Source organism: Ptychodera flava, chromosome 18 (genome assembly GCF_041260155.1).
Source record: "Ptychodera flava strain L36383 chromosome 18, AS_Pfla_20210202, whole genome shotgun sequence".
Taxonomy (NCBI): domain Eukaryota; kingdom Metazoa; phylum Hemichordata; class Enteropneusta; family Ptychoderidae; genus Ptychodera; species Ptychodera flava.
The window spans coordinates 32,395,154-32,539,332 of record NC_091945.1 but is presented as its reverse complement, the minus strand read 5'-3'; the positions used below and the strand labels follow the sequence as shown (position 1 = coordinate 32,539,332).

The following is a 144,179-nucleotide window of genomic DNA, read 5'->3' as shown; positions in this document are numbered from 1 at the left end:
ATAGACGAATTTATTTTTATCGCGAGGCTGCCACAAACCAAGTGTTATGATTAATCGCCGTAATCCAAACCATTCATATGTATATTCTTTGTATCATGTGATGTATAAGACGCTAGCCGTGGCGAAACCCGTCGATGTTAGAACAGCGCTAGCTGATGTTTCCTCCGTAGAGCTAAATAACATCGCACAAATAGAATTTTGTCCATTATTTCTGGGTCACGTGACTTCACGGGATAAAGTAATGTCAATTTGGCTAAATTGGAAGACAATTATTAGGGTGAACATTAATCACAGCATTGAATTCATTCAAATAAACATAGCGTAGTTACTGATCACAAACGTGTAACTACATTGGTTATCGATGTGTCCGGCGACAGGATTTCACATTTTACACGCCCATTTGTTTCCATGACAACTTCTACTGCGTACAAGAGAAGTGATGGAAGACGCTAACTGAATAATGCACTCCACCGTCTCTGCACATGCGCATTCCGGTGATTTTGTGGAAAAATTTTCAATGCATATTCAGGTTTGACCGAGTGAGGCCTTAGTTTTGTGTTGTTGATAGGCATTGCAGCCCGGAGTTGAAGTCAGTCGTCTTTGGGCGAAACTTCGTTTTGTGCCTTGCCTATTTCTTTCTGAGAATTATCGACAGATTTTGACAAGAGATCTCCAAAGTTCTCGTAATTTTCAGAGCGCCAACATGGAAACACGGGCGGCATCTCGGATTTTGTTGGCCCTGACTGGCGAGTGGTTCCTTTCAAATCGTATACTAACTATGTCATTCTCAGCTTTAATTGATCCATAAGACGGGCGGGCAAAGCTTTTTAGCAAGCTCTTTACATAAGCCCAGGCATTACTTACAATACTTGTTTAGCCAGGATTAAGTAGCCTATGTATAGACTATGCCATGCAAAATCACATTGGCATGGTTGCTATTGTTCTGCCTCTGTTTAGACCTGATTAACGCATGTCTCCGATGGAGAAAGCCGTCAACTTAGCCGTCCATTACAAAAACAGCGTACGCTCGCTTAGTGCAAATATAGTGAAAGTGTTGAATTGTACTGTGGGACTGGGGCAGTGTTTTCAAACATTCTACAATGGTTGGCAAACACGGCTGTATAGAAATGAAAGCCGGCGTGCATTGTTCAGCCAGCCCTACTAAGATGCTGTTCACGCCAGTCTTGCCCGCGATAAAAAGCTGTACAAATCAACATCACCTTTGACAATTATTTAGCTTATTTCACTTCCTCGATTGTCATAGAGTAAGAGAAAAAAAATCGTTGATGTTCAATACACCTACAGAACACGTAGCAAATTTCAAATTACTCGAAATCGATGTGTGCACAGAAAGAAGGGCGAAACTTGATCGTAGTATTTCAAGCAATTTCAACAAGGTACTGTCGCTCTGATCATTCCAGTCTGTCTGTGATATGCCAGACATTTGTCTGCGTGTCCCAGTCTTTGGATAGAAATCCTTTATGTGTTCCTGAATGGCAAAATACTCATTGCCACGAAATGGTGTAATTTTTCGGTATTTTTCCACGAGTGATGATGTAGGAAGGGATGTGGATACTTCGTGATGTGACAGCTCACCGGTTTTTTTATAAGCGTGTTCCCCGAGAATGGAACGGCCCGGCTAGCTGGGTAAATATTCATTGCCCGCGTCCGACAAATTTTCCTCTTTGTTCGGAGTAAGCGTTGATTTGAATTAGCCGCGAAGGACTGTGGAATTTTTTTCCCACTTTTTTTTTGTAAGTTTGGCATGTGTACCACACGCGGAGTAGACTCATGCTATTTGTCCTTTGATGATAACTACAGCAATAACAAGAATGAACTAAGCAGTGTGTCAACATAAATTGAGTAGCGCGCCTAAGGCATCGTTAAGTTGATTTCAGCATCTATCAATACAATATATGTTAGTGAAGAACTCGGCTTGAGTGACTGTTACTATTGAAATGCAACAATGGGTGCTGTAAATCAATTTGGTACAGTTTTATGACATTTACATTACCATTTGCAAAGATTGGCCAATATTAAATTAATATGATCGATTGTGCGAGCCTGTATGTGTCACAACGTTTTCTTTCTTCGCTTTGCTTTAATGCAACCACTTAATATAGGTATAATGTAAAATATGTTTGTCTTGTCGTCTGATGGATTGGCTTTCCTGTTCAATACGCTTTTGTATTGCATTCGCTTATAAAATTACCGAATTGAAGCCTTTTTGCATTGATATATCTGGTTATTTTATGAATAATGCCGAAGTTGCTAAAAGCTAGCGATCTATGTCTAGTGTTCGCCCGAGGATACAGAAGCTTAGCGATCGCTTCTCTTCCGCCTCATCGTCAATATTTCCTCTTAAAATGGACGCTTTATTTGAATTAAACTGAATATACATTACTGAGTGAAAAGAAGGCACTCGCCCAGAGGTTCCATCGTGTCTCCGAGTGTCATAGTCTGTATGTTAGTGTTCTTGCCTGTCTGTGAGTAGCCTATGTAAATACATGCTGTGGTCAAGTTACGCGCTGCCGTACTCGTACACCTGTAGTGCCAGTCCTTGAGGGAATTAATAAAGTGTGCTATGGCCCCTCTGAGAGCAGCATGTCTCCTCTCTGGGATTTTAGCAGCTTTTTACGACCTAATGAGACAAATCTCTCCGGATTGAATGAAAAATAATGGCATAAAGAGAGAAAAATGAATAATTCTGACTAATCTCGAACATTACCATTATAATTTCATTCGGCGTTTACAGGTATGCTGTCATAATTTAATAATGCAAAATTTGACTCCAAAAGAAAACGTCTGAATGGTGGATTGGCGACGAATTTGTCTCAAATTCAACAACACCATTGTGGTGAACTTCCCCACTTTTCAGAAGAGTGAACTTTGGCGTGTTTATTTGCCGAGCTTATGATGTCCGGCTCAATGAAATAGCATGTTACTCTCGTAAACAAACGGCAATACATCACTACATTTTCTGTCGGCGCATTCGTCCGTCTTATATCAAGGATATTAATTTCTGTATATTTACAAGAATGAGGGTGGTTAAAACGTCCGAGACATTTGCACGAGATTTGTCGGTAATCTGTTCCAAATCCCCCATGTTAGCGACAGGTGCTGCGCCGTGCGGAATGAATTGTCGTACTAATATACGGGGGCTGAATTCGTCCATGATTCCCATCAGCTGTATATGACAACGGGAATTTATTTAATCTGCCTCAACTGCACACGTTAAATTCTACTCTCTCCATTTGTCTGTCTGGCTGTTTATTTTATTCAGTGTACACGGGTTCTGGATGAGACGGTAAGCACCGCGGACCACCTATTAGCAGAATTTGGAAAGCTGTATAAAGACTGTTGTAAAACATGTCAAAAGAACGTCCAGGCTGTATTGGTGCACTGTTTTCCCTGTCTGTGTCCATTCACTGTGCAACAACACTACAAGCGTTCTTTTCATACAACACCATCGTACCTCATTCACATGGTTTGCCAAATCATAATATTTGGTTATTTAGTGGGTAAATATGGGCGGCGAAACTAATTAGCGGGCATAAAAGCCGAGTGGATGGCGAAAAGACACAATGTGCAAAGGTGTAAAATAGACATTTAACAAATCAAACAAGATGTTGTACACGTTTTAGCCAGCCTTTCTTATCCCCCCGGTCTGACATTATTCAATTATTTAATAAAGCTTAGAGTAGGGAGTAGCTTGCGGTGAAAGAGTGGTAAGCGACGTCGATTTATGTCCCGCTGTTTTTGTCCAATAAATGCTCCAATCTAAATCTAAAACACCAAACAACACGAACTGTGATGGTAACGAACGAAAACTGTAGTTGGAGAGTGAGAAAAGGACCATTTGAAAGCTCCAAGTCTCTGTATTTTAGAGGGAATGTGTCCATCAACAAAGGACGGGTGACGTTATTGGCAGTTGACTGTTAATTTACATGACGGAACACACTCGCTTTCCAATATGTAAAATATGTGTCTCATTACAGATGTCGATTGCATTTTCCACGTATGAATACAGAGTGACACCATTTAAAGCTGAAATCGACATCCGCATGAGGACAAGAAACAAAATAACAGCATGTTCCTTGCAAAGTCTTTCCTCCAATCAATACACGTCTCTGTTTCGGTATTATCGATAAAAATGCATAATGGCGCTTTATTGTAATACAGGCAGCCGTACAGCCCTTCAATCAATGGGGACTGTAATATGTAACTGACATTCATTTTCTAAAAGTTAAACATGTAAAGCAAACTATTTTTCAATGCAATTGTATCATGCCCCATTCGATATATTATTTATACAGTTAAGTACTGTTGTAAATTATTACAGCCGTCAGGGATTTGCAGCATGCCTTTTTACTCTCTATCTTATCTTTGCCTTTTACACCTCACCAATTTTCGGAAATTATGTCAGATATATAATTCATGCACAGTGCTTGATTTGCAGTCCTTCTTGTACTGCCAAATGACTTCGTGTCTAAACAAATTTACGAACATGTAGGGTGGCGGTGTTTTCATTTGCCGTGTGTTGACGTCGAGTCATTTTTCTCTCTCTAAAGGACGGATTTGACCTCCTGTCAGCGCTCGACTTCATCAACAATGTTCTACACTCAATAATCCCCGGCCCCCTCCCCCTCCCCATCCGATGTTTAAAACCGCAGCGCCCTGTCAGTGAAAGGTTTCGAAACTAAGTTGGACAAATGTAAGATACGTAATCATCAAACGATGTGTGCTACAACCTGTTTACAAGTCGAGTCCATCTGCGAGTACAGGGAAAAAAGTTGTGAGCTCCCGTCTCTACGACGATAAGAGGAGCCACTCCGGCAAGTCAGAATAAGCAATGAACGTTATGAGATCTGTATCTTTACAAGAGTCGATACATCAAACTTGCACATTCTAATTTTTCGACCTTTTCCCCAAATTCAGTCGGAGATGATGATGCCGCCCGAATTCTCGGAGGACGATAGCTGTCTGACATGGAAGTACCATCGTAGTCTTTTCTAAGGCATACATGTGTCACCGGTGCACATATCTGAAGAGCCGCGTTGTAAGTGGGCTTGCTTCACCAGTGTAGTGTAATGTAGCCGGTGTCCTCGGAGTCACTTTCCTACACAGCTACACGGAAATCATCTTAGCAAATCTCAAAAGACTACCCCCAAAGTGGATTGTCATAAGAGAGAAGTTGATAGAGCAAGTAGTAGCGATCACTGGGGGACTACTTTTAATGTAGAGGCTGTAAGCATGGCTGTAACATTAGGTAGCATATTTACCTCTCTATGTCCTACCTGATGACGTGTGCTTTGATGTTTTATCTCTTATCACTGAGGAAATCGACAATTTTCCTTGACATCTATCATTTCCATTACATGTTTATTTCACTGACGATTGTGTCTTAGTATCGATATCTGCCCGTTGCCATGGTTTTCAAACTAGCCAGCCGCATCATCACACAGACATAAAGGAATAATACACCACATGGCTGTAAGAGTCGGCAGTGTATGTTCAATCCACATCGATTATACTCCCCCTCCTCTGTCAGGATTTCAACGATTTTAATAATTCTTGATGTGTATTACCAATAGTATGGAATAATCTTATTTCGCGGATTTTATACGTATCCTTTGTAGTCTGTTCCCTTACCGTACGATGAAAACGTGTGAGTCAGTCAACACAGGATGCAAAGCGGTTTTAAGCCGTAAGTGGTGGATATGATACCATTAACGATTTCTATCCTGACAAATCTCAATACAGCAGTTAACTAAAAATTCACTCAGTAAATGGCAATATTGTTTTCTTTTGGCGGCCGAAACATTTATGACTGATAATCTCCCCCATTTACTTTGGTCCACAGTATGTTTGCTTCCACGTGCACTTTACAGCAATTTGACAAACATTTAGCAGTAAAAAGAGAATCCGGGCGCTACCGTTTGGCGTATGCCCGGGAATGGAACCCATAAAGTGGTTGGTTATGTTTACATACATGTTTATGGCCGTGTTCACTTGAGTTGCTAGTATTGTAGCTGTACCACAAAGACCGCGGGATATGAGTTGATTTTCATGCCGGGTTGATTCTGTGACGATGAATCATTGTCCCATTGGTTTGCAGAATCACCCGTAAACTTTTCACCCAACGATCTGGCTTAAAACTAGTTAATTCCTAGATCCCTGCAATCGTTGTCACCTCACCCGTTTCAGGTTTTAAGTCTGAGTGACACCCGCATCACAGACGCGGCGTCTCTGCCTGGAAACACATAACTTGTACGGCACTTCGGTCATGACAAATTTTACGAATGTTCCCGCAAGATGGGCACATCCGTTTGCCGTTTTTTTCTAGCCATCTACATTCCATCAAGAGAGCTTATCTGAGACCATATAAGAGTTATTTTTTGTTTTCTATCAGGGTTTTCCGTGTAAGTCTCTCTATCCCTTCATTTCCCTCTGTGGTTGCCTTGTGTCGTTAAATCTCGATGCGTAGGATCTACCTGTCAGTTTGATAATGGTCTATGCCGTCGACTCATGTCCAACAACATCTCATGTGGTCTTGTGGGTTTTTCTACAAGGACCTAGGGAGACTGACAAATCAAAAACCCTCGCATATGGGAAAATTATCACTGCTTACTGTAAGTTGTATCTAAAACCTAAAAATACTATTTATGTAGGGAAATAAATTCACTATTCTGCTGGCACGACGTAACATACATTCAGACCATATTGACATGAAAATCGTTCACTAACTATTCTTTATCGTTCGTAGCAGGAAATTCGAGAGTCCAATGCTTCACTTTGATCAAACGATAGGGCATGAAAATCTTAATATTAACATCTATTGCAAGTCTTTGTGGCCGTTTACCGCTATTGTATTTTACCATTATAAAAAGATCCGCCTCGGATTCAGCGCAGTAATCATAGTCGTAAAGTTAAGCGCCGTTTCGATTGATACCGAATCTAATACAATTCCAAGCCCTTCATCGCCCTGAGATATTCCGCTATTGAATATTAATGGTGGGGTATTTCCAATGATGAAAACTCGGTCTTTGGCTGAAGTTTATTATGTACATCCACGTTGGTTAATGAGCGGTATAGTGTTTGTCTAAATGTTCCATTAACAAGAGGATTAGAGCCCTAGCGTATATGACCGTTTTGTGGAGATCGGCTGCCTGGCCTTGCAATGCCTGCAAGTGCAGTATTCTCGATATTTTCACAGTCATACAGGTGACTGGCATTTTCAGATTCTGAATCTGGCTGAACGTTCGAGTATGTCTGCGTTAAATTTAAGACACTCCACCATCGCCTGTATTGACTTCTTCAGATCTTTGATTCTTGACATGTAAGAATAGACAGTGATGGCATGAAAATGGCTTCGTTTGGTTTCTTGCTTTGATCATGGATGTAGAAGGAGAGATGCGATACATAATGGCCGAATCCGATGCCAATCTAATTTACTATCTTATCTAGGCGAGCACTTCAACGCACGATACCTCCTACCACACCCGGTTTCCCGCCTTCGTAGTTTAGATTCTTATTGTCTGTGTTTACTTGTCTTCTTAAAGATACTGGCCCGCTCGATTTTCTTATCACCTGGCAAACTTAAAAGCTTTAAATCACGGTGCTCTTATCTATGTCTTTCGGTCAAAGCAAACTTTAGCTACACGTATTTCTGTGTATGTTTGCATCGCGGTAGTCAAGCCATACATAGAATGCACAACGTATTTGCTAACGTTGTAGCCGCTCCGAAAAACACAACATGTGTTCCATTCACCTTCACAGACCCTTGTTCAAAGACAGTTCGAAATCACGTGACGATAGTTTTTGACTTAGACAGCAGTCGACGATACGGTGAAACATACATGCTCGGTCCGGTAGCCATCAAGGCATTGTGGCCGCTCTTGTACACGTCAGCACTTCTACACCTTACACGTATCAAGTCCGCGTTTCAGCCAATTTTCTGTCTTTCACACCTCGTTCTTTCACTCGATGCAGGAAATTTCAAACACGGAGAGCTTCTAACGTTGTTTCTTAATATTACCGACGAACAGGGTTTCTGCTCCATCCGCCACATTTGCAGTAAATTGCTCTCTCCCTCAAGAGACCAATATCGGAGCCATACCTGACATCTTATTACATACCTTATGTTATGTCTGACCATCACTCACCCATATCAACCTTCACTATCTCACATCGTTCATTTTCCAACATAAAATTCAACCCGCAGTCATCTTTCTCGGCGATATCGCTCATAATTACCTTATCATTTCCATGGATTTGAAATGCATTGAGCGTGTTAAAAAACTTATCACAATTCAATTCATGAGTCATTAGGGCTGATAAAGGTATTACGTTCCTTCTGACTAATGCGAATTTTGCGGAGATATGAAGACAAACAAACAAACATCGTTCAGCCATGTTACTCATCGCGTTGCTTGGATATCCAGATATTAATATTTTGCAGGCACATTCCAAGCCGTATTACGGTTTACCAACGTTAGTCTTTTTTGGCGGGAAAGAGACTGTGAGTATAAACAAGGGAGATTGATTTGATTGGGAAATGCTCGGAGCAACTTTTTGGATAATGCCTGCCTAATTTTGATGAAAACACACAACAGCCACACGTATAACGTAATGAGCATATCGATTATTTTCGGTGATGCGAAAAGTATATCATAACTCTTTGGTCCGAAATATATCTGCACATTAGCTCGCTAATCAGCTGTTGGATTACTTCAGGCAAATCTGGCTTATACCCGTGAGATCCGAAAACTATATAACATCCCGGGTCAAAGGTCGTGATGAACTCAAAGGTCTGACTCAAATATGAGATATTGATGCTGTCGACATGATTTAACTGTATAAACATTTCTTTAACTCTTTAGATTGGCGGAGAGAGAAGATTGTGATCTGCTTGAATAGCCTGATACCAGGTACAAGATCAAGTTATCCAGAAAAGGGGTTATTGTATCTCTCGCACCATTCTCTCTGCTGTCTTATCAAAGGTGCTTGTCAAAGTCAGGATGAGTGACAGCAGGAAGATAAAATTTGCAGCAGATTCGTTTCCCAGTCTGCTTGTACTGCATTATTCTTATTACACGTTTGTTTGTTTGTTTGTGTGTTCTCTTTCGTGTCCAGGCTCATTTTTCTTAGATTTTGACAGTAAACTCTGTCCTTGAATTCCGTGTTCAGTTTTTGAATAAACAGGCAGGATGCTTCGTGTTGTCAGGGTTTTTCTCTTAGAATATCTTTTGGGTAACGCTTACGTCAACCAGCTAAACAAATTCACAACGATTTCATGACAGTACGGCTGTATCACCGTATGACAACTGAAACGATGCAATATGTCTGGTTACTTATGTTTCAGTTTTGCAATTTTTCAGTCCCCTGTACAATCCCTGTTTTTTATTCGTATACAAATTATGTACAGCCATGTAGCAGAACGCAACATTATGATTTTAACTTTGTTTTCATTTCTTCGTGAAAGCTGGTCTCTCTGAAATAAAATGAGAACTGACGGGTCAATTTTTTTGTGATTGATGTGCGTACACGAGATATGAGTGGTGACAGGTGGCAATGACTTTGATGTACTATTGTTTGTGAACTTGACCACATACCACGCTAATATGCGTAGGTTAGGTACTTATTATTTGCTTTCTTACCCCGATGATTTTTCTAATTTATTGGTTTGCCTACTCGCTGGAAGTGCATTTAACCCAATCACCAAGTTAAAGTGCGTGTGCAGTTCAATTCCGATGCCGCTTGTTTTCAAATCCGAAAGTCGACCACGGGGACATGCCATATTTGGTCGGTGGCTTAACTTCACGTTTTCAAAGGGCTTGCCATGGCTGGTTTAACTCATGGTAGTTGTGTCTCCGGCCTTGGTTTACCATACCAGCTGATTTCGAGTCGTCACCATGGAAACATCCAGCGAGCAAAATGGGCCGGTGGTGAATTTACTCAGAGCGGGCTGGCTCTGCAATACGTTTGCATCATAACGAGGCACATATGGGAATATGTTTTTGATTAGGTGGCCGGAATGGTAACAGTTTTCGGTTCTTTTGATTTTTTGATGATGGCATATTCCAATGCGGTCGGCTGGCGTGATGTTTTTGAATCAGGCATAGTGTATATGTAGATGATACTGATGAAATAGTTCAGTGTATCGGTGTAGTGGATGTAAACGGGCGTGATCGGTTGTTTAGGTGACATTATTCTGGTATGTTAGGGGTGACACAGAGAGACTCACTGTACCAGGGTGGTCTGGTAAAGCTTGTGTTGGGTGGCGTCGTAGACATTTTCACGGTTAGTTGATTAAGGAACGTGCTTCCAGTATATGCTTTAACAGCCAAATCAGAACTCGGGTGATTGGTCACTTCAGAGTGTATCTTGGTTCTTGGAAGACTGGATCGGCGTGTGATTGGTCCTCAGAAGACCTGATCGGAGCGTAATTGGTCGTGAAGACGATTGAAACGTGATTGGTCCCTAGTAGATTTGATTGGAGCATGTGTGGACGCTATTCGTCAGTGACGACGATATGCTACAATATTTGTTTTGTGTCATCGAAGATTCAAAGCCCCCAACTGTAACTTTTGACGCTTTTCGATATTTTCCATTTGGCAAAAACCGTTACTTGTGATATCCTAAATCCTCAAATATCCCGTTTTATATCTCGAATTCAATTAAATCGTCGACGAGAACAATTTCAACTTCATTCACTAGCTGTGTTGACAAGTCGAATACTGGATATTAAACATGTTTTGAGGGAAAGTGTATGTATGTATGTATGTATGTATGTATGTATGTATGTATGTATGTATGTATGTATGTATGCATGCATGCATGTGAGTGGGTGAGTGAGTGAGTGGGTGAGTGAGTGGGTAGGTAGGTAGGTAGGTAGGTAGGTACGTATGTACGTAAGCAGTTACGTATGTGTTGAGGTGGGTAGGTTTACTAGTTAGCTGGCTAGCTGGTTAACTAGGTACGTACGTACGTAGGTAGACACGTAGGTAGGCAGGTAGGTAGGTAGGTTGGTATAGGGGTGGATAGGTAGCTAGGTGGATGTGAGCTTAGGTAGGTAGGTAGATGGGTAGGTATGTAAGTAGGTGGGTAGGTGAGTAGATGGGTAGGTAGGTAGGTAGGTAGGGAGGTAGGTGGGTAGGTAGGTAGTTAGGTAGGTAGGTAGGTAGGTAGGTAGGTAGGTATAGATAATGGTAAGGGGATTGGTTGGTGTGGGCGGGCGAATGTTTACATCCTTGCATAATGGATGCGGGATGGATGGATGAGTGGAAGCGATAATGCATGCATGCACATATGTGGCCATGTACACATATGTGTTAATGTAAAATGCATGTACATGAGTATATTTTACATGAGTGTACGCTATGTATGTAATGATGGATCGTATGTTAACAAACATACAGTGAAATAAGTCCTGTATTGCTTGAATGGCAAGATGTGGCTTTATCGGGCAATGTTCGTCCATAATTTCTCTTTTAAAGCGGCGCATGAACACAGTGAGGTTTTTCAATTCAAGTAAGAATATTACAATACGTTTTCTATCAGGATAGAGGTTTTTCTATATTCAACCATTTTTTAACGCCATGGGTCATAGTTGTCGGGATAGGTGCTTTAACAAAGCAGATAATTACTTCGACATTATTACCTAGGATGGCCGCTAGCATTTTCACGCATACTTCCGAAACACGTCAACGTATAGGGGTGATTTTAGAATATGAATTTTGTTTTCTCTGACAACGGCTGGCCGAGACACAAGAAACATAAGTTTTAGCCGGATGCAAGAGATTTCTGATGTGTGCAATAGTTTAAGTTGCTTGTTACATGGTTGTTAATGCGGTCACTTTGTATGGTAGCATGGTCGGTGTACAATGCGATTTTCTGGATGATTAGGGGTTTCATAGTTAAGCAAAGCGACTATAAAAAAAGTGAGCCTTCTCGGTCGAGCACCAGGTCAGCAAGTTAGCTTGTTAGTTAGGCTAATCCAAGATGGATTGCCGGTGGAGTTCAGTTAAGTTTTGTTGACTGGACAAGTGGATTGGTCTTTAAAAATGCCGTCTGATTGATTTATCTTCTGAGAACACCAATGTGCTAGACAGCCAACTTTGGCTTGATTACTTCTGTCAAGAACAAGGTGTCATCATCGACGATGCGTAAGATCGTCGGCCGTTGTCATGGATGAGTCTCGACTCTCTTGTTCAATTGATTGGTCAGGCTGTTCGATAAAGCCACGCATGCTCATTTACTTCTCTGACTTGTACGTCTGGTTACACTACAAGCTACTGTAATGGTTATTAATCGGGAAGGGAAATGCTGAAATAGTTGATCGGTGATTGACCTGATCACGTTCCCGGCATAGACAGTACAGAGGCTAAGTTACTTTCAAATTGTTAAAATTCACTCCCTGTTGGTGAACAGTCGATTCTCTGAGTAGGTTGATTTCGCATTTATGTTTACCTATTTCTAAGTATATACTTCTATTTCAGTTGATTACAAGTGCCTGCATCCCTTACTGCCGCTTGTTGGTTTATCCTGTCGCCCGTTGGATCTTCAGGTCAGCTGCTGCTGGATTCGGTAAAGCAGGGTGGTTCAATCTCGTAGTTCGGTTTAGGGATAAGATGGACATGGTTAGGCTGTTGGTTAGTGAGTTTTTCAGTTGGATATTTTAAATCAGCGGTAAAGGTCCCTGGTTGACTTACGTGATCAGTTATCCTCTTTCCACAGTCTGTCACTCCAATTCTCACCTGTCCATTCTTCCCGATCGTTCATTTTGAGTGACGAGATAAAAGTCCTCGTACCCTACTACTACGTGTTCTAAGATGTATTCTTTGGTTTATTTGAATGCTTCAGTATCTTTCCACCAAATTACTGTTTTTATTTAGCTCAGAAAAGTCAGGCACTGTGATAATTGCTGTCCTTTGTCTGCGAGTATAAAATGTATGACTCGGGTGCACTATTTGCGCTCCATATCACAGTTCTCACGCAAGATGAGACAAAACTCATCAAATCAGAATATTTACCCATATATTCAACATTTCGCACATTCAGACACATCTTCCCAGGGTGTTAAGATAAATGCTTCTGACATCATCGAAAACATACATTCAGAAAAAGCCTCTCTCGCACGAAAATAGATATATACAACTTGAATTGGTCGACTGTTTGTTTGTTCGTGTGTGCTTATCTCATCTGAGTATCCTAGGTGTGACCAAGGTAGGTGTCCTTCACTCGCACGTCGACAATAATAGCTGTCTCCCTGTCGATGACATCCCAAATCCACTCCGCTACCTCGCCATTAGGCAAATTCAAAGAATAAAAGCACGCGAAAATCACTATGTGGCGTGGATACACAGTCTCCGTCGTTAAAGTTTAATAACACGGGAAGTGATTCTATCATCCTCGACGGGAGAGTGGGCGGACTTATTCGAAGAAAGTGAGGCAGGCCGACGAAAAAAAAGACGAAACAAAAACATGACATCCGAGTTAGGAAAAGTACTCTGATTGCTGTTTGATTGTCATAAATGAAATTTCCACCATGAAAATTAAATTTGCCTTTTTGCAGAGTCAACTGAGAGTGGATGGGATTTCGTTGTTTGTCAATAATGTGAAGTGACAAGTCACTTTAAGGCAGCAATTTTAACATCATTAATAAATGGGACATATTTGATGAAATCCACATTTGTATTTTCTTCGTTACACGGTGAACAGGAGTTGTACACATCCCACTGGCATCCTTTATGCGTTTAAATTTGGACTCAATTAGGCTGCCACAATTTTAACACCGGGATTACATTGTAATTGCTTTCATAGGCCCTAACGAATGACACGCAAATTTATGTTAGCGAGCTCACCGCTCAGGGTTTGTCCTTTTTAAGTGGCGTGACCTTGTCTCCCTGTCTAACATGATGCTAACCTCTCCTTAGATCCTTAGTGAGAATATACAGTCACCGTCTGCGACCACCAAACCTGCAGTGTATTTCTTACCGAAGTGGTGCTGTTGTATAGTGTGCCTAGATAAACTTTACTTGCAGGTGATGACAAATGAGCACGCACATTTACATGGAAACAATCTCTGCCACTAAATCCACAAATGTATATATAAGACAAAATGGATGTTTATTACATCATCATGGGCGTGTAATCTACTCTAACATACTCTTTGGATACTGTTTTTTCCTTATCTTTTTTACGCAAACTGAGAACCAATCGCAAGAACGGGTGTCAAAGAATAATTTTTGGGGATAAAAAGTCAATTTGAGCGGGACAATCTGTCTGTCTTTGATTTCGATGAGAAAAAGAAATTTCAGATGCAAATTTTGCGCGCGAATTGATGTAGACTCATCTAAGCAGGAGTCTCAGCGGCTATGTCGTGAGTCTTTTTTTCTGTCAAACGGCTTATACAGACATATTGGTTTGTGCTTTTCGTTACAGCGAACAGCAGCGCCGTGAAATGAACGCTGATTGATACCGCGTAAAAGTTTGAAGGAACTTTCGTCTGGTAGTTGACAGTGTTATAGGCTAAATTGAGCTTTGTTGTGAAATCGGCTGATGATAACCTCTGCGTACCTATAAAAGTAGACATGCTCGCTTTTTAAAACAACATTTCAGCTGAATGTACAGGGCGGAGTACCCTACCTCCGCGTCACTCTTTTCTATACCTTAAAACTCTTCTCAAATGGATGTTGCTCTCACCGGAAAATTAAAATGGATCAGGTTTCCATGGCAACAGTGCATTGTAGAGGATGACAACCATTACGGCTGACGGAAGCGATTTTCTACTTTCATTTTTTGTATACAAATCGGATTTTTTCCTATTAGGTGTATCACATTCAATTTAACGGCAGTACATTTTAGCGCTGTATGAATTATAAGTTGACCCCACCAAGTTATTCAATCAAAGGGAGACCAACTATACTATAGACACCCACTAACACTAAAATCACGACAAAAATATTGCTCCACTTAAATGCACTCAGTCTTTTGTTGTACGGTTTTACGAGGCATCTTCACTTACTCGTAAATGAAACACTTGTAAGCAAAACAATGAATTTATCAATATGTAGGTATTTCAAAACGCCGGCAATAAAACATGTCCATCAGATTTTATTTTTGCAACTTATGAATGATCGACACAAAACTGACACACGACACAAAGCACACAACACACAAGATCTCTCTCTCTCTCTCTCTCTCTCTCTCTATCTCTCTCTCTCTCTCGTCTCTCTCTCTCTCTCTCTCTCTCTCTCTCTCTCTCTCTCTCTCTCTCTCTCTCTCTCTCTCTCTCTCTCTCTCAGATTTGAACATTACTGAGCGCATTCGTTAAAAGTACGCCTTTACGAGATGTTATGATCCGAGAACATCCACTAACGTTTTGCCTGGTTTAACAACTGTAAAAGACAGTTGTTATATGGCTAAAGGGTGTACTTATTCACTTCAATACAGTATCACTTCTCCGCTATTAACTTATTCTCCCTTACTATCTCTAGGCGATTCTTCATTCAGACTCTAAATCGAATTTGTTTGTGGAAATTTGAGAGACTATTCAACTAACTTCTACTCCAACACAATATCAACTCACTACGGTTGTGTTACTTGACTCTACCTGTTTTCGACGGCGGTTTTTTTTTTCGATTCTTTTTCTCATCATCTATTAAATGACCAGCGGATTATACAGCCGACACTGAGTGATGACGTTGCGTACCATGATGCAATAGACGTGACGATGTAATAAAATGTGCATCAATTTGTACAGCGCCATGCAGGGTCGAGAAAAAAGGGTCTCAGTGTTTGCAATATGTTTTACGCAGTGCCAAGTCGCCACTGGCATCTGAGCGGCAGAGCAAACGTACATAGGTACAGTGCGCGCAGCCAATCAAGTGTAGCGCCGTATACCTCCCAAGTGAAATATTCAAGTTACGCATCAATATGATTTGGCGGTATAGTTGGGCCGTGACTTGCCTATGGCGTTGCTTTGCCAGTGAAATCAGAGTCGTATCCATAAGCTTGTCCTTTGTTCATATACAACTAGCATGATTATCATCACAAAATACCAAGTTAAAAGCATGCATGATCTGTCACTTTTAGTTTCTCTGTGTTTTGCCGACTTAAAGCATTCAACAGGCCTATTTTGATTATTTACCCAGAAGCTGACTATGGTCTTTGTGTGTGTGTGTTCATGTCATTCGCATCAATGGGTTTCCAAAGATGGACACGTTGATGGTAGCTCCATAGCCAACCCTTGATATATATTTCATGCATGAAGAGCTAGATTGGTTCGCTACTACAGAACCCGGTAACCCGATGTGCTGCTTAGCTATGCAATGTGTTTACAAGGACAGCCGTGGTGCCTCTCATGTTTTTGCGCGTGTAATTATAGTGATTATGAGCGAAGGTGACTTTGAATAGAGCGTCCCTGCACGGAAGCGTAATCAAATATGATATAAAGAACATAAAACCGTTTGGTAGTAGATATTGAAACGGCTTTGTGCTCGCCCCAGCAAAGTTTTCAAAATTTGTACCGACGAAACACTAAACGATAACAAGTATAGCCGGGAGATTGTGTATCCCACTCCGATTTCGGTAATACAGAGTTGTATGCACGGCCATTACTCCAACAATGTTAATGCTTTATTTTCTGCGATTTACAAATGAAGAACGCATGAATAACCACAGCAATATGGCAACCATTGCTTAGTTTTTCTATATTGGGATTTCTGAACCGCACGTCTGCGTGACACTGGCGACCCTCTCGCAATACATCATTCAATGCGAGTTTCCAAAATAACAAAGTTAACGTCAGAGGTGGAAATGCATTTGTGAAAAGAACTCTGCTTTTCTCATTATTTCCGAGACGCTAAATTCTTGTCTCCTGTTGTTTCTGCAAGTAACGGTCGACAGTTTTGCATGTTCTGGAAATTACCAGTCAAGTTTTGATAGCGAGGTACAGTCATTCATGCACTAATCGACCGTATTCATATTTTACACGTCACTGGCTTTGATCGTGTCCCATGAAAGTAAACTTGAAAATCCGCGCCTTTTTGCTTCATTATAAGAAAAGTACGGTTAGACATCTCCCTTCCTTCATAGGACAATGAAGAATGACCAGATTTGTAGACATTGATGCCATTATTGATAGAATGTCTTAAATGTTAGCACATAATTATATGTTTAATTAGACAATTCTAAATTGATAAACCATAGATAGCAGAAAGTACTACTGGTGCTTGGTTCAAATTGAACCCTTTAATTTCAATGATTATTCTGTGTTGCTTATTTTGTGCGCTGTTCGCGGCCTCTGAGGTGTATTGGATGACGAAATCGCTCGAACTTGGCACAATATTGACAGTGTATATATATGGAAGCTCTTCATGGTTTGAAATGGTTTTCCTGTGCAATTTTATTCGCCGATCAAATTGCACAGGGGTGAATTTTATTTGGCTATAACTATCATCTTTAAGTGAAATTGAATGGCTATTTAAATATGAACCCATATCAAGTAAAGATGAAACTAATACAGGCTATCAATCAAGCGTGATTGGATTTTGTCAAAACTCTCGTTTCCACCGAAAAAAGTGCGATGCCGCTTCTCAGTTCCTAATAAAAGGAAAACACTGCAAGTACATGGACTGACACCTGTCGAGTGCCCGATTGTAGTTCGTTGTCTGCCTTTAATGCACTCATTTTGCTGCTTTACACAGCTGTAAAATCATATGTCTTACAACATCTGTGAATGGCCCGGTGCTGTCACATTCTCCGCGACACTGCCGCCAGTTCTGGCTCGCACGCTGCACCGGTTCACCCCACAGGCATCGGGGACTCGCGCACGCGTATAGACACAGAGGGGGACGAGTCTCTTGGATGCAAACAAAACTCATATTGAATTGCCGGGTTTTTTAAAGCACCACACGTGTGCAGCTTGGCGGTATGCCGACAAATGCGCGTCTCAGCCGTGATAACAGTCTGTTATTGCGCCGTCATATTGTCACAAAATAGTGATAGCGGTATATATTTAATAAACCCTTCGTCAACTGTGCTGTAAAAAAGGCCAGCTTTTCTAGCCGTATCTATAAGAAATATAGCTTTCATCTTTGAATCCTGTGTGAATCAGTGTAATTTTTATCGAAACCTTTGTCTTTCGGACTGTTTTTAATTCCCTTTACCCTACTTCCCCGCCAGCACCGACTGACATTACCAGTTTAAAATCTTCACAAGTAGCGAATCATGTTCTGTCTCTCATTCGAACAACTCCTTAACGACACTGGGTGGGTCGCACCAATGCCATGCCAGCCGGTGTGCGCAGATGTAGTAAGGTGATTGGCAGTAAACATGCAGTTTCCTATTTGTTTAATTATTTGTCTTACACACGACTTGGGACACGGTGGCCTATTGACCGGTAGTTGTGTCCTTTTCACATCACCTTTACCTAACTGTACCCTGCCTTGTTCGCCAGTAGACGAAATTCTACCGGATACGTTGAGGGCTATCATCGCCTGCCCGTGCTCTTCTCGCCTTTCAAGGTATTCACATCGCCAAAAGAGTTTCATTTCCACTCCACTCCACTTGTAACACTATAGAGTTTGTATAAGGGTCCTATGTTTACTGCAGCAACAAACCTCAAGTAAACTAATCCAGGCTATTTTGCCTTGCCCTGGCTACATGTAATGTTAGCAAGGTCAATCGGGCTTCAGCTTACATTTCAGACGTATTTCCCCTCCCCACTACCCCCTGTTGTGTTGTTCCTAGGGTGTATTACATACACACGTCTCTTGTAGTGTACAGCTTACAATGGCCCATGTAAGCTAGTCCATACACGACATGGAATTCTAGCGCCGGATCTTTTGTGTAGCTTTTACGCCATTTTGTTTGTAAGACTAGTAAACAGTAAATTGGAGAGCAATATCTATTCAGGGGCTTGAAATGCATGAGCTGTAACCCAAGCCAACAATCACACATCAGCTTTCTCAGCGGCCCGCCGTATCTTAAGAGAAGTTGGTATCGCGCATCAACGAATTTCGTTAGGCTTCTGATTTTCATCTTTTGTCTTTGCTGTGATATGATTTCATGCATCGGTTCTGAATACACCGATGCTTCCTTTATCTGTATTCATGTCCATGTATGCACATCAATCTTCACTTTTTTCCATGTGACTTTTGTCACTCTTTCGCTGTGTGACTCAACTGTCACAATTCTCTCTCTCTCTCTCTCTCTCTCTCTCTCTCTCTCTCTCTCTCTCTCTCTCTCTCTCTCTCTCTCTCTCTCTCTCTCTCTCTCTCTCTCTCTCTCTCTCTCTCTCTCTCTCTCAGTGCGTTTCGTTGCTTGTCGCGAAAGTCACAACTAAATGTTTACAAAATCAACCGATGTCTGGTTTCGGCCACTATATTTCTAACCCATGACAGCCTACATATGTTTGACAAGCTTTTATCTTCTTAGGTTTTAGACGTATTCAATACCGACTAGCTAATCCCGACAAAACATCCATTGTCAGCGGTGGTTTCAACATACCACGCCTTTCCATTGGTTTTTCAAGGTTGCCGTTTTGGCGAATGGCCCCCCTCCACTGATTATGCACCACGATGAGTGTTTCCTCATTGACAGACTCACAAAGTGTTGTGTTTTGGTGCTCACTGGCGAGTTAAATACAAGCATATAAATGCAAATCACCATGTTCACATTAACAGGCCTCCTACATAGCTGACGTGCACCCGAATTTCGCCTTTTCAAGCCATAACTAGTTGTCTTACGCGCAAGATGAATTCTTATCTTACTCACTACAATCATAATGCTGGCAGAATTTCCATACAAAGTTACAATACACGGCGTCGCTAATTACATCTTAACTCTCATTCAACCTTAAGCCCTTCAATTCTAGTAAATCTTTCGTTTGTATTAATTGATTGCAGGGACTGTATAGATGTGAGTTCATTGAGCAATCGCTTGGACTCTTTCACGTTATTTTATGACACCACGTGAGATTGTGCCACCATGCAACAAGAAAGTTCCTCGAAACGCTTGACTCCCAATGTGCATTTTCTTTTAAATCTTGACAGTGGGTTTGTTCAAACGCCTTGACTGTACCGCTATGACTCGGTTTTCGCCTTGTGTTTGAAGATAATTGGCACAGGGCGCAGGGTTCCTCATGGTGCCATTATGGCTCCAGTTAAAAGGTGCGCACAGCCACATGACTGCGCTAATCTGAATCCGTCTTCGATAATCTGTTCATAAATATAGCGGTTTTTGCGATTCCTCTACCGTGCAATCCGTGTCCTATGATAAATTTTATCTGTCAAGAGAAAGACAGCACTCCCCAGGGTCGTTGCTGTGTGTTCGTCAAATCCGTGTCTAACCCAAGTGAATTTGCTGCCTACTGTGGGGTCTTAATTCCGCCGTCCAAACCCGGGCATTGATATCATCAGGTAATCTCCTGAAATTGAAATCACCTTATTCCTGATACCCGCCATTGGACGATGCAGATTTCCAGACAAACCAAACGATTACGCGAAAAACAATGCGTTCTAGAAATTCCCATTAAGTGGAGAGCAACAAGAAGCATAATTCCATAACTGAGCACCATGCGGTCCAAGCAAAACGACTGAACCTACTTCCCCTTCTCTTTTTTCCCTTTTTTACGATTTTTGTGCGATAATTGCAGTATGTTGCCATGAAAGCCGCTCTGTGACAGTAAATAGCGGGATTTATTAGTTTAGAAGTCGTTGTTGGATTAAGTATCAATGGCATAATGCTGGCTGCGTTCAAACCATACACATTCTGTCAAAACAGAACAAAACAAATCATTACTTACTGAAAAATACTCACTTGAATGCTAATCTTGGAAATCTGCTTTGTTTGAATTTAGTTTTTATTTCTCGGCCCGCTATCGAGGGATAGGAGGAAGGGGTCAAAGTCATAACTAAATATGCTTTTTTTTTTCCCGGTAAAGTGGTCGATAATACGAATACAGCTTTCGATTAGCCATCGACTCAACCAAAATGTTTGATATAGATTTCAATTTTCCCTTCGGTTCTAAGCTTTACTGGGCGACTAGATTGATATTCAAGCCACATAATTGAAGCATTTATGTGGAAAACGCTTCCTCTTTGAGATGGAGATGGGATTTTCCTGTGTTCGGGGTCTTGTATTGCTATATAAACGCTGCATTGTGCTAGTCTTCAAATTGTGATTACTTATTAATAGCCGTTGATTTTTACACTAAATTTGCCCATAATAACATACAAAAATGCATCATATTGACAAGTGGCGTTGACTGCCACTTTGAAAGGCAGCCTTTTCACTCTAACAGAATTACCATTAAGGACACATTGAAGTGATATTTGTGAAGACGACAAAGAAAAGGGGTTTTAACTGGCAACACAAACCCCCAAGTCTCCATTCAAAGAACGAAAGGATAAATTAACGTTCTATCTTACAAGATACAGGATATGAGCGTTTTTAAGGACAGTGTTTCCACAGTCTCTTTTTATTCCTTCATTTTGAGATAAAATTACCGATGGAAACTGCTGAGCGAGTGCAGGGATTTTTTTTGCCCTTTCATTTGACAAGCACTCTTGACAAGAATAACACAAGAGTTTGAGACCGTTACAGACATTGCTCAGGCAAAGACCGGCCTATCTTGTCGGTCTTTGTCCGTGTACCGAAAATAGCAATATGTTTGTCCTATATTGTTGTATATTGTGCACGGCTCTTATAAATTGAGTGAACCATAGCGTCTAGGAAACCTATCCTGATTTCAATTTTAATAGCATTGCGCATTGCCTGTAGACACAGGCAGAGTGCTGCAGGCAGTTTGTTGCTTGCCCACACCGACGGAACTCTTTTTGATGTGATCGTCCATATTGCAATTTATTAAAAAAACACAATGTGCAGAGTTGTGGCGATCTCCTTTTCACGTGAGAAGTCAGTTTTCCGTCTGTCAGCGAGAAAATAAAGCTAATGAGATTGGACAACCCGACACTTTTATTTCGACCCCATCTCTTTGAATACAATCAGAGTTTAGTCTTTCACCAGGCCTCGGAGCTATACGGTGAAATCTTTGCGATATGGCCATTCAAAACTTCTCTCCCATTTTTGCGGTGGTATCAGAAGTCTGCTTATGGGCTGACTGAGACACTCTTCATTACGACGGGTATAAAAGTTCGTTTCCCAGAACAAAATCACGTGTGATTTAGCTTTTGGAACCATAATTGGCCTTTGAAAAGATTGCGGCGTAATGTCGCCAGCGTGACCTCCTACACTGGAAGTATCTCGTATGCATACGAATGACGGGGAGGCAGAAATTGCGTGATGACACAAACCATATGCCCAAATCAACTCTTCAATGAATATCCCATCTCGCTTCCCTCAGGGTCCTATCCAATACTAGTAAACTATATCAAACACTGAAACGGGAGAGTCTGCCGGTGCAAGCTGGGCGAGCCTTGGCGAAGAAAATCGCATAATTCAGTGCTCGGCTTGGTGCAACCACTTGAAACAGAAATCCTCCTTTTTTACATAAATACGCGATTCTTATCGTATACGGCCATCACCTTTCAATATGATTATGAACTGAATGCAATTAATACGTTTCATAGATATCATATTTTGGGCCGGGGTAGTTACCACAAACAGACGCATAATCATAAAACATACAACATAAGCGAACATTTTATTCAGGAACATGTTTTTGTACTCGACCAGCTAAATATCACGAAAAACTCCTTCCGTCGTCGGCAAACCATCTATACTCAATCAATGCAAACAGAAACACGTGAATTGATTCTGTGAACACTTTTGAAGCAAAGGATTGAATAGTCGTCTTTGACATAATAAATAGCGTAAGAGAGCTTTATACATGGCCTGTGCAGCTTTCTCTATAGAAATATTTATGCCGACTTATTCAATTTACCAAATTGAATTAGCATCTTTAAACGGATTAGGAGGTTAAGTTTTCTTTCTCGTTCATGCATCTTTTTTGTTTAATAATTTGCCAGTTTTCCTGCTCTCCGTGGCTTGCATTTTGATGGGTTTTATGGATTGGTTATGTGAGTAAGATTAGAAATCAGTGACGTGTCTCTACATAACCAAGAAGGAAATGCCCCGTCAACCACCTTGGTGTCTTATAGACTCCAAAAAAAAGTCGGCTGCCAATCACGATTCTTTTCTAAAATCACTCAATATTGTTTCTTTTTTCTCTCCCTCTTTATCAATTTCGCCTCGTTTTTTTCAGAGTTTCGTTCCACTGTGAGGTCAAGTATACTCTATCTTCACCTGAGCATTGTACCGACATGTCTCCAGGCTCTGAGACTTTGGCAAGACCGATACGAGGCGCATGAAGTGCGCTCTCTGCATTTCGAGTCACACCCTTTTTACTCCAGTCGCGCGCCCGACAAAAGCCCGCAAATCTCACCGGAAGAAAAGTGCGAATCTATACTCTAATTTATTACCTGATAGCAGCGACAATAACATTATGATTAGGGAGTAAAATATAAAAATAAGACAAACCGTTTAGCGGATATCTCACGCAGAGTTTACCTATGCCCTCAAAGTGAACAGCAATGTAACAATAATATACACGAAATCTTGGATCTAACCCTTTCTGGACTTAGATACATAACTTCTACTTACTGAGTTACAACACACACAGTAGGAGCACGTTTTACTCCGATACGTATTCACAGGCATGGATGATTATTTTTCCATGGAGTTTTTACCCAGGCAAATATTTTCTTTGAGGGAGAAAATTTATTGATTTTGTGTTGGATTTCTTCTAAGGGTGTGCAGCTGTTAACATTTTTCTGTATGTTGTTAGTATGTCAAACATATGTAGCCGGGCAATGCTAACATTTTGCCAAGGGGTTTGTAGAATAGCACATATATCGACCGGGGTAATATTATGGTATTTTATTCCCTCACTTTCTCTCAAGAACGCCCAAGCGGACTTCCCGATACTGAGATCTCTCTGAAGCGTCGCCGCTATACAGAACGCTATGTTTGTTTTCTTTGGGTCTCTAGCCGCGGCAACCAGAAGGCACCTTCCCTTCTCTGGATACAGGGCTTGTGTATATTACCGTTTTATTTTACACCTTATACGCCATACATGCATATTTGTATAAAGGAGGACTGGGTTTGTTTTGCGATCTGCGGAGTCAGAATAAAATATGGAATGTGGAATCGTAATGATACCAGGACCGTGTATGTTGCAAAGTCTATACTCTCCCTTAAGTAGCAACATATTTCAAAGCTTCAGTATTTATAAGCTCTCTGGAAAGCCTGTTTGTTTGGGTGGACGGCGATGCAGCACGTTGGAGATTCTCATTTTGAAAGTGATATGTTTAAAGTACTGAGCAGATGTTCAGGAGTGGCAAAAAAAAAGCGAATCCCCCATTGCCGCTATTTCAGATGTAGGTAAACCTAAACCCCGTGATTCATCTCCTTGGCAGACGCGGCAAATAACGACGACAGGCCGATTCACAAGAGCTTTCACCCCGGGATTTCACCCAGAGAAAAGAAAATCACATTGATTTCGCGCATACCTCTAAATTAAAAGCAGCGACTGGAAACATCCGAACTACACGTGCAAGATAAATATTATCGACTATAAGACAATGCTCGTTCGTGTCTCGTAAGTTTCTTGAAAGCAAGTTTCATCGGATGAATGAATTGCAATCGATAAGGGCCTCGAGCCACACGTCATAGTAGCAGCGATGCTAACTACACCGTCAATTATTGACATAACCTTTAATTTGTGAAATATTTTACATGCAGGTCATAGAGGGGACGCTATATTTAGAACCTGTCACATGTTTAATGCAAGACTTGGAGCATAATCGTAAGTTCTGGCAATTTTCGGGCAATTTTCGCCTTCTTCGATTCTTTTTGATTGTTCAATATGCGTTCGATATTGAGAGTAGGAACAGGTTTTCATTTGAACCGTGACGCTGATTTGATTGGTCCGAGTTATCTTTTTAAAAAGTCCGACCTATTTTGTCCAATCTGTCCATGTGTTTTGTTAAATGTACCATGGGCAAACTAGTGATGGCTACCATAGCGTTTCAATCTATACTTCATTTCCCAATTAGTCATCTTGAAAAACGAGGTAATTTAGTGTGCTACACAATTTACTTCCATATGTAAGTGCGTGCTACCTGTCAGCAACAAATTGCAATTTCAATCCTAGCCCAACTAATCCAGTAATATTGTAGTGCGACAGCGCCAGATAATGCCGTCCGCTGTAATATAAAATTGCTCCTACTAAAACGCCCGTATAACTAACATTTATTGAATAAGACGCAAAGCTAAGTAAGAAAGAGATCTGCTCCGCTTTATCAGCTCCAAATCGTTAATATTTATATAAAAGTTTTCATCGGGGCGAGTGAAGCGAAATATTACAACCGGGGGAGTTTATCGGTTACGCACTGAAATGAAGTACCGTGGTAGTGTTTGTCTTAGAGCCACGCACTTCGAAAAGTACTGGCTTCTTTTCTTTCACGGAATTTTAGAAGCAAGTTCAAATTTCCTGCATTATATCTGCCTGTGTTATGTTAGTTCACACCTAACCCCATTTGTTCCCAGCGCCAGAAACAGCATTGCCAGAGTGTTTGTGTGCAATCCATGTGTTGTTGTGGGTTTTCTAATCACCATTTCGTTTTGTAGGTGGCATTTTATCGCATTCCTCCGACTTCTTAAAGACGGTATATCTCCAGCTTCGGGACCCTTATATCTGTGTGCATATAACTTTGGCCTCTGTGGCTGATGATACAGACATTTTGAATTTCAATTGGGGCACAAAAGAAAGTAAATGCGAAAAAGACCGATCAACAAAGAAAACAGAAAGTTTCATTGAGTAGGGTGGTATCATGTATACCTCGCTATTGGCCAGATTGAAACTTTTTGGCTATCATGTATACTTTGGCTATGAGCGCTGCGTCCATTCTATTCTAAGTACATTAATTCAATCGTATAACAATAGCGAGTTCTATGTACCAGGCTTGCACTATTTTATTAGTAACTTCATAGTGGTGGTCGGGACAATTGAGATAGCAGTCTTGCTGGCAGGCACCATAGCCAAACGTGCCGCTTTGCATCCAACACTATCCTCAATACAGGTATTGTGCAAAGCCAGGCTGGTGTTGTTGCTTTTTTGTAGTATAGAATGCTTAGTTTGGTGTCGTCTTGGTGTTTTTGTACGCGGTCCCCAAAGCCAAAGACTTCTATGGAGTGTCATAGTCTACCAAGTCTCATTGTGGGAAATGCGAGTGAATATAAGGCAATCGGGCAACTATGCACGTCTACCGAGGTGACCCAATGCAGACATTAACTTTGTCAATATTCGAAATGAGCAGAATACAAGAATTCATTCGACCCGAGCAGTTCACTCTGCAGGTACGAGTCAGTTGCTATTCAAGGACGCCGCAACAATTCAGCCATTTTTCCTCGTTGGATTAATTTTGAAAGTAAAAATTCTAATGTGCATTCCTGACCAAGCCGGCCGCGTGCTAGAAAAAAATAAAGAAGTCAAAATTGTTTTCCCAGCCGATTTATATGCCTACGAGATGATCGACACCCAAAGCGGCAGGTTGGGTAACTACATAATTATCTGTCTCACACGCCGTGTTATTGTCTTCGGTGTCATTCGCTCAGACAGTTCCTTTTATTAATTTTCACTGTTATTACCACGCTTTCAGAAATCAGTAATTTCAACAAAAAGCCACTAATAAACACTTTTTATTGATCTCTTTAAATTGAAATTGGATTTTCTTTTTCGGCTGTCAACTTTTAACCAAGAAATGAAAATAGCGGCGAAATAGCAGCTTGAGAGAACAGAGGGCCTATTCAAAGTTGAAGTGACATGCAAAGCGACGTTGCACGAGAATGCTTATAAACTCATAAATTAATCCACCGTTACTTTCAGAAATTTCTACAAGACCAGCGGTGCCACTCTTGGAGTCAATGCCTGGTCATGAAACTACAACAATACGCATGTTCAACAAGCCCTCATGGAGTAGCTAACAGAGCCTCTTCAAAAATACATATCTGAAAAAAATTACCTGAGCTACCGTACATAAGGCTACTGCTTAAACGCGAGTCGTAGGAACTCAGTTAACGTGATAAGGAAAATAATGAAGCAACCGATTGAAATCACAAAATCTATAACCAAATAAAGCATTATCTAACTTATGGCATACCTGCCATATGTGTTGGCCGATTCCGATCTAACCATCGTTAAATATCAAGATTAAATAGTATTAATATTTCCGACATCTCAGAATAATCAATTGTTTCAACATCATTGGTTAATTTTGATGGTAATCTTGATTGGAGAAGCGTTATTGGTTGGCATCTTCTTGGCTTGTCTAACGTCTTGCAGTCTTTCGGGTCAAAAAATGACTATTTTGTCTGTCATCAGGAGTCTTATCTATTCTAACCGAATATCATAACGGATGGTACGGGTCAGATGGTTTTCACGTACACCGTGTCATGATTTTGACTTCCTTTATCAACAATATTTATTGTCGCCTCTGTTTGCTCTGCGATGAGTTTACACAACACGCTATCTCTCTCCGTTCATGCGGCAGATTCATCGCTTTCTAACCCAACCCCGTAAAAAATCTCCTCATAAATGAAATTTTCTTGTAAAACCCACAACGTGTAACCTTTGCCTTCTTAATCGCGTTATTTGGTCTAGCTAATGATATATAATCTGCTAAGCGCGATTTAAAACTTTCTACCATATTCCACCTTCTATCCTCTTTTCGCTTATGGCTGTCTTTTTTCCCCTTTCTGTGAAATGAATTATATCCGACACGAGAGTTGTTATGAATCAATAAATAGTTTGTGGGGCTGAGTATTCCATGATGGCCAACCTCTAGAGCTGGGCATCAATAAGCCCATAATCCGCCGCCCCACTTTTTATTACAAATAAATAGAAATAAGATTGATGCCTGGAAAGTGGCGCGAAAAACGCAGTGGGAAAAGTCAAGGTGTATAAAGGAAATTTTATTTGAAAAGGCCAATAATAATATTGCAGCCAACGAAACGAGTATAATATGAAGAGTGATGGAGTGCGCCGAACGTCTGACTGTGACGCGGGCTCTCTCCTTCGAACGAGAGCTCGTTCTGTGATCATGTCTACAGTTAGTGCGGATTTCTGGACATTGTATTGACGATTCTGATGATGATATGCTGAAGACATTTTATATTAATTCTACCACACTATATTCACTTGTTAATATTCTCACTTTCCGAAAGAATGCTGCAAAATAGACTCACCACTCTCCAGGTAGTTTTGTGATCAGCTGCGTTCAAGGTTGGGTTAGGATTCTGTCCACATTTTCAACCGACATGAAGCAAACAACAACAACACGAGTATAAAATCAAAATGGCCATTTCTCCTGAACGTTATTCATGGATTCTTTTTGGACTTATTTGTCACGGAGATTAAGAAATGCACCTATATTTCATACTTATGAATTCTTGACTGAATGCAGATAACAAGGCCACTTGTTTGTTCATGTCAATAAAATATGTCGCCGTCCCTAAATTTTCTTCTTTTTAAATCAAAAACAGTATGTTTTTTGGAAATTTTAAGTAAAATAACCAACAATTCGCCGCCGAAGAAGCTGCGTACACGTTTATGGACGAGTTAAGTAATCCGTAAGAGAGACGATTGGAAAACCTGTGCTAACGATATGTTGACTTTTGGCAGACAGAATTTGACACGAAAAGGTTGGCAAAAGTTGACCTCTCCGTCTTCTTTCAAATTCACAGATTTATGTTTCGGAACAAATATAGTATTCAGATTATTTTTCCTGTCAATTTGAAGATTTGTCGAACTTCTGGACTTGAGAATCGTGACGACAGCGCGCCGTATCAGACGAGTGCTACCGAACGTAACCTTACATGCTACCACTGTGCGTTACATGTCAGCTTCTGTTTTGGGACACTCAATAGACATCGCGCATTAACAATTCCGAAGTTGTTCAAGAAAAAGAGCACAATAAGTAGTGAAATAGTACAAAACTATGAAGCTGTCAATATTTTTATAAAGTGCAAGTCCTCGGTAATCATAAAATTGGTAGGTAAACAACTTAGTGAATCTATTTATAGTACTGTGTTAAAACTAACAAATGAGGAGTGTCGCCTGTTTTGCCTATGAGCGAAACCTCAAATGATCATTAAACACACAGTAAGACTGTGTTGTAAATAGCTCAAAAACTACTCCAGTCTTAATCAGAATGTAGTAGAGGCTTTAGAGTTAACGGTAGAATATACAGTAAGTTACCACAAAGATAAACGTCTGAGTAATAGCGAATGGGAGGCGGGGACTGCCGAGTCCACTTCAAAGTGCCGCTAAATGGTATGTAAAGCAATAAGCACGTGGATATGAGTGTAATTTGGGAAACGAAACGGGAACCATGACCGTGGTTTACAATTGAGCAGAGTAAGTCAGCAGTAACCGACTGAAAAGCATGGTTATTCGATCGGTTATGCCCAGTAGATCGCCACATTGAGTACAAGACATGGCCAACTGACGGACATAAATACTCTTTGCTCGGTCTTTTGCTTCTAGCTTGCCACACAAAACGAGACTACTTTTAATCGCATGTAAGAAATACATTTATTTAGTTTTGAATTTATACATAGCTTTGTTAGAATGTTCAATGGAGAGGATATGTTACAGAAATACACCTGTTTACCTTATTTCGACTTCAAAACAATCGAAGAGTCTTTTTTTGAAGTGAATGGTTGGGGGACATCGAATGTTGGGAGGGTTGTCTCAGAAATTGTAAGGGTGGGAAGTGACATAAAAAGGAAGAGCAAACTCGACGGTAAGACAATCTCGGTGGTTTTTTGGTTTTTTGCTGTTTTGAAAACAGAAAGACATTACTCAAAAGGAGGTGTGTCGAAAGCATCATAGCAAAACGTTCCTGTTACAATTTTGCAGAAACGACGAAGTCAGGTCGGCGACTTTGGACAATTCAAAAATTGCTCTCCCCGTGGTCGCTTTTTATTTACTATCAAAAATAATTGGTTTTAAGTAGACAAAATCGAAAACAAGATTATTCAAAGATTTTTTAAATAACACTTCTACATTGAGCTTGATAATTTACAGCATTGGTATACGTCACTGTGGCGAAAATTTGCCCGCAACATCTGAGTCAAAAAAACGTTCTCCTTCGGAAAGGGACGGGTGCAGTGTCATTGCATACTCAAGTCAAGTAACAATGACATTTGTCTCACAAAAGAGTTCATGTAAAAAACCCAATACATGCAAAGGCATATATTGCCCGTCAAATGTAGGAATCTAAATGAAACATTGGCTGCTAATGATTCTTTGCTACAAATTTTTGGCAAATCGGAGAAAACCGTTCTGCGTGAGTAGACTGATACATTCGTTGCACTACAAGGCATGATGGAGAGTTCGGCAAGGTGGGTTGTTTTAGCACGACCGTCCCTTCGATTTAAGCCTCATTTGCGATATTGTCGTCGGGCGCATGGCACTTTTCCTCCCGTTGTGGAAAGCACGTGAACAGGAACAGGCATTTCGGTGGTCGTTCACGTTCACGTTCACTTCTGCATGCAGATTCTCTGTAACCGTTACGAGAAAGTCCGACAGCGGGCACTCCATGCATCTCTTGAAATTCAAACTAGCCTTGTAACATGTACGATTGCAAGCAGACACTGGAATCTTGATTTAAAGTTTGGCCGGGAAGTTCTCTGTTTTATAAAGTCTTTGAGTTTTTTTGTATGTCAAATAAGTATAACAATAAACCGTTGATGCTTACTGAGCTAGTTGTCTTTTCATTGACTGTTCCAGTTGCAAATGTCTGCTTAAATGGATCGGTGGACAAGGTCGAAGAGTTGGCAGTCTTTAGTGCGTGTATATCACCGCGATGAAAGACTGGTGAGCGCCATCGCTGCGTCATACTCTCTGTGAACAGACTGTCCATTAACTGCCATATTTACTCCTAACCTATACCGAATAAGAACAAAAAAGCAAAATAAATGACTACATAAGAGGTCAACCTTCATTCGATTTACTTTTCTTTAAACTCACTGACCAGGCTCGGCTAAAACATTGCTAAACATCGCCTGTCGCCGCCGCATAGCGGAGCGTTTAATATTTCTATGCATGGCAATTACTGGCCCTAGTATTTAATATTTCAATAACCATATCTGTGCATTTTCCTAATGATTGAAAACAAGCTATGATTATCGTGGCCGTGCTCTACAGTGCGTATAGTAAATGATATGATAGACGAAACCGTTATTGGCAGGGATTACTGGCTGTCGGCGGGATCCGTGGTTTTCCGCACGGGCTGCTGACAATGGTGTCGAAATAATACTCGGCGTGGCCATCCTAAATCATGATAGACGAGAATTTTCCTTCCCGGGGAATAAGAAATAGACTAACAGCCACACGACAAAATATTGTACCCTGCATTCCTAACTATACCAACATTGAAGCGTAACGAAACCCTGCCTTTTTGAATGCCCACAACTCTAATCAATAAGGTTTGCTATGTAATGTCAATTAAAATTTAACATAAAAATTCTCGACGTATGTATGTCAATTATTAAAGGATAATAGAAACTAAATGCCCTTCCAATCTATCAAATACGTGATTATTAAAATAAAATAATTGCACTATTTCAACACCAACTGTGCAAACTTCATGATTCGATCGGACAAGAAACGTCTCCGCTAGAAGCTCAAAACTCATTGTAATTGAAACTCATAATTTAATATGACTTCGAGTGTCATCGTCGAGGACAAGGGGGTTAGCTGACCACGTTATCTGCTGACGAGTCAGTGAGAATGAGCGAGCTACACTACAGGCGCGTCCCTCTCTCCCTCAACCGAGCTGACAAGCCGGCCGTCACTACTGCCACCATAAAGCCAACCTAGTCGACCGTAAAATGATTGCTTATGATAAAAATTTGGTCGGATCTCGAACAGATATGAAAAATAAATTGATGAGAAAGAAAGTCTGAGAGAGAAAAGAAGTAAGTCTTACCTCTTACCTCTTTGCTACCGGTTTAAAGGCTGTTCGGATTGGGTGTTCACTTGCTTCGCTGACGTGCGATGATTTGTCCACACGTAAATCGTCTACAAGTGTACAAGAAAACAAAAATAAGTAACTTAAAAATCAAGGTGAAGAAAAATAGCTAACTACGGCAGCTATGGAATGTTGTAAACAATTGAAAGACAGCAAGGAAACTGTCTTTTATCGGGTTGAGTTAGAAACGTGGCGTGGAGTTGGTCATCGGTAAATCCCGTGTGCACGGTTCACATGATCCAGCTTCTTAGCGACTGTAATAAATCTTTTAAGTTGTTGAAATTGTCAATGCTTCATAACCTGGAGAAGGCAACAAGTTGTTAACTTGATATTTTCGATAAAGGATTGTGAGTATTATTGACTTTCACTAACCTTCTCTGTGAAAGGCCGCAGCCGCTATGCTGTACTTTGTCGCCTGGGCGCTATTGTGGGCTATCATCGCAAGATCGCGACTTGGTCCTGAGTGTAACTCACTACCACCAGATCGCATTAACGCATTGTCCGTTCCTAACATGGGATTGTGCGTGTGCGATAATACTGACGAGGCTGTGCTCCGGTTTGCCGCACTGTATGCAATTCGTGAAGCCTGGGGATGGAAAACACCGTCCACCCAGTGTTGTAGCGTGTTCACATTAGGTTCCGTGTTCAGACTGAGATGTGTTTGGAATGAGCTTGCAGAGATGGTTTGCTGACATAACGGTGACCTCTGTGGCAATTCTGGACTACTTGGATTTGAAGTCCGTGCTAGCGAAGCCAGCGACCAAATTTTCGGTTTAGGCGCCGGTTGCGGCTGTTGTTGGGTTGGGGTTGAGGTAGCAGTGGGTATTCTGTTTGTTGTACTTGCATTCTGCGATAGTAGTGGTGGGTCCGACAAACTGAGTGAGTCAGCGTTACCCGAAGAATGTCTACAACTGTCGTCTTCTTTAACTCTCTCCTCGCTATCGACTTCACTGTCATCTTTTGGATGATCATCGATATCGTCATTCTCTTTATCAGTGTCTAAATAGAGTGTAGAAAAATACAGGTTGTATTAAATGCGAGTTTAACGCACAGCAGCGTGCAGAGCGACGACCGCATTAAAAATTTACAACGCTCTTTTGAAACGGTGTTGAAGTATGTTGTTTAATACCACATAATTGTCATAATAATATTCATGTTCCGTTTATGAAAACTTCTAACGGCGCGACAGCTGTTTGCGGAAATATCACAAGAAAGTGCCCAGAAGTATGAAAAATCGCTGATTAAAAACAACATGAGGCCACCACAGTAACGCCTGTTTGATACGATAGAACATTGAAACTCAAAACTTGGAAAGCAAATACGAATTTTGTCGGGGAAACCAACGAAGGAAAACAGGGTTTAATTTAAAGTTTTAATCTGAGAGAACCTCGCTTCTCTGCGGGCAGATCAAGACCAGGCAAGACAGTGAGAATATGGCTACTTTCAGAAATTGTAAAAAGGTAGATTATACAGAGATATGTTTGATATACGTTGGGTAAACTTAGTGGTTTTTTTTACTATCAATGGAGATTCCTATGAAGTCTCCCTTTTTTTCAGTGAAAACTATAATATCACAACGGGAAGTTAATGGGAGATGTGATGCGATAATGGGTAAAGTAATTCAATTCATAGACCAAATCACTCACCTAAACTGTCCAATCTTTCCGAGTGTTGGTCATCATCATCCTTTGTTTCGTCTTTGTCGTCGTCGTCGTTGTCGCCGTCGTCCGAATCGTACTTTCTATCGTCACCACACCTATTCCTCGGCGACCATGTCATTTTATTTTCCTTTTTAAGCCGTCGACGAGCGTTTGCGAACCACGTGGAAACTTGAGTTAGGGTCATTTTTGTGATAATCGCAAGCATAATTTTCTCTCCTTTGGTTGGGTAGGGGTTTTTTCGATGTTCGTAGAGCCAGGCTTTCAGCGTGCTCGTCGTTTCGCGGGTGGCGTTTTTCCTCCTTGCCGCTCCGTTGATATCGACACCGCCATATCTGTAACGGACGGAAAGACATGTGAATAAATCTTTATACGCTGTTTCTCTTTCCTATATGCTGTGTTTTCACTTCCATTTCACAGACAACCACAACGGGCAGTTTCTTTTCAATTTCACAGCATTAACATGCCTTCAAAAACTATACATTTTAGAACATTTTGATTGTGCGAGGCTCTCCAAGGGAACAATACAAAATGAGAAATTTGAGTCGGAAGGAGTGTTTGTTGAATGCACTTGTGTACATGGTACTACATACCTATCTCCGTAATATTGGTAAGTAGGGTCGTACGGATAGCAAGCAGTCGGTTGATACGGGGAACTCCAGCTTCCGTCCGCGCTAGTTTTTAAATCGTAAGTCGTGTTCTGAAACAGAAATACAACCAAACAGTTTGATAATGTTCATTTGAACTTCAATTTGTATACAAAAGACCTGTTGAAAGTTTGACGATTTTCGGTGGAGTGCTGCCTACTACCACATGTTCACTGGCAATGCACAGTAGAACTCTGTGTACCATAAACATGGAAATACCCGTTTTACGATAATTATAAGTATGCTCCTTAATATCGTAAGCTTTTCGGCTATCATGGTTTGCTGCTAGTTTCCCTTGCTCGGATTTCTAGTCTCTAAAATGATTGATATTAAAAATGAAACACGTAAAACCGTATGTTGCCAATCGTGTTATTGTGTGTTGAAGTCATCCCGAACTCGTGCACTGAGACTGGAGCGGTCTTAACCCAACGGGGTGTAAGGATTGTAAACTTTTAAAACGTACCAATGGTGAGTAAAAAGCTGACGGATCTGTCCCAAATGTCGGTACGTATCCTTGATCGCTGGGATAACTTGAACCGTAGACAAAAGGCAAGCCGGCTACCCGAGAGTGCATGAGTGTCGCTGCCCGGCTGGCGTCGTATTGACAAGAACACACAGTCTGGCCCGTGTGTGGATCTGTCATTATTGGTCGTCCACCTTCACAACATGATGTGGAACTGTGGCTTACACTTGACATAAGTAACTGAAACAAATCGCAAAAAGTATGATCAAAATATTGCAATTAGTTCGGGGTTGCTTGACTATAGTTTAAATAAGCATGGAAGGTGTAAGTTAAGGGTGAGATTGCAATATGGTTTACACTGTGCACGTTTCGCCGGGCGGGTCGTTTAACAGCCGATCGACTTCCCAACGCCCGCTTAAGAATTACATATATAAGAACTTTTCATAATATCGCAGGGTTTGTGAAATGATACTGAAAACACAATGGATGGTCTATTTACCTGGGAAGACGTCGGATAGGGATAGCCAAGGGGATAAGCTGCGGACATGACAGCGTTCTGGGTCTAAAGCTCCGAATCAAGTTGAAGCGATTGGCGGTACTCGCTAATAGTTCAAACTTGGTACTTTAAGTTAAACCAGCGTACATATAATATGGAAAACTCCAATATGCCTCAAATAAGGAAAGACACGCCACTTTCAGCCAATCTCTCTTTTTATCAAAGGCCGGGACGGAACAACACTTGAGCCCGATGATCGTACAGCTCCTTGCGCTCTACGCCTGCTATGGCAGACAGGTCACGGCGATAGTGGTGGTGCAAGAGTGCACTGCACTGGTAGTCCGATCAGTCTTGTCTAACTGTATGTAGCGTACAGCGCGTTGTGGGCCTTGGTTCCTATGAAAGGCAAAGAATGGGGTTGGTAACTACTATCTTATCACCATGCATGTATGTACTCCCGAAACATGCTACGTCATATTGACATTTAGTTGATGTGACAGTTCCGCTGAGATTCACCAATCAAATTAATTTATGACCAAGCAAATACATTGGTCGAATGCGCCAAAATGATTGACAGCCGATGAGTTGTTAACGTTCATTTAGCAGGCTAGACAAGGACACAACAGACGACCATTACAATGAAGCTCCGCCTACTATGGGTGGACTGCATATGAATGCCTGCCCATTTGGGTGTAGTTTTCATGTTGAGAACCAAGGCACGCCAGTATAATGAACGATAAGCAGTGTTTTGGCAGGGAAGCTGTGACCCCTTTGTAAGAGCGCACTCAGAAAAATACAACACATAAATGTAAGCTAAATTTGATTGTAAATTAGCCGTTGTACTCGGCTTGAGGTGATGCCTTCCGAGTTCGACCTTCAGGACATGCGCGCGTTCTATGCGGTCTGCTGTGCGCTGTTGTCGTTCTTTACCGTACCAGTTCATTGTGTCTCTGTCTATCTTGTTCTCTTCTGTACCCGTGTACGAAGTGAGTTCGTATCTTTGTATTTGGTAATCTCTTACACGTATCGAACCAGTCCGTTCGTTGTTGTTATCAACACCACAGCATGTTTACAGCATGTACATACTACCGCCACCGGGCAAAATAACTCAATAACGTTTCTTCATCGCTCAGCTTTCATTCAAACCCATGTATACTTTACAATCACGCTCACTCTAGTCCCCCAGATTATTCTGAGAACTCTCTTCAAATATTCAAATCGTGTATGAACAGGCTGCTCTCCGTGTTATTTAAAATGCTTTGTTTTATTTTTTGACTTTGCTTTTGTTTGAAGTATGTAAGTTGACTTGTTGTATTATGAACCTCTATGCTAATGAGTTGAGAGGGCACTCGACCAGCCCACCACCAACCTACATAGGCTATTCACACAGCTTCATTCTCACCCGGATTAAAATGAAAACAAACTCGCATAGGAGGCGTTTTAGTCCGCTAAATCTCATTAGAACTTTTGTCTTGGGTCAAGTTAGCGTGCTCTATCAGCGTATGACGGCGGAACTGAGCAACTTGCCGACAATTCTAACCCCATTATACGCCGCAACTCACAGAGCGGCTAATCTCTCACAGAAAGTGCCGAAGTTGCCTAGTTTATACCATTAGACATGCAACTCTCCATTGCGTTCCTATTCACCGCGTTCACTTTTCAAACCCTTCCTCTATAGATACAGAGGATTTAAATCTCTTTCTTTCAGCTCAAGCTTACTCCTACATTAGCAAAAAATAATTAACTTGACCATTTAATTCCTAAACAACTGATATTGTATTGTTTCAAATCCTTTTATTTCCAGTTTCTTTGCGAAAATGTTCATCAATGGAGAGGATGTTTTCACCTGTTATGTGTTTTGCTCAACATATGAGGATATGGATGGATAATTGTCACGAACATTCATGATAATGACACTTTTTTTCTCTTCCTATGAAGTGCTGCTCAGTTCTATCTGAACGCCCGTCCATCCATCCTTCTATCCAGCCCATCCATCCATTCATCTACACACACATATATGCACACAGATATACCAAAGTGTGTATATATATATATATATATATATATATATATATATATATATATATATATATGAATTTGTTTTTTTGCATATATATATATATATATATATATATATATATATATATATATATAAAGCAAATATTATTTATCGAATTTCAAAACCAGCCAAAACTGTAGTATAGTCCAAACCATATAAACGAGAATGATGTCCTAAGGAAAAAATAGTCAGAAGCTTGCTAGATGAATGAAACTTAAGTAACAGATATAATTACTTTGTACTTGAAGTAATTTGTGTTATTATTTGTAACGCTCTGTTTTTAGCATCAAGTACTGTAGTTTCCCACAAGGACATCTGTATACTTATACATACATACATACATACATACATACATACATATATATATATATATATATATATATATATATATATATATATATATATATATATATATATAATGTGTTGTGTCATTCTATTCATGCACGTAGATATACGTATATATTTACTTATTTATGTACGTATCTATATATCTATCAATGTATCTATCTACTTGGGTAAACAACCATTCTTTATTGCATTAATCTATTTATCTATCCGTTCATCTATGGAGCTATCTCTCAATTTATCTCTCGTGTATCTGTTCATCTAATCACTCACCCGTATGGGTGTGACAGTCTTCGAAGAAACCCAACGCGGTATGAATCCACCTGCCTGCTCAAATACCTGCCAGTCTGTCCGTCTATAAGCGGTCTGCCCTCCTTTCTCTTAGTCCGTTTTTGTCCCCTACTTGACCGTCTATTCGTATCTACACGTTTGTCTGTCTGTCCCAACCGTTTCCCAAGTCTTTCATGTTTTTTGTTTTCAAAATAAAGGCCTACATCAAAGCGCCTCTCGCTTGCAGACGACGGGCAAAATACTAGTGTATAATTAGTCCGTCGGTCAGAAAGAAACGAAGGCAAAGTGGATAGGGAAACCGAATACCTGGTGCGGTAGGTAAAAAATACACGAGAGGTCCAGGGATTAGCTTTCGGTTGGTCTCGTCACATGTATCGTGTCCAAGATAAGGTAAACACATAATAAACAATGAGGAAACACTGTTGGCTCACTTGCTGGCCATTTGGCCGGCAGCTCAGTTACTTTTTGCAAACATGATACTGATCACTGACTGGAGTCGGTAACACTGTCCCCCGTCAGTGGATAGGAAAAAAGGCCGACCCTCCAAGCTATAATACCCGTGTGTACATGCAATACTGCGAATATTGTGATTGTGCTTCTTCCGAAAAAAAAAGTTTCCGTCGGTGGGAAGAACATGAGACCGGGTTTAATCTGGCCGGTGTGGGTTTAGAGGGCGACATCGTCACGTCGGGAAAAAAGCTAGATGGATTTGGATTTCTCTGATGGTCCATTAACTTGATGTGGATAAGTTGGCAAGCCCTAGGCTCGGATATAACTTTCATTTTTCATGAAAAGTTGCTCGGAGGATTACGAAACAAATTAAAACCATGCCTAGCGAGCAATGAAGAAAACTAATTATGATATGTAGCCGCTTGCTTGGAGCCATGTCTTTTCCAAAGTTCTTTTGGCAGCTGGTTCTCTTGTATCTTCCTGTTTCCCGTTCCCCACCTCTTCCGAACTGTTGATGTTTGCATGCAGTCAGCATTTGTAGTTTTTGGCGTGGAATAAAGATTTTACACGGCATTAGCATTCGGTTAGTGCAGTCATGTTGGAAAGGACCCTAATTAGAGATGTTGTCTGTTTGTAGAGAGCAGGGACTCTCACCGTAGCGCAGTGCTGCCAAGTATATCCGAATCGAAGTCTCCGTTTACATGCTCAGTTACTGGCGCATAAGTGGTGTGCCAGCTACTGCATTGTGTGTGACCAGTAAATGCATATAGTTACCATTCTCATTCAACATTCAAGATGGTATCTCCAGTGAATAGCGCTAATGCTCAATTTCATGCTAATATCGCGTTGTGTTTTACTTCATAATAGCCCCCGACTCGGCACAGCTTAAAGAAAACAAGAATGCACAGTGCAATGGGGGTTGCTTTACACGTTCCCTTTGTCCAAAGTTCAGATAATGTAAGGAGATACAGCGAAATTAAAGAATTTTTGATCCATTAAACATTATCAGTCGCACATCTATGAGCGAGTTGCTGAAACCGACCGCGCTATGTTTTGAATGGAGTTCACTGCATCTTCATGAAATTCGTCTTGCAAAGCTCACGCGTCGAGTTTTTTTGCGGAATGCGTGTCTCTAGACGAACCTAGACACATTAACAGCGTTTGATATCCTTGAAGATGCGTCAAAAACGATTTAATAATGGCATTGAAGTCTTTCGCCCTGTCAGAGATCCCATTACAAGTCTTACACAGACACATAGAGGTGTCAGCACACCATACATCTTGTCCGGTGCGCCGCTGGGATCATTTCCACGGTCGCGGTGGTCGCATTCCCCAGTCATGATCGATTTACAACCGATTACGTCACTGAAGGCAAACTGACGCGGTGTAAGGCGAGTAGCGCCGGCGTCCGCACGTGGTGTGTTGTCCTCATGTCACATTGGGTCATAATTTATGATGCTCAATTAATGTGTTCACAGAGCGTCGCTGGCGCAAATTTGTTACCGTTTACAACCAGTACTAATGAGCGAAGCATCAATTTGATGCATTTTGCATAATCACTCTGTTTACTTGTCCAATTTCCTAAAACACATAACTGACGAAATAAAAGTTTGGTGATGATAATTAAGTGTTCAGAAGGAGGTGCCGATGGGCCCTGTCTTTTTTCTCAAAGCTTGGCAAACCTCAGTAGCATTTTTTCCGACTCTCGCTTACCGCGCACACCTTGATGTAAAACAAAGAAGTTTTTTACAAACCTACCAAAATGCTGAAGTCATGACGACGTTTTATGCGGTGCCCAAGACACGTGAATAAAGGGATTTTTAATGGCATGTCCGCAAAGAATTTGACAAAGGCCATTACAGCAGTCGCGATGAGAATGTATCTATCTTACACGCTCGTTTTCTGCTGTGTACAATGGCGACTCTTGCCGTTGGAAAAAAAAGCCGTATCTCTGGGGAGATATGTATATGTACATCGGAGTTTGTGTCGCCGTTGTGTTGTTTGTTTACGCGTTGCAAGAACATTCTCCGCATCCCCGGTCCATAGATACGTGCACGTTGTTATCCCAAGCGCATCTCTCCAGGGCAATAACATGACATCTTCCATTGTTGCTGACACTGTGTGATATGATGAAATATCTATTAAAAAAGCATGATTTCTAAATCGAAAATGTCTTGGGCTTTCTGTTGTTGTTTGATGTTTTGTCTTGTTTTCTTGTCCGAGGTCGGCAGTTCATGTCACGGTCATGCTATCTTGCATGTACGGGACAAATCTTTGACTAAAGAAAAGAAGACCCGATTCTTTATTTATTTATGTTGGTAACCAGACAGCTTTGTCTCTGTCTGCCAGTCTAGTCTATCCTTCTCCGTCAGTGTGTCCCACTCTATACGTCCCTCCCTTTGTCCAGAACACACTAGAAGAAGAAGAAGAAAGATCTTGACAACAGGAACTAGACGCCACAGTGTCGTTTTCGATTTTTGTGTTTTTTGTTGTTGTTGTACGCATGTGTGGTTAAACGATGGTCTGAGGTTTTTCTCATTGGGGTTTCATCCGTAGCATCAACTTTCAGCTAGCTACTCTTGGCAAAACGTCGATAGATAATGGGAGTCGCCGACCTTTGAGGACACCGTTATCGGCTACGGCAAACGACCACACATGGAATTAGTGACTGCGACTAGGCAGGCAAAAAAAAGTTAATGCTGGTGTGATGGAAGGTAGATATACGATAAAAATTTAACCCGGAGCTTACTTAATAGAGACGAGGTTGCACCGCTGGGATTCTGATGTTTTGTTATTTGGTTGACACATCTCTGTCTACGATCTAAAGTCATGCCTATGTTGGTGTAATTAGCCAGGGGATTGAAAAGTCGTATCTATTACTAATTAGTATTCCAAGCCAAAACAGCGGCCCAATCCTAATTGGATTTCGAGCATTGTAAACTAAATAACAGTTGTTGCAAAGTATCAAAGACATGCACGCCGCTATTGTCCATCTTGTTTGCTTCCGTGTATACACATTTTAAGGGCAAAATAAACACCTTCAAATGAGTTATCCTTAGGATTCACCGTTAACACGGTTCACGAAAAAGCCATTTTTGGCACGACGAACGTAACGGCTTGTGCGTGTAGAGCGAACAGGGGCCGAGCAGGGCGAAGATCCTCTGTCCGGGTATGCAGCGTGTATAATAGAGCCCATCGATCTGTTGGTACTTTAGTGGCATTCCGACGGTTTTCAAGGGGTGACTATCACTAATTACCACAGCACAAACACAGAGCCTCCGCTGAAGGCAAACAAAGGACTACAGGAAATCTTCACGTTAGTCATCGATGGCCCTTTGCCATGCCTTTTCGGCGGCCAAACCTTTGCTGTATAGTAAGGTGTTGCTAATAACAAATCATGCATGATAATGTCCGACAAATTTTCATAAGCGGTGCCAAACTGTCTCATTCTCCCCCACACATTTACAACGGGGGCCTTATCGCCTAAAACTTCGATAATTTCGTCCCACTTTTTCCGTCTAGAAAAATAATGAAGATTATGTATTCGTCTTGCTCAGGATCGGAACAGTATCCCCTTGTCAAAATACGCTCCATTTTAAACCGAGTCCGTATAATTCATATAATTATCACCGATGTCATGACTCGGAATATGAGCATGCCGTGTATCTTTTAGCACAGACTGAAATTGTAAGAAAATTGAACCAAGTAAAGAGGGCTCACCGATGTACAGAAAGGGAATACGATTCACTGACGTGATTTTCGAGTTGGTGTATTTTCCCCAGTTCCGGCTATGTCAGATCTACTTATGTCTACTGCTCATGCGTGCAAATATTGTCTGAAAGGCAGGGGAAAACAGAAAGTGCGATATATGGCAACGATAGCACTGGGGGATAGCGCACACCGAGTGGCAAGTGTGTCAATAACTAAAGCGCTTGTCATCAATTCACACATATCCTGAAAGATGGTAGCGATGACGTAGCGAGTGACGTATAAATGAGGCGAAGTGACAAATAGTACTGTCATTCCCAAAGTGACACGAGCTGAAAAGTCGCATTGATACCGACAGAGCCGAGACGATTTGAAACGCAGAAATGGTGTGATATCCGTCAAGAAGTTTGAACCGTGTGTCGGGTTGGGTCACCCCGATTGGAAGTGGCACTCTTCCTCACAATATCTTTGACTCGAATCTAGGATCAGTGGAAGCTAGCCAAGCATACAACGATAAATTTTCGGGCAAAAGCTCCGTGAAAGCAATATTAGATGAGTGCTAATGGGGAGCAGTAGAGCGAATCATCTAGTGGCTTAGTCTAAGAAGAAGACGAACAGTAGCTGGGATATGTGTCTTGGTATAGCTGCCATTAACACAGACTACATCAATTACCCTGGGATAAATGAACATCCGATTTCCAAACTCCACATCCTTAAAAACACATTTGAAAGTAATCCTGAGTTATTTAGCTGTATTTTACTGCACTAATCCAGATTCCATTTTGTGTCATTTTGTAGTAAACGTTTCTACCGCATTTGACTACATCATCACGGAGATAAGTGAAGTCGGCAAAGATGGCTTTATAATAAGACATTTTACAATCGAATCTCATTATAGACAGCGAACTTTCTATTCTTCTCTGCCATGCAATGGAAGCGAGACGCCATGTACAAGAACTATCTTTGTGTTTGTTTCAATGCAAGTTTCAATTGTGGCATAGTGATTTACACTCAATGGCAATTCTTTTATTTTGTATAGATGTAGTGCAGGTGTTGGGCGACCATTCCCACACACATTCTGGGCTCCTGTCAACTCTGTGCTCATTTGTCCCAGCTACTGACCCTTTTACGCTAAATGGAACTTGTAATTAGCCATTATACGCTGTGATTTTTCCCCCTACACGATGACCCTAATTAGTTGAACCTTTGAATTGCTTCACTACTTTTCATCTCAAGCAGTGCTCTGACTGCCTTACTCCCTCACTCTTTTGCTGTTTCCTACTATTTGCACTAAACGTCTGCCCATTCAGAAAGCCAGACAAGTCACTCTGTCATTTGCTGTTCCGGTGTAGTCTCCCAAACGATCAATATGTCACCCCAGCACTAACAGGGCTTTTCACCTCCCCTGACATGTTTCCCGTCTCTCGTTGATCCCTGCAAGCTCAATATCCTCAAAAACAAAACAATAAAACAAAATCTGACACAGTTCAGTCTGTAAACAAACACAACCATGGTACAGATACGGGACAAAGGAATTTCCATTGTCCTCTCCAGCCATATATATCTTTTTTCTAAAGTAGTGCGCATGACTTCATCAGGAAAACACACCGGGGCAAATTGATCCCGGAACTCGATCTAGCGGATTTGAAGGATCAAACCAGGAAACAATGGGAATTTTATGCTATTTGTGATTAAGGAAAAGGGCAACAAAGAGTATTACGCAGACCAAAGATTCGACTGTCTGCAACCGCGAGATAAACATATACCCCCTTGTTGATCATATGGCTGGTAAGCTTTGTAATTGCAATGATGGAAATTTTGTCATACGCATCTGCTGAGGTTGAGAAATCCCTGCAGTCGAAACAAAGGCAACAGTCATTCATTCATTCCCTCATTCATTCATTCATTCATTCATTCATTCATTCATTTAGAGAGTTACAGACCGATGATGTAGACACTGGCTGGTCCGAAATTGATCTCATACAATGAACTCGACGATCGATACGAAAACAAAAGTTGATGACGTTGTAGGAACATCGGATTTTTCACGTGTCTGTGAGGAGACATGATCCACAACTCTCAGGAAGAAATGAAACGGCGAGTTTTCAAGTCTGTGTTTTAGGTCGTCAGAATATATATATACATATGTATATATATATATATATATATATATATATATATATATATATATATATATATATATATATATTTGAAGTAATTTTGTGTTATCACATATATATATCACATATATATATATATGTATATATATATATATATATATATATATATATATATATATATATATATATATATATACGTTCGTCTGATGATCGCTACAGAGGATACATGTAGCGTGAAACTCTGAGTAACGCCTAAGTCCTGTTTTTAAATTGGATGGTGAAGTAATGTCGATTTAATCTACAAATGTTATCTCATCTGCTTTTCTTTTCATATTACACACATGCTTTTATAAGAAATTTGCGATATTGCAACATTCAGCTATATGGCAACAAACACTTTTGAGAAATTTGAAAATATGAAAATCCAATTATCCCAAATTAGTTCCAATCGTGTTTTATATATATATATATATATATATATATATATATATATATATATATATATATATATATATATATATATATATATAACGAAGAAGTAAGTGTTACACTGAAAAGGGAATACTTGAGCCAAAGTGATTGTCTTGTACTGCTCTCTTTAGAAACGATAAATATCTCGGAAAGTGGCGCAAAAATGAACTTATCATGTGAAGATGGAAGGCGTACTACGGTGTATTTTCGCTAAACCCTATGATTCAACATTGAAATCGAAAAGTAATCAATAGAAAGGTCGGTGTATTGTGACCAGAGTCCTGGCATTTCTGTTGATCTTTGGTTGTGGAATAGACTTGCTAGTTTTTCGGTCGCAAGTTACTGTGTTATCCTGACAGACACAACTTTCTATCACTTAAAAAATCGGCAATACAAGCGACGTCAACCACAAAGTCAGGAAAGATTGTTAATTCATACACGATAATGATTACTAGTATTACATTTTTAAATTATTCCATAATGTGCCTTAGGCGCCTTGACGAAAGTGCGGCTGCGTGGTGGAGTCAAGATTATTCTCGACTCTCCGTTCATAGTGAAAGCAAGAGACCTGAGCTATACCGTTACCATTTGCTGAATGGGTCAACCTTCTCCACCATCACATCTATATCTCATCCTATTGTTTTTTAATTGTAATGGTCGACTTGTGAACACATCGATATGGCAATGAAAAGCTTCAGGTGACATCAATGCATTCATGGTTATTCATTCCAAATATTTTTCACTCAGTCAACCAAAGAGCTAACAATAAAATGCAGCTTTAGCGACCAACTCTGATCCCAGCGTAAGAATTATTTTCAACTCAAACTGAAATCATTCAGGTATAATAAATATAATCGCACGTTACCAGTATTTCCGTAAATACTCGTTTCGGAGGGTCAAATACAATCAGAGTGAATTTAATCTTTTGAACTTGACGTGAGACAAATCATGGGATATAGCCGTTCGCCATGACGTTTGTGGGTTGCCGTTCTACAAACATCCCAATCTACAGCTATTATAATATCATTTTCGTAATAACTGTATCATAAACGGGATATAAAAGTTCGAACGAATTTATTTAGCCAAAATTCAGAGATATAGTTTAAATGATGGTACATTTATCATAGGATAATGACATATTGGCGCCAAAACGTGCGGTGTTCGTATCGACGCTTTCTGATTGGCTTGAAAGATTAGAAGTATTTATCACAGTGATTTGGAAACATCATTACCAGATATTTTACCTATAATCCATCGACTTAACAAAATTCACTGCAACTTGTCATTTATCAATGCGATCGGAGATGTTATCTGAATCAGCATCAAAAGCATTGTCTCCCTTTGTTGGGAGGTAACCCCCCCCCCCTCATGTCTCCGAGAGCTATCATGCATTGGGAAATGTGTGTACAGGAAAATTCATGTCTCTACACGAGATACCATGTCATTGTTCCAACACAGAGTCTTCAACGCGCCCAAAGGAAATAGGCTTTGAAATCAACGCGAAGACGTTTCATCTGTTTTGTAAAAAACTACATGACACTTGTCTGTACAATCATTGAAAGCCTTTTTCAAAGTCGAGTGCATGGCCTATTCTCAATTCATACTGGGCTTCAGAGTCAACGTGTCCAATCACGGCAAAAGCGTTTTTATACTGCATTCAAATCTCCTCAGCCTGTTTTTATTCAATAATCGAATCTTGAATAGTTAGGGAAGTATTGCTTCTAATGTTGCCTTTTGTCGGCTACTTTCATGGAACCTTTGTCTTCCGAACATTATTGCAGGGAATGAGTTCCAAGTCAATATTGATTGAAAACTGTTTTTGGTCGTGTTGAGTACAACACGACTCAGAAATGAAGGCATTCAATCGGTGCAAGTTTCATCATTTTCCAGTTTTAAACACGCGTCCCTGATCTAATCCGTTAGCCTTGAATTTTGTGCGAGTCCCATACTCCAATCTTCCACCCACGATTTATAGTTGGAATGAAACATGCATTACTTGTACACGTGGATTTAATACAAGAGAGAAGTTGATTTGTTAGAACATGTGAGCTCATAGTGCATTTTCAATTCCTATACAACATACTAGCACCATGACCTGAACTGTAACTGTGAGCGAGTTAACACTGTTTGTAAAGTTTACCATTATAAAATTCCGAGAAAAATAGGAAATTTAATCATTGATTCTTTATCTTGGTGGTCGCTTTTTTGCAACTTACATTTAGTTCTGAGAAGCAGTCGTGAAAAGATGCAGTACTTTCGAATATTCGTCACGTTAAAAGTGAAAAGCAAATATTATTTTATCACTTTCTTTTGCGGCGACGCAGACCATTAATGTATTTTTGGATATCATTTCCAGTTAATGTCAAAGATTCTCACACAAACCAGACTTTTAAGTTGCGTTTAATAAGCCAGGGTTTAAATTTGTACCGGAATACGTCACGTGCAGTATATTATCGTAGTATTGGAACCACTGTTAACAGTGAGAGACGTCTGGCTGCAATCTGGAAGATAAACAGTGCAACTTGCTTTCTACCAGAGATTTACACACAGTTGAGACGACACCATATCCACTGTACTTAACGCTTTTGCTGAAAATTTATTACTTTATATGATATTCAGCCGATATTGGGAAAATCCCATTCATCCCCACCCCATCACGTGTGTCACCGCGTCGATGTTGCGTCTGTTGACTACACGCGGTTTTTCTGTCTGCCGTCAAAGGCATTCTACCGGTAGCAAAATCCGCAAGAACGTGTCGTTTTTTAAACAATTTCTGGGGGAGACTCGCCACGCCACCGTGGACATGGTGCAGCGGGGTAGGGAAGTGTTTAATTGAATCTCGACATCTCAACACTTGAGGGGTAGGTGGTAGGCTAGGCGTTAATTTATGAACTCAGTTGCGTATTAGTCAAGTCAGGCGAATTCCTACCAAGCCAGAAACACGTAGTATACACGAGTCGGCTGCGCTCATAACAAATGAACATATATCATTTCTGCCTTCATCCCCTCTGGGATAGTCACGTGACGTCCCCCTACGTTTGTACCCGGGCGTCACCTTCGTGTTCTCCTGATTTTTCCCGTTCACCCGGCGTTGTTTTCCAGCGATTTCTACAGCAAGTAAATACAGCAGAGAAGCACTTGAGGTCTTGTTGGTATCTTTACGGTTAAATGTTCTGCCTTATCTTAGTCTTACAGACGAGTAGTCTTGAAAGTCTCCACTGGCGCGTACAGAATACAGCTCAAAGCTTTTAACGGCCAGACTTGCTAGAGTACGAGTGCTTTCAATCAGCCCTGACTATGGTAGACGTCATGCATAATTATACCGAGTAAATGGAAATTACCAATATTTTAGAAGTCCAAATGGATTCTATAACCCTCTCGTATACGACTGCCGACGTTATATTTACTAGCGTATTGACATTTGTGCTGTAATGTTCCTAACAACCGCATATTTCCGGTGTTTTAAATGATATGCATACAATTTTACTCCCGTCCTGTATCTGTCGAACCGGCAGGAAATTCGGAATGGTTCGGACATACTGTTAAGTCTGTATGTTTTATTACTACGCTGACTTTATTTTGTTACATGTTTTCACATTCTCATCTGACTTCCTTCTCATCTACAATATCAATCTACGAGCATCGGTTTCCTAGCAACAAATTACAGAAACGTAAATTAGCAGGAGCTGGGAAGCCAGCGACGACATGCAAGTACGTTCCGTGTGCATATTGACCGAATCTAATCGGATGGAACCGAAGTTTGAATAAAAAACCCAACAACTCCGATGTTTAAATGAAGGCAATTTGGCCGTAAAACTTTGCAACCGCGCGAGATTCACTTGTTAGGTGATGAACTGAAAACCTAAGACATAAATCTTGATAATATTAGGCAAAAAGTCAGAGATTACAGCCCGTATCCGATAGACAGGCATTAAATTGTAAATTGTTATTTGTACGGGAGTGAATGACTGAAGATAACTGACAAAGTGGTGACGATAAAAAATTGTGAATCGGCAGTGTAATTAGTACTAACTCTATTATGGAGAGACATGACTTCTGGATTCAAGCTGGGATGAAATGGACAGGCAGAAATCAGATTGAAAACCCAATGAAATATATCCCAACATGACCCAACAATAGAATGAGAAGTTGCAGCTAATTTTGTAACTAGCATATACTAATCCGTGTAAATAGCATTGGGGACTTGATGGTAAGGAGAGCTTATGATCAATGGGTAGATAATATTCCCCTCAATCAAGTCGCAGTGACTGCATTCCATCCCATTATCAAATGATATGAAAACAGGGGTTTCCAGCACTTGTATAATAGGCAACAAATAAATATTTCATGGGTCTGCATATTAAAACGTTCGGCTTTAGCGGGCCCCGAGCAGAATTAGTGCTCCGTAAAATTGTCTTCAGTGTTGTTGACGACAGTGGAGGCTTATATCTGACAAAAGTCTTACGCATCGGCTTGGAAACTCGGGGGGTTAATGCCTCTCCTAGCTATAGAAATAACGCGAACCAAGATAAGCATATTATGCTAAATGTATATGCAATGAAGAAGAGTAGGCTCTTAATCCGTCCGAGATTGACCCCCGGAAAACGGCAGATGATGACTAATCGAGCTGAAAATATCAGAATAGCGTCGAAGCTTTGCTTGTCATGATTCACTGCTTAAATCTCTTGATTCGGTTCCCCCAAAATGACGCGTATCTCAAAGCAAGAATGGAATTATCTACGGATCGCCCCCACAATAGAACACTTTATAACTTCCTCGTAGTCTTTTATAGAATTCGCAAAAAAATGAACGTGATGCACGATAAAACCGTTAAAGCCGATCTGTTAAAGCGTTTAGACGTCCTTTGCTTGTCCATCCATGGCAGCCATCATTCGTCGCATCAAGACATTTAGTGAGATATATTCCATCTCAACACTTTACCAAACAACCAATTAATTTCAAGTACTCGAAAAATAACTAGTTTGCCGCGTAGTTTTTTCGGTGGCTTGCCAGAAATGTCAGATCAAAATTATCGAGCAGCGTGATGTATCTCTAAAAACGTGATTTTTTGTTCTCATGGATAATGTATGCTTCAATTATCAAATCCATAGATACCATGTTTGTTTGAAAAAGCGGAAAGGGTATTGAAAAGGAAGTAAGCGAAATTTTGTATCGAAGTATATTATTCTGATATGTGAAGCTTGTAAATCGGCTTATAAATCAGGATATAATTGGGCATTATACATTCGCCTAAAATTGGCGAAATAGCTAACTTCACGGCAACTGTTCCAACAAACACAAAACGGATAGATAATGACAACGGTTTCGAGTCTCATCTCAGACTAATTACTCGTAGTGAGTGAACTCCAATCAGTCTCTGCGCTAGTGGAATGTTAATTTGCACGGGAAAAATGTCTGCGTCTTTCTGCTTGTCTATCCCGTGAGCTGGGAGAAGACAGCATGGTTTACGGCAGATTTCCAACGATTACGGTATTAAGTAATACTGTAGGAACAAATGTCAGGCTGGAAAAGGTCCGGAAACTGGAAATGGGAGGATTTGTGAGTCTAGCAACAGTTATCCAGGAGTGCAACTGTTGACTTTGGAGCTGTGTACAGTGCCCCACCCACCAGATAGATAAGATGCCCGCTTATAGACCATTGATAAATTAGCCAAGAAAACAATGCTCATCCACTGACTGATTGGAGCGCACATCCACGGAGATAAGCGCCGAACGTGTTTATTTGCTCTACACTCAAATAGGCTAGTTTAGACATGGATGTTGAGTGTTTTATATCAGTTAGTACACCGATGGTACACTAAATGATCATCATGCAGTCACTCGAACTTAGGTTTATTTCTAAGATTGTCTTTTTCCTTGGCTTGGCTGCAGGTGCGTCTGTCTTTTAGTGACTGGCTGTGAATGCCATGAATGATACAATCCCAAGTCACTATCGACAAATCCCTTCTATCGACCATTAAAAGGTCGCTAAATCTGATTGTAATTTAGCCTATTCAATGTTTTGGCCACTTGAAACTGGCGCTTTTCAGTCCGATTACACGTTAGAATGGATGTCACATAAAACAAATCTTTCGTCTAAATACATGTACACACTGCGACTACACATCGCGTTTTTCGTAATGGGAATCAAAGACGCCATCGTAGCATTTAGTGAGTGGTTCGGGGATTTTTTTTAGAACTCAAGATTTCATCTGAGCAGTTTGGGAGGGGAGATTGAATTTACCGTAATGGGGTTGCAATATGCACGTGCAACTAAGTCCTGCCTGAAGATTGCTATTAATGCAAAGCTTCTATGTTGGGATCCCACACTTGACGATGATTAAAACCCCCTGGGTGTGTATTGAGAGTTGCCTATTTTCTGTTATCATCCAAACAATTCAGTAAAGCTTGGTCTACATATCAATGCTCGGCTTGTTCGTCTTTCATGTTCTAATTGACCTCCATTGTTGGTTTCACAGTTTCACATTGATCACGGTGTGGACCGCACTAAGCAAGCCCTGTCTTCACTTGTACAGAGGGTCAATGAAAACAATGTTTCCTTTCAGTGTTCTGTTTGGCCGGCTTTCACTCCACCAGTCATTCATTTCTTATTGCCTTTACTGCCATTATCGACAAACTTTATTGATTATGTGATTGCGGGGGGAAAACAACTTTTGTCAGCCTTGAAAAGGTGGAATTTAAACATGTTAAATGCTCCTAATAACACATTGTACTGTCACAGTCGCGGGTAAACATTTGTGTGCTATTTCACGTCCACCAATGATGGTGCATTAAGTTAATACCGAGACCTGGACAAAGAAAGGGAGCCCACCCTTCTTCGATTCTTGCATAGTCTTGAGAAGATTGACAATTTCGATTGCAATCGTTGAAATTCCTTCGAAGAAAGGAAGCATGGATTTTCTGTCAAGAAAAGACGGGGAGGAATTCGAGTGGGAAATAGAAACCCGCGTTAGCTGGTGATCTCATTTCGGTAAAACCGTGCTACTCTGTATTCTAACGACTTTCTTGTGTACATTTGAACTACCTGGTCCACGACAAACTACACTGACACGGTGGTGTAAATTTGTTTCGCTGGCGGGTAAACGAAGTGCAGCATTGCGTTGACTTGACGAACGGTACATGCTTTAAGAAGTGAAACAATGGGTTGAAAAAGTTACCACAAGAAGTCAATTGGACTGAACTAACATCAACACGATCAACCACAACAACAACAACAAGGCAATGTCAAAGGTCATCCAATAAGGGATGAGCGATAACTCGGTGCAACGACCGACTTAAAGTTTGTCTAAAGTTTGTTACATTCCGTCATTTTTCTGAAATATTTTTAACAAAGTGTCATGTATTACACGTCAATATTATAGGATGTGAACAAAACTCATTAATCACGGTTCCATGATCTACAAATACATTCAAAGTTGCAAGAAGAATGTATAATATGACGAAACATTTGCACATCAATGATTCCTTGAACTAGTCAATGCGATGAATTTTCACTAATGGTTCATTTACCATATATCTTGTCATACAACTAGATTATCTCACACAAACTTTTCTCAACACGCTTCATTTTAATGTTTTAATTCTCTGTCCTTGTGTCTCTGTTTTTCAATGTGTTTCTACGAGAAAGGCCAACGACTCCAAAAGGGGCGAATACCATCACCAAGTAGGTACCAGAAGGTCGTCCAAAATTCGTGTCGCGGATTTCAATTCGTGCCGTGACTTGTCGCGATATGATAAGACCCAACCTCAACAAACGTTACATATTGTTGTCAGAATGAAACACTCTCTGCCAGATTTAGATTAGCAGATTTATCAGTAACTTAGATGGACATAAATATTACCCATAAATCTGTTTTTCTAAATATTAGGCATAATTTGCTGATAGACCGTATGAGATTGAAAGGAACACTGGTGCAAAAACATAAGCGCAAGAAATTTAGTTCGTTACTCGCAATGGTTCAAAATAATCACCAACAGAAAAAATATGTTGTATGACTTTATTGATAAGTCTTCATAGTCCGTCAAATTCTTGTCATATGAGTGACGTCACACATGTGAGAAGCTTTTATGCTACATATGTTGGCTCACCTAAGTGTTTAGCCCGTCAGACTAAAATTTTTAAGTTAATAAAAATATAAAAGGAACCAAACGAGGTCTACATTTGCTTAAACCTAACAATTCGATTTCCTTTCTTAAAGTCGTTCGTACATAAACGTACCTCATTTTCATGATAGTGTTAGTGTGTTGTTGGCGAATGTTGAATCGGGGCATCGAAGTTTACGTGCACACGTAACCCAATCAAGGAAGCGCTAGCTGCAATTACTTTAATGCGATACTTTGTTCTACATTTGTCGCTGTGTATTAGGTTAGACAGTCATAATTGCAAGAGCTAATCGCTTTTCAACTACCTGGATTGTCTTACGGCAGAGTTCAGGTTTATCGATCTCATGCTATGGGTTTAGATACACTGTTATAGTTACAGTGGTGAGTAATAAAGAAAACCCTTTGAGATAAGTGACCTGCTGGACCCGTGTCACCAATGAGGAGAAGACATCACGATACATGTACACAAGTCACCCTAAAGGTCAAACATTTTAATCGGTTTACCAGGATCAACTGGAGACGTTTATTATTTTGTGGGATCAAAAAAGTCTCTTTCCGGTTTGGGATACATGCATCAGTCTACTTACCATTTGATGGAGTTGGTGTGAATCGATCACCGGGTCGCTATTTTCTCTTAATCGGATCAGAAATAATGTTTGCAAAGTTGACACATGTAAAGACGTTGTTCATTCTGTTTTCTCAGACTTTGTCTACGTCAAAATGGCTCTTTCATCGCATAAAAAGAAACCCGGTTTTGGAAAGCCCCCACCGACGCTACTTGATTTTGTCAGTCACTGGCGTGACGTGACAATGGTCGCATAAACCCCCTTGAGATTGTTGTCTCCTGGTCTTTCAAATAGTATCCCCCACATAAAACATGTGCCACTTTGGTTGCACTCCTTCCAAATCCTCAAACACAGAATATGTAGATTTCGTCGTTATGCCACATGTTGTTGCCCTGCAGAGTATTAATACTGAAATATAGCAAAATAAATTGATAAAATGAAATTTCTGAAAAATGGTCGATACTTTTACATGTTACTTCATGCTCTCTCGTTGGGACTGCTGTAATAGCGATGTATAATACAGTAGTCAGATTGTCCGGCTATTCTGAGTAAAGTACATACAGTTCGCCATATGATGCAACACTGGACACATAGTCTACTGTGGTGGTATGTATTGATGTATGTAGGCTTGTGCCAGAGAAAAACCCCCGCAATTTTAATACATTTGAACAACTGGCCATCATACTTAAGGTTAAAAGAAAAAACTCTGTGCTTCCTATCATATTTCCAAATATATTGCATGTTGATCTGTTTCTTTCCATTTTGTATTGATAGGGTCACCGTGACCCAATATTCACTTGTTACCTTTAAATATGTGAAAAGGTAAAGGGGTATGGTGTAAAATAGAATAGTCATGTCACCGAAAACATGCCCCCTCGGCATTGGTCATTTTGGTGTACCCCAACTGTGCTCATAATTGTCAAACAGGCCTCAACTTCCGCTTATGCATTGTGAGTCATATCCCGGACAACGCTCCTGTTCGATTTTTAGAAACGACAATGTTATCAAATACGACAGTGTCGATGCAAAATCAATTAACCTTTAAGTTAGAGTTAAATCTCCGATAATTAGTCTGTTAAAGACTAACATTATGAATTCAACGTCACCACAGGCAAATCAAGCACTTTCGCACATTTTCTTCAGTTCATGGCGATACAAAACGGCCAGAGTTTCTTCACGGTACTGTCTCTTTATGACAATATGTAGACCATATTATGATTTTTGAGATTGCAAATAATAACGTCTTGGCCTTAATTTAATTCTTACAGATATTCTCACTGTCAATCTTTGTTGAAATGTTTGATGACCAGCGGAGATAATGGACCGTAATGTTTGAAAGTTGTTTGTAGAAAAGCTCACTGTCATGGTCGATAAATATCCAATTTAGATTGTGGCAAGACAACTTCTACCATAATTTAAACAGTTTTCTATTTTCTTCAACTGTCCAGTTTTCGTGAGATTTGAAGGTCGGTGTCTTTTCTGTATCATTGCGCGATCACGATATTTCTTCATGGTGCGTCTGTAAGATAAAGAACAATTTTGCAAAGGACCTGGTGTCATCTTTTGTGAACTCATGGCATTGATAGAATGGTGACCATAGCGCCACTTTCCCAATGTCAAGTTGACATGCATCCACATGTCATTTAGATTGAACTTATTCTTCCTTGGAGCGCAGACGACAAAACATTTTGGCCAGCGTATAATCTTTGTGACAATCTTTCTCATATCTTCACCAAAGAAGGCCAATTTTACCAAGCCCAAATGCTACTTAACGGAAGATTTAACAAATATCTCGAGTATAATACTAGGTGTAAGACGTCGACATTGATCAGGCTGGAAGTCTATTACGCAACAACGCCGAAGAAAATCGCGACCTTTTGAATTCATGATTGGTGTTAGCCGAGATGATGATGATGATGATGATGATGATGATGATGATGATGATGATGGTGACGACATGACAATGTTGGCGATTATTGGTGGTTTTGTTTCTGTTTTTTTTTTCCATTACCGGATGTCACACTCACTGACGTCGGAAGCAGTATGATGATATAGACCTAATACAAAAGAGTTTATGTCCAACACATCACCACAATCCACCCAACTATTTTTTTTGAAATCATATTGTTTGTTATGGTCAAAAAATGTTTCGGCCGAAAGAGGCACAACGCTGCCCACAATACTAGTGTTATTTTGTCGATGCTCTCTGAAGTAGTTGGTAGGTCTATACTGTGTGTGTGGATGCACGTAGATTCAAATGTTTGAGATACAAAGCTGTAGGTTCAATCGATTCGCTGAATTAAAATCAAAGTCAACAGTTGGATATACTGTGTGACAAGCCAGAACTAAACTCTTCAATCTTAAAAAGTTTAACCAAAGAACCTAGAATAGAGTCCTTGATTTCACTGAGAAGACACCTGTGTGACCAGGGAGGGTATAGACGAACTATATGGTGTGACTGACCGCCCTGCTTTGGGCGAATGAATGTACGTGCGTGCATGGGTCGTCACGTGATGCTTCGTTAGATATCGGTCATCGTTGCCCAGTCACCTGTGTAAACATCACCCTGCAGCAATCTTGTATCGGACGATGCACGTACTTTTTTTGACCCGCAAAAGAAATCTTGTATCGGACATTGCACGTACTTTTTTTGCTCGCGGAAGGCAATTTTTCATTGCGATAAAGATTTTAAAAAGTGTAGCTGTAACTTTTAATGTTTTTTAGTATGTCAGTTGCAACTTCTTGTTCTACTCCCGAAGCATGTTGAAACATTAACTATTCAACTTGTAAACACAGCGTCTATACGTGTGAACTTGTTTATTATTCACATTTGAATACCAGTCCGGACCAGAATTCACTTGTCAATAATAACAATGCAGTCTACACATGACTGACAAGCTCAACGCTGCCAACACTGCGTATCCCAACATGCTTTTGGAAGAAGAACAAGAAATTGTAGTTGACACTAAAACAAAAATAGTGAGAAAAATCTTAAAAAGTTACAGCTAGTACACTGTGCTTCAAAATTGAGTGATGCATACTATTCAAAGATGTGACGCTGAGACATTCACAGTACTTAGCGCGCGAAGAATCCAGTCGTTCATTTTGTATTCCTACAAACCATCGCATTGTAAAGTTTGCAGTCTCGCAAAGTGACCGGCTAGGTTCAAGACTGTGTCTTACTTCGCAATATAGGCCTGTTACCTGTCTTATCGCAGATTAAAAATAAACTTTTTTTCATAGCCACACGTAAACGAGGAAATGCTGAATAAATTCGCACCTGTCCATGAAATCACCAGGTAATCCGTAGATATTTCGCGTGTCGGGTAGTGTCGGGCAGGTGCAGTGTCACTGACAAGATACTGGCACAGCATTGGCATGCCATGCCACTCGAGACCTGAAAACTATACAGATACGACTGCTCTGTCAGTAACAGCGTGAAATTAGTTTGTCATTTTATCTAGAAAGTGATTTGTGATTTCCTCCCAGAAGTTGAACCGAGCGCTTTTCCGTGTGTATGATTAGCATGTATTAATGATAAAATGATTTTAATGTGCAAATAGGTCTCTTCACCTGCCTGTGAGATAGGAAGAAAGCCATGTAGTAAAATTACCGATCTAGGACCTAATCCCATTCGGACCTTGTGACATGACTGGTTCAGAGTGGTTCCACTATTCTGTAATCAATACGCAAATACAAATATTTGAATGAGAATTTTCCCGGAACTTTTGAATATTAAGCTTACCGAAACAAACATCACTTAAATGACGCGCCTGTATTGTGAGATAAAATCCGTAAAAATTACACGTTGGGGTTACCTACTACGACAAACCTTGACAGCTAATAAGGGATGATACGGGGCAAGCAGATAGGCCTACAGCTTGTTGTCCGAATTTCTGATTACAGCATTGCCTTCTTGATCAGGCATTGTCTGTGTACGTACTTCTCCCTTTTGTAACATTCTTGATCGTTTCATGCTTTAATAAATATTTCCGATCTGCTATCAATTTTTAATTTTTCTTGGATTTGATGAGTGTGTAATAAGTGTTGATAAGAATAAAGATGATGTCGTATTGACAACGCTAAATTTGTGTTGAGTAAGCCCTAACCTATAGCCTATTTTCTCGCAGTTTCATCATAACTGTCACCGAAGCACAGAGTACATGAATAGTCCGCCGAACAGAAAGCATTTTATGTCGACCAGTTTCAACATCAACATTCTGTCTCAATAATAATAATAATAATCTGTATTACCCTTAATCATATTAATATTACAACTTGATTCAGTAATGAATGTACATCTGAGTTGTGCTGTGATAAAGGGTAAACGGAAACGGAAAATAGCAAATGCTTGTCTCGTCCGTTGCCAAAGCCATTTGATGTTACAGCAAGAAAAAGAAGAAGAAACAAGAAAACTGAAGTATATCGAGGGTAGTGTAACGCGAAAGTAGCTGGACTGCAAAGTAACCTAATTGTAACAAAGTAACTAAGTGAATAAAAAAACAACTACATAAATAAATATATAACTAAATAGATACATTACGAGTAAGTAGAAATACGAAGAAAAGAAAACCATTAAAAAACCGTATAACGTCTTGATATTTTATTTTATATTTCCTCCATCAACTTGCACGATTCATAGAAAATATAGGCCAAAGCGAAACTGTGGACCTCCCGGATGATTGTCAGGTTGTTTTGTCAACAACACGGAGCATGCGCAATGAAGTTTGTTATGTCCAATATGGCGGACGATGACCAGTTGGAGTTCAGTGAGATCGCCATAAGGGATTTTCTGGTGAAACACGGCGGGAAGGTGAAAAACGAGGATCTCGTTAAAAAGTTCAAACCATTCCTGAGTGATCCTGACAACAAAGGTAAACCTCTGATATTTGACTTCTCTGCTGTCACGCCATGCAGAATTGTAACCAGTACGCTGTACACTGGCACTGCTAAAAAAGTAAAACTATAAAATGTGAATAATGGCAAAACAGAAAGGCAGTAGCGTCCGTTATATCGGTGATCTTGTCGCAAAATTGTTCTGGCACTGAGTAGCGATACACAATGGAACATAACAAAGTCATAACATAGCAGGATGCACATACATTGTTCAGCCGGCGACAATATCAACGCGAAACGGGTTCGCCGTCACACCGCATATGTATGGGACTTGTAGCTGGTCATTTCAAAACATGTCAATAACTTCCGCGTTTATGACCGGTCGTCTCAATTGTGTATACATATCAGGTTAGTTCTTACTTCGATGGTCGACCGTGTCAAAGCCAATCCAAGTTCAACATTGAAATCAAGCCATGCTTGTGAAAGAAACTTGACAATATTATAAATGAATAATATTACCTTCTAATCGTAGTGTTGAAGATCATTGGCAGCCGAGCATTGTAAAACTGTTACGTGTACGCTGAACGTCAGATAATGTGCTTTGTATATGTCTTGTTTGAAACTTGTAAGCTTAATTTATTTACAAAGCACTCATTAAAATAATCAGATATCTAGTAGTAGATAAGATATTGATATGATATACTATCTTTATATACTCCGGCCACTTTCTTACATCCCAGGCAGCACGGCCAGCAGAAGGAACCACAGCCTGTCTATAAAAAATACCCCCCCCCACACACACACACATATATATATATATATATATATATATATATATATATATATATATATATATATATATATATATATATATATATATATATATATATATATATAATATATATATTATATATATATATATATATATATATATATATATATTATATATACAGTGTTGCGGCCAGGAATTTTAGATCGGGGGACACTGTGTCCCACTACCATTTCTTTTGGGGGACATTTTGTACATATTGGGGACAACAAGCAGTTGTCAATCAAATTTTGCATTATTTCATAACACATTAGTTTCACAGAACAAAATTCAAGCTACCGGGACCGCTTCGCTATGCTTGAATTTAAGGCAATTGGAGCCAGTATACCATATCTGCTGCAAATCGGAGCTCAAACTACAGTCGAGCAATTTATGATATCAAATGCAGCGTTTTAATTACTTTAAATCATATAGCTAGCTCCTACAGTACATTTGTAAGCCTCAAAATAATTATGCAAAACAAAGATCATTGTCTTGTAGACTACACCCATCACAGTCGACTCACGAGTGCGCCTGAGGTGATCCGCAGTTAGCAAGATGCGGGACAACGGGTTCCATTTTGGGGACATTGTCGCAAGGGCGTGTCCTGGCGGCAACACTGTATATATATATATTATATATATAATATATATATATATATATATATATATATATATATATATATATATATAATATATATTATATATAATATATATATATATATATATGTATGTATATATATATTATATGTATGAGATATATATATATATATATATATATATATATATATATACATGTATATATATATATATATATATATATATATATATACAACAATTTTGCTCAGAGATCCATCATTTTTGTCCTTGATTTGGCAAGGTAATGATTGAAAGTTTCCTAATGAAAAGTTTGAGCAAAAAGTTTTAAGTGTTTAAATTTTGAGGTGCTTGGTAGTATGTTAACACTGCAAGCATGGGATTTAGAGTAGGTTAACAGTGATATGCATTTTGATGTATTTTAGGAAGAAATTTTGTTCTGTGAGAAGAGGGCAAACAACTTAACAAGTTATTCGTCTGTGTTTGTCACACTGCAACTGTGATAGTTTGAAAGGGAAAGAGAGAAAATATCATTTTGATTTTCCCTGAAAACAGTTATTTATTTCTGTATTGAATATCAATAGGTGATACCACTCGCCAAATGTTGTCTTGGTGCGGTATATGTGTATTTGCAGAGGAGGTCGGTATAGTATGAATGGAAGCTGTCTGTACCCCTGAATATGACCATACACACATATGAGAAGGTCTGACTGACTTCACAGGGATTTTTATCCAGAAATGAGACGTGAATATGCAGAAGGCTTTCAGAAATGGGTTTCCCAGTGGCTTCAATGTGCAATTGGAGTTGAAACTCACAGCAATGGAATGTTCATTTTGATGTTAATGCAATCATAAGAGCTACAGTCTCCAGTGAAACTTTAAAAATTATTAGGGTCAGCTTTTATGAATGTAGACACCAAAATAAAATCCCAGAGAAACACTATTATCGACTTTACAGGGTTGTCAAAATGTCATTCATGTTACTTAAACCCTGTGAGTAATTCACGTCATATGGGGCTTTGGAACTTACACATGTGTATTCATGTACAGCGCATTAACATGTACAGTGTATAATGTGAAATATGTTCTGTAAATGGGGTCTCGACCTTTTTCATAGTTTTTATTTAGCTGCAATATTACAATGGTTACAATTACATTGCTTAGGTAAGTTCAATGTGAAAAACGTGTACTGAGTACCGGTAGATGAAATGTGATACTGTGTGTAATTACAGTTATTTGTTTATTTCTCTACCAATCAGCGAGAAACCGAGAAAAATTTAAAGTCTACGTGAATGGAGTGGCACAAATCAAGACAGAAGACGTAAGTTTTGTTTTTCTTCCCTACTCTCAATGTTAGACTCGTGGAGTTATATGAAAACAGAGAAACTTCCATGAAATTCTCAAAGACAGCCATGCACATTTCTATATGAGCTTGACGTTTATGAAAGGTGCAATGTGCATCTTTATCAATGTTATCATGGTATTTTTGAGAGTGATTTGGAAACTTAAATTGAGTGCTGATTTTATTTTATATTCCCAAATGTGTATGGGAATAACCCGTAATCAGAACCTGAATCCAGCTTTACAGAGTTTCATCGGAGATTATACGACTCATAAAGCAATGTTAAAGCCACAAACAACATTCTATCTATCAGTAAGTTTGTCATCATGTTAAGGAAATAAAAATTGCTATATTGAGTTGCTTCATGAATTAGATAGATAGATAAATAAGTAATAAAGAAATAAAGAAATAGTAATAAAATGAACAGAAATAAAAAAGTAAGGAAAGAAAAAACAATGGAAATTGCTGGTTCTGTCTTGGAGATGTAAGTTTACAGGAAATTAGGGTTGAACAGGTTAAAAGGGCTGTATATATGCAGTAGTTGTAATTTTTTATAATTTGTTTTCATGATTTTTATTTACATATCAATTGTACATTTCATTCTACCCCCACAAACAAGCACTCACTATTTAGCTTGTCAACACAATGCCTCTATGTGTGAAAAGCACTGTTATTTTTTTACATTTGAATTCTAGTCCAGACTGGAATTCACCTGAAATGATGAAAAGTTACAGTTGCTGACCCTTTGAATTGAATCCTATCTCCAGCAGACTCTGGTACGTCCCCGTTGCTATCAATACAATGTAGGTTGTGTGACCTGTGCATGAGGACACAGAGGTGAAAGGGTTAAATGGCCTGCTGAATTATTGCAAAGCAAACAAGGGGAGCATTGTAGCGGTGACTTTGACAAGTCAACATTTTCTTGTCAGGTTTTTAAGAACAATCAACAAATAGGTGTGCTAAATGCTTAGCCTTATCAGTGGCATGATGGGATTGTGGTGACAGTTTTGATGTGTGTGATGAGGTTACAGTGTCACATGAAGGGGTGGGGAATAAGATGCAGGTCAAAGGTCAACCCAACAATGGCCTCTCTGCAACAAATGTGTGCGGTACTTTCACATGGGTGCCTGAATATTAATCAGAACTGCAAGAGTATTAAGGATAAGGAGGAAACCGTCACAGTGACCTTGTAGAAATGCCACCTTGGCGTGGGACAGGATGTCGTGTCATGTGTTGAATGACAAGGTGACAGATGTCACACATGCCTGTGTACTTCACGGCTGTGTTTTACAGACCTAGGGTTGCCAGGCTGGTAATTGCCTCCTGGCTTCTATGTGTTCATCCCAGATTGTGATATAGCGACCATTGTCTAGTACATGCAGGCTAATAATAGCATTGATAGCTTGACAAGGTGACAAATGGTCATGTACACACTACCACGCACAACAGAGAAGTAGGGTTTGAAGTTTAAGGGGTTGCCAAGTTTATGGTTCGCTAGATCCAATAAATTTCTATCTGAATTGGCTTCAAGTTTAGTGCCAAATTTATTCAACTGCTTTGTAACTCTGTAAAAGTACGTACAAGTACTCTTAAAATACTGATTAAAGATGATTATCGTATATACCTTTATTTGTGTGTTTTTGCAATGTTTATGTCAAAGCATGTATTTGGGCGTCAATGTAGCATTACCGTTGAACCAACACTGATCTGTTAGGTTTTTTGCACTTGCATAATAGTGTTAAGTGTTTTTCATTTAGAGTGAACATATTCTCATCTAAAATGCATCTATCTATCTATATATATATATATATATATATATATATATATATATATATATATATATATATATATATATATATATATATATATATATATATATACACACACGTATAGATAATGCATATTATATATGTAAATATACATGTATACATATATACATATATTATGTGTGTGTGTATATATATATATATATATATATATATATATATATATATATATATATATATATACCTACACATACATATATACATGTATATAAAATGCATATTATATATGCTAATATACATGTATACACACATGTATATATATGTATGTGTGTGTGTGAGTGTGTGTGTGTGTGTATATATATATACATGTAATATAGATTTATTCTTTTAAGTACTTATTTGTTTAAATTGATGTTTGTGTGTGTGTAAGTGTAAGTGTTCATGATGACATTTGGCAGAGGTGATTAGAGGTGATGTCCTTCATATGTGCATTTTTCATACCATTATTAACTTTACAATCTTGTGTGTATTGGCAACTTTGACATAATAAAGTGCATTTACCCTTCCCAGCAGCATTCAATCAAAGATCATCACTGTGGTTGAGCAGACAGATCTCTGATCAGTTTGTTATAGGAGTGATTTGCTTTATCTACATAATCATTTGCAATAAATCTTATAGAGAGATGGGCTTGCAGTAACAAAGTATTTGTGTATGATGATACAAAGTGTAAACACAAAAGAGATGTGTTTGTACCGTGTATGTTTTTGTATGATGCGATTTTCATACGAGTGACCGAGTTTTAAATTGAACAACTCATCTGAGTCATATCTTTGTTTGTTATGGGTCTCTGCTTTGATAAGGTCCTAAGTTACCAACCATACACTCCTATCAAGGTAACAAGTTAACTCTTGTCTCCAATTAAATTTTTGATGTATAACCAGCATGTCTGGTGAGCGTCCAATGAGAAGAGGTTTGCCATATCATTGAGTTTTGTTTTTTGTTCCAGGCCTGTAGATCTGTATATTTTTATAAATCATTGAGATTTGCTCGTATCGGCCTTGTTAAAGGGACAAAGTTGTTATCTTTTCAAATTATTTCAGTGATATTTGTTTAATGCGGGAACTTATTTATGTTGTTCTGCTTGCTGAATCACGTTGAATTATCAATCATCGCAGCTCTACTCACACCTTGCGTATGCACGCAACATGGAAATATGCCAACGACATTATTTCTGGTGTGTACCATAAACTAGGTCATTAAATCATTGTTATATCTACAAGGAGGGGGAGGGGAGGGAGTTGAGATCTAACCACTCACAATTTAGCATGTTTCAGTTAGCAGACCATGAACAGTTGCCACCATGAAATAAAAATAACCGAATTGTTTACAAAGATAATGACTGTATCACTTTAATGTTTATGGAGATGATTATACCTTGATTACTGTACTGTGGCATATTTTGTGTTTTTATATAAGTATTAGTGAGTATGACAAATTGTTTTCCTCAAACGTTAGAATGTCCTGATCATGTGAGAACTGTTAAACAATTTTCAAAATTCTACCAACAAACTTCATGGAAGAGAACTCATATGGCTTTTATTTTCTCAGCCTGACATTTGACAGAGATGTGTGAGCTCTCAAAAACTACTACCTAGTACACTTAGAATTCAACTGACATAGTGTTTCAAGTGCCAAATAGACGGTAGTTTGCTGTCACTTCAAATGTGCCAAATTCATACATAAAAAAATTTTAATGTGTGATATTATGATGCTGTGTACGTGTTAATGTGCATTTATACAGAATATAACAGCCATATTTCACATTTCATATTCCCTTTATGACATTCCTTGAAAGGTGTTTTGACACCATCTTACATGACGTTTTTATGTCCTTTCTTTTCTATTTTACAGGGCGAAAAGTGGTTAGTTTTGAAAAAGAAATACAGGGAACTTGTGCATCAGGAGTTGACGGAAACCGATAGCCGACAGGAGAAGGAAAACAAAATTCAAGAAACTCCAGTAAGTGTGTGAAATACTGTGGTGAGATCGGAGCTGATGATGTTTGCAAATTGAAAGAATTACGGGCAGCTGTTTATATGGCTGTTGTATTTCCATGTTGATGATTTATTTCTTGTAAAGTTTATGCAAGACAGGTCAGTGTGGCTATACATCAGAGTGAAACAGTCAACTGTAATTTTTTTGTGGAAATTTACAGGTACGGCCATTTCAGTGTGTTCAGCTACCATTGTTTACACTCACTTCGTATCGCCGCTGCTAAAGACAACATTTGTACAAGTCCCTCACAGGGACAAACACTCAATTTGCGCTAGATCTACAGGCCAGAGGAGCGTCAGGAAATGATAGTCGTCATGTTTTCACATCTATTATGACGGTAAATGATCGTAACTTGTCTGTTGTTGAAGTTTGGCCGAGAAGGAAGAAAAACACGACTGAATTAGACACCGCGACGACTTAGTGTACTCGCGTTGAATTCGAAATGGCATAGCATCAGAGTATAGTTAGATTTGGTTGGTGGAAGCAATTTATGCAACAGTTGAGTGACTCTGATACTGCTAAACTGTTGTTTCATGTGGAAATAATTCCATATCATTTGAAAAAGCTACTGATGGTGATCTATAAACTGAATAAAAGACAATAAGAATAACGATTTCGCATTAGATGTGCATACAAAACTGACATCTGTACGGTGAATGTTGTAGCTTTAGTCCAGGGCAGCTTATGGAGATTAGATACTAGGCATACATGAAGGACTAACTTGGTATATCTATTTTTATGGCTGCATGTTGTGATTGTTTATAAATGCTTACTGAGACAATTTCAATACAATGATATGAGAGAGAGAGAGAGAGAGAGAGAGAGAGAGAGAGAGAGAGAGAGAGAGAGAGAGAGCCAACAAAGGAGAGCGGGGGAGAGAGAGAGAGAGAAATATAATAAACTGACATTTTGTTTTGATTTGAATACACACTAATACCCCAGTATTCTGTAAAGGTAGAAGGGGAGTGGGAGTGTTCTACTCTATGTACAGTATGGCTGTCAGTGTAACTTCTGACTACAGTTTTATTGTGTTTACTCAACAAGACAAGTACATTGATGTTGTAGTTGCAGTTCAGTGTATTTCAGTACCTATGGCTATGTTGACATTTGCAGTACTTATGGCCAAGTTGAAATTTGCAGTATTTGTGGCCATGTTGAAACATTTAGTGAGAGCCTTGCTAACACAGTGCATTGAGTATAAAATATAATGCCTTATTTGAAAAATGAACTCTAGTATTCTAAAATAAGGCATAACACACATACGGGCTGTGGTGACAAGTTCAACAGACACTCAACATTTTGACATACCTTTGAAAGAAGAACAAGAAACTATGTTACACAATCATGTTACTGCAGAGTCTAACATTCTGAGTGTATATTTTTATGAAGAATTTTCTAGAAATGGAAAGAGAGAAAATATTGAATCAAGTATTCAACATCTGTATTCCTCATGTTCTTTTTCAAATCAAGTTAAAGATTAGCTTAGAAAGAATGAGACAGGAATACTTGTCAGAGTTGCCGGTTGTATCCACTTCAGCACTGGTTTGAACAAGCATGAAGTTTCTATGCAATGATTTCTATGGTTACTTTTTGTACATATCAGTCAGTTTAATTCAGTGTACGTTGATGATGTGCCTGGCCATGCCCATACTCTGCACATCCCCAGTGTTGTAAACTTTTTTTTGATTCTCCAGCGCAACATCTGCAATTTAGTCTTCACCGTCATGCACACTTTGATGTGGCCCGCTATGGGAACTTAGTATCAGCTCCTGAATAGCCAATTGCTTGTCAGTAATCGCATTGTGACAAGAGTCAGAGTCTGGTGCCAAGTCGCTCCTTTCAGCCGTGCCTTTTGTAGCCAGAGTGTCCACAATGAGCAGGATGTACTTTAGTGTCAAAGGTCAAAGGTTAAGTACAGCTTGTCACTTATCTCAGGGCCTATTTAAAAAACAACAACACAGGACTAGAATGCATGGTTTTGTAGCCGTGCCATCAATAAGGCCTCATTTTATTACCACTTACCGCGTATCAACGGTGTACGTACAATGAGTAGCCCAGTCACGGTGTGAACTGTGTCACTAGTTTTTTGTCGGAAGAGTCAGACCAAAATAGAATGGTGCTCCGCTAACATATCCATCCAGAGTTTTAGGGTCATGTTGGGGTCACAGTCAGTTCTTCTGCATTTGTTTGTACTGCTAACAGTTTATCCGTCCAGGACATACATTATTTCCTACTTCAAACTTTCTGTCATGAACACAAAGACCAGATGATTTCTTTCTTGCTGTGTACAGTGTAAAGGTTCTTTTGAAATCAAAACTATATGCAGTCAGCTGTGTGTAGATTTAACTCCTTAAATCTTATACTTTTCCAAATTACCAATGCAAGGAACATTAAATTACCAGTGTTTCAAATCAATAGAGATCATATGTCCCCCCTTTTCTTTCCAGATATGTACTGACTGACAAATGTAGCACAGTACATCAACTGTGCTCTGAAGGATTTTAATGACAATGAAAAAATGTGAATATTTGGACAGTTGAACCCAAATCTCTTCAAAATGTAATAATATCAGGGCTTTAACCACACCATTTGTGACACGTTTCAAATGAAGCTCTCCAGGATCAAATGAAGTTTTACCAATCTTTCTATTATGATTATCATGAAGTCTCAAGAACATTAACTGTTTATAAAGTATACACAAAAAAGTATGTAACATGTTCACTTATCTACATAGGTGGAAACATTTTGTAAAATGTCTTTTGTCTGGATATTTTCTGTTTGTTAAAAATGTTCTAACCTATAACCATGGTCAGAGGTGTAAATCTTATGAATATGGAATTATGGAAGTCTGAAATATTATGTTGACTAAAACATAAGTGGTCCAGATTTCAGGTTTTTAAAATCATTCTTTTGATCATAAATGAACGATATCTAAATGTTATTGTCTTACATGGCATTCTGGCTGACAATTGACAAAGTACATATAGTTCAGTAAATTTGAATTCAGCATGTATTAAACTTTTTAATGACATGTGTTGGAATTTTTTGTATGAGAGACGGAAATATGAGGACCTTATGATATATAATGAGTATAGCACAATTCATTGTGATTGTAGCCAGATTGATCAAGACACAACAGGTGGAATTCCTAAGACTCTTAAATCCCTCTTGAGATGCAGTGCTGTGGTTTTCCCAATCTGCATTGGGGCATCTTGAGCGTGTGATTAGATTACATGTAGATCTGAGCATGCTCACTGAGTGAGGGTCAGTCTAGTGTGTGTGATGCGGATCAACTTCCATGAGACGTAAAATTCTTATTAAGAGGGCCACCTTAAGTCTTCTCCAATCAATTCTGATTGAATCTATTCTGTATGGTAATATTCCAGGTCTTCTTGAGCGGTTACACTTCCATGTTCCTTCTGTGCAGGTTTGCTCCACAAACCGGCAGTATTATTGTATTCTATATTCGTCAATTCTCCTCATGGTCTCTGTCCATCAATATCAAATCCTCCCCCTCCCAGCACACCCTTTTGCATTCTATTCAAGCGTTTTTTGCATTACAACTGGACTGACGTCTTGTGCACAGCAGTTTGCTTTCATTCTGTGCTGCAACAGAAGAGTAAGGTGAATGAGACAGCAAATTGCAAAAGCCGTTTGTGAAATATGATGCCTTTCTCAATAACCTTGTCAATTGACATTGGTTGCTAGGACTGTAGGCCTCCTGCAGTTTTGGCGCTATCATTACCAACACAGTTTTCTATAAATGATACACTTGAATTGACTTGACATTGTCTGGTTAATACAAAAAAAAACCAAGAAAAAGATGGTACGGAATTATAACATCACACTACAAATTGTCATTACCAATACTCAGTGTTTTACTGTGGTTCCCAATCACCATGGTTCCTAACTAAGGAGATTAAAATGAGGATTTATTACACAATGCAACTACTATGTAAGACAGTGTCTAACACACCCTGCATGGCTTTAATATCAAACCAAAATTAAAACTTGTATTAGACAATTCAATGGCAAGGTATCTATACGCCTTTGACTTCAAGCAGAGATATTTTGGGTTTGCACCTAGATCATTATTTGAACTTTCTCTTCAGAAGTTGATTTACCAGTGAAAGAAAAGTAAGAAAAACTACAGAGTAAGTGGCATTGATATTGTAGACGTAGTACTACTATGTCAGAATTACTGACTGACAAATAGATGTTTGAGGTAGTATAATTACTGAATCCATATTACTGAACTAACTGAAGACACCTCCACCATTGTAATCTTCACGGCTCATCATGACAGGAAATTGATTCAACAAGTAACTAAATAAACGAACTAATTAGGAGAGAGAAAACATGTAAATAAACTTGTTTTATCAAGTGATAACCCTTGATTGCAATCAGTTCCAGCATGGTGGGGAAATTTCTTCACTGAATACAAAATAAACAGAAATAATTAAGGCAAAGAAAACTCTAAAATAAACATATCTGTGATAATGAAGGGTACACTACCAGTGAGTCACAACCAAAGACTGAATGAATGATTCCCTGTATAGAGCAACATACACAGAGACATCGATGTGAAAATTTGATATGATATTAATAGCTTTAATTGATGTACGACAGTCACTGATTCTGGTTTGCATGGCAACTAAGATTATATTCGTCTTGCATTTCTTTTATTTAGCAATGCTCAGTAATAATTTGTTGTTTGAATTGGGTCATGTTACGCGTCATTTGAATATTGACAATTTGGCAGACAAGTACACTATTTGAATATCAATACATCATGAGACACTAACTTTGGATGTAAATACATCTAAAGCAGGTTCCTGAGTGGAAGCCAAGAAAATGAAAAGACACTGAATTGATGGTTCTGAAGTGAGCGTAAATATGGCGTATGGATTCAGTGCATTAGCTTTAGTTTGGATTTGTTTCTTGACATATAGTGTAAATATCTTTCAATTATTGGGACATTTTGTGAAGATGGAGTACGAAGGAGACCAGTGTTAGGATCTCTCTGACTGAGGAGACGAATGGTCAGCCAGTCGTATGGTTGCTTTACTTTGAATTGAGTCTTGATGGAGTTTTATCTACAATCAACTCATGAAATTCTCCAGTTGCATCTTACCAGCATGCACTGTGGTGTGTATGTTGTCCTATTTTCATAGGAACACTGAAATGGCATGTGTAAATTTATAGTTAAAACATCCGTAATACGTTTGATGCTGTTCCATAAATAAATTTCCTATGATCTGCTGTTCAAATGTAACTGAAAAAACTGGCCAATGCTGAGATACAGTCCCAGTGAGAATATTACAATTTACACGTATAACATCAGGCATTCTAAGTCACCATTGATATGTGTATGATATTGCCATTCAGAACTAATCACAAAAATATCAAATAATGTGAAAATACTTTTAGTAGCTTTGCCAAATTTTCATGTCATTAAATTTCCATTCGCTTTCAGATTCTTTAAATTCACAAAAGATCAGTAGTGTCATTGAAGGGAACTTCAACGAAGAGTAATAGTAATTCGTTTGTGTAATCCATCATCAGTAATTTATTTTGTGAGAAGAAGAAGATTATTGTTGTGTTTTTTGCGTTTTTTTCATACATTCATATTTGAAGTGTTGACTACGTGTAATGATAAATGATATTGGTAATGTGTTTTAAAGCCAATCAAAAGTGAGCAATAAACGATTAAAGACGATAATAGACTTTATCGTATTTCACGTATTTCCAATAATTTTATTGCCCAGATATATCATATTGTAAAAGCAAGTCCTTGAGGCCTGTCGTTAAAAAGGAGACCGGCATGTCGTATACGTTTATGGCGCATTCATTGTCGGCAGGATGAGGATGTAACGTGGTTGATACGCCCGTTGCCCGCATACAGAGATCCGACTGCAATTAGAAATCAGTGCATGTTGTATTACAGGTCTAATCAAGGTGTTGACATTTACATGAAATACTCCACGTAACATGTTTCCGTATATACCGCCTGTCTAGCTCAAGTGACAGCTGACATGTTAGCCTACACAAACCTTCATGTTGACAAGTTTGCTTATTGCTAATTCTGTACTTCTACCCTTTTGCCAGCACTTAGCATATTTCAGCTGTTAGCGTAGATGCGTGTCAGTGTTCAGCAAACATGTCACTGCTACGGAGTTTAAAAACTATTACAAGTACTTCCACTCTCCAGTTGGCATATGAAATTATCTCCGGCCCATTGCCCCCCAAGAACAATGACGGTATTCATTTTCAAATTGCACTGAAAACCACGCAGAGTCTGTTGTAGGTTCAGACAATAATACAAAGAATAGGGATGACCCCAAATCATTACGTATTTGACAATTTTAAATTTTGAATGGTTTCTCTAATAATTTTGAGTAAAATTAAATAGCATATGGGAAAATGTTTTACAATTTTTCGCAGCTGTTATAGAGTAGGTTAAGGCTAATCATAGCAACACATGTACGTATAATACTTGGCAAAGATTGATTTAAATATACTTGACAACAAGTTAAGCTTTCAATTAACATTGACTGTATATGTTTGTGTACAGACTGTATGTTCATGTCAGCATGGATTTAGTATACGTAAATGGATGTGTGTATGAATTTTTAAAAAATGTCAAATGTGAAATGTTTGCGTTGCTGTAGTTGAAGTGTCTGCCATATTATGACATAGGACTCTCTGATTATGACAGCCTTTTGAATCAATAAATTGTAGTCATAATTTACGAGTATTTGTTTGGAAGTTATTGTACATGTATGTATGTTTGTTGAAGCATTCATGCATGTGTGCTTGGGAACTTCTTTGCTTCCTTGTTGTGTCATCAGTTGGGTGTGACCATAGTTGAATTGAACAACAGTGTGGTTGTACTTGATATTTCATATTTACTCTTTTGAACTTTAGATCACTTCTATTAAAATTTAACTCTTTATGTAGTCTAGTATCACAAAAGAAATACTATGATAAAATTCAATAAAATGCAGAAAATTGAAATTTACCAGAGAAATTTAGATTTAAAATTCTGTTTTTCCAAACATTGCTATGTACAAGCTGCTATGATTGTGAACATGCAGTTGTTTTTGTGTAGCAGTGAACGCATAGCAAACCATTTCACCCCAGGACAAAGTGTGATAGTCCACCAATACTGATGAAAACAATGGGTTGCAACCAAAGCATGTCGGTGATAAGGGGTGAAGAGTGGCTGATTGCCTGTCATGTCCTTGTGGCTTTGAAGTTGGAACACTCTGCTCACGTAAATTGTGTAAAGTTTAGCTGTCAGAGGTATGCTTTTACTAAGGTCCCTATTACAGACTGCCATTCCTCTTTGCATAATATTTGGACAGTTATGTTGAATTAAAGTTCAAAAGTTGGTGTTCATCCTTTCATACCTCTCAAGTGGCACAGTCCTATTGTTTGCAACAGTACAACCGGACCTATATAGTTAGATAGAGGGGTGATAGCTATGAAAGACACTTTGACTGAGAAACATCTATGATCATTGATAGTGTCACTCCATTGTACAACAGCATGTTCATCATTCCGATCCATTGTCAGATGGAATTCCATATTTGTATCAAGTCAGTTGTAAGTAATCACAGAATAAACCCTAGCACCATTCTATCAAAGTTTTCCGAGTAAAACAGCATTAACAAATTGTCTTGAAAAAGTGTTACTAAGTGTGAGAGAGTGCTCAACCTGATAAAAAGTTTTAAAAACCAGTTTTGAAACAATAAATTATTTTTGTGAAGGGGTGTCATCATTACCCATTTGGTGCATCAATCTGACTTCATTTTATTTTACAGTATTTCTTTAGTTGACTGCTTTCAGCAGAACATAAATTTTGTTTAAACGAGTGTCTGTTTGTTAATTGTTTCCTACAGTAAATGAACTAGAAATGCAATAGAATTCAAATCATCAAGCAGTAGTCAGAAATAATGGACTGAGTGTGTCTTTCAAATCATTGAATGTTTGCTGTGAGTGCTGGCAGTGGCAAAAACAAGATTTGTTGATGGGGGTCGACAAAAAACTTGACAAAATAAGCCAATTGTACAGGTTGAATTCCATGGTTTTACTATAGCCAAGAATGAAATAGTCTATCCATTGTTTGAGGGCATTGTTTTGCTGTCTGGTGTGAGGCTTGCAGACAGCCCTCCAAATACTTTGCAACAAAACAAGATTTAGTTCACACGCTGTTTGGTGTGTACCCTTTCTCTGTTGGCATTTTGTTGCTAATTTTGTCAGACTGGGTTCACCTGTAAACAGCCGCGTCAGCACCTTCAGCTGTGTTGACCATTGATCATGTATAAGTGAGCTGGATGAAGAGACCACATTGTCTTCTGGCCTACCTTTTGTCTTTTTACGACTGATCAACAGGGCCATGTGAAATCTAGAAAGTATGTGCCAGTGCTTGATGTTTCAGCCGGTATTCTCGGATAATGCAGTCATGAGCAACACTACCTGCCTCAGTCGTTTCACAAAATAAGTGAAGAAAAATAACAAAAATAATTTATCTTTCCTATTCAGTCAGGAATATCTTCATTGATAAGTTTATTTTGTGAGTCTTGTTGGAAATCCGGTCTTCAGTTGGGGTTTGAACCCACAACATATGGCATCCAGTCACCTAGCGGAGAAGGAACAGACAGAACCGCTCGACCAAATCCCCACTCTCAAAAAAGAGTGGTTCAATAACCGGGCTAAGTTGTAACATTTTTCTGACGGCGACTTCTCCACATGTTGTTAAGTTCATGAAGCACTCACGCTCGCACACTCAACTATCACACATCGCACACAAACTTTATCGAAGCAATATTAAATTTTACTTTGACAGTTATCAAGAATTACATCCTTTACCTTTATCATGTAAACTCAAAAAGCAACATATCTTACAAATCAACAGCTTTTCCTTCGATGATATTGTCTTTTTTTGCTCAAGCTTGTCTAGGTTTATGTTTTCCCTACAAGAGTTGGTTAAAATTACATATGGATGATAAGTTTTCAACAGTATTTATGATGCAGAATATTCAGTGCATTTTTGGTTGTTTTTTTGTCAATGAAAGCTGATGTATTTCATTGTCATTTTTTTTGTGCTCCTTCAACATCTTGCCAAAGTATTGGGATGAAATCTTTGATTTGTGATCAAGCCACTGTCACCAGTGACTGAATGTTGGTATTATGGAGCTATCAGGGATTTGCTAAAAGTGTATGAAAGGGCCAATAGCCGTAACTTTCCATGATTTTATTTCACAGTGTTTGTTTTTAATATCAATTACAGTTTCTTGTTCTACTCCCCTAAAGCATATTAAAATATTCAGTTCGTCCATTCAGCCTGTGCTTGTGTAGGCTGCATTGTTATTGTCGACAAGTGAAATCTGGTCTGGACTAGAATTGAAATGTAAACAGTAACAGTGTATTTTACAGGTATACAAATTGTGTTGACAAGCTAAGTAGTAGGTATTTCAACATGCTTTAGGCAGTAGAACAAGAACTTTGCAATTGACATACAAAACAAAAATAGTGAAAAAATTATCAAAAATTACAGCTATTGACCAATAATTTTTGGTTATGACTACATTGTCATCAATATTATGTTTTTGATTCTGGTCCTCTGTCACCTTTTTAATTTGTCCACCTGTCTATACAATGTAACAGCGTCCTGATTGAGCAAGCCCTGTTACCATGTCTCATGCTGCCTGTCCATTTCATTTCTGGAATCCATGCACAAACTACAGAGCATCAATCTCTGCATTTGTGTTTTTACAGAGCAACTGACTCAAGGGTTTGCAGGCGGTACAGTACCTTGTTTCAATATACTCTAAATTTCATGCCTTGCTGGCTAGTAAACTTTGCATTAGATCTACACTGGGAAAATTTATATGTTCGTGTATGTAGGGACTTGTTCCCTGAATTTGAATTACAATGTATAGGATACCATTAGCTGTGGCTTTGCATGCCCAATGTATTTGTAAAGACAAGCCGGGAGAAAATGTAATCAACACACTAAGTGCTGAATTTTTTCTGGTTTTTTTTCCCTGACGCAAATGTCTATTTGTATAGCCGTGTATCAGAGTTGATTCCTTCATTTAGAATCAGTGCTGGAACCTAGTCTTGGTTATTAGTCGGAGACAGAACCCAAGGCAAAGCTTTTCATCAGCTTATCTGCGCCTTTTATGAGAACAGCTAGCATGCCTGTGTAACATCAAATTAAACATGCTCCAGCCATTCACAATAACTCTTTCTTAGTTAGAAACCAAGGCCGACGGTTTTCCGGCTTTGTGCAGGATCCTACCTGTTGTTGTCGACTTGAAGCTGCCACAGTATAACATAATCTATAGTGTTTCAGAATGTGGAAATATTGTCAGTGATAAGAATGAACAGGGAGACAACATGTCTTAACCTTTGTTTTAAGACCAGACAGAATACCACAGATAATGTCCTTTTAGTCCTTGCTTTGTGCCTTTGTTTTCTGTCTGCACCATCTTGTCTGTCATTAACAATAATTAACTGTAATTAAGTAAATGATTTGGGGGGATCGTGGGAGACAGGATGGTGTGATCTGCCTTGGAAAATCTCTGGGTCCCAGCCAGTATCCATCTACCCATATAATTGAGTGAGGATAAATATTTACCCCAAGTTAGTGTAGGTAATTAGTGGGTTGAAGACATGCCTTGTAGACTAATAGGATTCATGTAGGAACAATGCCAGTGTTTTGCAAACCCCCGGCTGTTGCATTGAAGGAGAGTGTGGGAGCAGGTCTTTGATGCTGGGGGGATGGTAATTGCTTGAAAAAGAAGGTAATTGACACGTACTTTAGCTGAAAATTCAGAGTCTCTCAAACTCATATTCCCATGTCATTTTGCATGGAGACAGATAATTGAGGAACTCCTGTGTTCACAGTACAATAAATGACAGATAACAAAGGGAATTTTTTTTCAGTGTGTGACAATAGGTGTACTTGTAAATTTACAGTAAAGCAGGTATGATTGATATGGGTTGGTGGACATGTGTACAGTTTCTGTGTGTATGCTTCAGATTATATTCATTGTACCGAAGAGTAAACATTTGAACTCTTTTTCCTTTTTTGTTATCTGAAAGTGTACTTACATATAAATCTTTTTTTTTTCAAAACAGACAATAGCTCTTCTAGTCAGGGAAATATGTTTAAGATATGGCTTCCTTGGTTGGTTAATCTGCAAAGCCAGTTTGGCCGGAACTTTTTTTGCGACATTCACAACTGTATCCATTCACAGTCATTGTAAGGCCATTGTCAGTTTTCACTTTTAACACCTGTATGAGGTGTTCTATTTTGTGTTTGACCTTTTTTCTGGATTTTACTGAGTTGAATTGTTTTTTTTTGACAAAATTTAACCTACCAAAGTGACAGCTTCACCAGCCGGAAAACTTGCAAAGAATGATGGGGGATAACTTAAAGCTTATGTATCATTTTAAAGCTCCATTAGCTGTTGATTTATTTTCTTATAGTTATTGGTATGCTTGTTTCTAAAATACAACTGTAGGTCAACTCACAAAGTCATATCAAAATGACCCTTGTTCAACTTTGGTTATCACAGACTGTGAAAGTGAAATGTCTTGTGTTATTGTGGATATAAACTGAATTTTATTCATTAGACTGCAATCTGTTGTCAACAGTAACTTTCCATGTTTTAGCAGTGCATCACATTAAAGGGCAAGAAGCTGTAACTTTTGACAATTTTTTCACTATTTTTGTTTTGTATATCAATTGCAAGTTCTTGTTCTAATCCCCCAAGCATGTTGAAACACCAACCATTCAGCTTGTCAACACGACGTCTGTACTGTACACGTATAGTGCACTGTTATTGTTCACATTTGAATTCTAGTCCGGATCAGAATTCACTTGTCAGCAATAACAATGCAGTCTTCACGTGTACAGGGTGAGCTGACAAGCTCAACACTTGTGTCCTAACATGCTTTGGGGAGTAGAACAATAAACTGTTGTTGACACAAAAAACAAAACTAAAGTCATCCGCAGTTACAGTTACTGCTTTTAATACTTTCTGAAAAGAAGAATAAAAATGTTTTTTTTTTTGGCTTGTAATGTAATTGCAATGAAAATATTATCCAAAGTAACAGCCATTATCTGTTTAGTTGTTCTTTCTATGGCATTTTAGACATTTATAATGTAGCGAGGGAAGCGGGGTGCTCCTTTATTGCAATTTCTATTTCATCATTACTTAGGGAAAGATGATGAGTTTCTGCAATACAAGACGTGAAAACAATATTCTTGTTAATGTTTTATATAGTGCCTCTAGGCAGGATTAGCCAGCATGTGTGTGATCAAAGCTGGAATATTCTGTCGTCTCATTTTACATTTCATATTAGCAGTATGCACAGAACTGCTGTGAGTGGTGGGTAAAAAGTATGGGCTGAAATCGAGGTGGATTGTGATGCTGTTGTCAAGTTTGGTGATGGGCTTATACACTGAAATGTGCCTTTACTGTTCGTTCTTGAAGTGATAATATCGGTAGTACTGTAGTGATTTTGTTAGGCAGAATAATTTGTACAGATGTCTGGGTACATACAGTCACAATGCTTGAAATGTGCAAAGCATTTTCTGAATGAAATTTCTGTGGCATAAATGCCTGGGGGTGCAAAACACTGTGGTTAGTGATATTGCATATCGTTTTGAGAGTAAAACGTCTCTGTGCATGTGTTTCTTTTTTTTTCAGGTTGACATTGCACCAGAGCAAGGAAAACCAGATGATGACACATCGCAAGAACTTAGTGAAGTGAAAAAGAGGGTTTTGGCGGTAGCGCAGTCGTTTGAAAAGAAAGCAGAGGAGGAGAAGGCCCAGGCAGAGGCAGCCTGGGTGTCACCATCAGCTAAAGTACAGGTAATGCAAAGTGGTAGATGATCTCACTGTGTGTATGTTTGGGTGTATATGTGTCAGCGTGTGTGTATGTATGTGAGGTACCCAGTAGAGGGGGTGTATTACACCGTGTAGGTGTCATTATCAGATAAAGTACAGGTAATGCAAATTTTTTTATGATCTTACTGTGTGTATCTGTATGTGTATATGTATAAGCATGTGTATGTGAGGAACCAGGCAGAGGCAGTGTAGGTTGTCACCATTGGATAAAGTACCAGTTAATGCAATATTTTTGAAGATCTCACTATGTGTATCTGTATGTGTGATTGTCAGGGTGTATGTGTGTGTGATGTAATCTGTACAGTGCATGAGAATCCACCCTCTGCCTGTCTGTCAGTTTATCAGGTCATATCCTATTGTTTCTCTCACTGTCAGTCTATCTGTTTGTATGTCTATCTTCCCGATATTGTCCCAGACAAAGGGACGATAACTGTAAATGATAATATTTTCATGATTTTTGTTCTAGAAAAGAGTACATTTGTTGTTCTATTCCCACAACCATGTAGATAATTGAATTATAAGCCCTGTCAACACAATGTATTGTTTACAATATGCCATGTTATTGTTGACAAATTAATTCTTGTCTGGACTGAAATTTAGTTATCAACACTACCATTGGATGTTACACACATATAACTTGTGTTGGCAAGTTGAACAGTAGGACTTTCTGTGTTATTTTGGTCGGGACTGCAACAAGAAACTGCAAACAACTAAAAAGAAAAAATAGAAAAAAAATACTGAAATAGACACTTTAGGTTAAAGCTAATATAGCTTCTACACACCCCATTGTTTTGTGAACTTTGTCAAGCTGAAAAACAAAAGAGTTTTTCATCTCAAACTGAGCATTTCAAATAATTGTTTTTTTTGTTGATTCTATAAATCAAAAATATACATAGATTGTCATTACTGTACAGCTTGTGTCCCTCTCTTTTTCTGCTCTAGTAATTCTGTAACCCCATTTATTTTGGTTAGGTCCAAATATAGCATGCTAAACAATAGGAACAGACAGGGGTTCAGGATTGAAAGGGTTGTAGAGGGTTTGATAAAAGCATGTTACTGGAATATGTGATCTTTGATCATGGAAGTTGAATTCCTCCACAATTTGTTTTCAGAGTGAAGAGGATGGTGCAGATGATGAGTCTGTGTCCTCCACAGTAACCGTGGTTACGGTAAGTGTCTGAAACATTTTTGATCTACAGTGATGACACGGTGTCAAAACATGACCCATTCAGCCAGTAACACAAACACAGATTGTGTAAGTTGTTGTATCAAGTTTGGACCTGACATGTGTTTATATACAATTAAAGCATCAATGCATTCACTCAACAGGGTGGCAAGTGTTAACCCAAACATTCAAAAAAAGAAAAAAAAAGAAAAAAGCGGGAATGAAAACCACCTGCACTACATTTAAGACAATAACGTTCATGAACAATTTTGATACCAGCCGGACATTAACAAAGTCCAATATCTCACCTGATGTACCATTTTCACCTGGATCTTTCTGTACTCTTGTTTAAACTTTCTTTTCTAGGTTTCTGCGTATTTTACCGAAAATATGATATCTAAATACTTTACATAGTTGTTGCAACTTTTCCATGGCTGGGCCCCCTGATGCAGCTGCTTTGATCATACTGTTTTGAGTTAGGTCAATGGTTTCAGTATGTAATATAATAACATTATCGTCCACTGTGGTCCATGAGACTGTGAATCTTGTTGCCATGGTTATTGTAATATCTCAAGTCAATTTTGGTAATTAATCAGCTTCTACAATTGTTCCCTTTTTCTCTTCACTCAAAATAGTATATATATATATATATATATATATATATATATATATATATATATATATATATATATATATATATATATATATATATATATATATATATATATATATATATATATATAGTCTGAGAAGTACATCTGTGTGTTTGTGTGTGTATGTGTGTTGCAACATTCGTAATTGATGAAGCTGGCCGGTTTTACCATATTTTGAATTTTCAGAATTCATTCAGTGCGCGTGATAAAAACATATTGTGTCGCCAGTTTTACAAATTACATCTGCTGTAAAACTATCGTTATAATGGCCAACAAGCTAATACACAAGCTTGTTTCGTGTCGTACATACCATACTCGCAATTACACGATTTGCATGTCATGATTGGGTGATGCTGCTGATAACATATTTATTATTATTAATACGCGAAAATATCAGAGCTGATTAGCGGTAGCCGAGTCATATCATCAATGTCAAGATATGTGAGTACAAGATATAAAAGAGTTGATTAGCAACAAGACGGTTGAAGTCTCCGTGGACCCGTTTCAGGTCAACTTTGCTTGTGTCGGTTTCTGCAGTAGCCTTTCTCTAATTCCACTTGGCAAGTTTAATGATGTAGTTAAGGCCGGGCTAGTATTTCAAATGATCAACGTGTGACATTTGCTGCAGTAAAATGTCTGCAAGATGGTTTTTCTCAAATAAAACAAACAATAATGTATAGATTGCCGATAAAACTCCCGAATGAAAATCCATTTCTGAAAAATTAGGGATGCTTTTCTAGGTCAGAGCATTCTTTAAAAAATGTGAGTGATAGAAATGTCTTTGTTTTGTGTTATGACCATATGGCTGGGGACTCATTACTCTTTCTCTTTAATGTACTTTTCTTTTATGATCGCAATTTTTATTTCATGTTTGTTGAATGAGGAGACAAGTCTCAGGAACTGCGCCAAGATTAATCAATCTTTTCATTTTCAACAACTTCACACAAAAGTGTGAGTAGAATCATCAATGTGAGGTCACCGATGATTTGCGAAAGAGACAGCACTGTATGGTGCGGAGCAGCGGGGAGGAGAAAGTGTGATTGTGTTGAGCGGAATAAGGGGGGGGGGGGGGGGGGTGTCAGGGCACAAAGACTACTGGTCTGGTGTATCTGTACAACCTTGTGCTGTTGACATTTTCTCATATCTGGATAGGACTGCCATTCCTATCATTCTGACCCCTGTATCAATATCCTTTCCTACTGTCTGCAGAAAGATTAATTAGCACAGACGTTGGGTGTTGCTGACACCAAAAGCCTGGCAAATAATGTCACCAAAATTACCGGACTTAAATCATCGTGTTTGACAGAAGCGTTATTGGTGCAACTGATGAAAAGGGATTTGGCCACAAAGCCATGTGGCTCCAGTTTGAAATGAATACTTTAAGACGGCGGCAGTTTGCAAAGGCCAAAGTGAAGTCGACTAATCCTCATGAATGTAATCCTATAAATAGACTAGAGTGGTAGAATTTGTTAGTCCGTGCTTAAGACTATTCATTGTATCATAACAAATCCGTCATTTTCATGCACCAACATCAGAAAATAAATAGTACTTAAAGTTTGACCGATGACTCTTGAAAGAGACAAACTCGGTGACATTTGGCTTGCAGATCTTGCCCTACATACTAGAATTACATTTATATAGCCTCTTATGAGTGCTGTGAGAAGAACAGTAGGGAAACCAATCTGTGTGGTATTCTAGATATATTTATCTTGATGTAGATATGTCATGTATGTGTGTATGTATGTTTGTGTATGTATGTATGTATGTATGTATGTATTTATGTGTATGTATGGATACATGTAGGTATGTTCATATGTCTGAATACATCCGTAGTATACTTTTTGTATATGTGTGTGTAGATGTACCAGTATGTACATATGTCTGTACGTCTGTACATAGATATATGTATGTTACATGTATGTATGTATGAAAGTGTATACTTGTATATATATTTATGTATGTATGTATATGTATATGTATATTTATATGTATATGTATATATGTATGTGTATTTGTGTTTTTTTGTATACATTTTGCAAACACATGTATAGATGTATAAATACATACGTACATACATACACATATATAAATACATACACACATACATACACATACACACACACATACATACATACACACATACATAATGGTATATACCTAGACAGATACACACATATACATACACATAGATACAAATGTATACTGAAGTGTTCATAAGTTTGTTAATGTTATTGCCTGGTTTGTTTTCACTTTCTTTGAGGTTGTGGTCAGATATCATGCATTTATAGATGCATGTGTCATTTTCTAGTTCACCAAAAATATACTCATTTTAGCACTTTTATTCATATTGCAGAATATAAATTAAAAATTTGCTGAAAAAATTACATTTAATGGCAAATAGAATGAAAACATCTGAAACCCAAACTCACATTACTATTTTTTTCCACGTCTAATACAAATGCTTTGTAATGCAAATGTACCCAATATTTCTGAAACACAGCCCCTCTCAACAATCAGGAAGTGATATTATTAGAAAATGTGCGTCTGCAACAAATCATATTTGGTGAACCTGATTTTTAAGTTACGGAGGAAATCAATGTTACTGGTGACTGAATTTCAATAAAATGTAATGTTAACATAATAAAAACATCATTTATATTGCAAGAGCCAACTGAACTTAAGTACTATTTTTTACTCGGTGAAAATATTTGGACAGAAAAATATCATACTGAGTGCCTACGAGATCAGGTTGCTCTATTTATGTAATGTATATGTCTCATTTCAAGATCAATAATTTCTATCGATTGAGTTTAATAATATCTTAGCATTTGATTGTTTTTCAGTAAAATGATATTTTTTCTGAAAAAAGGCAAATATCCGCATATTCAAATCTGTTGCTTGTCTTACGGAGTGATCCTTTCTCGTGCTAATGAAACTGACATAGCTGTCTTATGAGTGGCTGAATGTTAAAGTGGAGGGCAGTGCTGTAAATGTAGGTTTATATGTTTGCTATTGTATGTGTGTGAAAGTACATGATGTATGCATGCATGCATGCATGCTAGGAACAGATGCAGCAAATGTCATACGTTATATACAGCATGACTTGTGTCAGGGGCAATATTTTAGCTGCCTGTCAAAGTGCGACTTTCGCCAGTGAGACGGGCTTGAGATCACGGGCTTGTCATTTACAAGATTAATTCACCAATTTGCTGGCTCCAAAGCCACGGTACTCCTTAACGCCATCTCTCAAATTTTTAATTTCCTTTTTTATTTGGACTGGCATTTTAGTGAAAACAATCCTTGCAATACAAACTAAACCATGTCCCCTCACCAGTGTGTTGCTGTTCCACAACCAGTGCTAGCTTTCAGGCTGTCTGAGGTTTCACTGACTTCTGTTCCGCCACAAGAATTGATGTAATGGGACAATAACATCATCAAGAACATGTTTTCAGTTCAGTGAAAATCTTAAAAAGTCAACTCAAGCGGAACTGCCTAGTCAGTGTTAGAGGGCAGGCAGAATGTTGGTATCATTGTTGAGCATGTTCAAAAGTGTTACAACAAAGTAGAAGTTGAATTTATGTAGATTTATTGAATTTATGATCTTGAATTTATGTAAATCAAGAAGATTTCACTTGCCAGACATTAGTAAGATAAGATAAGTATTGAGATTCGATTTCGATTTGGTTGATTGACCTAATTATGATGAACTGAAGCTATAAAACTGGATATAGTCACAATAATCTTTACAGACCTTGCCATTATATTATAACGGTTATAAGATTACCCATTATGAGTTTATATCATCTTGCAAAAAATTTCTCTCCTGCACATGCTGTTGCAAAGTGCCTGTCAACTCAACAAAGTCAGATGAAAGGACATTTCTAGAATGGTGTCATTGGCTTAGTGTACTGCAAACTTCAAAAAGTGGAAAATTGAAAGGATATGATTAGACGGCAAATTTTTGTTCTGTGAAACTCCCATTGCTTTCCCTCCACTTCCCCCCGCTTCCCTCACCCCAGAAATTCTTCCGAGGCAGTCATGAATTTTATCCTGTATCTGTTGACTAGGGTCATGGTATCACTTTTTCCTCCCTTCACACTCATACTTTTGTTCCAAGGCAGCTGTTGTTCCGTCTCAAAATGTCACTGTCTATTAAATTGTTAATGGTGTACTCCGATGCTCAAATTCCAATGACCCTGGCCTTTGAGCACATGGAGCAACCCAATTATTCCTTTTAATGTGCGACATGGTGGAAATTCTTGTATGTGACATTAGCTTTATTTTGGCACCATTCCATTCATTAGTGGCTGATTTTCCGGACAAAATCATACTTATGTTCTGATTGCAAACAATTATTATGTATGTTTAGTCAGTGAAACTAAAGACGCTGTATTTCGTCGTGTTTGGAGGATAAAATGATAGTGTGTCAGCTAACCTTCTAACTTCCCAAATTAGAATACAGATTATCAAAGAAATGAAAAGTCTTAAAAAAGAAGTACCAGTGACAGATATGGATGAGTCTGTATGTGGTATGTATGTGTAACACAGATGCTGAGCTCTTTGGATGAAAAAAAAAATTACTGGGTTGTCTAAGCAGTAATAAAAACATCATCCGGAAACATAACATGTTTTAAAACAAAAGTAAGAGACGTCGTGGCAATTTCAGACATAGTTTAACTGATATATAGAGGTATTGGAGTGAATAAAAGTTGAATTGAAAGCATGAAGTGGAATTTATAGTGTCTGGTCTTTCAAGCAGTTTTGTTGAGGTTGTCTTGGTTGGAAACTTGAAATTTATCATTCCATTTATGGAAGCAGAATTTTGTGACACATTGCTTGTGTTTAGCATTGCCACTCTATGGACAAGCAGGCACCAACCCATGGGCTGCATCTGTCTCCATGTCACGTCAGCCAATATGTTGCTTTCTGTATTTGAACAGGTCCATCACCAGTTTGATATTTTTCAGTACTCACACCATTCAAAGGATTGTGTCTGTCTTTTACCAACCCAAGGGCTATCTCTGTTTCCATATGCTACCGACTCAAGAACCATATGGATTTTTACCGCCACCCCAAGGGATGTGCGTTTGTCAATGACCTTTACGTGTGAGACAGGGACTACGACTATGACATAAAACTTGTATTTAAATCTTATCCATATGTGTTGTTCGCCTTCTCACAAAAGAACTGTCATATTTTATTACAATATTCTGTGAAACATACAGCAGTGCCTTTTTCTCAATGAAAGCAGATAGCCAATGAACTGTTTTATCACTGTAATAAATGTTGAACCAGCAAAAAAAAACCACCACAAGCTGAAATGTGACAGAAGGTTTTTGCTTTTTTGTTTCATTGTTGTCAGTATTTGTGAAAAAAAAAATGACTTGGCAAGTGATTTATAGATGAGGTAAAATTTTAAAATTTATTTTTTTTCGTGAATTTTGGTCAGGGCTATTTTTAATAATTACAACGTGTCTCTGTGAAAAGAAATAATATGATGGATTCCCAATGGCTATCTTAAGAAATTTACTTATCAAATAACTTAGCTATATTATGTCAAAAAATCTTGTGAAATTTTTTACAAGAAACTAATTTGTTGGACCCAACACACACACAAACGCACACACACACCACATACATACACATATATATACACACACACATATATACACACACACACACACACACACACACACACACACACACATATACATATATATATATATATATATATATATATATATGTATATAGATTTGAACTTACAAAAAATAAACCATTAAACTGATTATCTATACATTTGGTAGGTAATAATGCGGTCAGATAAGTCAATAAAATGCCTATTCCATTGACTCAGTGAAGTTAGTCCTTAAATATGTATTATGTAAAAGTGCTTGCTCTGGTGATTTTTTTCACAAATGGTAAACTATCAAACAAGATTGGTGGAATAGTTAGTCTGCACTGAAAATCAATTGAATGTCACTTAGAAGTGACTCTTAAGAAATTGCCATGAGTATAGTGTTTAAATTCAAACAGTATACGAGTACTCACATGTACACATGTAGGTATTGTAGCCTGACAAAATATTGGTGCTTGGCTTGATTTTTGTGGACATACTTGTTAGCGTTATGGTTGTCGTTAGGTCTCCCAGCTCCAACAGCAGTGCTCCCCATGCTATTCGTGTAATTTTTATAACCAAGTTATAAACACAAAATGAATCCATCAGTAGGGCTTAGTGGCCAGTAAAAACCAAATGATCTTGTTTATAGTGTATTTAAGAGGCTCTCCGTTTCCTCAGAATTGGTGACTTTTGGTCACTCTGGGGTCTCCTCTTACTTTTTATAGTCTGTGGTGGGGGTTTTCAAGGCGGCATCTTACATACTTTTCAAGAATGTGGCCGTGTTTTACCTATCAAGTTTTTCCCCGTATACATGTTTGGAATTTATTGGACATGCCTGAAAGTGATTTGATACAGCGATTTGAAAAAACTGTTAACGCTTTTGCTTACTTAGGAGTGGTGAGTTCTTGTGCTGAACAACTGACCCCAGCTGTAACATGGTTCTCATTATTTTGGCCTGATTTTGAAATGTATCAGGCAGCGTTGGGTTTGACGAGAGCAGAGACGTGTCAATAAATATTTCAAATAATTTTTTTTTTTTTTTTGGGGGGGGGGGTGTTGATAGTAAAATTAAAGATATAAAAGTCACATTTTGTTAGTACTTATGTAATCAGCTGATATGTAGAGGTCACTGAAGGTCATTCTGGACTGCCCAAAAAGATACAGTGTTTCCACCCTGCTGTGGTTAACACTTCTGTACATAGCTTACCAATGTCCCACCAGGTGCCCACAACACGGTAAGAAACCCTTGATCATTGCCACAGTTGTTTAGATCCGCATCACACAAAGAAACCAATCAATAATTAATCCTTCCTAGGGTCTGAGACACATTGTTGTCTTATGTCAGATCAAATTAACTGTTCCTTCATTGAACAAAAAAAAGACTGGCCGTTGTCCACCAGCGCTGAATAGACAAGGTGGTGTGGGAAGAAATTCTTGGATAACTGGTGTCTCTATTCAGCGGAACATCCCCAACTTTGATAGTGGAATTCCATCAATACCATATATTGATGGCATACTTGAGCTTTGATATAGCTAGGAACGCTTTTTTCCCATTCTATTGTTGAACACTTGATATTAGTCAAAAGGAAAGGTATTGTTGTTGTAAGATGGATTTTTTTAGACGGAAAGAAAGAAAAATAGCGAAAAAAAGATGGAATTTTGTCTCATGATTATATACCTGCAAAGATGAGGAGAAGTTTTGCACAGAGCAAAATTGATTTCATTTGACTCGCACAACATCGCTAATAATGAGTCTATATTGTATGACAGTGTGTACTTTCTATGGTGTATCTAGGTCGGCTAATCTCCTATCTAGCCCAAATCAATGTAATAATAGTCCCACCATAGCCTCCTTTCATCATCCTAGATTCCTGCTGTAATCAACACTTTATTGTGCACACATACAATATTATAGTTATCAACTTTGCAGTCGTACAACAGCGGCCGTATTAAGTGCGTACATTTCTTGTCACTGCTGTAGTTCTGTGTTAATTACACTTATTATGATGGAGCATGTACGTGTTTATTCTTTCCCTCCCTTCTCTGCTTCCATACTTTGTATTTATCCGTTATGAAGTGAATTCGATTTCTCCCACGCCCCACAGGAATTTCTCCTGTTTGTTGCTGTTGAAATCCAGTATATTCATCGCATGTGTATTTTTCCATGCATTACATTGACACGGGTTATTCATGATATCCGGCTTGACAAGTGTGTTTGTGCGGACTTCTTTGACAGTTTTCAGCTCAATTCCCCCCAACTCAATCCCATTTCTACTCCCAAGTGTTGGTTCATCTAAGCTGCTGAAATTGGAAAACATTCTTTGATACGTATTTTATGAATACATTTCACCGGTACCACCTGCCTGATCAAATTAGCCTCACATGCTTTGATGGCCGGTCTGCGCTTGTCCAGCGTTTTTCAGTACATATGTACGCTGTCTGTTCAGTACCTCAGTGTCTTCTAACAGTGCATTGTATTTAACATATACATGTACTTGTAGTTACACATGTGGACAATAAAATTCACTGAAACATGAATTTTCCCAAATATGAAAGTTGCTGGTGAAACATTCATTATGGAATAGAAGATGTTTTTTTCTTTAAACTTTCATATAATTAAAATTAATTTGCATTTTTTCCTATCAGACAAACTTTTTAAATATTTTACACGCCACTACCCCCATTTTTTCTCATTTCAATTTACTTTGGTAGTTGATGGATGTTTGCAGTATCATGCTTAGAACAGTGATTCTCAATACGGTGTGTGTGTGCAACTTTCAAAGAATACATACAAAGAGTCTAGTCTTTGTATAAATTTACCTTTGTCACAAGTATTGTTCCTACTGTGATCGCGTTTCATTTTATTAGATTCTCTCTTTTTTCTTCCCCCCCTCCTGTTTTTCCACCAATGTAAAGTCTTATTTGCTCTTTTGTATCTGGAGGTCAAAGGTGAGGAGTCAAACCAGGCAGACATAAAAGAATGTGGAAATGAAGACCAGCTGCAGGTTTCATTGCTAATTTACAACTCCTTGTACTTCTCTCTCAACTCTTCCTATCATTTGTTATCATTGTATTTCCTTTCCCACTTTGTCCGTAATACAGCCTTTCTCCTCTGACAAAATAAACTGTCCTTTGATGTCCGGAATGTGTGTATGATCCGAATGTAATGTCGCTGGTTCCCTTAATCCATCATCTTTAGCTTCAGCATGTAATCCTGATGTTTTGATGAACTCACAAGGTCTGGTTTTCACACCATAACATTTTTATTTTTTTTTCCAGTGAATATAAACGGGGTTGCCTAAGGATAAAAATTTTTTGCTGGAGTAACCCTAGTTATGCTAACACTTAGTAATCCCAGCGTTAAGATGATTTTTTTTAGGTTTTACCTTTTGACACAGTTACCGCATGCATTAACACTGTATCCTTGAGGAGCTTGGATGTATCTGATTATGAAAACCATGTGCCTGGGATTTTTTAACTAGCTCTTGGTGTCATGCATGTAAAACATGGTCAGATTGGCATGATAATCCAGCCACAGTATTAACTGCCTTGGTTGGGTATTTTTTGAAACTTTTTTATTTTGCTTGCTCTTTGAAACTGTCATCACACGGCAGATGCATCGTGAAATCAGTCATGTTAATTCTGTTTCAGAGTAAGTTAACAAGTTCACTTAAAAAAAAAACAAGTTGAACATATATTCCTTTGTAGCAGGACAACACTAGCGATGTCATTGAAATCGGAGTTGATGGCAGTGAAGGTTCTGAGCCACCTTCTGTCTCTTCCAGCGAGAAACAGCAAAATGTTAATGCTGAGGTAACACAATGTGTACGTAAAAAACGCTTCTTTCTCTTGCTAATCCAACCTGCATGACTTTACAAATAACATGTTCAGAACCCCGTAACAGTAACAAAAATCATCCAGTTTGATTATTAAGAAAAAATATTCACCGTTCTGTTTTCTTTTAATTTTGCCAGCTGAATGAGAATGAAAAGAAGTGGATGTTGGAAGCATCAGAAGGAAATGCTCCGATGCTGGCGTCCCTCCTGGTGAACGAACCAAACCTCTACAAACAAAAGGTAAGTATATGCTCACTTGCATAGCGCCAAGCTGGCCAAACTCTCCATACAGCCCAATAACGATGACACTGAACAGCAGTCCCGCGGTCCTCCAGCTCCAGTTGTATTCGGAACCGGGGAGAAAATTGAATACTGGATGTCGCTTTGGGGAGTGATTGAAGGCAAATCTTAGGGTGGAAAGTGATTTTTTTGTCAAGATGTATTGACACACAGATCCATTTTAGTGGCAGTGAAGCCCGGGGCTAGTATGGAGGTTAATTCGTATTACATTAGGCAGATGCTTTCTTTTGGAGATCTCAAATGAGAAAACAATGATTACAAAGATTAATTGCTTTCCTCTAGAAGTACCTTAGGCATAGAAGAGATAATGATTGTAAAGTAGTCCTCTATTTCTCCCTGGTGGACTGGTGTAATTTGTTTGATCATCAGAGAACAAGTGCAAAAGTTCTCCCTTCCCGCGTTTCTCTGCTCATGCTGCAAGTTTAGCATGTGGCGATGGCTTCACCATCTGTCCATTGTTGCCCTGACTGTCTCACCCTGGATTGAAAGAAAAAAAAAATCCCTAATGTTCTGCAACCTCTAACATGAAGTGTGCTAGCCATGGCAGGTGTCCAAATGTTTGTGGTTTAGGTGTCTAGCAAAATAGTTAACAACACTGCTAATTTGACTGCGAAAGGGAAGAGATCATGAAAGGGAAACGTGTTCAAAAAACCCCATGCATATGAAATTAGCGTAAGCCGTTTAATAAAGATCTGTAATTAGGTGAGGGCGATGGATAATTATCGGGGGCCACTCTGAAGACTGCCAACTGGTAAACAGGTATTTTCAGTGCCCACCTGTGTATGAACAATTAGAAATACAAACTGCCCCTGTTGCAGGACACACAACTGATCAATTGGGTTTAAAGACAAATGAAATTGATCCCCCTACTCCAACCCGCAATCAGCAAGCAGTTGCTAATTCAGGGGTAATTAGAATGACATCAGAGCGGAGCCGTGATGCAATCACTTAGGAATGCAGCTATGAAATTATTGATGAAGTTAGTGCCCTGTAATCTGGTAATTTTGATTCACTCTCCCCACTACATGTTTCACTTCAAAAGGAACCGAGTAGGAGACAAAGACAAGGAAAGGAATGTCGGTATTGATTAGACGAGATCCCGAGTCCAATATTTGTGACAGACTTTTTGCCGACTGAGCTGGGTGTTTTTTTTTCTTTCTGCTGCAATCCCGATATTGTTGTTGGGTGTTAGTTAAGGCAGTTCAATTTTGAAGTGAATGGAAAGCTAATTGAAAGATGAAGTAATACCCAATAATGAGCATGCCTGCCTGCATGAGGGTTAGAGCCTAGCATGTAATTTGCCCAATTCCCAAGATGAGTGCCAATAATAAACCCCGGTGATAGCTACTTCACATGGGACCATCTATAGATACTCCCGCCAAACTTATTTATGCATTCTAATTGATTGTCAGTAAATTCAAAGTTTTCCTTTTCACAACGCGTATTTCAAGCGGAAGTCTGGTCCGTTTAGCGCGCTCACTCCCTCTCATGCCATTTCTCTAACTGTGGTGGTGGATGTGTATGCGCGATCAGTGCAGGCAGTGTTTGTGTATTTTTGTCAAGTCATCCGTCAGTGTCAGACACATATTTAACTAAATATTTAATGTGCTCCAGTCTTTTCTTGAAAAGAGAAAAAAACAATTTAGCAGGAGGAAGACAGACCCTGTAGACTTCCTCGGTCAAACAAACAATATGTATATTTTTATTATTAATGTTAGCTTTTTATAAGTCCTGAACATGGAAGGTAAATGAAAATGTTTTAAGAGCTGAAGAGATATTTGAGTGATTGAAATATTGGGTTATGGTACCATTAGACGGCAATGAAGCCGATATGGGAGTGAGCAAACTAGGCACACGTTGCTAATGACAACCCCTGTCAGAAAGGGCAAACGCAAAACGATGAAATATGGTAATGTATAAATGTCATCTTATTTAATGAGACAAAGTGGGATTGGTTTTACGGAGATAATATAGAGATAATATAGATTTACTTGAATCATATTGAGTAATATAAGCGTAGGTGAGACTCGGAATTAGTTCTTTGACCAGACGCCAAATATTTTGACCTAAGCGTATGATCCCTAGAAAAAAATTGGGGGAAAAAACAAGAGGAAATGGGAGGATGAGGAGAAATAAAAAAGGATGGACAGTGAGGATGAAATACGGGCGAGTTCTGTTGGCAAGTGATTATTGAATGAAAAGAGTATCAGTTGAGAAATATGTTTCAATAGAGACTGTGTGTGTACACATTTTAATCACAAATACTGTGAGTAGATTGTAAGTAGATGTACCAGCAGAGTAGGCAAGTCTATTCGTCAAGATTTATTGGCCCTGTATTTGAATATGCGATGACCTCTTGTTTGGAACTCACGTGTCTTTGGTAGAAATCACCGGGGCCAAGCACCATTGTCATGCAGTGTAAACCACTATGTGTGTACCCAGGATTGCTGGTGTGACTCCAAGCTTTAACAAAACATTCAAATTTTGTCTGTGGGTGTTTAGCAAAACTGACTATACTTATATTTTATTTCTTCACACTGACTGAACTTCGGGGAAAGTTTAATTTTTGAACGAAAACAATTTTAATGGAGCATGAATATGCTTGCTCTGTGATTCAGGCTGTGGTATACATCAAAGGGGGCTCCTGACTTTTGAAAGCTAACTGAATTGGAATACTGTTAGCTCAGCGTGCACATGGTGAATTGCTTTCATCATCATAACCGTGTGATAACTTACACCCATGAAATGTTTACTGCACCTGATGTGAAAGATTGTTTCATGCGAAAAACAGGAAAAAAAACAAAAAATCACCATTTACAGTGGATGCGGGTCGTTTTTTTTTTTTCAGAAAAACCAAACATCACTCAAGTGACTTTTGGTGGTGGTCAGTGTTGAATAGCAAGCTGCCACTACGTTGCCGACGGCATGGTAGCAGTGGTTTATACCGTGTTTGAGTGGGCATGAATGTGACAATTACAATTTATACTGATGCTTTGATACGCTGTAGCGCAAATTATGTCGGCTCTATTATCTGAACAAAGAGTGTCATTCTGTCGCGATGTACTTTGGTTAGTCAGTATTGATAATGAAAAAAAAAAGAATCTCTTGAAATATTAAATTATGGTACTGGAGTACAATGGGAATACCTTTGTGAGTACGTTATGTAGTGAAATATTAATTTCTCTCACATCAAATTGTGTAATTTGTTGAGGGTCTGTCTCACAATGCCGTGTAATTCCCTTATTGTACATCTGGTGTGGCAAGGACACCATTTTGTGTCACAAAATAGTATTGCAAAAAATTTGAAAAAGAATGTGGTTGAGTCATAGTTAAATATTCAGAGTTATGGACCTGTACGGGATAATATTTATTTAAGTGTACCGTAAATGTATAAAAGGTGATGATATCGATAGATACATGCGGTTATAGTTTTCATCGTATTTGTACATTCTCAGAGTTGGCATAAGTAAAATAGAGACAGTTGCTGACTTTTTGCGTCTTCGGCCGAGAGGTAGTGTTTATTTCAATCACATGACCTCAGAGTGTGCTGTGTCATCTTTGCATATGCAATCGTCCAAGGAAGTCAATTGCCATATACCGGTATCCCCAGTTGGCATTCTGAAATATCAGATATGAATATCAAAAACTCTCATATTCGTCTTGATAGGTTGAAATGAACGGTTCCTGCTAAGAAGATGACATGATACCCAGAAATTGATGGGGTTAGATCATATCATTTATGTTGCAGTTGGAACTTATAAAAATTGATAGCTGTTTTTGAAAAAAAGAAAATCTGCCTCTTTATACCATTACTCGTTAGGAATATTACATCCTTGTAAGAATGGTTTTGTTAAAGTGTGATCATGCTTTTAATACTACTTCTAATTTTCTTGTCATGTCAGTATTTAGCTAGCCAGTACCTATGTTCATTTCCTGCCAGCATTCTAATAATTTTTTCTCACAAAAGGACCTGGAAGGTTTGCTAGCATGGTGTATCTGGGAAAAGTGCATGGGTGCCGTGGTATGATTTCAAATGATGATTGCCACATACTCAGAGTCTACAAACACATATAGAACGATGCTGGGAGGGAACATCAGTTTTTGTTTACTTTAATGTAGACTTTCTCTCAGGTACCGATCCTCAGAAAAAAATTTGGTTTTAATTTCGACCATTCTATGGTTTTACTACACCTATACGTCAAGTAATATTGAAAACTAGGAAGAAAATACGGTGCTTTTGCATATTATATCAATGAAATCAATAATTGATGTTTTCCCTGAGAGTCCAACGGACAATTTATCAATTCAAAGTTTTAGAAATTGGTAGGTTTTAGTAATATTAGTACCTGTAGTAATTTTATTGTCTAGTTAAGAACTTGAAACACTGAATAAAAGAGAAGAAAAAATGTCAAAGGGGCAGAAGTCAAAATTTTCAGAAATGTGAGCAAGAAAAATCATGATTTTTACATTTTAAGATGTCATTAAATAAAAAAAAAAATGTCTGACTGACACCATCCTTGATTTTATGTGTATAGATTCACATGTGACTATTTTATGGGACAGACAGGCATTTACAGTTTTATTGACGTTCAGCTATTGTTGCTGACATTTGTAGGTATTGTGTCAAGCAAGGGATAGGGGTGTTGTCTTCCACTTTCCATGGTTTAGGTTAGTGTCCCTGTGAAAGCAATAAAAGGCAACTGTACATGCAGACAAAACAAGCAGAACATCAAAGTGGCAGGCCAGACTGACAAGTGCTTTTTTTTTACGATATTTACTTTTCCATTTGCTTCCCTGTCTGTTTTTCCAGTCTCCGCGTGAGACTTAGAAGTCCGGGGGATGCTTCCAGCAACGTCTGTAACGGAAAGCGGTGGTGGTGGGTGCATAGGCGAGTGGTCTTCGCATCAGCTTCAGACTCCAAAAAGAAATTAATGTTCAATGTGGTGCGATCATGTAACAGGGCTGAAGTACTTAATATGCTACTTGTAGTATGCGAGCACTTTTGTTGGGCCATATTTCACAGATATAGTGGCACTTTATCACTTTCCTACACAAAACAGAACAGAGACGTTTGACATAAACTGTTAGTTTGTAAGATGAAACTATGTGGTTACAGTGTGGAAGACAACTTTATGGAGCAGTTGTGCCATTAGTTCGAGTATAAAACCACTCGGTGTGACATCAATAGGGACTTGATATAACAAATAAATACTTAACAAGTAGTAAATAAGAGTGTTCTGGTTTTCTCATTTGTTTTTAATGACTGCTTTATGCCGCAGATAAAGTTTCTGCAGTACCACCATACTCTGAACTCGCTGCGTGGGCAGATCTTTTCAATGTTCAAGATTTCTTTAGAAATCTAGTGATATTTTTTTTGTGAAACAGCTAAATTTTAAAATTCATAAGGAAGGGCCCCATATAAAGGAAAAATACCCTTCAAATTAATTTAATTATGATAGATCAGGTTTCTTGTTGCTTTAATTATGTTTATGAGCTCATAAAAGTGCACATTTTGTAAAAATTTGTGGCCAAATGCACACAAGTAGACTACTGGTTGACCAATTGACCTGTGAACTAAGTCACCAGCAGTGCCCTATGCTCAGTCTTGAAAAAGCTTACAGATATTTTGAAGAGGGTTTATTTTATGGCGGTAACGTGCGAAACTTTTTGAAAGTTATATCCCTATATTAAAGTCCATTAATATTGCCAATGCCACTTTTCGCTTTTGACCTTGGAAACATTTCTTGCAAGATTTTTATGGGAAAATTTTCTATCAGCCATCTGTGTGAAATTTTGCAGCTTTACTGACCACCGTATATAATCTGAATTATTCCATTCCCAAATCTATGCCTGTCTATTCTGGTTCAACCCCTTCACCACCCTTGGTCCAACTCTGCTGTTTTCTTTAGCAAAGTTGGATCTCTGCAGAGGGAAATGGGGTGAAATGGGTTACCTGTGCAGGGGAGCATTCTGGTACATTCCTATTGTTTCTGTTGCAGAGGCTGGACCTCTTTACTTGGAAGCAGGGGTCAAGGGTTGGTCCATGTCCAAAAACAAAACAGATCATAGAAGGACAGAGCTTCACATAGAAGAAGGACAGACTTTAACTGTGGATTAACTTTTATTGCTTTTGCATTGTTAGATGTCTTTCCAGATATCCAAAAATGTAGGGTGAAAATATAAAAAAGTTTACATTTAAAATCATAGTAATTTTCTGTGCAGTTTTGCATCATCAACAAAAACATATACTGGTATCTACTCTAACTTTCCTAGATAATGACTTTGGATACCAGTAATACTTCTTTGTGAAAACTGCACTCCAGAAAATGAAATCACACAGATCTCTAAGGGTTTTGAGTCTTTTGAAATCGATAATTCAGACATCATAGGTGGTTTGAATTTGTGTCGTCATAGTGACCCAAACACATCAAGTTTCCTCTGTTTGATGGAATCTGTATGAAATTCCCAGCACTGTTACCTTGTTAACGGTGTAGTGTTTTCTAAAGAGGGAGTGTTAAGAATGATTGCTTGAGTATATAGTCCACTTTCCAGCAAACTGCGTGGAAGAAATTTCAAAGACTTCAAAAGAGATTGGATATTGCAGTCTCTTTAAACGACTGAAGGGTTTCATTCATTTTCAATTACATTGAGTGTACCAGGCCATGTGAACATCTTGTGACGTAGTGTACCTTTGGGACAGATTGACAAACTTTCAGAATCCCGCCAATGCTTTGCTAGACTGCAAGTCATTTTGAAACTTAATTTTACCTTCTTGTTGTTGTGAAAATTTAAAATTCAATCTTTATCAATTATTAAAGTTGACATTGGATATTGGTACCACTTTGACTTTCATGAAGTAAATATGTGGCATTTTTTTTTCCTAAAAATTTGAAAACGTGACCTTTGATTTTTATTCTTGATTATGAAAGAGAAACTTCCCCACGGCAAACATTGATTTTCATGATGTACAATTATTATACTGTTATCAGTGTAGAATCTGCCAAAAGATATCATATGAACCTTACAGATTTACAACTTGAATTCAGAAATTGTACATTTCAAGAAAACACCAAGCTGTTCAAAAATCATTGTTTAACAAACTCAACAATGAACAGAATTGTGTCATTTGAAATCCTGGTATTCTGAAGTCAGTGGTATGAAAGTTTCCTCAAATGTTTTTGAAAAGCATAAAAACTACCAGTTCTTAATGAAGATCAGCATATGAGAAATATTTTGTACAACTTTGTCAGTGAGAAATGTTACATAAATTCACCCATTGACATGTCATAACTGTAGCTTAACCAGTTCAAAAATGTATACTACTATAATTCAAATGGGAAAAATACTGATACTATTTGTTCATAACAAAAAATATGAACTAAATCAGTCCAAAATCTTTTGAAATGCACAACCATTGAGAAATCTTGCAAATTTAGCCAAGCTGTCACCAAATTAAGCTGGGTAAGCTCTACGGTATGAGTATGTTCTCCAAAGTTGGTCACGTATCTGATTATCAATAAAGCCCCACAAAAGACATGTTTTTCATCAGTCACTGAAAATTCATAGCATGCAAAACCAATGAGAAACTACGTACTTTCTCAGTTAATGACATATTTCACTAATTAGTAATACGGGACGCTACAATAAGACAAAGATCCTGAGCCAATTGATCCAATTAAAAACATACTAATTAGAAATTTGATATTACTGGCCTTGCCTGGGAGAAAAATTAATATGGCTAGGGAGAGATCTATCACCATTCATGTTATTACAAATCAGCCCTGTATATTAACCTCATAATCCTCTCAGGCGAAAGATCTCATCTCACTTAAGATTGTTCATTTTGGGTTTTCCTGTCCATGCATCTCATTTCAGGTACTTTCATTCTCGTAAGTTTGCTGATTAGAAAATTTTTCATCACTTTTGAGTCGGTGATGAACAGCTATGTACTGAAACAAATGATTGTTGGAAATCTACATTGATGAGTGTGCTTGAAAGTTAACCAACTCAACCAAAAGAAAGAGAAATACTGTTTTAGAAGCAGTTTAGTTTTTAATCGAGTGACAGACTGAGATAATGTTGAATCATTGACTGACTGAGCTAAGAGGAATTAATTCTATACTGTGTCAGAGAAAAATTCTGTCACTTTCCTTTTCAGTAGGAGAACAACTTTGAACGGCAGTGGTTAAGTACTGTACGTTTCCCAGCCCTAAAGCAAATATCTGCCGAATGAAAGCTTGCATGCTCTCAAAACCTAGTTTGTAGAGTGAAAATGGCACATGCTTTAAGATACTGTTCATTATCAATGTTGCCAAAAGTACAGTTATATTATCAGTATTGCCTAAAGAACATGCCTCCCCAGCGGAAAACCCAAGTTGTGCATATTATTGAAGAAAGTTGCCCAGACAATGTCACAGTAAGAAAACACAGAGCCGCTGTGATTCAGGTATTAGAGTGCCTGCATGCAGGATTCATTCATCTTTGCCAAGGTAATGACTGGCTAATTTTATGCTACACAGCTCTGGGATTGACTACAATTTATGGAAACAAGAACTTATTACTTTGAAATCACACATTAGGTAGGAGAAAGAGGCGATTGTGTTGTTGAAATGCACCTTGAACTTGGCTAATATATAATCTCATAGCAGATATTATACTCTAATAGTAGTTTTCATTACAGAGCTCTTAGAGTTAAATTGCTAATACTACACACAGTGGGTAACTTTTACTAATATTGCGATATCTTTTAAAGCTAGCTGGACAAATATGCTGGTACTACTTATTGATTAAAGTTGGAAATGTAATGGAACCGTCCCGCTGTTTCTGCTGAATAGAACACTATGCCGGTGTCATTTCACTTTTTTCTTCACAATATACACCAAGATGTGAACCTGTAGATGGTATAACGACGCGGAAAATAAAAACGGCAAAAAATATACGGAGAGTGCGGGTTTGCCCACTGCAGCTGTGGCAAGCTTCCTCAGCTCAGCAGAATCGTGGAAAAAAATTTGTCACAGATATCATTAGAGTATACACAGGTAGGCTGTAAAATATACAATAAGTTTAATAAGTAACCATGAAGTAGCATAATTTGTCATTGTGGGAAACGGTAGCTCACTTGTCATTGTAATAAATATAAAGTGTAAGTAATACTGGATAGTTAGGCTGGAATATCACTCATGTTCGAATGACCTTTGCCCCCGAATTGCAAGAGAACGGTCTATAGACTGATCTATTAGACTCTAGAGAATTGCCATCCCCGGCATTGACAACACACAACATCCATGTTATATATCTTAAATAAGCCAGTGATGAAATAAGCCAATACAACATTTGCTATTGTGCTCAGAAAGTGATTACACATCCAAAACGAACAGGGCTTACACGCTGTGTAATATTCACTGCACAGCTGACATAGATATGAATTTTTTTTTTCAGCCATTCATATCCAGCTGTCTGTTGTGTAATCCTATAATGGCGGAAAATTCGACTGAAAAGCCAGACGTGGGTTGGTGGGTGAAATCACACAGTCAGCTGGGCTGCGGCAGTCTCCGTAGCGCCAGCCGATTTTCAAAACGGCAGCGAAACAGCGGACTTCTGAAAAAAAAATACACACAACATATTGGCAGCTGTTAATGTTGAGAGATCAAACGGGGACGAGGAAGTGTGATGAAGGCACTATCATGAATAATATGGAGCAAATTAGCAGCGTGTGCACAATAGAATTGGTTTTACGATACCTAAGCTACTGTAACAAATTAATAGGTATCAATAGACGTCCCAGTTGAACAACCCGCACAACTTTCATTAATTTGGAAAACAATAACTAGCTAGCCATAAAGAATTGGCGATAGCAAGGCTGAATGATAGGAAAACTTATGAGGCATGGCTTGACAGAAACTGCCCTTATATTTACCTCCGACTAATATAATTGATTCTCTGAGACCAGTCAAGATTAAAAAATAAATGTAATAATGTTAGTGTTGGAGCCAGGCAGGGAAATTTATTTGTGGCCCTTATCTATGTATGGCAGTGTTACTGTGAATTTATTGACATTGGTATTTACATAGGAAAATAAAATATACATGTGTTCACCATAAATTACCAATTGTCTGTACAAGTTGACTCAGATACCTTCAGTATGGCTTAGTTTTACACTGCTGATAAGATTAAGACAAAAAAACGGGTATTTCTTGACTCTAGGCTGATAATATTTGTCTAGTCTCATCAATTATCAATCCACTGGGGAATTAGGGTGAATTTTTTTTTTGATATTTCGTACATGTGATGGCAAGAAGTGTCAATAGAATAACTATTGACTGTACTTCACATATTGATTGCCCTATAAACTTTATCTTTAAGGTTTCTGTTTGAGAGATGAACCCTGCCGATAAACGTGTAATAATTGTGGAAATGCACAGCCAATGGCTGCCGCTCGTGTTTTGCGACCAACGTGACAGAAGCGTTGGGAGCTGTTTTTTTTTTTCTGTATCAGATGGCAGTGTCTCTTTTACTTTCATGTATGATGGTAGCAGGTCGTGAAGCCAGTGAAGCAGAAATGAAATATACGCAGCTAGCCCAAATGTGAAATATTAGTCAGTCCGGCGAAGTTACCTCGTGAATGAAGTTAGTGGAGAAAAAGATGTGAGTTGATGATAGGCGTCTATGATGGATGGCTATGTCAAATGCAATTGGTGTGGAAATGTCTTCACAATTCATAGCTTGGATTTACATAAAATAATGAACAAATGTAGACGGCCATAGACGCGAATCCCTCCCAAGCCTTGTGATTTCACTAAAATACACAAAGCAAAAGCCAGCTTTAAATTGATTCCATGTTGGCTAAATCACTTAGAGTGAAATGAATCAATCGGCAAATGGGATTTTGTAGTGGCATATTAAAGCATGGCGTGTACTATGTGTATACTTATACAGCAAATCTGACGACGAAATGGCATTAACATAAATACGTGTACATTCAGAATTCATCATTTTATTGTCTTCGTCAATGTACCATGGTTTTCTATTTCTTCTCCATCTTGCTCTGCAAATAAACATGTCAAATTGTTTCAGCCTTTGCTTTTGTGCCCTCAGTAAAACGCTTGGTTTATTATTGTACGATATCTACCATGAAATTTTTTTGTCAGACATTTTAGGCCATAACTGGAATGATGTGAAAGAAAGTTTGAAGTTATCAAATATTAAAACACTTTGAGAAGATTGCTAGGATGAAATTATGTTTTCCTTGTGACAAGATGGTGTTCAAATTGAAAATTTTATTTTTCTCAGACATTTGAGGCCGTAAACTGCAATGATGTGAAAGAAAATGTAAAGTTGTCAAAAATCGAAAGACTTTGAGAAGATTGCTAGAATGAAATCATGTTTTCCGTGTGACAAGGTGGTGTTCAAATGCTCAATCCTTTGTACACAGCTGCTCATTCTGTAGTTTTAGGTCATGCCACCATAATGTCTCTTGTATAGTTGTTTTTTTTTATGAAAAGTTCACAAAACGACATACAGATTGATGTGATCTGAAATTTGTCACCTTTTTTTGTACAAATTCTGAATTGTGTTAACCATGCATGCATCAGAAATCATGATAAGCTTCTGACGCTGACTATAAAATGTCGAAAGCCGAAAGGAAAAAAGCCCCGACCGCAGAAGGCTGTATGGTGTATCGTTGGGAACATGGCGTGTGATGCGTGAACAGCAACATACATGCATATCTTATCCATTCACACTTTCACTTCTCCTGTCAGATGTGTGGAAACATTTCTGAAGAGAAAAAAGTTTTCCCAGCTGATGGGTGTCTTGACATTTATGGAAAAGACAGAGAAACCCCGAAGTGCTCCATTGGACTGTGACTAGAACGCTGCTATAACGTTGTCTTCCTGGAGTTTTCATCTCCCAAGTCTGTTATGGTAGCTTACCTTGAAATCCTCATAATCCCAATGAATAGTCAGTGTTTCCATTGTATTGGTGAACCTATCCAAATAAATAATTAGAATTTAATTTCACTTCCCTCTTTTGGTGATAGCATTTCTGATTTACTTTTGTTTAGATGTCTCCATTTTAAATGTTTACTCATCTGTCTTGTTATGGTAGAAGTCGATTTTTCTTCAAATTAATAGAATGTAAATCAGAATGAAGAGTTACTGTAAAAAGATCATCAATTTGAAGTTAAGAGTCTTAAAACCTATAGGTTTCTACATTTATCTCACCTGATTTTGTGAACTGGTGATCTGAGATCTATATAAACTGGTGATCTGAGATCTATACTGTATGTAGGGGGAATGTGAGCTCTAATGGAGTTCAAAGCGTGTGTTAGATTCTAGACTTGTGAACTGGCCCAGTTGTTCGTTCATGGTTCAAGCCAGTGACATGCGCATGCTTGATGTGGACAAAGTTAGCCATGTCTCAAGGTGCCCCAGTCGCCTTTCTACTTTTGTTCAGTCAAATTGTTTTATTTGTGTAAACAATGCAAAAGATGGTCACAGCAGAAATTTGATCATTCATTGTGCTATTGTAATGTCACACACATATAGCTGCATGGACGGCATGGATTTTTTTTGGTTTTCACCCGGTTTAGTTTACTTTATGTAGCAGATTGACAAGATTTAATGTAATGGTGTATATATGTGCATTGATATTGTTCCAGAGAACCTGGCATTAACTTTTGAATAGAGCTGAGTTTTGCTGTCTTTCCACCCACTAACCTGGAAAAACAAACAATGCCTGCAGACACTGTCACACTGATCTTTTGTATTTTCTACCAACTGAAGTGAAAACTATGACACGAAAATTTTGCATCACTTTTCTGCCGACTTAAATTGATTTTAGAAACACCCCAATGCTGTGACCTCAGCATTCAGAATTAGAGAGCTCAGATTTTCCGTTTTCCCAGAAATATGTGCTGTATTTAAAATGAGAAAAATTTCAAACTGGAAAATTTGACCCTTGACATATGGAGAGTATCATAAAAAAAAAGTAGGTAGAAAACTATGTCATCGAACCTTCTTGAATGAAGGAAAAAAATGCTGAAAAAATTCTAGTACATGTAGGAATTAGTGTCAGGAGCACAGCCTTTGAAAGTATCGCCCCACAAAATAAACCAAATTAGTTAAATTGAAACAAGAAATGATGTAATTATTATGTATTAAATGTTCGCAGTAGATATTTATTGCGAGATATAATAAAAACAATATTGCGAGCCAATTTATTAGCAAAGTAATAATGTTGTTAAGTTTTTGATGTGTGTATTCGATTGAGGAAGTTCATCACTAGGAAAGACAAGTCATGCAAGATGGCATTTCCATTTGCACCCAAATTGCATTAGATATTTTAACCTGATGAATCACCCTATTTTTTATCACTTTCTTGTTTTCGTTTAGTGTTATTTTTCTTTGCAAGGGTCATAAAGTATTACGCTTAAAGACAGCTTTTACTGTAAAATTTAGCAAGTATGATGATTTCTTATAAATTTTAGTTTTCGATGATAAAAATGGGAAAGGTAATGAAAAAATTCACTAAAATCATTGATATTTGAGCTGAAGCAGACCAACAATTTAGACAATAATGTAAGATAGAAAACCTGATAAATTTACTCTTTGAAATACATAAAGATTAGAAAAGAGGGGACACTTTTAGAATAGTTAGACTAATTTTAATGAAATGTCAAAATTCAATAAAGAGAAGGCGACTCATTTCAAACTTTCTTGTTACTGAACAGCATCCAAAATGGCCGCTAAAATCTCCAGGGAAATTTGTCGTAGGTTGGTTTACTTGAAACTAATATCATGAATACTATTTCCCTTGTAATGTTACACAGGACTTTGTGTAGAACAAAAATATCATAAAGTCATAAAGCATTAAATAGATTTTGAAGAATTTTTTGCCTTCAAAGAAAATTGATTACAGAGATGCATGAAAAATATCAGATATCGGTTTTAGATGGCAGCCCTCGGCTGTTTGGGGGAAAAGCTACCGTCATGTATAGTATGAAGTGAACATCTACATTTTAGACAAATCAGAACATAACTTTCTTCTTGATAAATGTAACAGAATTGTATTGAGTGATAAAAAATACATAACACACGTATGATGTTATCTTTACAATTTTTTTTTATTTCTCAATTTTTCATTAATGTGATATAAGGCATATACTAGCATATGCTTCACTTGCCAAGGGTCTTATTTTATCAGATATTGTAAATGTCTTCACTATTATTATTTGATAGGATAAGGCATTAGATTGATTTCATCTTCAGATGAAGAATATTTCACCATAAACTGTGCGGCAAGTCTGTTGTCAGTATGGCTCTTTTCCCATAACTCTCCCGTCACAAAGCGTTAAACAGCTTATCAGGATTTTAGTGCAATCAGGATATTGGAAGAACAGTTTTCAGTTATATTTGTCAAAATATCTATTTATCTTGCCGACTATTTAATTGTCAATAAACAAATACCTGTGTAGTTTTTATTGATATTTTTGTAAATTTGACCCTGGGTGCTTTAACTGGGCCTTTAAGTATAATCTAATGCTACTAGTCCGCTGCGCTTTAACGGATTAAATTGCTGATCAGGGTTACTTTGTTTTATCTGTGTTGATTTTTTAAAACATTTCACAATTCCAAACAGCTGGCAATTATTCTGAAATTCTCTTGGAGTGCTGTCAGAATTTTTTATGCTGAATGATATGAATATTTGCAACATTGACTACAGAAAAATAACACGAAATGATACATCTGAAATTTCAAATATAATTTATTGTTATTTGTCATTTCAAGCACATACCATTGTTCTTTGTTGTTGTTTTTTGTTCATTGTTTTAAAATCATAATTTTTCTGTGATTTCATCTTTGTAGCATGTATGTGCTATGAGATCTATTTTAATTCCCCTTCGATTTAACATTACTTTGGGTTGACTATTTCAAAACTAAACTCTGATTTATATGAAATGTTCCAGTTACATCTATTTTCTGTGCAAATGTGTGCGCTGTTATACTGATATCCAACTGAAAATGACCACCTAACGCTTTGTGAGTTTGCAACTACGCAACGCAATATAACACAAAATTAACAGTTTGACCTGTGATGGTGAACAATAATTTCTCATTGTAACGGGGAACGGTTTATTTTTTAGATGGAAAATTTTAATTAAAAAGACAAAATAATAACGTACAAACTTGCTAGGGTTATTTCACAGCCAGTGATACCTTGATTTGGAAAACGCAAATCTTACAGCAGAAATTGACTCCAATGGTATGAGAAATGCCTCTTGTCATTTTCCAACAGAAAAAACAGCCATGCCTTCTTTGTCCAATTTTAAAGGGAAGTTAATATTTCTTTGTAAGTGGAAAGACTTACATAGGAATTAATTAATTGTAGCATTTATATTTTGAAGTAGTTGGAAAGTGGCTGGCAGTGTAGCGGTAGTAATATAATCTAATTTTCTAGTGAGTGAGTTTGTGAATGCTAGCTTTAATAACATCCTATTACAGCTGACAAGTGCTTTTGTGTCCATCCACAGAGCTGCACTGCAAACTCTAATCATATGTATTCATTTACATATCAGATATTTCCGTGCGACTACATACGACTGTGAACACTCGTTGTGCGTGTGCATGTAGTAGACATCTGATTTGATGCTTGTTACATTGTTCAAATACACAGTGTATTCACCGATGTGGCTTCCATTTTATCTATCTGCTCTGACTACACTCTCTGCCTGCTCATACAGCCATGTTTAGCCAGCGGCAAGTGATCAAAGCCCTTTTCTATTATCTTGCCGGAGTTCATTCGACTCTATTATTACTTTTTGTTTCTGATAATGCATGGAATAATATTTGCAGTGCGGCTGCTGCAGCGTGGCGCGGCAGTGGATGCGATTACATATCTGAGCAGTCTTGACGCGTACACAATTTGAAGCCGTTCCCATATTGACTCTGATGGTTTGATCACAGATAAGCGTTTCCCCCTTTAAGTCAACTTCCAGTCATAATGATGCCATCAGTATACATTAATGCCGAAGTGAAGTTGATGTACTGTGTTTAAGGCAAGGGTTCTGCTAAGTAGATAGTGTAAAACTGAGATAAAACTGGTACCTAACCCCAATGAAGTAGATTCCACTAGCCCGCTATGGTCTCAAGTGAAAATTGTTTTAGCCCATGCCCTCTGGAAAAGTTACCATTGCGGCCACATCAAAGGGAAACGACCAGACATTACTATTCAGTACCGGGTGCCAGGGAGTTAAGAGATCGGCAATGTCGTATGTGTCAAACTTGGGTATTTTAGGAGAGGACTACTGTCTCATTGTGCGCCAGCCACAGGAATGAAATGTTTTCAGTTTCTGTTCAAATACGTGAATGGAAAACTGGGATTAAGGGGATGAGTTGTGAAAACTGAGGACTGTGGTCAGACCTTATCAAACAGATGTAACGTTATTGTTGCCTGACCTAGAAACAAATGAAATGGTAATTGATGTGAGCAATATAGGGGCCATTTCTAAGCCTTTAGATTCAGTGAGTGATAGTTTTTACTTCGGTGTTCAGCAGCTGTAATTCGTATTTGTACTGGCTATTTTCTTTATCTTGTGAGTCGGTATGTGGAAGTTAATATTTCCCTCAGCATAAGTTACAGTATCATAACTGTAATTTGATTCAATATCTTTTATCGGAACTTCTGCAAGTCTGGTAGTTCTGTGTGCTGTGATACTGAAATGTTTCAGAAGTTTGTGTTTATCGTCACCGACATTTCTTTGTTCTGAGGTTCTGTGTAGCAATTGCAAACAATTAAATTTCTCTTGATTCTTATAGTGGCATATCTGATATTCCAGAGACTAGAAATGCTGGATATTATATTATCTGGCGCTCTTTTCCCAGTTATTCCACGTCTCATGGGAAAAAATGTTCACTTGGATTCTGGGTGGCGTGAACAATCTCCTTGTGCACAGTGATTCTTGTTGTTGTTTCTCTGTTCAGTGATTCTGAGTGGTGTCAGTGACACCCCTACATTCCGTGTTTTGTTATTCCGACATGTCGTACATTTCACTGTCAAGTGATCGTGAGTGGTGTAACTGAATCCTTTGTCTTATGTTATTCTGAGTATTGTAACAGTGAAATATTTTTCCTCCGATTGATTCCGCCATGACCATGTTTGTGTCATACAGTAGTTGCATGTGACGTCTTGGTTTTGTGCTTCCTGTCATTGCAACTGGTGTTATATTGTTGTTGTTTGTATTGATTTAGTCATCTGACATATCTGTTTACCGTTATTCCATATACAGCTGAATTGCTGTCCTGCGATGCTGCGGTCACGTAAATCTCTGTCATCGGTGATTACCATGTTTGGCCTTCCACTTTTGTTTTCTTTTTCTTGTCCTTTCTTTTCTTTTTCAGGGAGGAGTAGGTGCCATCAATCTGCAAGTTGCTTTGATGATATTTTTATTCTGAAAGATGCATTTTACAAAGGCTGGTGCCAAGGTTAGACAGGGAGTTCAAAGGTCAATTCATCCATCTGATCCCGACAATAAGGACTGTGTGATGGTCACGTCGGACACTATGATATCAAATGTTCAGAAATTAATGGATGTAATGACATGTTAGGGTCTTTTCTTATGTGACTGTGCGGCAATATTACGGCTGAGAAACTAAAATCCTTTTGTTGCGAAGTGTAGTCCTTCCCCGTAAGTACATGCATTGCAGAGTGTTAAGAGCTCCAGACAACAAAAAACCCTGCCCTTCAACGGTGTTTGAGTAAATGTTGCCCGTCTGTGTGTATTATTTGATGTTGGTGTACAGCTTGGTGTGTGGGCTCTTTCTGGTCGGTCAATACCGGATTGCCAACCATCTCGGTGCGAGTACATGGATCTGTATTCTGCAAACACGGACTTTTATTTCATTCTCACCTTCCTTTGTATCGCGTTTATACGGTGCGTGTATGGAAGCATGTGTGTGTGTGTATGTGTGTGTGCAATACATTTGAGTAGATGCATTAGGATTCTAGTCAGGTGTTTCAACACTAATAAAGCCTGTGATATATTCCCTTAATTTTAGCAAATACATTGAATTAAATGAGTCAATTACGCAGTATCACCCCTGCCTATGAACACAGACGTAAAGTGTATAAATTTAACACCTACTTTCAAGTTTATTTTGGTCACTTTGCTGTTTATTTTGTCACCTAACTGTACAAACCTTGATTGGTCCCTAACATTTTAGACACATTGACTAAAATTAACAGCATGGCGGTAATGGGGTGGCTACATTTCAGTGTTGTTGAAGAACGACTCGTTATTGCTGAGTGGCTAGCTCAGTAGACATTATGAAATCTCACCTTTCCAGCATGCATTTGTTCCTCATTTCTAAACTGGCAGTTTAGCGAGCTTTTAGGGGAAAAAAAATGAACGCAAAATTTATCGCAGTGGCCAGTTAATGCGGCTTTCCATTCATTGCGAGTTGTAAAGGTATGTAATAGACATGCTGTTGAGGTAAGTTTCGCAGGGGCATTCTGAGGTGAAATTTCTATTCATCTCTAACGTGGGTGATATTTGCTAGTTGTCAGTAGCAGCGGTCACCCTATTCAGCCTTGGATAACACAGGTGCGTTTTTCAATAAATTGCAGAGAAAAGGGAAGGTAGAAACGTGCCAACTGTGGTATTAGCTTGGATCGGGGAAAAACAACAGTTCTCGTTTTGAAATGTGATGTGTGACAGAAGGGAAAAAAGTCCATGCGTATGGCTGCTGCAGCGCAATCGTGCCTAGAATGAACACCAAACTGTGTGCGGAGAAAACCCGTGCTCTGCGAAATGCAACTGAGTAAACATTGAAACAGAAAACAGGAACACCCAAGTCAAGCAAAAGGGAAGCTTTTCACACTGCAGTGTAAACATGCGTATCAAAAAGCAACATAGAAGTCTTTACCATCATACCTGGAAAATACCCATGTAGAACATGCACTCCCAAACTACAGAAACATGACCCGACCTTTAAACATGCAAATAAAAAAAGTGGAAATTGAATTGTCCTTTCCAAATCTTGGCATTTGACAAACAGAAACTGTGTTCCTACTTAAACCCTCACCTGCAAGTAGATGGGAATGCACTCCAGTCAGAATGTGTACCATTTTTCATGTGTCTTTTTTCAACCCCTTTATCCACTAAGTCTCAATCAATTGTAGCAACAGACAGCAAAAAGCGCACTTCAGTTCTTGGCCAAAGAAACAAGTTCAGCTTGAAAGAGGACGTAGGGTTTCTTGTTTCAGTCTTGACAGAGGAGCTGTAACTTTAAGAATACAGTCTGTCATCAGAAGAATAATTTCATCAAAGACTTGAATTATAATCTCCATCAGTGACTTGATTGTTTTGATTGAATACCATCAATTATTGTCTTTTGAATAACTAATTAAGTGTTGACTCTTTTCTATTGCCACAATCATCACTCTAAAAGTGATCGTATAAATGATAGAACATACATGCTCACCTTGCGGTATGCAGTGCCACAGTTCAAGAACTTAAAAAGACCCGTCAGTCATCGCTTTGTCTAAAGCCCCGCTTAAAATGCAGCCCCCTAGACAAGCCGGGCACTGCTTGGCTGGTTTTCAAGTGTTATTTATCGGTGAAAACCAATAGAGATAATCAAAGGTGTTAGCAGCAGATGGTGAAAAAAGAGACAGTGCTCGTCAGTGTGATGAAAATTAATGTCAAAGTCAATAATGTTGTCAACACGGCTTGCTCCACAAGCTACATATGCATGGCGGGAGTTTTTCTCCCAATCTTAATCCAACTAAGTTGATTAAAGCAGGTATATTCTGATGAACTGCTCTTCGCTGATTACACAGCAGTTTAATAACATATACAGTAGCAACAAAAACATGATTATACTGGTGCAGTAAATTTATTAGAAGAATTTCAATTGAATCGCATTAGAATTAAGGGGTAGTTAATATAGGAATGTCAATTTGTCGGCTGCGTTATTCCCCTCCAGAATTGAATAAAGTATGCAAGTTATTCATTAAGATCACTTCAATATGTTAGACTGGATTATTATAGTGGCTGTGCTGTAGTATAGACGTGACAGATTCATGATGGATTATCAAAAGCTGTAATTTGCTGGGACTTGGTGTGTGGAGATGTTATTACATGATTTTTGAACGTTATAACGCTACCACAATTCTATTACCAGCCATCATATTACTAGCCATCTCAATAAAGCCGGCCTTCTGTGATGGCATATGGCATCCCCCTCATCGCATCGTACCTCTGGAAAGAAAGAAAAGAAAGAAAGACTTCTTTTTCCAGACAAACAAAATTGCCTGTGAAGAGAAATGCATGAGTCGGTGCAATTGTGCATTTCACTTAACACCCCCACACTCTTGAAATTAATTCTGTAGCCACCTGCACCGTGACATGGTCATTCTGCTATTCATCACATCACCTCTGTTTTCCCAGTCCAAGACAAATCCTGTTAACTACTCATACAAATTCATCACAAAATGTCGGTTTATCTTTAATACACACACAAAAAATTTTTGTTGTACTTCCCTTTCTGTGAAGTTAACACACTACCTGAAGTTCCTCAAAGTTTTCCAGTCCATACCATCTGTATAGTTTCTGGCCGTTCACTCATTCCTGTTGCAATTGACACATTTGATTTTCTGCTGTAATTGGCCTCTTCTTGATCAGTTCTACATACAAAATTTATTATCTATCGTAATGGAAACAAACAAAACATGGGTGTAGACAGCCAAGTGAAGAATGATACATAACTTCAACAAATGAATACTGCTGTATCCATATGTTATCACACACCACAAACGGCTTTGTGAAAATCATCTCAATTTTAATGCTGCTATACTTTTCAATCAGGCACACTTCTTTTATCATCCGTTGCATTTCAAAATTCATTACGCTCTTTCTAACGCCCACACATGAAGATATGTTACAATTTCCTCACTCCCAGAATTGATTGATTTATTTTGAAATGCTTAGTGGAAAACTCCATGCATTGGGAGCCATTTGCAGGTTCCTTAAGATGAATACTGCAGACAAGCAAAAAAACACAAAGATGGTGATGACTAGATCGTAAACAAATAAAAAAGAAATAAATATTCAAATTCACAATAAAGGGATAGAAATATTTTTTGAATGCGATGAAAACAGACAAACATGTTTTTTTTTGTAAATGTTTGTGATTTCATTGTTAGATTTCTGAGGCATTCCAGGGAATGTCCAAGATCAAAAATATTTTCCTGGTTTCATCTCTCCTATTGGTCAGTGTAGATATCTCAATAGTCTGATTGAATTATTAGGCTATGTTCACCAGTTGCCATGCTTTGAAACTTCAGAGATGGCGTTACAGTTGCAACGTTCACCACTCTCAATCTGGCGCATGTACTTTTCTGATGCCCAACCTTTCCCTGATCATGGGAATTTTTCCAACACCTCACTTACCAAAATATTCATTCCAATTTTCTGCAACTTCTGCTCCATCTGAAATTCATGCTAATCTCAGGGTAAATTACTCGCCTCCGCTTTTCAAATCCAATGGACTCCTCGCGACCTTTGCACTTCAATATATGTTGCAATTTTCATAACACCGTTAATTTTCTCCAAACATCACCATTTCATTACATGTCCCTATTCTTGCATTTATTGCTATGCAATTTTCACATCAACCACAATGCCGCTTTTATCATAATCTTCCAACTGCCTCACTCTCCAAATGTATTGTAATGCCCCTTTCAGCTACACCTATAAAAATTATCACGGCTCTCATAACGTTGCACTGTAGACTCCATTGAAACATTAACACTTATTGTTCTTGGCCTAACAGGAATTTAAATTTGTGAGATCTGTAACAATACTTGCTGTATCATGATGAAAACAACTGTTCATCAAGCATGTTCTTGTCAAAGATACCATTTAATCTGTTCAATACTTTTGCTAACTTTTCCCTACTAATTTATCCCCAGCACCTGTGCTTGCCAAAATCATGGTAATTTCCACTCCACCCACACACCACAGTCCAATTGTCATTTTACTCATTTCCTGCCCTGCACAGTGTCACCTAACCCAAATAATTTTTATTCTGATGGCACCCACACAGACACCTCAAAAACATCAATTCCAGTTGTTCCAAGACATTCCCACATCTCACCTTCCTTTCCTCAAGGTGTGTTCCCCCCCCCCCCCCCCCCCCCATCGACCCTAACCTTTTCATAGTCAGCAAATTTTCCATCAGCTCCACATTTCTAACATGGATTCACTTTCTATTTCTTTCATGTGATTTGCTGATTTGCTGCCAAAATAGGACTTCACAAACGTAAGTGATCTTCATTATTTATCACAGAAAGGCAAAACGACCCTCTTTCACAAGCCTTAGAGACCTTAAGCTTCTTGAGATGTTCATGCAGTTAACTGTAATTTATAATCTCAGTAAACATTGTTACAAAGCCTAGGTCAGCCAGCATTGGGTGATCCACACTAATAACCCAAACAGTTCCCGACTCCTTCGGTCAATTTACAAGACAGACAGAAGACTAGCTTTTTATAAAGATTTTATGCATATGTGAAAGCCAGATTTTATTCTTGTTCAGATAACAATCAGTCTTTTTGAAAGGAAATCAACCGCTCCAGGAAAGTATTTTTTTTACTTTTTGTTTATCTCAGTGAAGAGGTTAAGACTCGGAGAGAGTTGAATAGGGTAAGATGTAGGATGTGATGTGTTACAGTATGTTAAAATCAAATCAAGCTTTAGAGGAGACACAGTCACTGCTCTAATCTCATTTGTGTTCTACAGTGATTAAGGAATTTGCATGGGGGTTGAATAGAGCGGTGGACACTAAGTCTGTAAAACCGGCTAAATTACAGCAAAGAAGGGTGGGACCTGATCGATGGTTGTCCGTGTGAAAAGGAAAGCGCAGACAGAGTTTTAGCCGGGGCTAGCTTTGTTGTGTGCCGACAGTGGAAATGATGCATGGACAGCCCCAAATGAGGGGTGGGTAGTGGGGCATACTATTTACATGTACTCATTAGAAAGACAACAACGTTTACACAGAATGACTTGCACCAAATAAAAACATGCAGCTGTCTCACAAATTGCTTGTATTGACAAGTTCTTAAGCTGGTCGCTCATAAATCAGTCAGTACCTACACATTTTCCACTTTTAAACGAAAAACCAGGACGCAGTTTTAAATACTTGCCGGTGAAAGTTACCCTCCCTTCGGCAGTATTGTCTATGTCAGTGTTATTATGTGGATCAGACCAGCTGTCACTCCATCGCCCAGATTTTTTTTTTCCTTTCCAACGACACCAACCGACCTAAACAAGTCGGCATCAGTTATTCTTGACCATTGGCAAGGAATCAGCCAGCCACAAAGGTGTGTCTGCTTTAACAGCCTTCTAACTGCAAACATAAACAAACTTGGACAAAGAGAAGCATAGTCTACAATAACCCGTATTGCCCAAAGGTTTTTATTCTTTGCCTATTAGTACACACCCTTCAAAAAGTAACCACTACAACTCTGACTTGCAATCTACTCTTACACTGACTTTTCCATTTTCTTTTGATTCGCCTTTGTTGTAACTTTCTTTGTCTATTTTTGTCCTCCTTTTACTATCATGGTGCCGTGGACATATATACGTGCATGGCTGACTGAATCTCATTGGAACCCACCGGCCGACTCAACCACTGCACACACAGGGGGTAAGTATGAGGCAATTGAAAACGGAGACAAGCCTTTCAATCATACAGAGAGAGGCTAAAGAAAGGAATCTTGCTTGAATACTCCTGAGAAAACACAGAGATAATAATATTATGGATCCGTTGATAGGATGCGGATGAGTGTTCGGGTCTTGTTATTGAGAAGTAGAAAATATGGGTATATTGAAGGCCAACACATGCTGCTAGCATTAGGAAGAATGAGGCAGTTAGTTAAGACTGACACTTCATTCTAGTTGATTATGATGATGGCGTCAAGTCATCAGTCTTATCAAAGTCATCTCAACTCAATCATTACGGGATGTTTAGGGATCTGTCGTCTGCCTCAGGAGTTGGATGCTGTAGCGCTCCGTGGACAGTAGCGTTGCTGGCGTGACGAGCTGCAAGTCAGCAATATTTACATTCACAAAAAAAACATTGTGTCGGACAAATCAACACTACAGATGTAGATCATGTCAGTCTCACCGGTGACATTATTGTAGTAGTCGATGTCAAACATGCAATTATATTACCGCACTGTTTGTTAGCTAGCCCAACCTTACATCCTTTTTTGCCGGCCTTCAGTCAATTTTTTGTGTGTGTGTGTATGTCTGTCACAAACTCTAAAAGAGTGCCGCTATGACAAACATATGTGTTTGATTTCCGAAAAAGGAATTAATCATATTGTGGCAGGTAATGATAAATTTCCATATCAATGTTGTCAGAGTGAATACACAGGTTTGTTTTAAAATGAAAATGCAAGGTGGGTGAAAAGGGGAAAACTTCAGCATTTTAGTCTAATAGGTAATAAACCTTTCATCAAAAACATACTGCCAGCCTGTCAATCACCATCGCGCCGTGTGTGACCCTGCTTAAATTTTGTCATCTGATGATAGTTGGACATATTTTTTCACATTGCTTGGTCAGAGTGTACGGGATAACACTGATGATGTAAAAAGTTGATTTTTTGTTTTGATTTTCTTTAACTACGGCAAGGTAATGTCATTCTGTTCTAATAATTGTGTCAAGTACGCACTTTCCACAATACACCAAGTTTTGTTCATTAATTTCTTCGTGATATCAGTCATTTTGGCTCATTCAAAACTAATTATACCAATACACGCGAGGACAAGATGGATCCAAAACAAATGTATGACACCAATAATTCCGCCAAACATTTTGCAAGAAAAAGATCAATTTTTTTGGAATGATCATGATGATTGCAAAATTTTCAAAATCCAAACAAACAAAGAAATGGAATATAAAATAAAAACCAGAATTCAGATATTCAGATCTTTTAATGTATTCCTGTGAAACGAGTCACAGTATTGTGCAATATCAGTAATCATCTAAATATTCAGTGTTTGGCTAAAATATAACAACCTGGGGCGTTGTCCACTGCTAGTATATGTAAAATATAAAATAATAACTTTTTGAAAGCAGCACATACATTTAAATATGTTGTATTCGAAATCTTTGACAGAAGGAACGGTATCGTTTTTTATCATCAGTAGAAAATATAATTCCTCATTTCAAGTTATCTCAGAATTTCACCAAAGAGTTATGGTGTCTCTAAACAGTTGTTTCGATGTATTTATGTGAATGTGTGTGGGTAGGTAGGTATACACTTGTTTGTGTTCTTCAAGGTATTAATGTACTTATTTGCATGTGAAAGTGGGATTGTTTCAGAACTTTGACTTAGCATAAGACCCTGAAACAATTGTTTCTTGTAAGCCTTTTTGTGAATTTAATGCTCTTATCCATCTAATTTCATACATTACTCCCTCAAATCAGGCTCCGCAGTGCAATAAACTCTGCTTGTCAATTCAGTAAACATCATCAAAAGGTGACCCATGGGTGAGCATTGTATCAGCCACTACAAGTATGACAAAATCTGCAAGTCAAAAACCCCCTGAATGGACGGGCAATTATCTCTTGAAATGAAAGGCGAAAAGTCCAAACACATTACAGCTCTGGCCATAAATTACAGAAGAACACAACTTTAGAAAGCGTAATGGCAAAAAACAAAGGAGTGCTATGGTTGGATTGAAATCACTGATTTCAAGCAGAGCATAAAACGAAAGACATGGTGTCATGAATACAACTTGAGAACTGACAAGTTTACAGATTAAACTGGGCTTGTAATAAATGAAGAGCTGATGAAATAGGCAACATAATCAGCTGTAACTTATTCTTAAAGCAGTTGGTAATTGGAGCGGCGCGGAGATGAAGAGACCCAAAAGTAATTTTCTCGTGGAAATTTAATTGCACCAGTGTTCCACACTGAACGAGTTAAATAGCTGTGAATAGAATCTGGATGAAATCACCTGGCTGTGGTCATTAATCTCCGAGTAAGAGGCAGTCGTCGCAAATTAAGTGAATTCTGTGTTGATATTTCTATTACATATTTGAAGGCATTTCCACGGATGTGCTGGCAGGGCCGTCTAAATTACCTGTTCAATTTACGATGCTAGGAAGCTTGATGTGACAGTGGAAGAGAATTTGAAAAGCGGAATGTTATCATTGGTGGGGAAAGAGAGCGGAGCATCTGTTTGAAAATATGACTGTGTGTGTGTGTGTGGGTTATGAGTTAGTGTGTTCGGTGTTGGTGGCATACAGACATGGTTGAACAAATTATCAAACAAATAGCTTATTCAAGTGAACTTTGTTAGACTGTCAACAGGTTCTATTTGGCTGCCTGATTGATTGTGTCATAACTGGCTGAACTTTCTATGGCTAGGAAACAGTACATTACAATCTTTACTGGGGCTCATATTTCATGTTTGATGTGCTTTTTTGTTTTCTCCCCTTTTCTTTGTTTCATCTCATGGGATGTCTGTCTCCGCTGTGCCTCACAATTGACACTTGGACGGGCTGTGAATTGGCCAAACCCTGAACAACCTTCAGTTTGTAAGTACATTCTTTTGAACTTATTCAACTAGCATGTTGTCTGAGTGGAAATTGCTTTGGGAGTAAGGGGGAAGGCAGGTCCGGCCAAAGACAAAAGCCGGACATAAAAGTGAAAAGAGCAAAAAGCAACTCTGCTACAAAGTGGTCATCAGTAAAATTGGATGGCCATGGAGCTCCCTCAATCATGTACTCTCACTGTAATCAATTTAGCGGATCATAAAGTGTTCACCTATTTAAAATGCATGACATTCCAAGTGGTCTGTAAAGAGAAAATGTTGAACTTTTTTTGTGTTTGAGTAGTTTGAAAAGCATTGACAACATACACATGTCACACAAATAAAGTCAATTTGAGTCCATCTTCCATGCAAAGCCCGCACTCATCAGTCATATATCTCTTTCCTATGAAAAAACAGAAGCCAATTTTTTTCTAGCACGAGTTATTTATACACTGCATTTGGAATAAAAGAAGAAATAAATATAAAACTATGTATCAGAAGTTGTGTGTATAAAATTCAATACAAAGGTGTACCTTAGTTTTGTCATAAATCTGGAATAAAAATTATAAAAAGCTGAGTGTGAAACATTTTCATCCAGAAGGTTGACATGCCACCCAAGTTTTAATGATTTCTAGTGATGGTCAGATCACACACCAAACTTTGTAAGAACTCAGTGCCAACTGTTCACGTTTGCAACCTTTCATTCTGTCAGCCGCTGTCCCCCCTGACCTGTGCTCCCGCTAGCTGTTGATTTTTTTCTTCAGAATAAAGGGCGGTTTAAGCACACAAGACTAAGTTTACACTGAGAAATGGAAGGAATACTACATGTCACTCAAAACAAGTCTAATAATAAGATCATGCTGCATGTTACTGTGTACATAAGATTTGTCAGATTCAGTGTGTATAGTATCTGTGTGTGTACGTTGTCTAAGCAATACCTAGACAACCAAGTCTACTTGCTGTGCAGTTACGTTTTGACAGTTTGAAACTGCAAGACTGGTGTAACCTTCCCACTGGCATTTCCCGCCCTCCCCATTCCCTTCTTTGAGGTTCATCCCCACTGGCAGGAGGAGGGGGGGGGGGAGGTGGAGAGCAAGCCATCATTGTCAGAGGGTACCTGTAGATACAGCAATGTTGTAATGCTTTGAAATTTGTGATGATTTTTCTATTTTAGTGATCTCACGGTTATTTGAGGTCACCATATTGTCATATATATGTTCAAGCCAAAACTGTATTTGATTAGTTTTGACAAGTACCACAAAGGAAATAAATTTCTGGGATGTTTCCAAAAACAATCTTTCAGTATTGCAAATGCATTCCGTAGTGTGACAGGATTCCCCCTGCATGACATCATTCTGTTCTCTGCGGTATTTGTAGCAAATTGAAAAAAGTACTTGACCGCATTGTCATATTCTGATGATGGCAGGTTTATGGATTGACTCGCCTTGATCTTTAGTGTCATGTCAGGTTGTAGTACATTTGCGGTCAAGTACCGCCTTGCCATGGCATCATACTATGAAAACAACTCTCGAAATTTTGAACATGTACCCATTAGATGCATGGAAACTTTGCTCCATTGAAATACAAGTCCCCTCCATGGTTAATATTTTTTGAAATTAATCTCCTTTCTCGCCAAAAGTTTGATGTTGTTTGGTTATTTCCTTTTGTCTCAGAAGACCTCTACTGTCCTCAGGCTAACATTGCAGTAAGAATTAAAATCACCAAGACTTCTGGCTGTGAAGATACCAAAGAAAGGGGAAAAAGATGTGCTGTCTGATATTTTTGTGTAGTCTTTACCTTGAAAACACACATTGTATGCATCAGGTCTGTGTGATTGATACTACATACCACACATACGGATACATAACATCACGGGAGAACAGATGGCCCCTTCAAACGTCTATCCCTGCTCTGTTTCAAACTGGAAAGACGAGGAGTAAACGGCCTCTGTCGCAGACAGGCAACATGTCCATACTCTCTTCTTGTGATTGATCAGTGGTGTAGCTTTTCAATTGGGACACTTTATGGAGTTCATATTATTGATGCTTCCAATCTTTGGTGACTGCTTGTTGCTGGCTTTGCGTGGGTGTTCACCTGGAGGTTGAAAAGGGTTGATATTGGTTGCTACTTGGTACACATCAAATTAGTCGACAACACAAAAACAGCTGCATCAATTTATACTAATGTGAAAAACATATTATCAAGAGCCCAAACACATCAATTATAGTCCAAGGCATGTAAGAGTACATGAAATATTTCCATATGAAAGCGTGCGTTCGACTTTTTTTCGGCTGTTGCATGACCACCGCTGCGCATAAACAAGAGAGAAATTAGGACATGTCGTACAGATATGTTTATGTCAAAGTACTCCTTAAATACGATCTTATTAACGTGACATCTTGTGGATTTAGATAGATGGCAAGAAAGATTTGTGAGTTGGTTTCGAACGGGAATTAAGGTTTGTCAGCTGGTTTCAAAGGAAATCCTGAAGAAGTGGGATGTATGATTGATGCACAGACTGTGTTGCACAGTGGTGTCGCTGCCACCGTCTGGCGGTGGGTATCCCAGCATGCACTGCACAGGATGCTGCAGAATGCCCATAGCGATGGGGTATTTTAATTGCCCATTGGCTCATTAGCACTGCCCGGGAATCGGCTGTGTCCTTGTCAGAAAGCCAGTGCTGTATGCAGCACTGCTTTTGTCTTTGTTTACTTTGTCAAATGTAGCATAGTCTATGTTTGGACACTGCTCGCGCTGAGAGGCTTGGTAAGAATGTGACATCTACATGACTGGGCCAGTATATGCAGCCTAGCGCTAATTAGTTAACCATGTGTGCATCTTGTAGTATGTACATAGTCTAAATCGTCCTCTCGCTGGGACGTCTAATTACCGTTTGCCACCAAACTTTTCACCCATCCTTCCTGAACCCAACAGATTGTCCTGCAAGATGTTTCGGTAATTTCTTGTTAAATGCACAGTGTTATTTGCTGAAGTTACCCCCGTTGCTCGGTTTAAGCATTTGTTTGATGAATACAAGGTGATCTACCGCCATGTAATCTTCATTAAATTCTGCTGGGTCACTTAGTGCCACAGTGACAGTGGGTCTTGCTCAATCTCCGGACGTTTTTTTATTCTTTTTTTTTCTCTCTGTAACTCATAAAAATAGCCACCGGCCATTAACACAGGGATGATTTAAGTTTATCGTTGAAGGGGTGCCAGCCTTCATTCTGGGAAGAATAAGGTACTGGTATAAATCACGAGGTTTGTTTTCATAAAAACCTGTAAAACATGTCTTACATTCTGTGTTTTTATGGTGCTGTCATCTCAGGCTTATTGAAACATGTTAATGCAGCATGGTAGTGCCCTAACAACCATTTTGCAAAAGCTCCATAGTGGTGATACTTCCAGCTGTATGTTTATTGCGTGCAGACAAAGGATGCAGGCGAACAAAGCCTGTCTGGCCAAGTTTTATATGCTATGCTTTGACAGAGAGAGGTCCCCATGCTTATAGGCTGTGCGTCTTCTTGACCGGGAGATATGTCATCAAATTAGTAGGATAAAACGGTGGAAGATCGCCCGGAGTGGCAGGGAATGAAGTCTTCATGCTGCGAATCAGTATATTCTGCTTGGCTAGGTTTTGGATATGTCCACTCACGTGCCACACTTCCTTTCCAACCACGAACGCCTGGTTAGGTGAAAGTTAGAAGCCCCCAAGAAAGTGGCGCACTCCCTGGCCTGTGTGGTTTTTCCTTAAACTAGTAATGGGCTTGTATCACAATATTTAAACAGCTGAATGGCAAGTTTGTAACTGGGATAATTGTTGGCTCTTTCTCTCGGGTCCTCTTTCAACCACTACGTGTTCTCACACCTCCTTTCCTATTATTTACCCAGATTTGTTCGTTTGCCTCGATAACTCCACAGTGTTGCCCTGGCTGTTGTCAAAACAACAAAAACCCTGTATGTGTGATTTATTTGCTCTTTCATACAGTGTACAGTTATGTGTCCAAACATTGTACAATCGGCTGCTTACAAGCATGTCAAAAATCGCTTCTGGAGTCGCCCGCAAAAAAACGAGGAATGAGAGAAGAGCGTACATGTAAATCTGGACAATCTAATCAAAAACATCTGATGTGCTACAACAAGTGTGCTGATTAAGGAATTCTTTTGCTCTAGAGTTTCACTCATTATTTCACTCCTAAAATTTAACAGTTGTATCTTAACCTTTTACTTTTGACAGACAACTGTGTCTTGGTACCCATAAAACAGGGTTTTATCCATATTTTGTGCGGCGCTAAATGGCCTCATTTGCCTTCGATGGCCACTATAAAAGCAATAAGGGTTCTCAGTTTTGCTTAAGTGTGTGTAATTGGCATACTAATGCAATTTATTATTGAAAAAGATAGCAAGTATCTGCCAGCGTTTCACTTTATAATCAGAAACTTGAGAAGCGCACAAGTGCTGTTCCGCTTATCCCGGCGACTTGGCAGACAGTCTGGCCTGGGCCCGTTGCTACTGTAGGCCTACCCTAGGAGGTAGCCAGCGCTGCGATCGGCATGCACTTACAAACAAGACAATTAAATGCCATGGGACCCCTCTGTGATTTAATGCTCATTACATCCACTGGGTTCACAAGTTCAGTGTTTCTTAACTAAAAACAGTAACTGTTAGAAATTACCAGGTTGTAATCGACCAGGCTTTACTAGGTAGATCTGGTGTCAAGTGTCAGTGTTGTGTTGACAGTTTTATTTCGACTACCATCTGATGTTAGATTTTATTACAATATAAATATTATTGTATTTTACCAATGTGCAAATATAAATCATTATTGTAGGTACATGGTTTTTCTCCATATGATACTGGATTCCAATTAACATTGCTGTATTCCCAAACATTTTCCGCATTGATTGTCCATGTGGATCTCTGTGACTTCCATGATTGGAAAACAGCAAGCACACAAAACTCTGGAATGAGGCAATTGACACTTGGCAATGTTTGGTATATATATATATATATATATATGTCATAGTGTGCACATCTAAAGCCATGATGCTCTATCAAATGTACTTTCAGTGAGTGGAACTAAAATGGCAAACATGACTGTTAACGCCTGTTGAGCAAGACATTTAAAGTCGTAAACATACAAGAGTTTGGTGAAAAAAATTGCATTTAGTGTGGTAACGGTAAATCATTGAATGTGATAAAATGATATTAAACAGATACGATCTATCATGTGTAAAAATTTTGTAATTTCAATCTTCAAAACTCATGTTTGTCATCCTCATTTGTTTACTTATGTTGATAAAGCAATATATGAAGGTGTATGCTGAATAAATACAGATGTATAGACATTTTCACATTTGTTTAGATAGTTCAGCAAAATATAGGAAAAATTTATTGGTAACTATTAGAATTGAAAAATACAAATAAAGGTTAAAATCTCAGCATACATCAGCTCATTTGCAAAAATTTATCCGTACTCTATCAATTATATTTTTACTTCAACAGGTGACAGACATTCTGGAAAAAAAATATTTGATAATCATAACTCACAAGCTTGGTTTGCTCATATAATATGACTTGCAAAGAGTGGTCATAGAAACTTGCCTAACTCAACATACCGCACATTGCCTAACTTTTCTATGTAAGACAATACAGACCAGCACAGCACACAGTGACATTGAGTAGTGAACAACTTAGAGTGTAAACTGTGTTTATGAAAAACATTGGCCGGATTTTAGAGAAAAGAACTCTGACATTTAAATTTTATATATCTTCTCTGGATTTGGAGGTAGGAGATTCAAGAAATAAGTTTATATCTGTCACTAGAAACAGGATAGTCTCTGAATGCAGGGTGTAATATAATGCCAAGCCATTCAATACTATTTTAGATACAGATTATTATTCAGTGCCATTGAGGACATTCCGTGTCATGTAGATTTAGCCAAGCTGTCACATGCTGTGGAATTAGATGAAAAGATAATCCAGAGATTATCTATGGATGCTGTAGACAAAGATGATTATTACATTGCTTGAGATTAAGTTCATATTTGGAGTGCTGTTGATTGTGATAATCTTTTTCCTTCTCTGAAGGGAAAATAATTTCCTACAGTTGATTAAGACAATCTTATGTGTTTAACCTCTTCACCCCATTGTGTTCTGGAGAGGCCCTACTTTTCCTCAGAAACACCAAACCTGGGTGCTAAGAGAGTTTTAGAGTGATTGTGTCGGTCAGAGCACTGTATTTCTCCCTACCACTTGTTCATTTCTTTCCTCTTCTCACTTTGTCTCATGCTCTTTGTCTTTGTCTTTCTCTATCTCTCTATCTTTATTTCTTTCTGTCTTTCTCTCTCCTTTCTTACACTGCTCTCTTCCTGTACATCATTCATTCGGTCCATCTGTCTCTCTCTCTTTTGTGAATATGATACAAATTTATTAAAGATTTCATATGATGTATTTCAAATGACAAATGTGAATGAATACTATATATGATATAACAAATTTTATGTGAAATTGGTACTTGTTAGTTCAACTGTTCATGTCATATTTTGAAGGATAATCACATCAAGAGATTTAAGTAATCTTGACAGTTTTGTGAATTCAGATTATCTCTTTAGTGCTGTACCTGGAAATGACCTTGGTGTTGCAGTTGATAAGGCTAATCTTTATGTTGTTGCTGATAAAAGTAATCTTTTCACTATAATGCAGATTAAACTAATCCAGGCATAGAAATGGATAAAGCGATGTTTGTGGTTCTTTAGGATGAAGTTAAACATATTTGGGTGGTGCAGATATCTCCATGGTGGTTGAGATGAATAAAATCTTGGTAATGTAATAGCTGAATCTCCATGCAGTTGTTTTACTATGCTAATACTTGTGTATAATTTCTAGAATAAATTATGTGAATCTACAGAAGGTGTGCAGAATGTGCTCCACAGACAGATATTTGAACAAAAAAATTGATAGATAATAATTTCATGTTTTGCCAAAGAATTATTACAGATAATGGTAGCCTTTTGAGTTTCTAATATCAGTAAAATATTTTAAATTTGCTTCTAATAGTCAAAAATTTGCTCAGTGACTAAATAGTTAGTTTCTGAAGTATTACAAAAAGACAATTTGAAAGTTTCCTTGAACAAAGTGCACAGTATTAAAAACTTTGTTTTAGAGATGAACACTACCTCTAAGACCCAAAGAATCGTTAATTTCTTTTTTTAAGTCATTTTTGTTCGCAATCACATTGACAACAAATATATAGTAGATCACATGGATAAAAACCCAGCCTTTAACCCTTTCACCACCATGGTTTGTCCCAAATCCATTGTTTTCTATGGTAAAGTTGGACCTGTATACAGGGAACTGGGGGTGAAAGGGTTAATATAGTCTGAAACACGTAGACCTTGACTTCTGGATATTGAACTACTGCTTTTCCAAAGCTTGGGATATGGAATTTGTTAAAGGACTGACTCCCACTCCATGGCGTTAGCATTGATGGATGTGAACATTTCTCTAATAAACACTATTTTAGAATGTTGAACATTTATCTGGTAAATGGATTTCCTGCCATGGTAAATTCCACACTAATTTGGGCCTTTAATAGCGACTGATGAAAATAATCAGCCTATTGTTTTCAACTCAAGATTCCTGAGCTGTGCGGATCTTGTTTGTATCACTCAAGATATCATGTCAGTACACCCAATGACATGTTACTTCCTTCCGCTACATTTTATTGTTTACAGACATATTTTTCCAATATGCAGATGAAGTGTGGAGATAGGGCTTCCATTGTTAGCTGTGCAACCAGTCTCTATCTTAATGTCTGTTTTGTTTGTGTCTGGAAGTTCATTCAAGTAACCTGAGCACAGGGGTAATAACTGCGTGGCTGATCACCTACCCAGTTTCTCTGTGTAACTACTAGGAGTCTCTGCTGTGCAGAGAGCTTCAGGAGAATTCAGAAAAGCTTTGGATTACAAGCCAATAATCACCATGAAAGAAGATCTGTTGGGGTGTCTTTTCCCCTCTGATACCAATTCTCCCCCCATCAGTCTTCAAGAGGGTGCCCTGCTGTGAGTATTGTCTCTTTATCTGGACCTGTGTAGCTTGTAAACTGTACCAACCACGCCTTGTGTTCACTGGTACAATGATGTGCAGACCAGAGCATGTATGGCTCATGATTGGATCTTCCCACCACTCAATTCAAGATTTGCAAAAGAGTTTGCCATGACAAGGCTCATTCTCCCATGATGCTTTGCCAGAAATACTGCATTCCATTTCAGGCTGGTGGCTCATCTCCAATCTTTTCTGTCCAAAATGCTTGGTCATGTCACTATAGAGACCATTTCTGTAATACTGTTGTACAAGGTCTGTAAGTCGCATGCCTGATACAAGCTACTTCAACAAGTGTTTGATGTTGTCATGGTTCTGTCTGACTTCCTGTGAGGGACATGAAAACAGGTCCTCTGACAACTCCTCTATTCATTGCAACTCAACAAAAAAGTTCTGAATACTGAAGGCCGAATGTCTAGTTGGGATTCACACCCCCTGTATTGCCAAACAATGCTTTCTCCTGTTTACTACAGTGCTCTTCAAATCCACAAGAAGTAGTATACTATCCTGTTTTTGCTGCCAGACTTAATGCAGTCTGTGCAGAGCTATTGACTTCTAAAACCTGCAGATTCATGTCTACACTCATCCCGTGTTTTGCCTCCTGGCTAAACCAAGAACCTACCACAGACTTTTCTGACCTTCTGAAGGCATCGCCAACCAGCGTAGCATCCGCAGTGGCTGCTAGCCCATGCTTGAAGATCAAAGCGTGATTGGTTAATCTCCAAGGTGTGTCCCCAGCGTTGGAAATTTTCCCCGTTCTCACATCCATCAGTGGAAGCCTGAGGAATGCGCATCTGTAGGGAAATCAGTGCAGGAGTATTATCAATAGAGTATAGGTGACCAACCGTATCTGCTCATTTCAGATGGCTCTCCATTCTCCTACCCTGTTTAAGGAATGCACTTCAGACTCATTGAAAAGTGGATGCATTTCATCAATTGACAAATTGTTATTTATCTGTTGTGATAAAAAAGATTCTGTGACAACACTCATCAGATCACAGACTGTCCACCATATTAAGCCCTGTGACTGAGTTTTGATAAAGAGTTCATCAGGAAATACCCTCACATGTGTTATTTAATTTGTGTGGGGATATGATCAAATGTGTCCAGGTGGTCATCAGTTTGTTATGATTTTAATCAATTTATATGTCTCTACATTACACAAATTACCGTATGTAATATAAAACAATTGCATTTTGAAAATCATTATTATCAAAGGACACATTTTGTACATGACATTTTCAATGGTAGTTGGTATCCAGGCATTATCAGTGGTTCTCTCCTACTGTTTTGATTTTTTTTTATTTCAATGCTTATAGAAAGACTGCCATACTCGTAATTAAATCATATTTGTAAATATTATGTCATGGTAATATTAAATAGTGCTGTTGTTCAGTTTAACTGAAGACAGGGCTGATGTAATTTTGACAAAAACTGCTTCATCATCATGACTGTCTTGCTAATATTTGTTCACAAATACGTAAGAAAGGTATGTATCAGCTTCAGGATCAGAATCTGACAGTGTTGACAAAACTGATTCTGATGCCAACTCAAAGTGTGTTTTAGCATGAGATTGGAGTACATTCGGGTTATACTGGACATGAGACAGGTCCAGCAACAGCACAGAACATGTGTAAAATTTGGACTTTGCTGGGTGGATTTTCTGTTTGAATGATCTTAGACAGCAAAAACATTTCACAACCCCTTGATGGAATTATCATATTATGAAGTATGATGTTACACAGTCAAAACTTTGTGTGTGATTCTCAAAATTTTCAAGGCATACACTAACAATGTTTTCCACGAAACAGCATCAGTTTTGCCGAAGGAAAACTGTTTATATCAACCTGACAGTTGGATACCCGGACAAAAATACAATACACATTTTTCCTTGAAAAAGTCCTTTATTGAAATCCATAATTTAGCTGCTTAAAGGAAGGTATTTATCAGATTTCTGTTACATTTATTTCTGTAGACCCATCAAGTACAACTTTTACCTTTTTTGGATACAGTCTTCCAGCTTTCATGATAGTCAAATCTTACAAGTGTACATAGCTTTTTCAATCCACACTGTGACCTGTGTAGCTCAGCCTTTTCAACATTTGCCTCAAGAAGGTTTTCACACCATCTCATAAATTTGAAGTTAATTTCACTGAACAATCAGACGTAAGACATCAAACACACAGCCATTCAAAGTACAGAAGTTTAGAAATGGTGTGAATACAGTAACAATGACTTGCTCTCAATTTTTTTCCTCAAAATAACATGAGCTGACCTTCAGTACTAGGATACAATTTATTTATCCCTAAAATTGCTACTTTTAAAAGAAATGTTTAGTGTAATTATTTTGACTTGTATACATTACCAATGAGGTTATTGTGAGTTTAAGATGACCCTGCACAGGTTAAGGGTCTTCAGTGATAAATGTTTGTAAATCAGCTTTATATACATCACAGATAAAAAGTGTTGATATGTGTAAATTTCTGTACCATCCATATTGTCAAACAGATAATACTTGCACCACGCCTTCTAGAAAGCCTATCAATCTTCAGTGTCTTTGCAACACTTTCCGCCAAAAAAATCTATTGTATGAGAAACATCAAAGAGAAAAGTTTTTTTGTGAGCAGAGAACAGTTCAGATATGTTTTGCTGTGATTTGTGGAAGGTTCAGTTTTGTAGAAGTGAATCTTAAACGCTTTTTATCAGTATTGTCTTGTTATTGATCTGTTGTTATTCCGGCTCAGTCCCTTGCATAGAATAGAGCCCCACAGCTCCCGAATTCATTGAGTCAGCCATAGATTGTATTGTACTCTGCTTCATTAGTCATTCTCTTGTGCGTCAAGTGATAAATTGATGATAATATTTACACTTCAGCGTTGTAGACCACATAACAATGTACTAGCTGCAAGGCCTAGCAAAGTAGAAAAGCGTATTTTGTCAGGGTTTTTTGATTCAGCAACAAAAGTCCAGGAAAGTGACTTTTGTCTGGCAAGTCGCCCTGTTGAATAGGGTTAGTGTGAGAGTGGAAGAAAGAAGAGTTTTTAGCTACAGGGCTTAAAGATTAGCAAGCTAATCCCTTTGAGTTGATGTTATTTAGTCTGTGTTTCCTGCAAATATCTTTTGAGCCAAGTCACTAACTGTGGCTGTATGAATAGACAACCCAATGGATACATGATGTAATGAGACAGACTGTGCCAAACTTGGCCATGTCACAGTGTCAAAATGCTAGCCTTTGTTTGTTGTGTGTATTACCTCCAGTGTGCTTTATCTTCACCACAGTTACCAGTGATCTTATCAGTCAATCATTTCTCACAGTTTCCCTCCCATCAGACAAATTCTTATCCAACGTGTTGACTTGGTTCTTTTTTTCTGTCCACTGTCTCTGACTATTTGGCTGAAGAATGTCAAAGGTGCCATTTTCTGACCTCTCTGTGCCTTCAATGGAAGTAATTTGACCAATAGAACCAAAGAAAAACTCTTGTAACGGCTTAACTGGATCCCTTGACTTGACAACAGTATGCTGTAATGACATTTACCTGCCAATTTCAGCTAGATCTAGCACTTTACAAGTGCTGAACATGGCAAGATGTAGTGTAAACATGACCTGCAATTTTTACTAAAGCCCCTCTCAGACACTCACGCATGTTATTTTATTCCAAACAAACTTGTTGAATTCTTCTCACCTTGGCAAACCAAAGGGGAGTGTAAAACCGCCCATTAAAATGTGCCTGTAACCATGGCAACAATTAGGGTATGATTAGGCTTTTCTAAGCCTGACCTTCGCACACGTTTCCACTTGTAGATTAGGGTTAGCAGTCAACCATCTCACACGCATCAATCATAACATTCATCCCCGTCCGACATCCAGTATCCCGTATCCGCCACTGTGGTTGCCCCCGGCAACTATTTGCCAGTAGTAAGTTGAAGTGCATACATGTATAGCTGTACTTTATTTGATGTTAATTTAAGAATAAAAAAGCAGAAGGGATAAACCCCCATTGTACAATAATATATGCAAGATGATTGATAAAGGGCAAAGTAAACTCATACTGGCAGCTTGCCAGCTTCTGAAGAAGCCAATTTCTCCAATATTTTTTCACATAATTGTCAAGTTCTAGTGATTAGAGACACTTCTCCTTTTTTATGTGTCTCTTGCTTTTACAGAGAAAAAGTGATCGTAGTGTCTGTTTCGGACAATGCATTTGATGAGTGTGTGTCCTGGTGAAATATACATTTTGCTCATACCTGCACAACTGGTGTTGAACACATTGTCAAGATAGGTGAAGTGTTATGTCATGGCTTTGACATATCTTGTTAATACACTCCAAGCACCACTGTATTATACATGTCAAAGTGCAGAATTTTCAGTCGACAATATTGCCTCTAGAGCTTGACAACACAGCTATTGCGTCTGACTTTAATGGAAATAACATTGCAGATATCTTGTCCAGTGGAATCATCCTTTCCAATTGTATTGCTGTCCAAAATTTTTCAAGATTGATTTTGAACCGAAACAGATTGTCACTATTGCTGACTCATAGGCTTCCTTCTACATGGCAATCATACATGATGTAATCTTTATTAACAATGTTATCTACATCACTTTTGAAAGGCTGCAGTATCAGCTGGATTTTGTGAAATATGATATTATCGGCAAAAAAAATTCAGCCATATTTCAGAATGACGTGAGGTGTAAGATAGTGTTTGTTTCATAGGATATCCTGTACTTGCAGCTTGTGGTTTGCATCGATGTACTTGATTATTCATTCTTCCTCTTCTGATACTTCAACATTAAAGTCATTTTCTTGCTTGTGTGTTTTCACTGCATGGCAGTCCTTTTTTTCCAATTTGATATTGAGTACAAAACGTTTATCGAGGGTAAATTTTGTGTTTGATTACGTTTTCATCCAGGAGAGGTATCAGTGTTGGTTTCTGATGAATCTTGAGGTAGGGTTACACTGAGTGTAGTTTATCTTGGCTATGTTTCATGTGGATTTTCACAATGCGTTCAGGTAATAAAAGCCCTTCAACCCTCCTCCAGTCATCAGTGTGTGCACACAGACTACCAAATGTAATTTAGTTTTTCTAAAACTCTGTCAACTGGCAAGCAGCCGTGTTCAAACATCACTTAATAGGGGTCCTGTTGGGTTTGTGTCTCAGCTTAGGACCCAGTTTGCCGCTGAGTCTGGAAATGTAGCTTTTAGCTGTGTACCAAGTGTTTGGTGCGCTTTGTCCTCGGGGTTTACCAGACTAAATGAAGGACATTTACCGAGTTGCTGCTGTGTTTGCTGTCTTGTGGATTCACTCCAACTGTACATATGATTTGTTTGCAGAGCCTTAACAGTTCCAATCAGGAACGTGTACTTTCATGCAAATGATCCGAGCCGGTGATGGATGTACGTTTGTTGACACTCTGTATGTAGAGCACTGATGAATGTGTTTCCAGACATTGTAACTACAGATACTAACAGTTATTTTTATCTGCCCGGGCCCTTTTCAACAGAAATTAAATAGAACTGCCGAACACTAAACGGGCGTACAAGTAACTTCCATGCTCTCTACACAGCCACCTATTGTGTTAATTACAGTGCTCTGATTTGCCTGCGATATGCAAGCTACACTTTCCAATCAGCAGAATCATGAATAGAACATAGTCTACTGAAGGCCACTGCTTTCTCGTACATCCACCTCTGCAGATATCACTCCTCACCCACACCACCCAGCGACATTTTGTTGACCGAGAAAAGCTTTGCCCGGGCTTTCCGCTTCCTTTCAAAGATGGACTTATATTAAGAAGTGTTAAAATCTTAGACAGTATCCAGACAGGTGCAGTGACTTAGCATAGACTTTGCGGAGCCCAAATCTAACAGATAAGACCTTGTCAAATCCACAACCATCTAGGCTGATTATCACTCTATTAACATAACTACTGTTTTGCTTAACCCAACACTATTGTTTTGTTTTTGGTTCATGCTATATGTAAGTAACCCTCCCACTCAATCTAAATCTCAGATAATTCAGATCTACTTAAACCCACAGTGTGATTATCTCCACTTCATATCTCGGCAGAGCAAAAACACTTCAAGGTGATTTTTTTCCCCCCATTTTAATGAAAAAATTAAACAGTTTAATGAGAGTTTATTGTTTCATTGTGGGTTTTGTTTGTCTGAAAGAACTTGCACTTTCGTGTACTCTGTGTGAGACGGCAAAATGTGATGGTGTCATTCTTTTCACAAAATCATGTCATTGAACTTTGCTTACATTGTACTTGATGGGTTTTGACTTCAGGTAACGTGTTGCTTATCTTCAGTATACACTTAGTGGCACGACTATCTCATCGGAGACCCCCCTCTTCATACTCTACCTGCCAGCATCTAATATCTTCCACAAATACGGTGCTGATCTGTCCCCTTGTTTGTCTTGGCCAGATTCGGGACTTAGCTCCAGCGTTTCAGCCTTTTCTTTGCAAGCTTTGACAATCCTGTTGGACAGGTCAAATATTGTAATGGAGATTACAGGGGTGTTCCATGCAGCTGGGATGAAATCAAAGAAAGGAAAACATGACAGACAACAGTGAAATAGCCCAGCACAAAGCCGGCAACCGGGTCCCAGTGTACGGATACACACCGATTTGCCCTGACTTGTTGCTGTTTATTTGCCTTTTGGTTTCTTGCATGTGTATTCAATGTCAGTTACAGATACTTGGACAAGAATGTGAGGGGGAAAAGAGAAGACAGTTGAAATGCCAAAAGCACACACTGCAAGATTTTGTAGAGTTTATTGGGGGAAGGTTGAAAGGTTATAAAAACAAGGCTTTTGAAAAGTTGACACTTGGTGGAGAGTTGGGTTGCTGGTTCATGACTTTTACATGGAGACCTGTTTTGTCAGCATGCACTCACTAGCATGTTAACCCCAATAAATGTCATGTAAAACAGATCTCAAATTAACACTGTCTCCGATTTGAAAAGCTACATCATGTATACGTGTAGTTCTGTCAATCCCTCCTTGGTATGGGTGGCAGGCCTAGTTGAAAAGAAAAATAGTTGTCAAGTCGTATGAAGGGTCCTGACAGGCCTGTCAATATATTTCATGCAGATCTGACCATCAACACAACTTATATCGGCAAACTGAATCTGTGTTTACAGTACACATTATTTACTGCCTAGTCACATGCTATTCAAAGTGTGTATCAGTTCCCTGTCTTCAGAGAGTACGCATCATTCAAATGGTCAGCCCCTTTGTGAGTTTACAAGCGAGAGTTTGTAAGTTCCACATTATATGACCTAACCTGTGTCTTCAATATAACAAGATGCAGCAGTATTTTGTGGAGGGGGGAGGGAGTTCTCATAGAAATTATTTCAGTTAGCGCCACCGTTACTATGCATTTCAGATTCATGACAAGGGAATATTCTTTGAAAGGAGTTTTATGAAGGCAGCAGACAATGCGTCTCATTGTGCTGGGAAAGATGTGCTTGGCTAAGTTTAAATTTACTTCCCATCGGCCAGACAATCGGCGACCATATTGCCCGCTTGGGTTGTCCTCACAACAGCATTGTGCACAAGAAACAGTTATCATTTATAGCTGTAGTCACCTTACAGAAATGCTAAGTATATGCCTGGAGGCTAGCCGTGTTGTGTCCACAGAAGAGACACAATAAAAACTGACAAAGCCCCGGCCCATAATTCAGGAGGACGAGCCCCGCTTCTTGTTTTCATACCGATTCACCATCATCACTGGCTATTGAAATAAACTAGTCGTTTAACTTTTATCCATGTACGACACTTACAGAGCTATTGAAATTGTAAACCGTAATTTAGTTTTATGTATGTTCAACAGGCAGCAACATGTTGGCAGCTATTGTTCTGCTGAAAATGTGTAATATGGTTGAGTGGTTTATGTATTAGTATCATTTCACACTCCTCTGTTTTTGTTATTTTGCAAGTTTATAAATAGTGTAAAAATGGATGTTAATGTGTACCATAAATCATAGTGTCAGCCTTACACAGTCCTTCATTGTCTGCTATCATATGGTCTCCGCACTATTCTCTTCAATACTTATTCATTTTTTTTAATCGTCATGTTTTTGGTGTGTTTCTTTTTTTCCCCTTGATGCAGACGGCATTGCACTGGGCAGCAAAACATGGCAACAAGGAAATGATAAAACTATTGGCGGGAAGACGAGGTCTTGACATCAACACAAGAAGTGTGAGTGTTAATTTAGTGTTTGTTGTTCATGCACACCTTTCTTGCCTGACATGGAGGCATCGATCCTCAGTATGTTGTGTGACCATCAATGTGTGTGTTCAGGAGCCAAGTATGCTTGCAACTGTGGATGGTTATCATTGCCTAACTTGTCTCGGCCAAGAGTGGGAGATCAGACATCATCTGCCTAACTCAACTCCTCAGTGCCACAGATAATGATTGCCAGTGGTGTCCATCACCTAACTCACCTATGGGCTTATTTGACCTCAGTTAAAATATACTCAGTCAGATTTTGTCCTATTATACATTGAGCAAATATTGTTTGCTAATTTAGATGAAGGTTTTACAGAGACAATCTGATAGTAATCTGATATTTTGAAAATATTTCAAAATAGTTTATCACCCTTAACAGACTGGAGGATGTGTGACCTGCTTCTGTAAGATTTATCAATCTACCAGTGATAGTTGACAGTTCTACAATAGTTGAAAAATGATTATGGTACTGATAATGTTATCAAAAGCGTGTATCAAAAAAGGGTCATTAAATGTTACTTATTTTCCTATAGGGAATATTTTTCTAGTTCTGGGCATTTATTTATCGGTCAAAAGATACACGGGTAGATTAATGTTTTCAGGGTAAGTTTTTTCAAAAAGATAAGGGCACATTGATATGTTTGATATTTACATTGCGTTCCATTCAGAATTATCCATTTTTTTTTCACTGCTGGTTTGTGTGGACTTGCTGACATAGCATGGGGTAAGTTGCCGATCTTTAGTTTCCCTATATTGTACTAGAATTGCACAAAGCAAGCAACTACTTCCATATGACCAAGGCTGTCGCTCTCAAATGTTCATTGTAAAATATTTAAATTAAACTTTCCCAGCTACGAAGTATTCTATCATTTGCCAGGATATTAGCTTCCATCGTCTGGACTCACCGTAAGATATATGAAAAATTCCACACTTTCCACACTTAGTCAACACTGCCGCTCTGAGGGAGAAGTGTAATAACGCCATCAAGTGGCTCTCAGTACCAATGCCTTTGTTTTTTTAACAGGGATACACACCCCTACATTTGGCATCAATTCATGGACATGACGCAATTATCCAAATGCTAGTGACAGACTTCAGTAAGTATGACCATCGAAGTAGAAAACTGAAATTGTCTTAAATTGCATAAATACTACCAACACCATTCTTGAAGATAAAAGTGAACGCTTAATGTACAAAGAAAAATGGATGTGGCAATTCATGTTATAAAATTGATTTACTGCATGATTTGATCCCCTGACATATCTTTAGCAACTAAAACTGTCAGGAATGCTTACATTATGGATTTCAAGTTGCAATGAAACTATCATTCAATACTTTGATGTTCAAAAATTTTCAAAAAAGTCACCAAATTTTGATTGCTAGGTAGACTGAGAAGTATAGAAGCCCACAAAGAGTGTACCGGTATATATTTATTTTCATAGATGTTACAATAATTTTCAGGGAAAACTGAGAGAAAATAAGTGAAGAGCTTATTATTTTGTCTGTTGTCCAGTTTAACCATGAACACATTTTAGATTTACATGCTTATAGTGTAATACTGCACAGGCTTCAAGAAGAGTTGACACAAACCCCAGAATGGTGAAAATTTTTCGAGTGTTATCATTTGTCCGCAAGGCATGTTCTACTCAGTGTATGTCCCATTAAATTGTGAAACCATTTTCGGTAATATAGCAGAATGACCTTTGTTAACCAGATGGTTACACATTGCTGTTTTTTCCTAATTTGCATTTCAGAAGCCAATGTTGACATCCGTGACTGCAACGGAAAGAAACCGAAGCATTACCTTAAGAAGAACACCCCAAATTACATCCAACGTAAGCTTGATAGTTCTAAGGGTAGTAATGACCCAGAAAGTAGCAACAATGGCAATGGTGATTTTGTATTTGATGATGTAGAAGAAAGGGGAGTCTCTAGTTTTGTTAGAGCTCTCAGTTACAGATTTTCTTTCCGTAAAGATTCACCCAGGAAAGGTTCAATGAGAAAGAAGAAATCTAGCAATACTTCTACTCTTTAATATAACTCTCCAAAAGCTGTCTACTTACAGAATTTATTGAAATCAATACTTGCATGCCACAACTGTAGTTCTGAATATTTTTAGTCAGTGTTCTATAAGTGAGATAGCCTTGTAAATGAGAGAAGTGTTTTGCTAGTTCATGTGTACGCTGAGCCAAATTCACTGTTCATCTTCATTGCAAAAGAATTGTTTTACAAATGTTTTCATCATTGCCCAGCCTCTCTCTAAGCTTTCTAGTCTTCAGTGATTCCCAGTGCAATGTTTGTAAGGGGCAAGGTGGCTTTTCTGGCCGTACACACATTGTTAAACAAACCATGATTGGTTGGATTGGAAGGCTGCTTACACAGGAATGGCTACCTGCATGTGCAATGTAACGCTGATTATGATTGGTGGAGGGTGTCAAGTACTTGTATAGCAGATGAAGGAGCAGTCTTGTTACGAAGGGAATGATATTTTGCCACCAAAGAAAATCAGTTTGTGAATTATAAGTTACCAAAAACAGAAATTCAAATTCCCAGTACTAATTTTTTCGGAATCTAAATATTATATGATTGACATGGGGGTAAGAAATATTGACCCAGTCAATCGAATATGAATGTTAAAATCATTAACTTTACGAGCATGGTTCATGAGTGCAGTCAGTGTATTTACATTTATGTTCAAGATTTTAGGGCAGGTGGGAAAATTATCATTGATGTCTGTATGTGCACATGTGTTGAAGGGGGACTCTGTAGGTTGATGTTACTATGTGTCTCTGTGTGTGTCTGTGTGAGTGTATCCTGGCACTTCAGATTTCCTGCTATGCTAGCCCAAGGTTCACAGTCTATTTACAGATGTTGCTCGTTCATATCTGTTCAGCTGTTTATATATGTGGATATTTGTCTCTGTAATATTTTAAGTTAAAAGAAGTCAAGTTTTTAGGAATCGCCTAGAAAATTCATAGTGTTACAATTAATTTTATTTAAACACTTTTAGGACTTTAATATTTATTTTGCAGATTTTAGGCTATCAAATTATAATAGCCTCTGATTCGATACTTTACTTGAAAATGAGTCAAAAGCCCTGAGAGCAGTCATGTTTGCCTGTAAGACAGATGTTTACAGAAATAGGTGTTATGATGAAGTCAGAAAAATGAACTATAAAAGTTGATTTGGGACACCAAATTGCAAAAGATTAATGTTTAGACTTCAAGGGTTATTGTGTCATCATGGAATTTAGGGATGATATTAAATGCTTGTGAATATGTTGATATTAGTAAGATTTTAGTTTACTGTTGTTTAACTTAAGGTCTGATTGCATATGCATTATACATTTTGCCGAAGGATATTTGCAATAGTTTCATAGACGTTTTTAAATTTGACGTGGCCCGGTCTAAAATTGTTAGAGTGACGATATGTAAACAGGCCTTCATATTTCAGTTTTATTATTTAATTTATAGTATTGTGACCAAAAGGTCAAAAAAGGGCTTTGCATGCAACCAGAGGTGGTTTCTGACACGTCACAAATACTAGTATATTGTCAATGCAAAAACAGTGCAATATAAAGCCATTTGTACCAATCACAGTCACAGCTTGGTCAGTATTTTGGCAGATTGCTCCAAAATATCTGCTCTTCTTTTTCGTCAGACCTTGAAAGTTCAATTATGGCAAAATGTTCTGTACAGTACTTGTTATATGTTTGTAATAGCTCAAAGTTTCATTGTGCATGTGTACCATGAGAAAAGAGCTTTAATTATTCTAGGAAAATATATAAAAATGTACTAATGTGCGTACAAAAGTTAATTTTTGTGGTGTTCTCTGACCATGATAATATTTTTGCTGACTGCTTGAAAAAGCACATTCCAAGATGACTTTTATACATTGCATTACTGTATGTAGGTTGTCATTTTCAAAATTAGACCAGCTTCTCACTTGACTGCAAAAATTGTGTGGACCTCAGTTTAAATTTGTCGTAAATGTTAAAATAACTGCAATTTTTAGAGAAACAGTTTTCATAATGGCTCCATACAGGATGTGATGTAGCAAAGGATGCTAAAATTATGAGGCCGTAACTGTGCAGTGTAACAAAGAAATAATTTTTAACACTTCTGGTGTAGTAGTTCAAATACTCTGCTGGCTAAGGTACTCAATAATGTAAACATTTCTAATAAATTCAAACATTTTTGCTGTCTAAGAGGCAATCTGTACTAATTTTGAAAGATGTATATTTTTATCAATTTTTTTGTATTTTTTTAAGTTACTGCTTGTTTTACTTCGCCATGACATTTTTACCATCTGTCTTCATCCCCAAAGTAACTGTGAATAGTGTTAGATAGTCTTGTATGTGTATTTTAACCTTGTCAAATATCCCCCTAACATATGTTTTCCATAAAGGCAGCTTGCAGTGTCTGGTACTATCCAGTTTATATTTTGCTTTATTTTTAACCTTTGACCCCCCTCCCATTTGTAGTGTTTGTGAATTTACACCTGTGTAGTGTACACCCAAACCAATTTTCAATATTTTAACAAATAAGAATAAAAGGCTATCCACTGAGATTGCACTAGTACACTTGGTTTATTTCCGTTTTCTTGCGTCTGCATGGCTTTTGTTTTCACCCCGGGCACGGATTCTTCTAACTGGTGGTTGTTCCTCTGACGTTGTTTTGTCTTCCACTGTCATTCCAACCCTGAAACCACTGGCAGCTGCAGTGTCATGAAAGCTAGCTGTGATTTCACATCAGCTGTTTGCGCACCAACCATCCTTTGTTCTGTTCACATCGCTATGGCAGTAAAAAATGCAGTGTCTTCCACGACTAAAAGTCAATGATGATAAAATTTTATGGACACACTCAAATTTTAACAGCAGAAATAAATCATCACAGCTTGGCTTGTGAAGTTGCTTTTCAGAAAAAATCTCACAAAGCAGAAGAGCATATTAAAAAAGGGGCAAAGTTGCTATCCTACTCAAATATTTATTTGTAAATCTTTTTTAAATTTGTAAATGCAATATTTATTAGGTGTAAAACAGACTAACATATACACACTTGCAGCCTTTCACATACACATACACTTACACATACCATGGACAGTCTGCCACTAAACTGTCTATGCACAGATGCATATATGTGTGAGTCTGTGTGTTTGTGTGTTTTGTACAGACATACTTGCATACATGTACACACTCACATACTGATACAGTGATATCTCCAACTGTGTGTAACACCAAACCATACCACACATTTCAGACAGGATAAACAATAATGCAAAGAGATAGCAACTTTGTCACAAAGTCTACATTCAATTTTAATTGTACAGATGTTGGAAAGTTTACTTATGCTTATGTTTCCTACTTGATCCCCTTCCCACCCACGTCTCTACCCTCCCCTTCTCCCAGTGTTTGTTTGCGTACACACATTTGGAAAGTGTAGTGTGTCTGATACAGTATTCATATCTTGATCTCATTGTTTTTCTTCCTTGTTTTAAGCAGAGATGTTACAGGGCAATGTAGGTAAGAAAAATTGTCAGTTTCTCTTTAATTCTCCTGGGCTGTCATGGGAATGGTTTAGCTGCCGTAAATGTAGTCCATGGTAGTGATTTTAGCTTATATTAAGGATGATAGGTAAATGGTTTTGGCCAAGCTGATACCATCACTGTTGAATGTTAAATATAACTTCATTAATAAATCTGGGGAAGCCAGCCCAGTCATGTGGCAAGAAAATTCTGGTAAAATTTACCTTCGTACCATCCTTGACAAAAACACGAGGGCATATTCAGCTGGTTGGATGGGCTGACTGGGTGAGCAAGCCAAAAGGGCTACATTACTGCAGTGATCTCAAGATGTTTGGTAATTTACGTGTTTATAGTAGATGTTTGCAGACACTGTGCAAAGGTGTGTTCAGAAGAGGGCAAATTCAACCTGTATTGAAATCATCAGAATATTTTCCAAAGTGTTGAAGTTCATTATTATACAGATACACATTCAGAGTTAGAGTTTTAAAAAAATTGAAAATTGCAAAATATACATGGTAGGTTAAAACAATTAAATTATTATTTGGAAGTAAATTTTATTTCATGTCATATGGTGAAGACCGAATGAATGAATTTAAAGTGTGAGTGATTAATCTATTGCCTTTTGCCAATTTACAGTGTATACTGTTAGAAAGAGGCAACACAGATCTAATTCCATGGAGAAGAAACGAGCCAGTGTTTCATTCTTCAACAAACCACTGAAGTGGGGATCAGCGGAGAATCTGAGCCAGAACAAGAAAGAGAAGACTCCGCCAGCAACGCCACCTCACTCACCGGCTCTGAGAAGAGGCTCCGAGCCCGGTGCTGTGGACAAAGAGGTAGTGTGTAACTCTGTCACTGGAAATATAAATCAGAGTCTTGGCTTTATTGGGATACAGGTTATGCTTGGCTTGTCACCGAGAGATGGTCATTACCCCTTGTTCAGAATTTCTACCCTTGTCAACACATCGTGCAATCACCGTCCGAGCCCATTGTATGCCTTCAGACACCCTGTCTCTTCTGTAGGGTGCTTGCTTATTCGCTGAAAATGTATGAATGGGAATATTTTTAGCATCATGTATACACATCAAAGGGGGGTAACCTTGCTGGGCAGTTGCAGTGAATATTGATTGATCCCATAATGGAATATTGTATATACCTCTTCAAATTAATTTTTTCTCATTTTGAACAACAAAATTATCGCTTTTCTCATTAAAATATGATATTTTAGTCTCCAATAAAGTACTTTGAATTCAGTGTGTCATCAGTATCAATGTTTTGCCAACATGCATTGAAGTGTTGACCTGACATCAATTCTAACTTATGAACATTATACATATAGAGGTTGTGATTACAAGCTGAATACTACTGTACTACTGGCATTTCAATATGCATCAGGATTCATTGCTCAAAGTGATACCTACAGTAGTACAAATACATGGAGAAATTATCAACTATCCTTTGGGTAGTAAAACTTAATAGATAATACCAGTTCTTATTTAAGATTGTGTGCACTTCAGTTTACACCTTTAAACATTTCACTTGTACAAACTCATACTTCAAAATCGGTAGAGAAACTCACTGAATTTACCAACATATCACTACAAATACTTATTGCTTTGTGGTTTTTCATATGATGTAGTTGATGCCACCTCCAAAGGCACCAAGTAAGAGAAGTAGAAGAAAGAAAGAGTCAGTGTCTGGATCAAGGTGAGAAACTAAATATTTCTCAGAACAGTTGTCTAGGATCTGTCCTTGGTTATGGTATACACTGTGCTTAGGTGGATGTTTAGCATACACCGTAAGCAAGGAGAGGTTCTAGACTATCAGAAAAAGTAGATTGATGACAGGGCTCAGCAGTATTCCTGACAAGACAGTTTTTACTTTGTATTAAAATGCATCATGTGCAAAATGTAGATTTATGAAAGTGTATCTGTTTAGATGTGTCTGCTGACAGAATTCTGTACAATGATTGTTCATGCTCATAGATGTATTTTCAGCATGCTCCAATCTCAGTATGATCTGATGATATTTTTTCTGTTGTTTATTTCTTCTGATTAGCAGAGATGACAACATTTCATGAAAAAAAGACCATCTAGTCTTGTCATATTTCATCAGCAGTTTCACAATTACAGTATTACATCATCTATCATTCATTAGAACCTTGTCAAAGATGGAATGTATTCTTTTCGCATTGATCAAAATTATTCTCTTATCAGTTGAAGCACATTTTATCATGTAAGTAAAATTTCTTTATATGATCTGTGGGCAAAAATAATCATGCTACTACTCACAAGGGGTTGTATCATGTTGAAGTAACTCATACAATGAATGGTTTGTCTTCAGCAGAGATTCTGAACACAGAAGATCACAGTCCGATCCAGACCTCCTTGTTCAGTGATGCTTTGGTTGCCGTCTTCACCACCAGTACAAATACTTGTATTGTCCTGCCATAACCTCTGCAGCAGCTGACTCAGTATTGAACACTGCCAACTCATAAAAATAACTCATTTTTACTAAATTATGCTTTTTGCATTTATTTATGTAATAATGTACCCCTCCCAGACCATAAATGAATGAAAACAAACTATGTACAACATAATGTATGGGGCAAGGCCAAGTACATTATGGAGTTCAAAGTTTGCTTGAGTCCATTATGGGCTGGGAGGGGGTATATTATTGCTATTATTTTATAGTCTTGGCAATGCCAGGGAATTTGTAGATGTAGAAAACATCTGGGACCAAAATAGTGGATAATCGGATACATTATCAGTAATAATTTCGGGGGATGATGTCACAAAATTCACTGGTATTGACACGTCTATAATATAATATGTATTATACCGGACATCTTTAGAAACTTCCGTCACACACTAGTATCAGATGTTATGGGGAGTTCAAATCATGTCTTGCCACATGAGATAATTTATTTTGACACAGAAAAAGATTATTTATTTCCTGTGAACTGCTCAACTGTTCACCGTATGTACCGTACTTCCAATAAGTTTTATCAATCATGACTTGACAACAGCTGAAAATGAATGCCAGTCTTGGGTACTGATAACCAGTGTAAACTAGAAGTGTAATCGGTAGGATACTGATAACCAGTATAAACTAGAAGTGTAATCGGTAGGATACTGATAACCAGTTTAAACTAGAAGTGTAATCAATACTGGTGTATGTTTTCTACAAGCAGGGTTTCAAAATTGTTATACCAGCTATTTTTAGTCCCCACAGACACCGTCCGGGGGGACTTATAGGTTTGGTCATGTGCGTGCGTGCGTGCGTGCGTGTGTGCGTGCGTCCATCCGTTCACGCAGATATCTCAGAGATGCAAGGAGCGATTTCATTCAAACTTGGTACAAGGATTACTTCATATGTCATACAGATGCACGTCGATTTGTTTTGTGATACGATCCAATATGGCCGCCAGGTGGCCATTTTATTACGATTTTTTCATGTACAAAGCCATAACTCAGACATGTTTCAACCGATTTTATTCAAAGTTGGTACAAGGACATTGACCAATGTCATAGATATGCTTGTCGATTTGTTTTGTGATACGATCCAATATGGCTGCCAGGCGGCCATTTTATTACGATTTTTTCATGTACAAAGCCATAACTCAGACATGTTTCAACTGAATTTATTCAAAGTTGGTACAAGGACATTGACCAATGTCATAGATATGCACGTCACTTTGTTTTGTGATACGATCCAATATGGCCGCCAGGCGGCCATTTTATTATGATTTTTTCATGTACAGAGCCATAAGTCAGACATGTTTCAACCGATTCTTTTCAAAGTTGGTACAAGGATATTGACCACTGTAATAGATATGCATGTCAATTTCTTTTGTGATACGATCCAATATGGCTGCAGTGTGGCCATTTTGTTACAATTTTTTCATGTACAGAGCCATAACTCAAACATATCTCAACCGATTTTATTCAAAGTTGGTACAAGGACATTGACCTATGTGATACATATGCACGTCAATTTGTTTTGTGATACGATCCAATATGGCCGCTAGGCAGCCATTTTATTATGATTTTGTCATGTACAGAGCCATAACTCAGACATGTTTCAACGGATTTTTTTCAAAGTTGGTACAAGGATATTGACCAATGTCATAGATATGCATGTCAATTTGTTTTGTGATATGATCCAATATGGCTGCCGTGAGGCCATTTTGTTACGATTTTTTCATGTACAGAGCCACAATACTCAGGCATATCTCAACCGATTTTATTCAAAGTTTGTACAATGACATTAACCTATGTCATACATATGTACGTCAATTTGTTTCATGATATGATCCAACATGGCTGCATGGCAGCCATTTTGTTACAATTTGTTCACGTCCTTTGGACACGTACGATTTTATTCACCAATTTTATTCAAACTTAGTGCAAGGACATTGACCTATGTCATACATATGCACATTGATTTGTTTTGTGATACAATCCAATATGGCCGCCCGTGTGGCCATTTTTTTCCCCGATTTTTTCATGTCCGGAACCATAACTCAGACATGTATCCAGCGAATTTATTCAAAGTTGGTACAAGGACATTGACTTATTTATACATTTGTATGTCGATTGGTTTCACAAGGTGGTCAAATATGACCACATGAAGGCAATTTTGTTATGGTTGTTTCATGTCGAGAGCCATAACTCTGGCAAGTCTCAACTGATCCTATTCAAAGTTGGTACATGGACATTGACTTATGTAATACATATACGGTACGTGTTGATTTTTTAAACAGTAAGATCAAATATCGCTGCATGGCGGTGATTTTGTTACAATTTTCTAATGTACAGAGCCATGACTCAGACATATTTCCACCAGTATCATTCAAAGTTGGTACAAGGACATTGACCTATTTCATACATATGCTCGTCAATTTGTTTCACGTCATGTAGCAGTAACATGTCAATTATTGAAGTTTTGTAAGTAGGCTGATATGTCAAGAAATACTGCACCAAATTTCATGAAACTTTGCACATTGCTTTAACATTGAAAAAGATATTTATCAGTGTCATTTTAATTAATTTGTAATTGCATATGTAATGAACTTTCCTAATTAGAGTGATATAGCCACAAATTAATACAACGTCAAATTTGATGAAACTTGATACAGATGTTGATCTCATAGTTTGTTGTAAATACTGCATCAAACTTCATGAAATATGGTACCAGTGATAATCTATTAAGTATTAGGATTGTATGCAAAAATTTTTTGCAACACCCTGTTGATTAATTCCTAGTTGACTCATTTTATGAACTTTAGGATGGTGGCCTACATTGGTTTTATGTTTTCATCACCATGGAACTCATTCTTGGCCATTGAGTGCCATCTGTATCAAAGTATTTTTATCACAGACCTAATTAATGAAGAGGACTCTATCCTCTCTGAGGACTTGTAATCAAAGTACCCATTAACAAGTGGGGACTGTGTCATCAACGATGACTTGTTGTATTTTGCTATAAGCACCCCATAAATCTTTCAATCATGTTTTCTCAGTTATCTTGAAACAGTTTAAAACTGGTCCTGATCAACATGAGTTGATAACTTTGATTATCAGTTCTTTGAATTTATTTGTGATTAATTATAGCAGTTTAAAATATTCATAATATTTAACATACTTTTGAAGTCACTATAAATTATTAATAATTAGAAATATGTTCTGTATTGTCAGAACATGAGAATGTAACTAATTATAACCAAAGGTACATGGCCAGTTCACTTCCAGTCTGAACAGACTTTCCATACTTGTACGTTGGATCCATTTATACCCAGTACTTTTAATGGTTAGAAATCTCAACTAGCGTGAACCATTTGTGATTACAGGGTGAAACCATAGGATGTAGACAGTTTTCACAAGTGCTGTTGATTGAACAATCAATGTGCAATAATTTTTAGAAACGCAATAAAATGAAATACTGCTGTATACATCTGCTTCATTGTCTTTTTATGAGAGATGCTTGCTATGATTGGCGATGATGTCGTGATATTTGGAATTTATCCGTCACTTTAAACCAAGCTGTGTGAAAGAACAGATGGTGTACATGATGTGCTGATGTGTGCTTCTGAAGTTTATCATTTGAGCTGCTCATTGTGGTCACACAAACCTGAATGCTGGAAGCATACTATGGGACAAGAACAGTATTTCACCGAGCTATTACTTTCCAAAATTTTTCACTATCCTGAACATTTCAGTGGCATGAAAACTCACATGTCCATCCCTACCCTGCCTATATTGCTGTTCAGTTTAATCTCCTTGTCTTTATTCATTGGATGGGTTTCATTCACCAAAAGGCAGCATTAAATAATGACATTATAGCA

General features: G+C 38.4%; 3 protein-coding genes across 14 annotated transcripts; 2 read left to right on the top strand and 1 right to left on the bottom strand.

Annotated features, from left to right (window-relative positions):
- Positions 1-29,598: 29,598 nt before the first annotated feature.
- On the bottom strand, positions 29,599-35,850 carry LOC139117413 (Iroquois homeobox protein 6a-like). 2 transcript variants are annotated; one of them, XM_070680511.1, is made up of 7 exons: positions 35,334-35,850; positions 34,835-35,074; positions 34,318-34,424; positions 33,713-34,059; positions 32,439-33,065; positions 32,025-32,116; positions 29,599-30,979 (listed from the first exon to the last, which is right to left on the bottom strand). In XM_070680511.1, the coding sequence occupies exons 1-6, from the start codon at positions 35,379-35,381 to the stop codon at positions 32,028-32,030; spliced, it is 1,458 nt and encodes a 485-aa protein (XP_070536612.1). In that variant the 5' UTR covers positions 35,382-35,850; the 3' UTR covers positions 29,599-30,979; positions 32,025-32,027. The 2 variants fall into 2 exon arrangements, with proteins under 2 accessions (XP_070536612.1, XP_070536611.1); XM_070680510.1 differs by having other exon boundaries at positions 32,032-32,116; positions 35,334-35,816.
- A 22,323-nt stretch (positions 35,851-58,173) lies between these two features.
- Positions 58,174-132,632, top strand: LOC139117410 (ankyrin repeat domain-containing protein SOWAHC-like). 9 transcript variants are annotated; one of them, XR_011548529.1, is made up of 10 exons: positions 58,176-58,337; positions 60,963-61,024; positions 64,724-64,831; positions 77,596-77,760; positions 78,909-78,965; positions 88,175-88,237; positions 88,941-89,057; positions 89,207-89,308; positions 111,676-115,975; positions 132,191-132,323. XR_011548529.1 is itself a non-coding variant. In XM_070680502.1 (9 exons), exons 1-9 carry the CDS (start codon positions 58,184-58,186, stop codon positions 132,491-132,493), a joined length of 1,128 nt encoding a protein of 375 aa, XP_070536603.1. In that variant the 5' UTR covers positions 58,174-58,183; the 3' UTR covers positions 132,494-132,632. The 9 variants fall into 9 exon arrangements, 6 of the variants coding, with proteins under 6 accessions (XP_070536603.1, XP_070536602.1, XP_070536606.1 ...); XM_070680502.1 differs by lacking the exon at positions 111,676-115,975 and having other exon boundaries at positions 58,174-58,337; positions 88,944-89,057; positions 132,191-132,632; XM_070680501.1 differs by lacking the exon at positions 111,676-115,975 and having other exon boundaries at positions 58,174-58,337; positions 132,191-132,632.
- Positions 132,633-132,906: 274 nt separating this feature from the next.
- LOC139117411 (uncharacterized) lies at positions 132,907-143,784 on the top strand. 3 transcript variants are annotated; one of them, XM_070680508.1, is made up of 7 exons: positions 132,907-133,034; positions 133,335-133,407; positions 134,065-134,145; positions 137,811-137,831; positions 138,470-138,669; positions 139,473-139,540; positions 140,180-143,784. In XM_070680508.1, exons 2-7 carry the CDS (start codon positions 133,389-133,391, stop codon positions 140,229-140,231), a joined length of 441 nt encoding a protein of 146 aa, XP_070536609.1. In that variant the 5' UTR covers positions 132,907-133,034; positions 133,335-133,388; the 3' UTR covers positions 140,232-143,784. The 3 variants fall into 3 exon arrangements, with proteins under 3 accessions (XP_070536609.1, XP_070536608.1, XP_070536610.1); XM_070680507.1 differs by having other exon boundaries at positions 140,177-143,784; XM_070680509.1 differs by lacking the exon at positions 137,811-137,831 and having other exon boundaries at positions 140,177-143,784.
- The last annotated feature ends 395 nt before the right edge of the window (positions 143,785-144,179 follow it).

What these genes read in the sequence shown, in the direction of transcription:
- LOC139117413 (XM_070680510.1), bottom strand. Translation starts at nt 35,381, where the DNA reads ATGTCCGCAGCTTATCCCCTTGGCTATCCCTATCCGACGTCTTCCCAG. An exon ending in CAGCTTTTTACTCACCATTG is followed by an intron (nt 34,425 to 34,834) that starts GTACGTTTTAAA and finishes TTTCTGTTTCAG; the next exon opens with AACACGACTTACGATTTAAA. An exon ending in TACCAATATTACGGAGATAG is followed by an intron (nt 34,060 to 34,317) that starts GTATGTAGTACC and finishes CGTCCGTTACAG; the next exon opens with ATATGGCGGTGTCGATATCA.
- LOC139117410 (XM_070680501.1), top strand. Translation starts at nt 58,184, where the DNA reads ATGAAGTTTGTTATGTCCAATATGGCGGACGATGACCAGTTGGAGTTC. An exon ending in CACCATCAGCTAAAGTACAG is followed by an intron (nt 77,761 to 78,908) that starts GTAATGCAAAGT and finishes ATTTGTTTTCAG; the next exon opens with AGTGAAGAGGATGGTGCAGA. An exon ending in ATGCTGAGGTAACACAATGT is followed by an intron (nt 89,058 to 89,206) that starts GTACGTAAAAAA and finishes TAATTTTGCCAG; the next exon opens with CTGAATGAGAATGAAAAGAA.
- LOC139117411 (XM_070680507.1), top strand. An exon ending in GATGTTACAGGGCAATGTAG is followed by an intron (nt 137,832 to 138,469) that starts GTAAGAAAAATT and finishes GCCAATTTACAG; the next exon opens with TGTATACTGTTAGAAAGAGG. An exon ending in GAGTCAGTGTCTGGATCAAG is followed by an intron (nt 139,541 to 140,176) that starts GTGAGAAACTAA and finishes GTTTGTCTTCAG; the next exon opens with CAGAGATTCTGAACACAGAA.